This window comes from Carassius auratus, chromosome 46 (assembly GCF_003368295.1).
Source record: "Carassius auratus strain Wakin chromosome 46, ASM336829v1, whole genome shotgun sequence".
NCBI lineage: Eukaryota > Metazoa > Chordata > Actinopteri > Cypriniformes > Cyprinidae > Carassius > Carassius auratus.
The window spans coordinates 16,380,257-16,524,435 of NC_039288.1; the positions used below are offsets into that span (position 1 = coordinate 16,380,257).

A 144,179-nucleotide genomic window follows, 5' to 3' on the forward strand; every position below is an offset into this window, starting at 1 on the left:
AATCACAACAATGGTAACAATTAAATTTAATTTATTTTCATTAATTGTAACAATAGTATTTCACTTCACTTAGTTTTTTCAATGCAATCGGTTTGCATGCTTTTTTTAAGTAAGCCCAACTTATTAGATTTTACAGTGTACAAGTATGCATGGACTAGAGTAGTGTGGATTACTTGTGATGTTTTTATCAGAAGCTTGGACTCTCATTCTGACGGCAGCCATAGGTGAGCAAGTGATGTAATGTAAAATTTCTCCAAATTTGTTCCAATGAAGAAACAAACTCATTTACATCATGGACAGCCTGGGGGTGAGTACATTTTAAACAAATATACATTTTTTGGTGAACTATTCCTTTAAATGTTTAATTTAAAACATGAAACGTGCACAAAAGGTGTAGTAGAAAAAAAAAGTAATTTTACAAGGATAATCAAATTACTTATCTTGGCTTAAAAAAAAAAAAAAACTAAATTAAAGAAGTAACAATAATGAGTTAGTATGATTACTTCTACAGCACTGATTAATCTGACAACAATTACAATAATTGACAAACAACCAACAATTATATTTATTAACTAACATGAACAAAGAATAATAATTTTAATGCTGTAAAAAATTCATTTCAAATCATGAATAGCATATGCATGAAATATATCATGAATCAACATACATCAATGTGAAATTACACTTGACTCACATTAACTCAGAAGAACAGATTATTCTTACATTAATGCCATGAGGAAAAAATAATAATAAAATAAATAAATCAGCATACACGCTCCAAAATCTGTCTTTTGAACTGTGGAGAACAAAAGGAGGACAGTTTTCCAGTCCGGTGCAGATAAAGGCCAGGCTGAACAAAACCAGCCAGCATAAAACAAATATAACTGAATGACCAAGCGATCTGAATATTCTGCTGTGTCGCAACAGTGTGGAATCCAGTGATAATAAACGGAATATATGTGATAAACAAGCTAGCAGTAGTAATTCGAATGACGTAAAACGCTCTTGTTTTCATGTGGTTTTCCTCCTCTCTCTCTCTCCTTCTCTCTCCTGGTCCTGACTGTTTTAAAGCTCTGATAACTGCCACAAGACAAAACAACTGAATGGGGAAGTAGATAACAAACTGCAGTGAGAAGAACCATATATATATATAAAAGGTAAATGAGAGAAAACTGAACATGCAGAACAAACTATAGCCAAAAATATATATCCAGGCCAGAGTGCAGCAGATCACTCTGTATCTGAGAGGTTTGTACTTCAGAAAGGTTACAGGATGAACCACTGCCAGGTAACGCTCAACACACATCAGACACTGAAACAGAGGATGACCAGTGACAGTAAATCCAACCAAAAAATGTGTTATTGCAGCAAGACTTCGAAATGTAAACCACTTTAAGACTAGACTGAACAAAGCTTCCATAGAAAAAAAGATCCCACAAACTGACATATTGAGGTTGAAGAATTCTAAAGCAATTCCACTTCCTGTTCCTGTGACGATGAGCCAGATCACATAAGAGTGTGTAGGAAGACCACATAAGAAGTTGAAGGTCAACATCCAAATTTCCAATTTGTCTATTTGCCAAAACGATGATACTGTGAGGTTGGCAGTTAAATGAGGTTCAGTAACGTTCTTCATTAGTTCCATGTTTATCTTCTCCAAACAGAACCAGAAGAACAAAGGAAAATGTTGCAGTTTTGACCCGTGGAAAGAGAAATATCTAAGTGTTCAAAAGAAAATCAATAGAGGCAGATGATCTTGAAGACAAAATTATACAGTACATTAATACATCATTTAATTTTTTTCACAATACTCCAATTATATCCAGAAAATATGTACATTCTAGTTTTGTATATCATGATATATAACAATAGTAAGTAATGTTTTAACATTCAGAGATTAAGTTCATATTATTTTTCCAGACCTCAATACAGTTTAACTTAACACATGCACCTAGCATGTTCATAACTCTTACCATGTGAAATACATTACATAGCCAATGCATTACAATGATTTGTTATATGAGACAAAGCCAACGAAATAAAGTGAAAAGAGTTTGTCACCTGAAGATTGAATGTTCAGTCTTTCTGGTTTGACATAAAGCTCACTGCTTGTTATATATAGTCACTTCACAGCTGTCACAAGCCCACGTGTGAAATAATTTGCTTTGTATAACATGCAAATAATTAAGTGAAAATCAGGGGGTTAAAAAACAGACAGTCGTAAGTTAACATGAACAGTAAAACATTTTAACTAATTTTGGAAAACTGATTTGAATACAAATGAATCCATTTAACAACTGAAACACAACTTAAGTTGTAAACAGAACTATAAGTATATAAGATTAAGAACTGGTATAGGTCAAATATACTAAGACTATTCTTTCTATTTGTCAACATAAGTATACTTAAGTACTTAACTTGTTCCTGATTGCTTCAGAGCTCTGAGAAAAGCTAGTCAGCCAGTGACTGCTAGTCCTATTAAAACAATAAATAAATAAATAAATAATAATATTTTTTTGAGACTTGAACACCAGAAATACAGTATAAAGGTCAACCTCTCCATGCAGATACCAATCACATAAATAGACAGTTTCAGTTTGAAGAATACAGATGCAACTCCACTTTCTCTTTTTGTGACAATGAGCCATAAAATATAGGAATGTATTAGAAGACCAACCAGGAAACGTCTCAGGTTACGAATGTACTGTACATTCCAGAGGTCGCTATGGGGAACGCCTCATCATGACCCGTGTTTGAAGGATACACTGAAAAAACACCAAAAGTTATACCCACACCGCCATACTAGGGGACTGCAGGCCAGAATCATGGCGAGCAAAGGCCTAGGCTACATACCCAACTTACCTATTAAAGCTTCCTAAGCATTGCAGAGGTGCCGGACCACACAGGAGAGGCAAGCTCAAATTTACAAACCTCTGGCGAGGGGAGCAACACCTGAGGAGCATATACAAGAAGATTTCCGCAACTTCCACCTCCTCTTCCCACTCGATGCATCAGCAATAAGGGATATCCAAGTGACCAGGAAGCCCCTCATGGTGACCTGGAAAGACATCCATGAAATTCCTTGCAGTGCCATGCCGAGCCATATGATCAAGAAGGCTCCTGCAGAAACCTGTGATCTGGCCACCTGATACTGGAAACATGAAGCCGGAATCAGGGCTATCATACCGGCTGGACAATTACCGGCCGGACAATGAATGCCAATGAGTGTTTAGTAGACACTGTAATTGAGCACTGCATAGAAAACTAACAGAAGAAAATTAGTATACACATAACCACCATTTATTTGCTATATATATATATATATATATATATATATATATATATATATATATATATATATATATATATATATATATATATATATATAAGTATATTTACTTATACTCACCCACCCTAGTTACTGTGCTGGAGCCCTGCTCAAGGTGCGACTCCCTTCAGTCCGGACCATCAGTAAGGTGGTTAGTATGAACATAGAACCAACCAAAACATCATTGGTCGAGCATAGGAGACTGTTATGCAAGGAATTCCCACCTAATCTCGGTCACGTGGAGAGCTGGTGGTTACAGGGGAATTAAGAAAGATAAGGACAGGTGTAAAAGCCACCAAAGGGAACGAGTAGATACTTAAGCATTGCTCTGATTCGAACGATTACGCTGGCGCCTCATCTGGATCACATCCCTTAGGACTTGCCTACCTCCCCGTGATCCACTATTCCTCTTACCCCTACCCACAGGTCGGGGAGGACCACGAGGAGCGACACTAGCCTTCTGGGCCCATCTCTGATCCTCAGATCGAGACTGACCAGGACCCCTATGTTGTTTGAGCTCAGACCTAGACCTTCGTGGAATGAAGGATTTGAAGTCAGCTGCCTTCGCCTCCCTGAACTTCTCAACTACCGTCTCAATGGAGATACCGTAAAGTTCGGAAGGCAAAACCAAAGGCGGAAGCCCCTTTCTTTCTTCCCGATGCTTGCCAGGTTCACCCACAGATGTCTCTCCATTACCACTGTGGCTGCCATAGACCTTCCCATGGCGAAGCGCGGCCTGCTTGGTAGCACAGAGAGAGAGACCTGTGGTGTGGTGTGGCGCAGCTCAACTACCTGATCAGGAGAAAGGCCCTCACTTTTATCCAGGTCTTTTAGCAGATCAGCCTGATATCCTTGAAGCACCCCAATCAAGAATCATAAACCATCTCTAAACTCCTCAGCCAGATCCACCTGTGATACCCACAACCTCATTCTCCTCTGTGTCTCAGCAGTGGCGGGTCCTGAACCACGGGAAGCAGATGGCTGCCCCTCTTTCCTCGAAAAGAGAGCTAAACGAAAACGGAGCTGAATCATTGAAAAATGCTCACAATGCACGCAGATTGCCCCCTCAAGGACATCGCATGTGTGCTCTTTACCCAAACAAGCAAAGATTGTGTGTGTATCGGTGTCAAATAACGCAGACATGGATGCACTCACTGTCTAAACACTTTGCTAGTAGTCGCCATGAGAAAGATTGTTCTTGCACGTTCAGATGCACGCTTCAACCTGAACAATTAATGAAGGTGAAGAAGAGAATTAAGTGGTCAACCAGCACCTATTTATCCATAGTTGCACCGGTAGTGGCGTCAGGGGCTGTCGCCGGCCCATTTGTTGGTGTTTTTCAATGTATGCTTCAGACATGGGTCACAATGAGGTGTTCCCCATAGCGACCCCTAAAGGACACAGTTCGAAGTTCCCTTGAAAGGGAACTAAAACCGCATGCAAACATTTCCAGAATTTCCGTGAGCCCATGAGTAGATACTTAAGGTTTGGTGAAGTTCACTGTAGAGTTGTTCATTTCCTCCTTGTTTTCTCAAAATCTCACAAAATTTGTAATTAGTTGCAACAGTTATCTACTAGAAGACAGAAGAGTATTTGTTCTGAGCAAAAAGCAGAAACAAATTAACTTTTTTAAATGTAACTTTTTTTATTAGGCTTCTTTTTGCAGTTGCACATAGCTCGTATTTTAAATCCATATTATCAAATTTTTCCAGTATTAAATTACTTTCATATCTATGAGATGTTAATTGAAAATTATATATAAATTATATCACACATATATCAAAATCATAAATTCATAAATTCAGTTAAATACTTTTAACTTTTTTTTTTTTTTTTTGTAATTCCCAAAATAGCAACAAAATTATTTAATTAACTCACCATGTTACTGAATGGAAAACAAATCAATCAATAAGAACAAGTTAGTCACCTGAAGAGTGACCGGTCTCAGTCTTAGTCCCAGTGTGTGGGTGTAAATGATAGTCTGTGCTGTTTTTGTAGTCTCACTTTACAGCTGTCACAAGGATATGTGTGCACAGCTTCATATATAGCACGTCACATAATACAAAACATATGCAAACATATGAAGCATTCATGGAATTCAAAATGATTGATAGGTGTTTATTCAAATGGATTAAAACATTTGAGAAAGTGAGAAACTGTGTGCATTTGTTTCTTTGGACCAACTTTTCTACAGAAATATACTGTATAAAGGACATAACATTTAAAGACTTTCAGTTGTCTATAATTTCTATTGTCCGTGTTACCTCTAGAGTCTTACCTCTAGCGAACATAATAATATTAATAATAATAATTTATGTATTTTATTTAAAACAACCACATCTAATAAACACATAAGAAAAGGCTTAAAGGGGGGGTGAAATGCTATTTCATGCATACTGAGTTTTTTACACTGTTAAAGAGTTGGATTCCCATGCTAAACATGGACAAAATCGACAAAATCGAGTTTCAAAAATTAAGTTGTACGTTTGAAGGAGTATTTCTGTTCCAAAAATATTCCTTCCGGTTTGTCACAAGTTTCGGAAAGTTTTTTCTGAGTATGGCTCTGTGTGACGTTAGATGGAGCGGAATTTCCTTATATGGTCCTAGGGGCACTTCTGCCGGAAGAGTGCGCGCTCCCGTATAGCAGAGCACTGAGAGCACAACGATGTTGTCATCAAACTGTTGTCATCAAACTGCACTTTCCACATGTACAGCTTAAAAAAAAAAAAAAAGACAACAAAGTGTAACTTAATCATTTTCCAAAACCGCTAAGCAAATATATACAGTTTCAGTACATACCACATAGAGACGTTGTTGCTGATGCTGCTCTTGTTAAATTTCAGCCTCTGGATCTGATTCTGGATCATAAATATACGCTGAATCTGACTGTTAGCCGTGGTTTGTTTTGGTTGGTTTTGTCCTCATGATAATGTCACAGCTTCCAAACGCTCTCAACGCAAAAGCTTACTCGCGCTCGTGATTCTTTAGCTCCGCCCACACGTCACGCCTCCAGCCGGTCGTGTTTTTCCAGGAAAAATCAGTACAGACTATCTTTCTCTTATGAATATAATAAAACTAAAGACTTTTTGGAGTTATGAAGGATTCAGTACTACTTAATGTTTATCTTAAAACATACACAAACATAAAATGACTGTATGGACAAATGTTATTTTTAAGTGGTGGGGTCAGTGGACCCATCTAAATAAAAGTGAATAAAGGAGAGTTACACTAACATATTCAAGGATCATGAACTCAACAAAAAAAGGTTCAGTTCAGCTGGATAAATCAATAATAATATGTTCTACTGTTAATACAACTATAATCCAATCAGGACCACTTCCATCAAGTATATTTATACAGTTAGTGTTGGCGGTATGGTTATGTTCTGGGCAACACTCTGCACACTGAGCGGGGAGAGCAGCAAGAAAACAGAATAGAACCATTATATGCATACATAATTACAATTCACAGTAACATGAGTTGTAAACTAAATGTGATAGAGACTGCTTCCAATGAAGAGACTGTAAAGAAAGAACAAAGTTAGATCTGATTACAGGTTCAGTTGGTGGAGTTGGGGTTGGAGGACAAAGTTAATTGCAAGCAGCGATGCGATAGAAGAGATGATAAAGAATGGGAATTTAAATAGACCGCATGTGATAGGTGTCAAGACTGGATCAGGAACAGCTGTCTGTTGGGTGATGCAAGCGTGACTAACGTTGCCAGACTAAGTCTAAAAAATGTATTTAAAATTAGATTAGTTATTTGATTAGGTAATACATTTATTAGTATGTCTATTTAGGAAAAGAGGCAGGATAGATTTCCAGTCCTGGTGCAGATAAAAAAAAAAAAAAAAACAGGCTGAACAAAACCAAAATAAGATTCATAAGCTTTATTGGCAGGTATAGGAATTTATAGAAGCTTCCACTGCACAAATATTACAAGACACTGATAAAAAAAAAATACACAATATACAAATAGACAATAGATGGTGTTTGTTGTACAGGTATTTTATATAAAAATGCAAGGAAACGTGAATATCAAGTATGGTGTTTAAAACATATAGATGTACTGTATAAATAGCATTGTGAACATTAAACCAACCAGCATTAAATAAGCCAAACAAGTGAGAAAAAGTACATTACTATATTCAGTTGTGTTAGAACAGTAACAAATCCTAAGATTGCATTTGAACTGACAACTGATATCCTGTATAGTTCCACCAATTCAATGACGACTTCGAAACTTCCTAATTGTTTACAGTTTTGAGTACCATAAGCATCAGACATTCAGCCAAAGGCGTGGGTGTGATGTCTGAGGCTGAGACTAGGATCGAGTAGTGTTCATCCAGACCACAGTGCAGCAGATCACTCTGTGTCTGAGAGGTTTGTACTTCAGAAAGGTTACAGGATGAACCGCAAGGTATCGCTCAATGCACATCAGACACTAGTGATGCCTAGACCTTGTTGTGATGTTGTGAGATGAAAAAATACATCTATTTTTTTAGTTGCTGGATAAGTGTTTTTTCTACAATAAAAATGCATTATGTGTTTACTGACATTGACTTAGTTTTATGTTTTGTTTAGATATACACAACAACAGAAAAAGGACAGGATTGGGGCAAACACTTTTTCACACTTTTTCATATATATATATATATATATATATATATATATATATATATATATATATATATATATCATATATATTGGAGTCTGCTGCCTCCCCTCGATTATCATCATCACCCCGTCCCTTACATTACTTTGGAGAAAAGTGTCAAATTGATTGAGGAAAACTGTAAATGTAAAATAGCACTGCTGCTATATATAAGGTAAAATTATTTCACTTGTTAAGATGGAACAATTAAAAGTTTTATGGAGAGCAAAAACAGAAGAGTTTACCAGACCGGTGCAAATAAAGAATAGGCTGAACAAAACCAGCCAGCTCATAACAAATTAATCCAAAAGAAAAAAGTTCATTTATAAACTGTTGGGTGTGAATGACAGAGAATCCTAATATAGTAAGTGGAACATAAGTAAAAATCATGGTCACAGTAGTTATTAGAATGAGACAAAACGCTCTTCTCTTCATGTGGTTTTCCTCCTTTCTCTCTCTCCCTCTCTCTCCTGGTCCTGACTGCTTCAGAGCCCAGAGAACAGTTACAAGACAAATCAACTGGATGAAGAGCAAGAGTACAAACTGAATCGAGTAGAACCACAAAAATATTTGTAAGACAGTAAACATGCAACACAAGCAAGAGCCAAGAGTGATCATCCAGGCCACAGTGCAGCAGATCACTCTGTATCTGAGAGGTTTGTACTTCAGAAAGGTGACAGGATGAACCACTGCCAGGTAACGCTCAACACAGATCAGACACTGACACAAAGGACGACCAGCAATGCCTATTCCTAATAAAAACCATGTCAATGTTTTTAGTTGAGGAATCCATAAACAACTATCAACTATGCACACCAAACTATTCAGACAGTTACCCATCTCTGAAACAGAGAGATTGAGGCTGAAGAATCCTGATGCAACTCCACTTCTTGTTCCTGTGATGATGAGCCAGATCACATAAGCGTGTAGTGGGAAACCGAACAGTAAATTGATGCTGTAAATAAAAATGTCCAGTCTGTTCACAAACCGAAATGAATGAGTCATGGAGTTTGTAGATGCTTCAGATGAGAAGTTCACTATAGAGTTATTCATCTTCTCTGTGTTTGTCTTCTCAGTTAAAAAAAAAAAAAAAACTCAAGAAATATATGTAGAAAAGCAACTGTGATCAAGAGGATGAGAAGAGAACAGTGAATTAGAATGCATGAAAAATGTATCAGTTTTTTCAAACAGTCTGCAATTCCACACAATTCTATAAATTGGAACATTTCAATATTAAATATAAAGCATTTGCAAGTCATTATTATACAGGTAACTTTCATACATCACAGTGAGTCATTCTGTACTACAAAATACCCAAGCAACTGAATAACACAAGAAAAATGCGGTAACACTTTATTTTATGGAATCTCAACTAGTTGGTTATCAGCATTCATATTAGTAGATTATTAGTCATTCATTAGAACTAATTAAGCACAAATTAATGCCTTATCCTACATGACCTTATTCTACATTCCTAATCATACCCAATACCTAAATTTAACAACTACCTTCCTAACTATGAATAAGCAGCAAATTAGGAATTTATGAGTAGTTACTGTAATAGTGAACAAGTGTTTCCTATTCTAAAGTGTTACCAAAAATGCAAACCAATATTAAATGACATGAAAACACAAAATGATCCATGTAATTCAAAAAGTAGTGTTACTTACATAATACACAATTTTTTTGTATTTCCCTTTGTAATTGCTTGTACTTTCCTTTTTGTTTGTCACATATAACAAGTATATCTCAACAGTCACCTGAAGACTAAATGTCTGCAAATCTCTGCACTGTTTTTTACTTCAGAGCTGTCACCAGAATATGTGCATGAACCAGATATGTCTATATATATATATATGTCCATATATAAAAAAAAATTGAAGCAAATATGAACTTCACAATGATGGAAAGCCTTATCTTGACTTAACATTTATCACCAAGCAACATTTGAAGAACATTTATCAACTGAACATTAATTTCAATAACAAGGCTGATTTTTTGTTTTTGTTTACTTAACTTTAGTCTGACAAACATCAGTCTTCTTTATCAGTCAGTAATGCCAGTAAATAACCATTACATTTAACCAGAATCTGAATGTAGAATGAGACCGTTTAATATAAAGCAGTATGCTGAACACTTACAATGCTTTATTTACATTCATGCAGTAACAACAACATAATGTCAGATCATGCACTACAATACAACCAGGGAGCATTTAAAACATGGCTTGATTAGTACATCTCTTTAGAAAAGAAAACATATTTTTACTCTATAAATGTTATCATATTTCACATTGAATTAAGACTGAATTTGTTTACCAAGTAGTATGTGAATAACATTTATCAACTGTGTGTGTACATGTTGTTATTGTTATATAATTGTATTTTGATGGATTAAAAACTCAATTCAAATAGTCCAAAACAGTCAAAAATCTAAAACTGCTCTGTACAGGTGCAACACATTTAACAGCTGCAGTCTGACAGTAAGTAATTATGTGGTACTGCATGCTTTGTAGCTATGTACAACTTGTTTTGAATCTCTATCTTAGTCATTTAGTAAGTTTATATTAAGAATGATAGGGCTTTGGATATGGCTTTGGATGTGACTACATTACACCAGGCATTTTTGAGTTGGGCTGAATCCTCTTCACACAACAACCTACAATACTCTCTAACACTCAATGGCTGCTCTGTTAAGTCTTTGTTGGGTGTACTATTTGATAGCAGTCTTTCATTTAAGTTCACATCTCTAGCATTTGTAAAACCTCATTTTCCTTTTTAAAAATCTATCTTAAAATGCTCTCAAAGTTAATTCATACATTCATGACCTCAAGGCTTGATGACTGTAATGATTTACTGGATGGTTGTCAATATGCATGCATAATAAACCAACTCCAGCTGGTCATCGCGAACACAAAATTATTCTTTCAATTCAAATAAAGTCGTTTTGTGTCAGGATCCTGCCCTGACAGCCCTGTCCATCTTGTCTCTGTTCCATGTTTCTTTGTTTGTTTTTTGTCTAAGCACATGGTTCTGTCTTTGTTCGTGACTGCCACGTGCTCCCCTTGTCCCACCTCCTTGTTACCCCTGGTCACACCCCCTTGTTTAGCCCTTGTCTGCTTGATTGTTTTCACCTGATCCTCATGTGTACTGTCCTATATATTGGGGTTTCTTTCCTTGTGTCTCTGCTGGGTTTTTTTTTTTTTTTTGGTGTTTACTGGTTTCTTGGGCCAGAATTGATCCTGCTCAAGTTGTTTTTGATCTCTTGTCTAGTTAATCAATATCCTTGGTTATTTTTGGCTTTTAGTTCTATCTAGTTCTTGTTTTTTAATTGTGCACATCCTAATCTAGTTTTTGTTTTTATCTTTTGATTTAGGGTGTCATTTACTCAGTTTGAGAGTGCAGCTCCTTTTTGGATCTTGGCTTTTTGTTTTTAAACTGATTTATTTCTTTGGATAGTTTTGTTTATTTTGCCTTTAGTTTACTCTTTGTTTTCAATTGTTCTGTGTCATTTTGAGTCTAGTCTTGTTTTTGTGTATTGTCCGGTCTTGCCCCCACTCAGATTTCCTGGCCACTGAACCCCACTGCCTGGAAGCGGCTCACCTCTCTCTGATGTGTCAGGTCTCTGGTCTTGTGAGTCTCTACCTGGTGACTAGACTGGTGACATTTGAGTTTCGCTTGAAGCGACAGTTCCTGTGTCTACCTGGCCCTTCCTCTGGAGCTGCCTACTCAGTGCTTGGTCCCGTGGTCATCTTGGACCATCTCAGTGGCCATCCCTCCTGCCTGTATTGTCTGCCCTCCCCATCTGTTTGAACTTTCACTGCAAATTCTCCCAGCTGTTCCAGTCTACGTTTTGTTAATAAAATACCCTTGTCTGCATTTGGGTCCCATTTCTTGCAGATCCCTGACAGTTTTGACTTACATAGCCTGTGTTTGCATGGAAATACAGATGGCTTTCCCATTCTTACATTTTTCACAAATATTAATATCTATCACTACAACAATATTGTAGATCTCAGTAGTCACCTGTAGAGTGAATATTCACAAATCTCTGCACTGTGTTTTACTTGTCAGCTGTCACAATATATGCATGAATCAGATATGAAAATATTAATGTTACAATAGTTATTTATAAGTTAATCCAAATTTAAAAAATCTAGCCTTATGTGTCTGCAACTTAGTTCTAATTGAAAATTGCATGTTAAATGATACAACACTTAATTTACATTAATGCAAGCAAATGTCACTTTATGGGACCATTTGTAACCATCGAATGCGTTACTGTATATGGTACAGAAAGGTTTGTGGCTTCATTATTTCATGAATAATACCTATCACTAGTAAAGAGTACAAAATTGTGACTTTTTATATTTGATCTCTTATTGAAGACTTGAAAAAATAGCTTTGCTGACTTATCTTGATTTGACATTTATCACCAAGCAACATTTGAACATGATTTATCATCCGGACATTATTTTCAATAATAAGAATGGATTTTAAAAATATATATATAATCTTTGTTTGACAAGCTAAAAATATCAGTCTTATTAAACATTTATAACACTGGCTTATGCAGGTGCAACACATTCATAACCTCTGATGCAAATTTGTTAGAGTGTCAGGTCAACTTTAAGCTATATACAGTCTCTCGGTGTCCTTTCATTTTACCTTCAATGAAATAATATCTGTGGCAGTCCTCTAAATTAAAAAAGGCAATGCCCAGCAAATAATAACTTCATTTACCCAGAATAGAATTCATCTGAATGCAAAATAAGACAATCAAGGATTTTATTCATGAGCAAGTAAGTGAGGTGGAGGATCTCTCTAAATAAACAACAATAAATGACAGGTTAACATTCACATGTTTTTGGTGCAATATATGTGCATGGCTACAAATCACAGAAAACATCAGATACGCAAATATTTATTAAACTAAAAATTACTCTGAAAAAGACAGTCTTATCTAAATAGTTATATATAGAAAATGATTAGTTGAATGCTTAAAACACTTTATTTATATTCAAACAGTAAGTGAAAATTTTGACAATCATGTAATGATATAATCAGATAATGCTCTGAATACAATCACAGAAGACAATCAAGTGACTTTATCTAGTTAATAGTGTTTCTCTTTTTTGAAGAACACAAATGTTTGCTCTATAATCATGTTGTCAAATTTTGTTTTGTAATTAGACATTTAGGTTTATACTGACATTAAATTAAAATTCTTTACAAAGCAACATTTCAACATTTCAATTATCAAATGGCAATTAACTTAAATTTGACAAAAACAAGTATTGTAATATAATCTCTAAAAATATAGACAGTCATCTTGCAAAACCACCACCCGTTACTGTTGTTTCTCTCAATGACATATGCTCATGTTAACACATTTTGATGTCGTAGAATCAATTTTCCTGCCAAAGATGTTTAAAAAGGTTCAGTAACTGACATGGGAAAGACTAAATAATGTTTTATAGAGAGCAAAGACAGGAGAGCTTTCCAACATGCTTGGGGTAAAGAACAGGCTGAACAAAACCAGCCAGAGAGAGTTCCTTAATATAATGTTGGCTTACAGTACTTTGAAGAAAAGTGTCAAATTGACTGAGAAAAACTGTAAATGTAAAATAGCACTGCTGCTAAGGTAAAATTATTTAACTTGTTAAGAAACAATTAACTTGTTAAAGGAACAATTAAAAGTTTTATGGAGAGCAAAAACAGAAGAGTTTACCAGACCGGTGCAAATAAAGAATAGGCTGAACAAAACCAGCCAGCACATAACAAATAAATCCAAAAGAAAAAAGTTCCTTAATAAACTGTTGGGTGTGAATGACAGAGAATCCTGATATAGTAAATGGAACATAAGTAAAAATCATGGTCACAGTAGTTATTAGAATGAGACAAAATGCTCTTCTCTTCATGTGGTTTTCCTCCTTTCTCTCTCTCCCTCTCTCTCCTGGTCCTGACTGCTTCAGAGCCCAGAGAACAGTTACAAGACAAATCAACTGGATGAAGAGCAAGAGTACAAACTGAATCGAGTAGAACCACAAAAATATAATGGTTTGTAAGATTACAGTAAACATACAACACAAGCAAGAGCCAAGAGTGATCATCCAAGCCCCAGCAGAGCAGATGACTCTGTATCTGAGAGGTTTGTACTTCAGAAAGGTGACAGGATGAACCACTGCCAGGTAACGCTCAACACAGATCAGACACTGAAACAGAGGACGACCAGCAATGCCTAGACCTAATAAAAACCATGTCAATGTTTTGAGTTGAGGAATCCATAAACAACTATCAACTATGCACACCAAACTATTCAGACAGTTACCAATCTCTGAAACAGAGAGATTGAGGCTGAAGAATCCTGATGCAACTCCACTTGTTCCTGTGATGATGAGCCAGATCACATAAGCGTGTAGTGGGAAACCGAACAGTAAATTGATGCTGTACAGAAAAATGTCCAGTCTGTTCACTAACCAAAATGAATGAGTAATGGAGTTTGTAGATGCTTCAGATGAGAAGTTCACTATAGAGTTATTCATCTTCTCTGTGTTTGTCTTCTCAGTTTAAAAAAAAAACTCAAGAAATATATGTAGAAAAGCAACTGTGATCAAGAGGGTGAGAAGAGAACAGTGAATTAGAATGCATGAAAAAAGTATCAGTTTTTTCAAACAGTCTGCAATTCCACACAATTCTATAAATTGGAACATTACAATATTAAATATAAAGCATTTGCAAGTCATTATTATACAGGTAACTTTCATACATCACAGTGAGTCATTCTGTACTACAAAATACCCAAGCAACTGAATAACACGAGAAAAATGCGGTAACAGTTTATTTTATGGTATCTCAACTAGTTGGTTATCAGCATTCATATTAGTAGATTATTAGTCATTCATTAGAACTAATTAAGCACAAATTAATGCCTTATCCTACATGACCTTATTCTACATTCCTAATCATACCCAATACCTAAATTTAACAACTACCTTCCTAACTATGAATAAGCAGCAAATTAGGAATTTATGAGTAGTTACTGTAATAGTGAACAAGTGTTTCCTATTCTAAAGTGTTACCAAAAATGCAAACCAATATTAAATGACATGAAAACACAAAATGATCCATGTAATTCAAAAAGTAGTGTTACTTACATAGTACACAATTTTTTTGTATTTCCCTTTGTAATTGCTTGTACTTTCCTTTTTGTTTGTCACATATAACAAGTATATCTCAACAGTCACCTGAAGACTAAATGTCTGCAAATCTCTGCACTGTTTTTTACTTCAGAGCTGTCACCAGAATATGTGCATGAACCAGATATGAAAATATGTCCATATATAAAAAATGTTGAAGCAAATATGAACTTCACAATGATGGAAAGCCTTATCTTGACTTAACATTTATCACCAAGCAACATTTGAAGAACATTTATCAACTGAACATTCATTTCAATAACAAGGCTGACATTTTTATTTATTTAACTTTAGTCTGACAAACATCAGTCTTCTTTATCAGTCAGCAATGCCAGTAAATAACCATTACATTTAACCAGAATCTGAATGTAGAATTTTACAGTTTCATATAAAGCAGTATGTTGAACACTTATACAATGCTTTATTTACATTCATGCAGTAACAACAACATAATGTCAGATCATGCACTACAATACAATCAGGGAGCATTTAAAACATTGCTTGATTAGTACATCTCTTTAGAAAAGAATACATATTTTTACTCTATAAACGTTATCATATTTCACATTGAATTGAGACTGAATTTGTTTACCAAGAAGTATGTGAATAACATTTATCAACTGTGTGTGTACATGTTATTATTGTTATATAATTTTATTTTGATGGGTTAAAAAATCAATTTAAATAGTCCTAAACAGTCAAAAAATCGAAAAACTGCCCTGTACAGGTGCAACACATTTAACACCTGCAGTCTGACAGTAAGTAATTATGTGGTACTGCATGCTTTGTAGCTATGTACAACTTGTTTTGAATCTCTATCTTAGTCATTTAGTAAGTTTATATTAAGAATGATAGGGCTTTAGATATGGCTTTGGATGTGACTACCTTACACCAGGCATTTTTGAGTTGGGCTGAATCCTCTTCACACAACGGCCTACAATACTCTCTAACACTCAATGGCTGCTCTGTTAAGTCTTTGTTAGGTGTACTATTTGATAGCAGTTAAGTTCACATCTCTAGCATTTGTAAAAACGCATTTTCCTTTTTAAAAATATATTTTAATTAAAATATGCTCTCAAAGTTAATTCATACATTCATGACCTCAAGGTTTGATTACTGTAATGCTTTACTGGATGGTTGTCAATGTGCATGCTTAATAAACCAACTCCAGCTGGTCATCGCGAACACAAAATTATTATTTTAATTCAAATAATGTAGTTTTGACTTACAGTGGCTTTCAGTTTCTTACATTTTTCACACTAGCACTACAACAATGTTGTAGATCTCAACAGTCACCTGGAGAGTGAATATTCAAATACTCTCTGCACTGTGTTTTACTTGTCAGCTGTCACAATATATGTGCATGAATCAGATATGAAAATATTAGTTATGTTACAGTAGTTATTTATAAGTTAATCCAAACTTAAAAAATCTAGCTTTATGTGCCTGCAACTTAGTTCTAATTGAAAATTGCATGTTAAATGATACAACACTTCATTTACATTAATGCAAGCAAATGTCACTTTATGGGACCATTTGTAACCATCAAACAGGTTACTGTATATTGCATAAAAAAGTTTGTGGCTTCATTATTTCATGAATAATACCTATCACTAGTAAAGAGTACAAAATTATGAGTTTTTATATTTTAACTCTTATTGAAGACTTGAAAAAGGCTTTGCTGACTTATCTTGATTTGACATTGATCACCAAGCAACATTTGAACATGATTTATCATCTGGACATTCATTTCAATAATAAGGCTAGATTTTTTTAAATATAATCTTTGTTTGACAAGCAAAAAACATCACTCTTCTTAAACATTTATAACACTGACTTATGCAGGTGCAATGCATTTATAACCTCTGATGCAAATAGAGTGTCAGATCATCTGTGTCATTTCATTTTACCTTCAATGAAATAATATCCGTGGCAGTCCTCTAAATTAAAAAAGGCAATGTTGCAATGGTCCAGCAAATAACAACTTAATTTACCCAGAAGAGAATTCATCTAAATGCAAAAAGAGACAATCAAGGATCTTATTCACGAGTAAATAAGTGAGTTGGAGGATCTCTCCAAATAAACAACACTAAAAGACTGGTTAACATTCACATGTTTTCGCGCAATATACTGTATGTGCATGGCTACAAATCACAGAAAACATCAGCTATGCAAATATTTATTAAACTAAAAGTTACTTTGAAAAAGACAGTATTATCTAAATAGTTATATATAGAAAATGATACGTTGAATGCTTAAAACACTTGATTTACATTCAAACAGTAAGTGACAATTTTGACAATCATATAATGATATAATCAGATAATGCTCTGAATAAAATCACAGAAGACATCAAGTGACTTAACAGTTAATCTAGTTAATAGTATTTCTCTTTGTTGAAGAACACAAATGTTTGCTCTATAACCATGTTTTCATATTTTGTTTTGTAATTAGACATTTAGGTTTATACTGACATGAAATTAAAAAGCACTTTACAAAGCAACATTTCAATAACATTTATCAAATGACAATTAACAAAAATGTCAAATTTTCAAGTTTTTCAATTGATGTCGTAGAAGAAAAGCAAAAGTAATTTGAAAGCTTATCAATTTTCCTGCCAAAGATGTTTAAAAAGGTTCAGTAACTGAAATGGGAAATACTAATTAATGTTTTATAGAGAGCAAAGACAGGAGAGCTTTCCAACACGCTGCAGATAAAGAACAGGCTGAACAAAACTAGCCAGAGAAAAACAAATAAAACTAAAATAAAAAAGTTCCTTAATATAATGTTGGCTTACAATGACAACAAATGCTGAAATAGAAAATGGTGCATAAATAATTATCATGCTCGCAGTAGTTATCAGAATGAGATGAAAAGCTCTTCTCTTCATGTGGTTTTCCTCCCCTCTCTCTCTCCCTCTCTCTCCTGGTCCTGACTGCTTCAGAGCTCTGAGAACAGCCACAAGACAAAACAACTGGATGGAGAGGAACAGAAGGAATTGCAGTGAGAAGAACCACAGATATACAATGTAGTATGGGATTATAGTAAATATGCAACATGTGCAAGACACGAGAGTGATTATCCAAGCTGCGGTGCAGCAGATCACTCTGTATCTGAGAGGTTTGTACTTCAGAAAGGTTACAGGATGGACCACTGCCAGGTAACGCTCAACACACATCAGACACTGAAACAGAGGACGACCAGTGATGGCTAGTCCTACTAAAAACGAAGTTAATGTTTTGAGGTGTGAAAACCAAATGAAACTAGCAAGTATAGAGAGCAAGTAATTCACACAGTAAGAAATCTCACAAATAGCCAGATTGAGGTTGAAAAACTCTTGCGCAACTTTACTTCCCTTTCCTGTGATGATAAGCCTTAAAACATAGGAGTTTATAGGAAGACCAAACAGCAAAAAAATGCTATACAGAGGAATGTTCATTTTGTCCACTATCCAAAAGTAATCAGTCATGGAGTTTGTAGATGCTTCAGATGTGGAGAAGTTCACTGAGTTATTCATCTTCTTTGAGTTTATCTTCTGTGTTCAGAAATGACATACATTTATATAAGTAAACTTAAATACAGTGAAAATGTCATTCACATTGCATGAAACAAAGGTTCTCAAACCTTGTATAATTCAGCAATTGTAAACAACAGAAAGTTTTAATATTGAATACTAAAATTCACAGGTCATTATTATACGTCACTTTTACACATTAAAGTAAGTCATTCTGTACAGCACAATAGCTAAGCAACTTAATAACACAAGACAAATGCAATCCAATATTAATAGACTTCTGAAAGTCAACAACATATACAACAAGTAGATATCAACACTCGCCTGAATATGTGTATAAATCTGTGAGGTAGACAGTCACAGTCACAGTCACTATAATATATATGCATGAACCAGATATGAAAATATTATAAGCAAATATGAGTGTAGACCGGAAAACTAATGCTGTGCAAACAGATGTTCACTGTTTCCACTGGGCTGAGTTGTGGAGTATGTAAATGTTTCAGGTGAGGTGAAGTTCACCGTAGAGTTGTTCATTTTTCTAATTTTGTCTCCCCTGCTCAAAACCTAAGAAATATATAAATAAATATAACAGCTCGGAAGCAGTAAAGTTTTAAAACAGCCTTAAAAATAAATAAATAAATAAATAAATGTTATATATATACATATACATAATCCTACCAAATACCTAAATTTAACAACTACAATACTAACTATTAATAAGTAGCAAATTAGATGAGGGAAAAGTAGTTAATAGTGAACAAGTGTTCCCTTTCAGTCGGTTACGTTCAACGTTACGAATGGGGTATATAAGGAGCAACGCGAGCAATTCGCATTCAAGCTTTCGCTTCGGAGCCGAGCACATCGCTTGCTGCAATCACCGGAGTGTTTACAAGCAAGAGCTGGTGTTGGTGTGACGGTGCGATTCAGCGGTTCGTCTGGGTTTCCTGCGACAGCTCCCGCGTTCCCCTGAGCGCTTCAACACCTCTAAAAGAGACAATTTCTCTCACAAAAGAGATACGGGCCGATTTGCATCTTTTTAAAGATGTAATTTCTCCCGTGTGTTTTTGGGTGAGGTCGATATATATCGCTCCTCGTGACGGTCACGATCATTGCCAGTTTCCATGCAAAGACGGCTCAAGAACGCTTCGCCTTCTCATGCCCTCTTTGCCACTTGGGAGTCAGACGAGTGCCCGCACTCCGCCCCCGTTAAGGGACGCTATGCCTTCCATGCCAGGGCTGTCTGCTCCACCACGCAGCCCCACTGTGGGTACGCCTGTAGTCCCCTTGACCCCGCTGGTTTGGTTCCTGGGTGCCTGGCTAGAGCTCCCCAGGCCTTCCCGCTGGCTCATCCGGACGCTCAGGCTCGGCTACGCGATTCAGTTCGCCCGGCGTCCCCCCCCATGTTTCGGGGTGTCCACGCGACGATGGTGGGCAAAGATGCCCTTGTCATGCGCACGGAGGTCGCGACCCTGCTGGCAAAGTGCGCAATAGAGCCGGTCCCTCCAGCCGACATGAAGTCCGGCTTTTACAGCGCTTACTTCATAGTACCCAAGAAGACAGGTGGGTTACGGCCAATCCTGGACCTGTGTGCCTTGAACCGAGCTCAGACTCCCGTTCAAGATGCTAACGCCCATGCGCATTTTCGAATGCATTCATCCGATGGATTGGTTTGCAGCGATCTACCTGAAGGACGCGTACTTTCATGTCTCCATTCTTCCTCGACACAGACCGTTTCTTCGGTTTGCTTTCGAGGGGCAGGCATATCAGTACAAGGTTCTCCCATTTGGGTTGGCCCTGGCACACAGCTGGCTGCTGGGCCTGCGCAAGTATGCGTTTCCCCCAGTGAGCCTTCTTGCACAGACATTGCGCAAGATCAGGGAGGACGAGGAGCAGGTCCTCATGGTTGCGCCTTTTTGGCCCAGCCAGACCTGGTTCCCCGAACTTGTACTCCTCGCGACAGCCCCTCCCTGGCAAATTCCTCTGAGGAGGGACGTTCTTTCTCAGAGACGGGGCACCCTCTGGCACCCACGTCCCGATCTGTGGAACCTACATGTGTGGGTTCTGGACGGGTCACAGAAGGTTTAGGTACCTTGCCACAGGTGGTAGCTACCATCACTTCAGCTAGAGCCATGTCCACCAGACATGCCCATGCTTTGAAGTGGAACCTCTTCGTCACTTGGTGTTCTTCACGGCGTGAGGACCCCTGGAAATGCCCAATTGGGTCAGTGCTTTCCTTTCTTCAGGAGGGGTTGGAACGAAGGCTGTCTCCTTCCACCCTCAAGGTCTATGTGGCTGCCATTTCGGCTCACCATGACCCTGTTGAAGGTAAGTCTCTTGGAAGGCACGATCTGATCATCAGGTTCCTGAGAGGAGCAAGGAGGCTCAATCCGCCTCGCCCTCAGCAAGACCCCTCTTGGGACCTCGCAGTGGTTCTATCAGCACAGCAGAGAGCTCCCTTCGAAACCTTGCTCTCAGTAGAGCTAAAGTTTTTATATTTGAAAACTATGTGCGCTCCGCACCTACATGGACAGAACTCGGTGCCTTAGGACCTCAGACCAGCTCTTTGTCTGTTACAGAGGCCAGCAGAAGGGAAAGGCTGTCTCCAAGCAGAGGTTATCCCACTGGATAGTGGATGCTATAGTTCTGGCTTATCCGGCTTGAGACCTGCCATGCCCCCTAGGGGTGAGAGCTCACTCAACTAGGAGCGTAGCTTCCTCCTGGGCACTGGCGCATGGCGCCTCGCTAGCAGACATCTGTAGAGCTGCGGGCTGGGCGACACCTAACACATTCGCAAGATTTTATAATCTCCGTGTAGAGCCCGTGTCCTCCCGGGTACTCGCCCCTTCGGGCCAGTAAGGACCTGCTCGTTGTCAATCCGTTTGCTGCGCCATTCCACTCCGCGGACTGGATGCGTGCGCTATTCCCCTCAGGTGAGTTCCTCAGTTCCACTGTTGATGTCAAACACTTGGATACATGCCCCTTGGTCAGCCATGTGTGGGACTAGGTGCTTCCATGTGTCGTGGTTCCCCTTCTGGGTAATCCCAAGTGTGTATGTCCACAGTAAGTCTCTCCGCAGCATGTGTCTTTCCCTTGGCAAGCCCCTTGCCAGCTCTGTCGTTGAAACTTCCACCCTGCGGGCTGGGTACCTCAAAGTTCTTATGTATCACCACCTTGGTAGATACCTGCCTTCTGTAAGTCCTCCCACGGACAGCCAGCCTGCTAGCATATGTCCAGCTGGAATATGCTACCCAGTGTATTCTGTGCGAGTTATAGGCCCTCACTCGTGCTGGCTCCTGAAGGAGGGAACGGAGACGTTACGTCTCCTTGCCACATCGCTGTTCCGCTGAACGGCCGGGTCACTGGCTTGGCTCCTCAGCGAAGACTTGAATGCGAGTTGCTCGCATTGCTCCTTATATAACCGCTCTGCTGGGCAGAGCTCGCGATGCAAATTCCGCAGACCAAGGTACTTTGTGTACCATTGGCTCGTTTTGTACCACTCAAAGGTGATTGGGCTCTCGGGCGAGATCCCATTCGTAACGTCTCCATTCCCTCCTTCAGGGAACGAGGGTTACATACATAACCAAGACGTTCCCTATTCTAAAGTGTAACCAAATTGGAATACAGAAACTAAATTTGGAAATTTGGATGTTTTGTTAAATGCAGTAAAATCAATAACCTGTGATTATTTAATTAACTTTAACTTTTATTTAATTGACAGAAAGAAAAGGAAAAGATTTACAAAATTTTCACTGTAACTTAAATGTATTTTGTAAATATAAACAAATTCTGATTTTGATCGCTGTAACACACTCCAGAATGTTTGGAAAGAGGCAAAATAAAAGTTTTGCAAACTATATACATCTAGAATCCAAAAATAATAATATTCTGATACTCTATTAGTAAAAACAATGTAGTGTTTACTCATATAGCCTACGTTCATACAGAAAATATCAAGTCGTTTGTAACCTGAATACTAAGTCTCTCTGGATTTATATAAATCTCTGTGCTGTGTTTTGTTTGTGACTGAATTCACAGCTGTCACGTAAATATATGTGCATGACTTCATCTGATACACATCACATAAAACATCAGATATGCAAATATCTAATTATTAAATATTTAATTTGAAAAAACATCTGAATTGTTTATTCTGTTTAGAAGAACTTCCAACCAGGAACATTTTCCAACCCGGTTCAGATAAAGAACAGGCTGAACAAAACAACCCAGCACGTTACAAAAAAGGCCAAAAGAAAAAAGTTCCTGAATATAATGTTGTGTCAGAATAAAAGAGAATCCTGAGATAGTAAACGGAGCATAGATAATAATAATGCTCACAATAGTTATTGAAATAAGATGAAATGCTCTTCTCTTCATGTGGTTTTCCTCTTTTCTCTCTCTCCCTCTCTCTCCTGGTCCTGACTGCTTCAGAGCTCTGAGAACAGCCACAAGACAAAACAACTGGATGGAGAAGAAAAGTAGGAACTGCAGTAAGAATAACACTTCAGAAATATAATCTGAGACTTTGCACATGCAGTAGAAACAGGAGCCAAGAGTGATTATCCAGACCACAGTGCAGCAGATCACTCTTTTTCTTAGAGTTTTGAATTTCAGAAAGGTTACAGGATGAACCACTGCCAGGAAATACTCAACACAGATCAGACACTGAAACAGAGGACGACCAGTGATGACATGTCCTAACAAAAACTCTGATAATATTGTGAGGTATGAAAACCAAATAAATCTAATAAGTATACGAGACAAACTATTCAGACAGTTGACAATCTCACAAACAGAGAGATTGAGGAGGAAGAACTCTGATGCGACTCCACTTCCTGTTCCTGTGATGATGAGCCATACCATGTAGGAGTGTGTAGGAAGACCAACCAGGAAATTGATGCAGTGCATATAGATTTCCAGACTTTCACCCAGCCCGATGAACTGAGTTGTGGAGTTTGTAGATGATTCAGGCGAGGTGAAGTTCACTGAAGAATTGTTCATCTCCTCTGTTTTTGTCATCTCAGCTCAAAACCTCAAGAGATATTTAAATAAATATAGATGTTGTGATCAATAGAAAACAAGAAGAGAACATTCAGAGTATATTAAACAAAATAATTTGTTACTTTTCAAATGATGTGCAATTCTACAATAGTCCAATATTAAATATTTAACATTTACAGCCAAGTCATTTTAATGCAAGTCGCTTCACATCCAAATAACATCAAATAAATGCAATCCAATCAACTCATTCATTAAGTTCTATATCAGTCATGTTTTATTTAAAAATAGAACCATCACTTACATTCTCATAGACTTCTTCCTGTAAACACAACAAAAATATTGAATATTAGTAAGCTGATCACTTGAAGAGTGAATGCCCAGTTTCTTGGCTTATAAAATCTCAGTGCTGTGTTTTGTAGACTGAATTCACAGCTGCCATAAGAATATATGTGAATGTCTTTATCTGCTACACTATACATCACATAAAACATGCTCAATCTTATCTGCTCACAAACGTTATACAATACATAATATTCACAGCAAAATGGAATACAAATGAGTTGAAAACAAGGAGTTATTAGCATTTGTCACCTGAAGAGTGAATGCCCAGTCTCTGCGAATGTACTGTACATGCATTTCTGCGCTGTGTTTTGTAGACTGACTTTGAAGCTGTCATAAGAATATGTGGATGACTTCATATGCTACACGTTACATAAAACATTAGATATGCAAATATTTATGACATTATTTATATACACAGGATTTAAAAAAAATAATTTTCAGTTTGATTTTGAATCTGCAACCTGTTAACATTGTACAAACTGAAACTAATAACAATTATTATAATTCTTATTTTAAAAAATGGTTGGTTGGGAAAATAGTAATGAATGAATTTATGAATCAATCAATCACATTTCCGAAATGGGATAAAACCTCACCACAGTCCTGTTCATGTTTCAGAAAGTATTGAACTTTCTTTTAGTGCCACACAGACACCTCACACTAAAACATCTGCAACACGTGTAAGCAGCATGACCGTCATAAAATGTGAACTTATACAACACTTGATTTACAATAAAACTACAATTTCTTAGTCTCTTACATGATGAAAGGAGTAAAGACTAGAAAAAGTTTATTTAATTGTGTAATGAAGAAGCTCTGCTTTTCTTTAGAAGAATATAAAATTGTGTTAAAACAATGTACCTAAAGATGTATTTATAATTTCATCTGATTGCCTACGGTTAAATTTGATCTTGACAAACTTGCTCACCAAGCAATATTTAAATATTTATCAACTGACCCTTATTAAACTTTAATACGCTCAAAATAAATAAATAAATAAATAAACAGATATTGAGGACAAAGAACTCCAATGCAACTCTGAATTAATATCAAATATAGACATTTGATATTAAAGGGACAAGAGCAACTTGAAAAGGATGGACAGTCTTGAACAGTGGGACAGTCAATGATTTCACGTGCCAATTTTCCCAGTCTCTCTAAATGTATATATATTTCTGTGCTGTGTTTTTTATATTGACTTTTAAATTGTCATAAGAATATATGTGCATTACCTCAAATGCTTCACATAAAACATCAGACTTGCAAATATTTATGAAAATACGTTATCTGTATAAACAGGATTAAAAGACAAAGCATTCCCATTCATTGTGGAAACTGCAACCTGGTATCACTGGACAAACTAAATATTGACAACAAAATCAATGAAAACCGTTGATAAATATAATCTTAAAATGTAATCTAAAATCTTAAAATGGGTCCTATAATGCACCGATAACCAGTGAAGAGATGCTAGGACCGGGGAAATGATTTCCTTTCATTCAAGTTGATTGAAATTGAAAAAAAAATAAAAAAAATAAAACAAGATTTAGTAATTTAAGTTTTTATTTAATTTACATGTCTAATAACCATATCTGATAAACACACTCAAAACAAGTAGTGGTTGTGTAGCTTTAAACAAACAGTGAATGACAGAGAGACGCATTATGATCTGAACCACTTTACACTGTAAATACAACACAGAAGCCATGTGAAGCTTCATTAAATATATATTAACATGTTCGACTATCATTAACACTAACGCAATTAAATTTAATTAAAAAAGAGAGTTTTTCTCCTCTCTCTATCTCACTCTCTCTCCTGGTCCTGACTGCTTCAGAGCTCTGAGAACAGCCACAAGACAAAACAACTGGATGGAGAAGGAGAGGAGGAACTGCAGTGAGAAGCAGCATACATAAATATACAAGTTACATGAGACCATAGTAAACCAGCAGCACAAACAGGAGCCAAGAGTGAATATCCAGACCACAGTGCAGCAGATCACTCTGTATCTGAGAGGTTTGTACTTCAGAAAGGTGACAGGATGAACCACTGCCAGGTAACGCTCAACACACATCAGACACTGAAACAGAGGACGACCAGTGATGCCTAGTCCTAATAAAAAATATTTTAATGTTTTGAGACTTGAAAACCAGCGATCAAGTGCATGAAGAAAAATGTTTAGAGTATTGGCCAGCTCACAAACAGAGAGATTCAGGATGAAGAATTCTGATGCAACTCCACTTCCTGTTCCTGTGATGATGAGCCATATTACATTTTATGTTTATGTGGAACAATCAAATGTACAACTATAAGTTTGTTTTTGATAGTGGATCATTTTTAATAAACATGCAGACAGTCACACAAATACATTCGATCAGATATTTAATGATCAATTTGAAAAGGGAAGGTTTTCTTTTCCCATACGTGATGAAATTATGCTGTGATTAAATTTTAGTTCCAGTGAAATAATCTCCGGGCAAGCATCCAAATAAAAAAAATATATGTATTTTGATAAAGCAATTTACTGCTAAAATAAAAATACAAATAAATAAATCACTGTTATGGTTCCAAATAGTCTATGGGAGGATCACAACAGAAATATACGGCTGGTGGTGAATGAATGTACAACAGCAGAGAAAACCCCATCTCCAAACCCAGAAAGACTACAATAACCCAAACAATCATGATGAAATGCAATGTAGAATGTCTGTTGAGCGGCCATCAAAATAAAATATTAGTTATATTATGATATTAAGCAAACAGTCTAATTCTCAAATGACTGCTAGTTAACATGTAGTTACAAAGTTATTTATAGGTAGCTGAATGTCTAAAGTGGACTATCAAAATAAAGTGTTACCCAAAACCTTATGGCTCTGGACGTAACAACCACAAACAAATCAAATCTATGAGTAATAACCACATGTAATGAGCACATAGAATGGAGTTAAAGTGGCTGTAAGAAGACTATGACATGGTTTGGTAAGATCTAAAAACATCATGATTTATGGAAAATGAAGACAGGAGAGTTTTCCAGCCCGGTTCAGATAAAGAACAGGCTGAACGAAACCACCCAAAATAAAACAAAATAATCCAACGATAAAAAGTTCAGGAATATACATTTTACTTAGAATGAAAATCAATCCTGGAACAATAAATGGCACATAGAGAACAAACATGGTCACAGTAGTTATTAGAATGATATAAAATGCTCTTCTCTTCATGTGGTTTTCCTCCTCTCTCTCTCTCACTCTCTCTCCTGGTCCTGACTGCTTCAGAGCTCTGAGAACAGCCACAAGACAAAACAACTGGATGAAGAAGAAGATGAGGAACTGCATCGAGAAGAAATATGAAAAAAAATAAAACAAGTCTAAAGTAAACATGCAGAATAAACAGGATCCAAGAGTGATTATCCAGGCCACAGTGCAGCAGATCACTCTGTATCTGAGAGGTTTGTACTTCAGAAAGGTTACAGGATGAACAACTGCCAGGTAACGCTCAACACACATCAGACACTGAAACAGAGGACGACCAGTGATGCCTAGACCTAATAAACACTCAGTTATTGTCTTGAGAATTGTACAATAATCCATTAGAGAGAGCAAAGAATTAAGAGAGTTACCAATCTCACAAACAGAGAGATTGAGGATGAAGAATTCTGATGTAACTCCACTTCCTGTTCCTGTGACAATGAGCCATAAAACATAGGAGTTTGTAGGAAAACCAAACAGAAAATTTAAAGTGTCCAGAATCTTCATTAGCACAAAGTACCAAGCACAAGTTGTTGAGTTTGTAGATGCTCCAAATGTGGTGTAGTTCTCTGTAGAGTTATCCATCTCCTTTGCTGCACCTTCAGCGCAAAAGCTCACAGAAAATGTAAAACTTCTATAAAATAAAATGGACAGGATATGGTTGGAGATAAAAAAAAAAAAAAAAAATCATAATTTACTCATAATGTCAAGTATAAGTATAACTCATGGTATAAGTCATGGTTGTCATGTGACACAGCAGCTACGCACTGTATAACAGATTTACATGTTTTATTTATTTATTTTTCCTTTTTATTCTAAACAATTCCAAACATGCTTAATATATCAGGAACTATCTCTATTCTCAAATATGTGTAAGTAAGCGCGTTTTGCACCTTTATAGATTATTATCAATATATGGTGATGGGTAGTGTAATCTATTAACACATAAGAACCCGACTTTTTACTTAAGTGCCACATCATGCCATAAAATATTTTTAATACAACCGAATTTGCATTTAATGTAAATTTTAATAACAATATTTTAAGTTAGTTATTTTAACACTTTCATTTTATAGAAAGTAAAGAACTTTTACATTATCAAAGAACATTTTCATTCAGTCTAGCCAGAGTTCAGGCACTCTCAAAAACTCCCATTAAAATCACTGAAGCACTTTACATTATGAAACGAATATCTTACTTACATTCGTATACACATCTGCCCTGTTTTGTTGTTTCTGATGAGAGTATTCGCTAAATAATTCAGTCAGCGAGCAAGTGAACAAACATCTCGGTTACGTATGTAACCTTGGTTCCCTGAATAGGGAACGAGATGCTGCGGTGACGTCACCACGTATGGGAACACCTCTGGTGTGACGAATGTCTGAAGCCCTATACCATCCCGCCAATCCTATTGGCCAAATGGCGCATAGCACCACCCTGCGCATGCGCGCGCATGATATACCTGGGTGCAGCGCGCCATTTCGCTCAGATTTCATGACTGAAGATGAAGAGTTATCAAGGTACGGAACGGCCAGAACCGCAGCATCTCGTTCCCTATTCAGGGAACCAAGGTTACATACGTAACCGAGATGTTCCCTATCATAGGTCACTTCGATGCTGCGGTGACGTCACCACGTATGGGAACGATATACCAAAACGCCTGACGTACCTGATAACTGAGATCCGAGGAAGCAACTGCTCAAGCGGAGAGAACCCGGGAGCCAGGGGCCATCCTCACATCCAGACTGTAGGATTTGATAAAAGTGCTCGGTGAGGACCATCCTGCCGCAGCACAGATATCATCCATAGAAGAGCCACTGAGAAAAGCTTGAGAAGAAGCTACAGCTCGAGTGGAATGAGCCTTAACCCCTAAGGGTGAAGCGAGTCCGCGCGCCTCATAGGCCAAAGAAATCGCCTCCACCAGCCAATGGGACATGCGCTGTTTTGTAACTGCATGGCCCTTACTTTTATGTCCAAAGCAGACAAACAGCTGGTCAGAACCACGCCAAGGAGCTGTGCGATCCACATAAGTCTTTAAAGCTCTCACAGGGCAAAGACTTAGATCTCCTGACCCGGCCTCGGCAGGCGAAAAAGCTTCCAGAACCACCTGCTGAAAGCGAAAAGGGTTAGATGCGACCTTAGGAACATAGTTAGGCCTGGGCCGCAGCAGCACCTTCACAGAGCCTGGTGCAAATTCCATGCATGAGGGTGAAACAGAAAGAGCCTGTAAATCCCCAACTCTCTTGAGGGAGGATAAAGCCATGAGAAGAAGTGTTTTCAACGTCAGGATTTTATCCGATACGGTCTCCAAGGGCTCAAACGGATGCCCTGATAAACCTAACAACACAATGGATAAATCCCATGAAGGAACTCGCACAGGGCGGAAAGGCCTCAGCCGTCGCGCACCCTGTATGAAACGAGAAACTAATGGATGACGCCCCACAGAGGCACCGCCTATGCATTCGTGGTAAGCTGAAATGGCTGCCACGTAAACCTTTAAAGTGGCTGGTGTAACGCCATCCGAGAAACGCTCCTGGAGGAACTCCAGCACTGAAGCCACTGGGCAGTAAACTGGATCCACATTATGATTACCACACCAGGCTGTAAACAGTCTCCACTTGAAAGCATATAAGCGTCTCGTAGAAGCTGCTCTAGAACTCAATATAGTCTCAGTAGTTTCAGCAGAAAGACCGGGACATACTAACGCACTCCGCTCAGTGGCCACGCCCACAGTTTCCACAGATCTGGCCTCGGGTGCCAAATCAGCCCCTGTGCTTGTGATAATAAATCCTGTCTGATGGGAATCTCCCACGGAGAGCTCGCTAGCAGACTGATCAGATCCGCAAACCACGGCTGCGTGTGCCATCGCGGAGCCACCAGCAGCAGCTGTTCCACTCTGTCCCGGCGTAATCTGCATAATACCGCTGGGATCAAACGAATCGGAGGAAAAGCATACAGACTGGTCTTGGGCCAGCTGTGAGCTAACGCATCCACGCCCAGGGGCGATGGGGAGCGTAGGGAGAACCATAGCGGGCAATGCGTAGTCATGCTCGATGCGAATAAATCCACTTTCGCTTTGCCGAATATCCGCCATAAAAGATCCACCGTCTGGGGGTGTAATCGCCATTCTCCCTGTTCCAGAGCCTGTCTGGATAGCAGATCCGCTCCGAAATTCAATCGTCCGGGGACATGAATGGCCCGGATCGAGAGAAACTTGTCCCGAGACCACAGAAGAACACGCCTCGCCAGCCTGCACAGGGGGCGAGAGCGCAATCCTCCTTGATGGTTCAGATAAGACACAACCGCTGTGTTGTCTGATCTGAGTAGCACATGACGGCCGATCAGCAGATCCGAGAAATACTGGAGAGCCAGAAAAACTGCCAGTAATTCCAGTCTGTTTATATGCCAGCCGCGCTGAGCCGCTGTCCACACTCCGTGGGCTGGTCGCCCTCGACACACAGCTCCCCAACCAGTCAAAGACGCGTCCGTCGTGACAGTCTCTCGGAAAGCATAAATTCCCAATCGAACTCCTGACAGGAGAAATTCGGTTGACATCCAAATTTTCAGCGACATCACACACCGCCGTGTCACCGAAATCGTGCGATGCGGGAGACAACGGGGTGAAATATTCCGCCTTTTCGTCCACCACTGAAAAGGGCGCATTTGAAGCAATCCCAGACGAATCACGGGGGATGCTGCTGCCATTAGACCCAAGAGCCTGAGGCACAATCTCACCGTCACCGTGCGACCCGCTTTGAAGTGCCGCACGCATGACGCAATCGACTGAGCGCGCGGGAGAGAAAGCTTCGCTGTCATCGCGCGAGAGTCCAGATCTATTCCAAAAAAAGTTATCCGTTGAGAGGGAGTTAAAACACTCTTCTTGAAATTTGTTCGTAAGCCCAGGCTGTTTAAATGATTCAGCACAAGATCTCGGTGAGAGTGTGCTTGAGTCCGCGATTGCGCTAGCACCAGCCAATCGTCCAAATAGTTCAACACACGAACGCCCTGGAGCCGCAACGGGGCCAGAGCTGCGTCCATGCACTTTGAGAACGTACGGGGCGCTAAAGCCAAGCCAAAGGGAAGAACGCGGTACTGATACGCTTTGCCCTCTAAAGCGAATCTGAGGAACTTCCTGTGTCTCTTGACGATCTGAATATGGAAATACGCATCCTTCAGATCGATCGTAATAAACCAATCGCTTGGTCGGATCTGAGACAGAATATTTTTCACCGTCAACATCTTGAATTTGCTCGGTCTGAGTGCAAGATTCAGACGGCGTAAATCCAGAATGGGTCGTAACCCGCCGTCTTTTTTCGGTACCACGAAATAACGGCTGTAAAAACCTGTCTCCATCTGAGAGGGGTGTACTTCTTCTATAGCCCCTTTGCTCAGCAGAGCTGACATTTCTTGTCGCAGCACCGCCATTTCTGTAGACTTCACCGTAGTGGGAAGAATTCCGCGGAAAGGAGGCGGGCCTTTCCGAAACTGAATGGTGTATCCGTGACAAACCGTGCGTAACACCCATTGAGGAATGCCGGGCAAGCGTTCCCACGCGGCCCGAAACAATATTAACGGTTTCAAAGCTTCCGCTCCCAGCAACGCCGTCATACGCGTTAAAACGACCGGACACGAAAAACCCGTGGTGTTCGTGCACCGGGGAAGCGTATGCGCCGGAGTCGTTGCGTTCCATTGAGTATAATCCTGAAACGTGTCCACGGCAGGAATTAGGCCAACAGATGGAACATCGGGCTCTGCCGCTAGCGAAAAAGCGGCGGCTGTGTGAGCCGTCATAAACGGGCCGTTTGTGTAGGGTCCTTGAGTCGTACCTCGAACTCCGAAAGCAGGATTGCGCAGAGTGTCTGAGGGAGCGACTGTCATTACAGCTCGATCCAATGTTGCTCGAGGCGCTGTTAGCGGCGAGACAATCAATGTTTGAGCATGGGGACTGCAATGAGAGTGTGGGATGCGCGAAAGCGGTCCGACAGCGCTCTCTAGCGGAGGGCACAGTCCCTGGCAAGCAGCAAAAAGATCAGGAGCTGCTATTCGGCACCCGAGAACGAGAGGCTTTAGCCGTCGAGGTCAGGTTCAAACGCTTACGTTGACGCTGGTGCGCCGGAGGAAAAACCCTAGGGCCCCAGTCCTTACGAGGAGGCGCCATGGGTGTAGGTTCCTCTCGAGAGGCTGCTCGCTGGCGGTGAGAGGAGGTTGAGCGAGAACGCGCGGGCGCTTGCCGGCGTTCGACCTCCCTGGGTCTGCGGGGAATCAGCTGGCGGAAAGCGGCTGATTGCTGTTTCGCTGCCCTGAACTTCTCCACTACTGACGTGACAGCCTCACCGAACAATCCATCCCTGGAGACAGGGGCATCCATCAGGAAAGATTTATCCTTCTCCTTAATATCGGTGAGATTAAGCCAGAGGTGGCGCTCAACCGAAATCAAACCGGCCATAGTACGGCCCACTGCACGAGCGGTATGTTTGGTAGCGCGTAGCGCCAAATCCGTAGCTCTACGCAGTTCTTTAACTGCCTCCGGTGTGATGCCCTCACCTTCATCCAATTCCTTCAATAACTCCGCCTGGTAGGCCTGAAGGACCGCCATAGAGTGGAGCGACGCAGCCGCCTGACCAGCTGCCATGTAGGATTTACCCACCAAACTAGACGTGACTCGACACGCCTTCGAAGGAAGAAGGGGGCGAGACATCCAAGCCGCGGCCGAACTAGGCGCAAGGTGTTCGGCGAGAGTCTCTTCCACCGGGGGCATCATAGTATAGCCATGGTTCGCCATATCAGAAACGGTGGCGAAATCCGCGGCCGCGGCGTTAGTAATCCGCGCCGAAAATGGCTGTTTCCAGGACCTCGAAACCTCCTGGTGGAGGTCCGGGAAAAAAGGCAAAGGCCTCCGGGGCTGTGTAGGTGTCCGACTGGTTAAAAAACGGTCGTCCAGCTTGGAAGAAGGTTGGGCCTCGGCCTTGTCAACCTCCCAGTCTAGCCCCAATTTACCCACCGCACGAGAAACCACATCCAACAGCTCACTGTAGGAGGGGGAAACACGCCTCTCCTGTCCGCTAGGAGGAAGAGGGCTAGTGTCGGTCGCGAAGTCCTCAGACCCCGAGGCCGCGGTGGATAAAACATCGTCGTCATAGCGTCCACAACCGAAGGAGATGGCGGTGCATGCCTCCGGTGTGGGAAGTAAATCCTCATTAGAGAAGACGACGGGCTCAGTATAAGTTTTATTCTGCAGCAGGGTAGGGGAGAGCGAGCGATGTGGAGAATATTCCAGCGCTGCGCTGTCCACAAAATCCATGTCGCACGTGTCACCCCAGGCCCTCGCCTCGTGCGGTGCCTCGGCAGTCGCAGAGGTGACCTGACGGGGGTTAGACTCGAGGGCGACATTAGAGAAAACTTCCACCCTGGAGCGCAGTACTCTGAGCCGCAGGCCATCACAATGGGGACAGGAAGAAAGGCCGCTAAGCGCCGCCTGTGCGTGATGTAAACCAAGACATACTACGCACCTGTCATGAGTGTCCCCCGCCGTGATGTACCTGGTACATGGCTCCTTACATTTTCGAAAGCTCATCGCGTCCGCGAAGAGGAGTTAACACTGCTCGAAGAGATCGCTGGAGAACGCGAGACGATAGGGCACAGATGATTCGCTATTCCTGAAGGAATGAAATCTGAGCGAAATGGCGCGCTGCACCCAGGTATATCATGCGCGCGCATGCGCAGGGTGGTGCTATGCGCCATTTGGCCAATAGGATTGGCGGGATGGTATAGGGCTTCAGACATTCGTCACACCAGAGGTGTTCCCATACGTGGTGACGTCACCGCAGCATCGAAGTGACCTATGATAGGGAAACACAGTGTTTCAGTGATGACTCTTCTGCATGTCTCTGATTGGCCATTGCATTCATAAGCGCAACAGAATCGTTTCTGATTGGTTATCACGAAGCGTTGTACGAACGCGTCTGTCTCTGGCTCAGTGCCAGCCAGCGAACACAGATTAGAATTTAGCATCTGATGCTGTGCACTGAACGATCTAATAACACCGGTGTGATTGTATTGAATATATATATATATATATAAATTAATTGGCTTTTTTTTTTTTTTTTTTTTTTTTTCGTTTGGAAGCATCTAAAATCCACTTGGCTCAGAAATCTGAGGGGGAACGTGCCCCCTCACTTTGAATGGGCATGACGCCTCTGCTGGCAGGGCAAGCTGATGACGATGCTTATGATGAATGCAATATAAAATGTTCACTTTGATTCTCATTTATGACTTTCAAGCAGTATCAGACTTCACATATACAGATTGAGCTTTAATAATAATAATAATAATGATAATAATTCAGTGTGATTATATGAAATAATCAGGGGATACGTAAAATATTGAAATTGTTATATGACTAAAGTATAGTTTAATGCAAGAATTTCTACATTTAAGGTGACAATGTCATTTATGAAGAGTTTTATTAGATAAACAAATGACAGACTGGCAGCAACCACATCTAATAAACATATGGAATGCAGTTAATATGAATATGAGAAAGTCAAGTATTGAATTGTATAAGTAAGGGGGTGGATCACTCTGAATAATCAGAAAACTGAATGACAGAGAAACATTCTAACATGTTCTGGTATCATAAATGCTAATATACAGGAAACAATTTATTGTAAATGAAAAAAAAAACAAAATCACAAAATTAATGCTAAATACAAAACATGGTTTGGTTCTGGAAATGTAATAAAATAAACAATAAATAAATAAATAAATAAACAGATATTGAGGACAAAGAACTCTAATGCAACTCCGAATTAATATCAAATATAGACATTTGATATTAAAGGGACAAGAGCAACTTGAAAAGGATGGACAGTCTTGAACAGTGGGACAGTCAATGATTGTACGTGCCAATTTTCCCAGTCTCTCTGAATGTATAAATATTTCTGTGCTGTGTTTTTTATATTGACTTTTAAGCTGTCATAAGAATATATGTGCATTACCTCAAATGCTTCACATAAAACATCAGACTTGCAAATATTTATGAAAATACGTTATCTGTATAAACAGGATTAAAAGACAATTCATTCCCATTCATTGTGGAAACTGCAACCTGGTATCACTGGACAAACTAAATATTGACAACAAGATCAATGATAACCGTTCAAAACTATAATCTTAAAATGTAATCTAAAATCTTAAAATGGGTCCTATAATGCACCGATAACCAGTGAAGAGATGCTAGGACCGGGGAAATGATTTCCTTTCATTCAAGTTGATTGAAATTGAAAAAAATTAATAAAACAAGATTTAGTAATTTAAGATTTAATTTCATTCACATTTATAATAACCATATCTGATAAACACACTCAAAACAAATGTAATCTTTATGGAAATAAAAAAGAACAAACAAATGTACAGCTATTAGTCAGCTGTGTTGCTCTTAACAAACAGTGAATGACAGAGCGACGCATTATGATCTGAGCCACTTTACACTGTAAATACAGCACAGTAGCCACATGTGAAGCTTCATTAAATATATATTAACATGTTCGACTATCATTAACACTAACGCTAATTAAATTAAATTAATTAAAATTCAATAAAAAAAGAGAGTTTTCCAACCCGGTTCAGATAAAGTACAGGCTGAACAAAACCAGCCAGTACATAACAAAAAAAAGCAACAGAAAAAGCTTCCTGAAAATAACCTCGAGTCAGAATACAATGTAACCCTGAGACAATATACGGCACATATGTGATAAACATGCTCGCAGAAGTTATCAGAATCAGATAAAATGCTCTTCTCTTCATGTGGTTTTTCTCCTCTCTCTCTCTCGCTCTCTCTCCTGGTCCTGACTTCTTCAGAGCTCTGAGAACAGCCACAAGACAAAACAACTGGATGGAGAAGGAGAGGAGGAACTGCAGTGAGAAGCAGCATACATAAATATACAAGTTACATGAGACCATAGTAAACCAGCAGCACAAACAGGAGCCAAGAGTGAATATCCAGACCACAGTGCAGCAGATCACTCTGTATCTGAGAGGTTTGTACTTCAGAAAGGTGACAGGATGAACCACTGCCAGGTAACGCTCAACACACATCAGACACTGAAACAGAGGATGACCAGTGATGCCTAGTCCTAAGAAAAAATATTTTAATGCTTTGAGAATTGAAAACCAGCGATCAAGTACATGAAGAAAAATGTTTAGAGTATTGGCCAGCTCACAAACAGAGAGATTCAGGATGAAGAATTCTGATGCAACTCCACTTCCTGTTCCTGTGATGATGAGCCATGTCACATAGAAGTGTGTAGGAAAACCGAACAGGAAATTGAAGCTGTGCAGACAAAGATCCAAAATTTTTAGCAGCCCAATGTGTTGAGTTGTGGAGAATGTAGATGATTCCGGTATGAAGTTATCTGTACAGTTATTCATCTCGTTTCGTCTCTCGGCTCAAAATCTCTCAGGAAATGTAGGCTTTCTATCAAGAGAAAATAGTTTCCAATAAATGAACCTAAATTGCATGCACTTTCAAAGCTGCTATGAATGATTTTACACCATGATTTGTTTATCACCCAAAATTGGTGTTCCCAAGTTCGGACACAAAAGGTTTGTTATTGAAGGTTTTTTTTTTTTTCTTTCTTTTTTTTTTTTTTTTTTGGAAAATCATGCTATACTGTACAAAATATATTTATTTATTTATTTAAAAAATTTTAAACAATTTTTTAAGTCTCTGGGAATATGGAGTGCATAAATAACGTCACTTCACTTTTGAACCTTGTTTACCCCCATAAATGAGACGTTTTAGTACCTAAAATATACATATCAGTATATTTTGAAAGATTACCACCCCATTGGCAGCTTTTATATCTTCATGGTCTGCATATAAAATGCTGACATTTGCAAAGTATCTGATTTTAGAAAAAAAAAATCAAAGCTGCTGTCCCATTTCAACAGAACAGAATAGTTTTTCAAAACCAATTTTAGAATTGCTTATGGTGAACACAACATAAAATGCTCAACATGATACTCACCTCAAGCACAAACAGTAGAATAAGTTGCATAAGTTGCATAAGGTTAAATACAGTATAGTTTAGTAAACCGGTCAATCTCAGGAACAAATCCCAAATTTTTACTCTTATATATTCTTGTTTTATAATAATTCAGACTTTGTGAAAAGAAGTCAAAGATACAAGATTTAAAGATATTCTAAATGCATTCTATGATACACTTCAAAAGGTCCCAATTCTAGTATCCAATGTCTACATTGTTATTAATCTCATAATCTATTGAATTAGTGAATAAGTGGAATTAAATAACCTGAAGAGTGAATATCCAGTCGCTCTGAATGTGTAGAAACCTGTGCTGTGTTTTGTAGACTTCACAACTGTCACAAGTATATACTGTATGTGTATGACTTCATCTGCCTCAGAGCATAAATCATCATATATTCAAATATATTAATTAAACATAATGTTCAAAAAGACAGTCATATATCTTACTAAACATTTGAATGGAGTAATACTGACTCATTTGAATTTAAAGTTGTTAGCCAATGCACATGTCTACACAATATTTAACTGACTCACATAATCATTACCAAGGGCAGCAACAGTACATATTTGAAAAAGCAGGCCAGTGCTGAATTTTTTTTTTTTTTTTTTTTACTAAATAAAAAATGACTGACTTGCAGCAATCAGCAGACCGGCAGGAAACTAGATCCAAGTTTATGTGGAGCAATCAAATGTACAACTATAAGTTTGTTTTTGATAGTGGATCATTTTTAATAAACATGCAGACAGTCACACAAATACATTCGATCAGATATTTAATGATCGATTTGAAAAGGGAAGGTTTTCTTTTCCCATACATGATGAAATTATGCTGTGATTAAATTTTAGTTCCAAGGAAATAATCTCCGGGCAAGCATCAAAATAAAAAATAAAAAAAATGTATATTGATAAAGCAATTTACTGCTAAAATCTCCAAACCCAGAAAGACTACAATAACCCAAACAATCATGATAAAATGCAAACAAAAGTGAGACAAATACTACAACAACAAAAATTTGAATGTCTGTTGAGCGGCCATCAAAATAAAATATTAGTTATATTATGATATTAAGCAAACAGTCTAATTCTCAAATGACTGCTAGTTAACATGCAGTTACAAAGTTATTTATAGGTAGCTGAATGTCTAAAGTGGACTATCAAAATAAAGTGTTACCCAAAACCTTATGGCTCTGGACGTAACAACCACAAACAAATCAAATCTATGAGCAATAAGATAGAAGTCTATGATGTGGTTTGGTAAGATCTAAAAACAATCATGATTTATGGAAAATGAAGACAGGAGAGTTTTCCAGCCCGGTTCAGATAAAGAACAGGCTGAACGAAACCACCCAAAATAAAACAAAATAATCCAACAGTAAACAGTTCAGGAATATACATTTTGCTTAGAATGAGAATCAATCCTGAGACAATAAATGGCACATAGAGAACAAACATGTTCACAGTAGTTATCAGAATGATATAAAATGCTCTTCTCTTCATGTGGTTTTCCTCCTCTCTCTCTCTCCCTCTCTCTCCTGGTCCTGACTGCTTCAGAGCTCTGAGAACAGCCACACAGCAGAACAACTGGATAGAGAACAAGAGGAGAAACTGGAGAGAGAACAAATATGAATTAAAATAAAACAAGACTTCAGTGAACATGCTGAATAAACAGGAACCAAGAGTGATTATCCAGGCCACAGTGCAGCAGATCACTCTGTATCTGAGAGGTTTGTACTTCAGAAAGGTTACAGGATGAACCACTGCCAGGTAACGCTCAACACACATCAGACACTGAAACAGAGGACGACCAGTGATGGCGAGTCCTAATAAACAATCAGTTATTGTCTTGAGAACCGACCAATAATCCATTAGAGAGAGCAAAGAATTAAGAGAGTTACCAATCTCACAAACAGAGAGATTGAGGATGAAGAACTCTGATGTAACTCCACTTCCTGTTCCTGTGACAATGAGCCATAAAACATAGGAGTTTGTAGGAAAGCCAAACAGAACATATAAAATGTCCAGAATCTTCATTAGCACCGAGTAAAGAGTTGTGGAGTTTGTAGATGCTCCAAATGTGGTGTAGTTCACTGTAGAGTTATCCATTTCCTTATCTTATCTCCTTATTCCACAGCTCAAAAGCTCACAGTTAATGTAAAACTTCTATGAAATAAAATGGACAGGATCAGGTTGGAGATTCACAAAAAAAAGAAGAAAGAAAGAACATGAAAAAAAAATCATAATTTGTTCACTTCTTCATTCCAAAAATGTATTACTGACTTTTTTCTGTACAACTGTGATTTTACATATAATGAAATACAAACAAGTCATTGTTCAGACTCCAACATTCTTCTAAATGTCTAGAATATTGTGACAGAATTTTCATTTTGGTTAAAAAAATCCCTTTAAACATAATGATCATCTTTTCCCAAATAAGTTTTCAATATATAGAAACTGATCTAATTTAAGCAATTATTTGACAATATTAATGCTGGCAGGGCAAGCTGATGATGGTGATGCTTATGATGAATGCAATATAAAATTTTCACTTTGATCCCATTTATGACTCTCAAGCAGTATCAGACTTCACATACAGATTGAGTGATACAAAGACAAAGCAAGTAAACAAAAACAGTAAGATCTGAAGTAATAAATAAATAATACACTCTAGAGTACTTTACTTGTTAAGTATGCATTCATAAAAAAAATGTGTTACCTGAAGAGTGACTGTCCAGTCACTGTGCATGGTCCTGCAAATCTCTGTATTGTGGTTTGTATTCTGACTTCACTGCTGTCACAAGAACATTTGTTCATGATTTCACTTAATCTACACGTCAAATAAATCATAACATTATCAAATATCTAAAGTGAACAAAAACAATTTTGATAAATATTGAGTAAACACTGGAAACAAATGATTTTGGATTTGAAATGGTTAAGCAAGACATATTTTATACAATATTTGACTAACATGAGAAACACACAATTTGCTTTGTATTGTTAATACATCTGTAGTATGTACAAATGATATGAAACGTAATAATTTAAATTATCACCAGTGGTGAATTACTCAATTAACTAACATATACCCAGCCTTAAGCAATGAGTTAATGAGTCTCAAAAGAAAATGAGTCTCAAAAAAAAAAAAAAAAGTACGATAATAGCACCAAGTAAATAAATAGTGAAGAAAGATGAGGGGCAAAGGAATCTCAACTTTCTTTGAACATATTCATGAATCAAACTTTGCATGATAACCATTAAAAAACTCATTATATCACCCATCTCCGACTCTCAAGCGCATTGAAGTTGAATTAAGTGTAGTGCTGTTGTAATTTAGTAAAATGATCACATTATTTGTGTTTTTAATATTTTTAAATGAACAAACTAAAAACAACAATTATTTATCAACAAAGGTATGATTGAAAGGTAAATTAGAGTTAAATAGAGTTCAAATTTAAATTCTTACAAAATTGTATATGACTCTATTCATAATAATAATAAGATTATATAGTTATCTTATTTATATTGATTGTAAAAGTTTATCACCTGAAAATGTCCAGAATGTCCAGGCTGTGATGTGTATAAATGTGTGCTCTGTGTGTTTTCTAGACTGACTTCACAGGAAAAAAATATATCTGTGCATGATTTCTGCTACATATCATAGAAAGCACCAGATGTGTAGAAGCAAATAAAGCTCAGTTTATGAATCAAAACATTGACACGGGTGTAGATATAGACAATTATTAGTAGTAATAGTAGTATTTATTATTATTATTTACCTGAATGTAAATACAATGAATTTGTATTTTTAGTGTTAAAAGAAAAAGGCACTGAAACACTTCAAGTTTGATCTGTTAAAAAGGTGTAATTTATTAAGGATCTCTCAAAATACACAGTACTCAATGAAAACACTAACATGTTCTGGCACATTCCCATCCCATTAAACTAAAGTTATCAAACAGAACATTATTAAGCAGTCTGATTTAGTAAAATTGACAATTGCAGGTTTTATGGGGAACAGAGACATGAGGGTTTCCCAGCCCGGTGCAGATAAAGAACCGGCTGAACAAAACCACCCAAAATAAAACAAATAATACCAATAGACAAAGTTTCATCAAAACTGTGTGTCAGCATGTAAACGAATCCTGAAACAGTGAAGGGCATATATGTCATCATCATGTTTATGGTAGTTATTAAAATAAGATAAAATGCTTTTCTTTTTATGGGATTTTCCTCCTCTCTCTCTCTCCCTCTCTCTCCTGGTCCTGACTGCTTCAGAGCTCTGAGAACAGCCACAAGACAAAACAACTGAATGCAGAAGGGGAGAAGGAACTGAATAGAGTTTATGCATGCATAAATGTAGAAGTTAAGTAAGACTAAAGTAAATATGCTACACAAACAAGAGCAAAAACTAAATAACCAGACCACAGTGCAGCAGATCACTCTGTATCTGAGAGGTTTGTACTTCAGAAAGGTTACAGGATGAACCACTGCCAGGTAACGCTCAACACAGATCAGACACTGAAACAGAGGACGACCAGTGATGGCGAGTCCTACTAAAAAATATGTTAATAATGTGACACTTGAAAACCAAGAACTATTATCAAGCGCAGTGAACAAAGAGTTCAGACAGTTTCCAATCTCACAAACAGAGAGATTGAGGATGAAGAACTCTGATGCAACTCCACTTCCTGTTCCTGTGATGATGAGCCATATCACATAGGGGTGTGCAGGAAGGCCAAACAGAAAATTGATCCAGTGTACACTCAACTTTACACTGCTCAATATCCCAATGTATTGAGCTATGGAGTTTGTAGAAACAGCAGATGTGGTGAAGTTCCCTGTAGAGTTATTCATTGTCTCCTCATCTTTCTTCACTGCCCAGAAGATTTTTGCAATATTGTGATCACTAAATGGGGGTACATTTATTTAAAATGGGCCATTTGGTTATGGTGACCAGCTAAGGCACACACACACACACACACACACATTATATATATATATATATATATATATATATATATATATATATATATATAATTTCCTATAAAGCTGCACGATACATGCAGAGCATTTCACATCAGAACTTATACCAAACATGCAAGAAGCAATGTAATATAATTTAGATTTTTTTCACATTTATACAACACTTAATTTACACAAAAAAATAATTACTAGGTACTAGTTTTTAATTTACTGACTTAAACAACTACTAACACTCTTATGGGATATTATGCAAGAATTTAATTCAGGCAAGACTAAAAAGGTGATTAGATTGAACATACCCTACCTCTCTTTGGAAAAGTTAACAAATTATCTTCGATGACAATGCTGTCATATTTTATGTTGTTTTGTAATTATATATCATCTTATTTTAAGACATTATCACTGATAAGCATGTATTTTTAATCTTCAGTAAAACTACGATCTCACTACGCTTCACACTAGCATGCAAAATTTCAGTGGACACTGACTGTAATAGTGTAAAGGTGAAATTATTTGTGTTATAAAATGCAGCGGATTTTAAAAGCACTAAAATTCTATTTAGCTGCTCACACACTTTAAAGAATAGCAGATAATATTCATCCATTCAGCTATTTTCAAAACACTCCTGAATTATTTACAACATTTACATTCATATAGAAAATCGAATGAGAAGTCACCTGAAGAGTGAATATCCAGTCTCTTTGTATGTGCACAAATCTCTGTGCTGTTTTGTAGACTGACCTTACAGTCACAGGAATATATGTGTATGACTTCAAATGACGTCAGAACTTACACCAAATGCGCAAGAAGTAATATACAGTAATGTCATTTTGTAAAAATGACACCGCAGTCACATTTTTGAACACTTTATTTACATAAAAATACTTATACTAATTTTACCTAACTTTTAAGTTACCAACTTAAAAACTTACTAACCACCTTATGTGATATTGTGCAAGGATTAAATGCAGGCAAGACTTATAAAAAGGTGATTTGATTGAACAGACCCTCCCTGTCTTTGGAAAATAAAATAAATTATCCTCGATGACAATGTTGTTATGTTGTTTTCATCTGACAGCCAATGATTAACCTTATCTTGGGGTGACACTGAAATTGTTCAACAAAGCCACATTTATCAACTGACCATTAACTAATACTAACAAAATAATAATTATAATCATTATTTGACATGTAGCCTATAAACGTCGATCTTCTTTCAACAGCTTTCATAAATCTGAATCTGGCCTGCACAGGTGCAACACTTATCACCTGTTATGCAAATGTATTTATCATTTGTCAAATGAAAGACATAAACTTTTCAATATATGTGTGATGGGATTGCAGGTCAAATTAAATAATTTCTGTCAGATGATCCTCAATTTGGTAAGCACACACACACACACACACACACACACACACACACACACACACACACACACACACACACACACACATTTATATATATATATATATATATATATATATATATATATATATATATATATATATATATATAATCTTATTTAATAAACCCCACCAATACCAAAATACCCCACCAATAATTTTTATAGCTTCTTGAAATTGCCTTTTAAGGTATGAGCCAAAATGCTCTGTTTCTGTGTATGTCCCCTTTAAATGAAAATGAGCTGGTGGTGCCACTTCCCTTCCACTGTTGCCAATCTGTGGTATTCCTGCGGAATTCGGCTACTTTAACACTTTTGCCGAGGATTGCATTTCATGTCCACGGGAGGTTTTTTTGTGAAAATCTGGCAACCCTGCTCCCTTTTCAAAAGAGTGCAGAGCTTCAAGAACTCATGCTGACGGGCAAAACGGTGTTACGGTGATCATGTTACTGACCTCACACATTGCTTCCAAATGCAAATTTTAACTACCACATTCCTATTCACGGAAGAATATTGGTAGCACGTGAAGGCAGCATTAGTGAAAACAGGCATTCACAATTGTAACTTTAGCAACATTAGCCCTGCAGAGAGCCAGTAATCTCTTTTGGAAAACAAAATATGATGCGTGATGCTTACTTTGTCTCGAGTCTGGACATTTGCGCACAAAGCATTGGTATCGATCCTTCTTTCAGAAGCAATCTTTGCACTACTCCAGCACTGAATGGCCCTCGTTTGTGAGGCAATCGAGTCCAGTATTAAATGTTAGTACAAACTATAGGACTTTTCTGTTTTTTCCGGAACAGTTCCTTCAAAAATAAAAAAGTTAACCACCATGTCCTCAGTGGTCTATGGAGACTCCTATGTTTGTTGGTGCATCCCAACACATGACATTTTTAATGGCTCTTTGGTGCTGACATTTAACCTCCAGCAGCTACAGCAAGAGAACAGTAATGGCAGACTGCAGCTTCTCACTCAGGGCTGTGTATATGCTAATAGGGCAGAAAGCGTTACAAATGGCCGGAACTTTCATCAATTTTTCAAAACATTCAAATAAAAAAGCCTTTACATTCAGCATTCTTTTTCAGTAGATCAATCAATAATCAACTATTTTATTTTGGTCCTGACAAGACTTTTCAAAAATGTATAAATAAACAAAATTTCAGAAAAAGGTGTAAGCCGAAGCCTTGCTTATTATTCCATCCTTAACTGAGGAGCGAAACTTTTTACTAAGTTAGATAATACAAGATAAACAACGTTACATAAACATTTCCCAAAATGTACATACATAATTCAAAATATTCATATCAAAAATACAAATTCCAGCTATTACAAAATTCCAGTTATCAAAATGGAAAATAACAATGGGTGTCAATGAAGAAAATAAAACACACAAACAAAAGGAAACTATTTGCAACATATACATCTAATTAACACACATAATAGAGTTAATGTGTCTGTGAGAAAGTCTTTGAGGCAGTTTTTTTTATTTAAATCAACAGAAAACTGAATGAAAGCAGAAAATACAGTACAGGTTCTGGTGTCATAAACACAATTTAAATGAAAATGGAGGAAAAGAAAAGAAAATGTATTATTGTCCGATCTTTAAACAACTTCAGGGTCACACTTATTAAAACCATGTTTTTGGTGCTAAAAATATGAATACACATGGCCCTTAAAATTTTATTAAAAACAAAGACAGCAGAGTTTTCCAGCCCTTTTTAGATAAAGAACAGGCTAAACATAACCAGCCAAAATAAAACAATATAATCCAACAGTTATAATATCCTGAAAGTACCTTTGAGTCAGAATAAAAAACAATCCTGATATAATAAATGGCACATAAATGGCACCCATGTTCATAGTAGTTATTAGAATGAGGTGAAATGCTCTTCTCTTCATCTGGTTTTCCTCATTTCTCTCTCTCCCCCTTTCTCCTGGTCCTGACTGCTTCAGAGCTCTGAGAACAGCCACACAGCAGAACAACTGGATGAAGAAGAAGAGCAGGTACTGCATTGAGAAGAACCATGGATATATATTTGGAAACAAGTCTAATATAAAGATGAGGCACAGGCAGGACCCAAGAGTTATTATCCAGGTCACAGAGCAGCATATCACTCTGTATCTGAGAGGTTTGTATTTCAGAAAGGTAACAGGATGAACCACTGCCAGGTAACGCTCAACACAGATAAGACACTGAAACAGAGGACGACCAGTGATGCCTAGTCCTGTTAAAAAATGCATTAATGGCATGAGACTTGGATCCCAAACCCAACTGTAAAGTGTAGAGATCAAAGAGCTCAAACAGTTAACAATCTCACAAAAAGTGAGATTGAGGATGAAGAACTCTGATGCAACTCCACTTCCTGTTCCTGTGATGATTAGCCATAAAACATAGGAGTACAAAGGAAGACCAAACACAAGATTGAAAATGTCCAGAATGTTTAGTGGCCCGAGTAAAAATATTGTGGAGTTTGTAGATGCTTCAGATGTGGTGAAGTTCACTGTAGAGTCATCCATCTTCGTAACTGTCCCACAGTTCAAATGCTCACAGAACATGTATTATTTCTATGGGAAGAAAATGGACAAAATAAGGCTTCTGTTATGTAATCATTGTTTATACAATAATTTAAATGGATAGTTTATCCAAAAGTTTATCCAATCCTCTATCATTTACTCACCCTCATGTCAGTTTAAGTTCATACATGTTCATACATAAGTCAAACGGGTCAATGTAATATGGACCCCTATTATTCAAAATATCTTCATTTTGTGTTCCATAGAAGAAACATAATTATCATTACATCACTAAACTAAATCTATATAGCAACATATAGCATCTGCTTGATTGGACTGAGAGTGTAACAATGCTGACAGAACAATTCCTTTAACAGACTGTATTAAATAAGTACATGCCCTGACATGCCCTAATTGCTTCCTTCCTGACCTACTGTAGAATCACATTTACAATGTGGTTTCAGGATGATTGTCCTTCTTAACACAGACATAATAAAACTGAGAAAATATGTCTGCATTTAAAACATTCACAAAAAAAAAAAAAAAAAAAAATCTGCACAGAAATCATACACACCAATATTTGTGTGTAGTTTCAAAGCTATAGAAATATTCTACAGCTTGGTTTATTTACTTTATTTACTGACACAAGATGTCTGAGTGAACAAAGCCAAAACAAGTAAACAAAAAAAATAAGATCTGAAGTCACATTTTCAACACTTCCCAGTATACATAACCAGAACACTTGAAATTGAAATTCCATTATTAATAAGAAGGTAGTATTTATTTTTACAGTCTACAATCATGCAGAGTTTATAAGAGGAATGTGTCACCTGAAGAGTGAATGTCCAGTGTTTCTGTGTGTGATAAATCTCTGTGCTGTGTTAGGTAGACTGAATTTACAGCTGTCACAAGAACATGTGTGTGACTTCATGACTTCATCTACACATGACATAAAACATAACATATGCAAATATTTCAAGTAAACCAAAAATGGTTTATTTGCTCATTTTTGAGCAAAATTTGGAGCCTACTTGACATGGTTCAGGAAGGCACATTTTAGAAAACATTCAACTGTGTGCTGATTTTCATCCAGCTTTGTATTGTTACTTTGTTGGTTATATATGTAAATCACCAATGTGTATTTAACTGCACCCATATCTCCTTATTTATTTTTCAGCAAAAATTTTACTTTTAATGCATAGACAAGTTGTATTAAAAGCTCATCTTGACAATGGTAAATGGCAATTTAATTATCATGTATCATCACTTTTTTTATGAACCTCCTTCACCTCAATGATGTCATGAACTGAACAGAGACATGAAGGTTGAGGATCCAAATGCAGCATTTATTGAAGGGGTAATCCACAAATGTAGTCCATAAAACAGACAATGGTCACACAGTATTAGTGATGTTCGATTCTTCTTGAACGAACCGTTCTTTTGAGCCAGTTCTCAGGAAGTAAACGGTTGAGCCGGTGTCATGAGAAGTCAAGAAATTGGGTCCGCTTAGGACCCTGAGTGATCCCATTGGCTCAACTAACCTACAGTGGTTATTATTTTTAGCGCCTGATTACAATTTCTGCAAAATCATGCTTTGATTTATGTTGTTTTAACTTGTTTATAATTACCATTCATGTCTTTTAAATTACATGTTTCATACGCTAATATATAACCGAAACTATAGGTTGTGAAAAAAAAAAATATATGTATTTGCTTACTCACATACTATTCCTGATTACAGTAGCCTGCTAGGTTAGCTTATAAACAACTCATTTGTTACAACAAACACTTACAACAAGCTATCGTGATAACAACTTGATCAGGCATTTAAAACAGCTAACGCCTTGGTCCTAAGTGGACCCGATTTCAATAGGAGACTCGATTTCTCATGACACCTGTCTACATAAGCTAACTGAATCAAACTTTAGTTCCGGGTTGATGACACAGGACGCAGAGCCGAAGTAGCATGATCGACTTAAAAAGAACAGAATGAGCTGGTTTAACCAACTGTCGAAGTTTGCCATGGATTGCCAAGATTCTGATACTGACGTATAAGTTGCATGGCTTGTGTACCACTGAGGACTTGAATGATCCTGATACATAATGTTGCTTTATAACAAACAAAACATGGGCTACCCGAGATATGCCTATGAATCGATTTATTAAAAAGCGAACAGCATTAATGAGGCACAGGTGAAATCAATGAGTGCTGATGAGTCTGTGCAAAGGATTGTGGGGAATGAGTGGCAATGGTATGTGCTGGAGTGCCCTCTGGTGGAAAAGCAGGGTACTCATGCTGAAGATCATGACAGATGGTTAAGTATAAATAGAATTCAAGCCTAAAGGAAACATGCATCCTAAATTTGAGCCAAGAGTGATTATCCAGACCACAGTGCGGCATATCACTCTAAACCACTGCAAACACGTTCATAAATAAAATTAAAAATGCATAATTAATTCTAAAGTGAATGGTAACCCACTAGTGATTCAAGTATGGCCAAATTCCTTATTAGGAATTACTTATTATTTGGATCAGCATTCTAAAGTGAAAAACAAAATAACTCTCTAGTAATTACTGAAATCATTGTAAGCATTCATTTTTAAATTCATTTTGAAGAATTTGGTAGTACTTGAGTGACTAGTGGGTTACCATGGCCTTTCACTTAAGAATAATTAAGTTCCTTTACAAGGAATCTACAAGAAATGAAATCTACAAGGTTAAAAAATAAATGGTCATTTCCATCTGTAAAGCAGAAATTATTAGTGGAAAAGTGAATGTTTAGTCTTCCCAAACACTCTTTATTTTGAATCTGGCCAGCACAGGTGCCACTCATTCAACACATGATATGGAAATTTTATGGCCATTCATGTCAAAATGAAATAGAAAAATCCTCTACACATCTTTGTTATGATTGGATAGTATGCAAGGTGGAACTCTGCCATATCAATCATGAACAATCTGATAAGCACACTTCAAATAATATTTTTATTTTAAACTTAAAAATAAAAATGATGACAGGGAGCCACACTAACATGTCCGAGCCAAGCCTCAAGTAGTATAAATACCACAAAATTATATGATACATAGATGGCTTAAAATATTCACCCAGAAACAGTTGAAAGAAGCAATGAATTAAAAAAAAAAATCTGAAATCACAATTTCCAACCACTCAATCAACTGTTAAACACACTCAAAATAAACAGACCAAATCTGCGTAAAGACAACAATCAGAAATACAGCTGCATCTCTCCTCTTAACAGTAAATGACAAGAGTCCTAAAACCACAAAGGCACACAAAAGATATATCTGATATAGCATATACAGTATGCCAAAAAAACTGTCTAAGTTCATGGAGGTGTGTGATTTTATTTTGAGCTATATTACATAAAAACCATTACCATTCATATAACAATAGCAGGTCTTATAAGAGGCAAGAGAGTTTTCTAGCACGGTGCAGATAAAGAACAGGCTGAACAAAACCAGCCAGCACATAACAAAACAAACCAGGGACCCATTGTGCCTCAAAAACCTTTTCAGTGACAATGGTTAAAAACCCTGAAATACAGTATGGGGCATATGTGATGACCATTGTCACTGTTGTTATGAGAATGAGATTAAACGCTCTTCTCTTCATGTGGTTTTCCTCCTCTCTCTCTCTCCCTCTTTCTCCTGGTCCTGACTGCTTCAGAGCTCTGAGAACAGCTACAAGACAAAACAACTGGATAAGGAAGAAGAAAAGGAACTGAACTGACAAGAACCACATATGGACAATGTAGTGTTTGAGTATAGTAAACAGGCAGCAGAAACAGGAGCCAAGAATAACTATCCAGGCCACAGTGCAGCAGATCACTCTATATCTGAGAGGTTTGTACTTCAGAAAGGTTACAGGATGAACCACTGCCAGGTAACGCTCAACACACATCAGACACTGAAACAGAGGACGACCACTAACGATTAGTCCTATTAAAAATAGTTTAAAAGCCACTATACATGAAAACCATTGTGACAGTACAAAGGTCAAACAATTCACACAGAAACCAATCTCAGAAACAGAGAGATTGAGGATGAAGAACTCTGATGCAACTCCATTTCCTGCTCCGCTGATGATGAGCCATGCAACATAGCAGTGTGTAGGAAGACCAACCAGGAAACTAAAGCTGTTCATACAAATGTTCACAGTTTCCACAATCCCAATGGCCTTAGTTGTGGATGGTTCAGGTAAGGTGAAGTTCAATGTAGAGTTATTCATCTCCTCTGTGCTTGTCGTGTCAACAGCTCTCAAAACCTTCTCTAGCTGTGATCCATGGGAAATAAGAAGTGCACATGAGTCCGGTAATTCATCAATACCAAAATAAACAGTGCAAACCAATATTAAATTATAAAATAAAAAATATAGTTCAGTAAATTCAGTAATTCTTAAGGTAATTAATTTCTCTGGTTCTATTTTATTCCCAACGAACTGATATCTTCTCTCCAGTAAAAATAAAAAGAGCTTTCTATTTACTCAATGAACGTTTTCTAAAAACCAAATCAACACAGTAGCAACGTTTCTTCTTATGAATTGTAAAAACAAGACCTTGAACCAATAAGAGGAAGTTATCACCTGAGAAGTATACGTCCAGTCTCTGTCACACCAGTCACGGCTGTAACATGAATATCTGCAAGACTTTGTATGCTACACCTCACAAACAACACACGATATGCAAATAAAGTAAATAAATTTAAAGGTTGAAATATTTATGACTGACTTTGTTTGCATTATCCATTATATCTGCAGTGTAGACGACAAGGCTTATTTATGAAAAGGCAAAAATGGTATTATAACAACACATTAGCGTATGCAAGTTTTAAATATTCAATTAGAATTAAACATGAGAGTGGAATATTTAAAGAAAACAATTTTTTTGTGAAATTGGTGGGACTTTATCACTGTGTGTGTCTCAGCTCCATTATTCATAGCCAATGACCAGCGAGTCGGCCATTTCTAGGCCATTTCATTTCTAATCGCTCCACTGTACTAAATGTTTATTCTTATTATAGAGGACTAAACAAGAGATTGATGCTGTGCAGAGGTTTCCAGAATGTCCATTAGCCGAATGGACTGAATTGTGTAGTTTGTAGATGTTTCATGTAGAGTTATTTATCTCCCATGTGTCTTTTTAGTTCAGCAGCTCACAAACATAACATTTACACATCTCCTATTTAGAAACTACAGTAAAATGTGTCAATCAAAAACATATGCAAGGACGATGCAGAAACATGTAATCTAGTATGTATGCATACGCATATGAAAAATAATGAGATCATCAACAATAAACAGCATATAAAGGAAAACTGTGTGCGAAAAAGGACTGTGCAAGTTTTGGGGGCGTTGATTGAAGCGATCTGCTGCATCTTTGCTTTTATCATTCTACTGAATATGATCCACATGTATTTGATTAAAAACATGAATTTCTCTGCATTTTTCTCAAAATATAGTTTTTTTTTTTTGTATGTATAAAACTAACATTAAAGTGTTGATAGAAAAATAATGCTTTAGGCTAAAATAAAATAAAAAGTTGTTTAAAAGTAGGGTCTCTGCTCTTCATTTTGATGTATTACATGTTCAGACATTGATAAAACAATAAATTAGATTAGATTAGATTAGATTAGATTAGATTAGATTAGATTCAACTTTATTGTCACTGCACATTTAAGGTACAAGGCAACGAAATGCAGTTAGCATCTAACCAGAAGTGCAATAAGCAGTAAGTACAGAATATACAAGGTCTACAATATGTACAATAACTATACAGATAAGTATTATGGACATAATTTACATATTTTAAATACTATTAGCATGATATACAGATAGGTGTGTTATGAACATACTATAAAGGTGGATATTGTAAAGTGTATGTTGTCGTGGCAAAATTAAATCAACTCTCATCAGCATAAGAGACAGACTCATTCTCAGGTATAATTAAAAAGAAAGCTTTTATTCTTTGCAAAGAAGGTCAGACATTCATACAGCAACACTGAGTTCCTGCAGAGTGAAACCGACCCAGGAAGAGGGCAGTCCTCCACCTTATATACCTCTGCTGCTTCCAAGGTTATACAGACTGAACAGCTGTAACTGTCCACACATAACAAGGAACACTCTCTATGGGCGGTTTCTTACACATTTAGGACTCAGGTGACCCCCTCAGGTCATCCTCAGGCATTGTCCCCCCACTATATGGCCCAATGACCCCCTCAGGTCACACTCAGACATCTGTTTCACCTCCAGGTGTCATTCCCCTGAGCCCACAGTCATACACAAATGAATTTTATGTATGTACACTATAGGCAGAACTATGAACATATGAACATAATTACACTATTGCAATGGACAGTAAAGTGCATAGAAAAATAATCTCATTATTTTTCATATGCATATGCATAAATAATATTCTGGGGACCCTGACATTTTTGTAAAAATCATCAAAAATCTTGGAGGTGGGCTAGCAACAAACTAGCAGGAAAAACACTAGCTGGAAAATTGAGCTGATCTTAAAGATAAAAATTGATCAGCTGACCTTGACATAAAAACTGAGACTAAATTAATATGCAAAATTATTATACCAAGCATTTGAAAAATAAAAAAGAACAAAAACGATTCAATCATCTGTGTTATGACAGGATGTCAAGTTTAATACAACAATCTCGATACAAAAGCTTACACTAAGGAATGGTGACTAAAAGGTCATGGACAAAACTTTAAAATGGGTTTTTAAAATGGTTAACTGTCTTAAATAAGGTAAAGCTCAAGATATTTTCATTTTATTCTACAACATAAAAATACATCAAAAGGCAGTAGCTATCAAGTGGCTAATTGGGACTACAGAGGTCATCATGGACATTAAACTCATCTACTCACTACCTTTTACACACTCGAGGTGCATTCTAACTAACTTCTTTTTTTTTTTTTTTAATAAAGGTTGAATGAGTTGTTGACGTTGTGCAAAAATAATGTTGTTAATTTCTAATTTAAGGAGAAAGATTACCTTAATGAACAAAATGTGTAATCAATCAATGGAAAAATCTACTTAAAAGCTACAATTCATATTAGCCACATATGATAAACACACTCTTAACAAACTCGGCAACTATCTGCAATTGTGTGACTTTGGAGCTCCCTACAGTTAAGTGAGTGAAATTCACAGTTGTAATGGATAGTTGTACATGTGCATCTGTAACCAGAGTAGGTTAAGTAACTAAAATCTACTAATTTATCCACTACAAATTACTAATTACTGCTTTAAAATTGCAATTCGATTAAATTACTGTTACTGCATGTAAAATGTCATCAGATTACTGATTACTTTCAAGTTACTTTGAAAAAATATCAAACCTAAAAATACACCATAAAGTGAAACTCATACAGTAGCTCTTTCAGGAATTTAATAAAGACTGAAAATATTAAAGAAGTAATTTGACTTGAAGATTTAATCAATTTCTGAACTTAAGTTTAACATATATAACATCTATTAACTTCTTAATATTAACCTGCCTTACAATAAAAAACAGTATTTCTCATAAGATTAAAGAAGAGGATGTACAAAACCAGCCAAAATAAAACAAGTCAAACCAGTGAACCAAACTGATGGAGAACTGTCTGCTGTAAAAATGATAGAGAATCCTGTTACTAAAAAAAATATAGAATAATCATAGTCACAGTAGTTATTAGAAAAAGATAAAGTGCTTTTCTTTCTAGGGGATTTTCCTTGTGCATGAAGACCAAACAGGAATCTAGATTAATGATCCAGACAACAGTGCAGATGGCTCTATATCTGAGAGGTTTGCCCTTCAGAAAGGTTACAGGATGAACCACTGCCAGGTAATATTTCAATAGAGTTCAGCAGCTCAAAAACATAATAATGCAAACACAACCTAGGAAATCAAAATTGGAATGAACCAGGTATGATCTGAATGCAGACTGTAAATATTATAATAAAAATCCAGTCTGTAATTCAACAAATCTTCATATTTAAACCCAAATAATTAAATGATTGCAAAATAAGGTTCTGTATATTCAGTAGCATACACATGCAAACTATAATTTTCCATCGTATTTCAGGTGACAATACTGGAAGTTCTGCACTTCTAGCCACACACGTCTCAATATAATCATCACTACCACCTTCTGACACATCAGAGTGATTTAACATTGCAGTAAAAGCAACACTAAAGGCAAAAAAAAAAAAAAGTCTCATTCAATAAAAAAAAAAAATATTAATAAGTACAATTTAGTAAAATATCACAATGTTTTATGGGGAACAGAAGAAGGGAAGTTTTCCATTCCGGTGCAGATAAAGAACAGGTTGCACAAAACCAGCCAGTACATAACAAATCAAACTAGGAGCCCAAACTCCCTGAATATTTTGTTTTGTCAGATTGGTAAATATTGCTGAAATAATAATCGGCACATACAGCATAACCATGTTCACAGTAGTTATTAGAATGAGATTAAATGCTCTTCTCTTCATGTGGTTTTCCTGCGTTCTCTCTCTCCCTCTCTCTCCTGGTCCTGACTGCTTCAGAGCTCTGAGAACAGCCACAAGACAAAACAACTGGATGGGGAGAAAGAAAACAAACTGTAGCATGAAGAACCATGTATGTCCAGTAATGTTGAATGAAGATAAAATATATATGCTGCACAAACAAGAACCAAGAGTGATTGTCCAGACCACAATGGAGCAGATGACTCTATATCTGAGAGGTTTGTATTTCAGAAAGGTTACAGGATGAACCACTGCCAGGTAACGCTCAATACAGATCAGACACTGAAACAGAGGACGACCAGTGATGGAGAATCCTGTTAAAAACATTCGTAATATCAAGAAATGTGAAAACCAAACCGAAAGTACAAAGAAAAAGGTGTTCAGTGCGTTAGCAATCTCACAAACAGAGAGATTGAGCATGAAGAACTCTGATGCAATTCCACTTCCTGTTCCTGTGATGATGAGCCATATAATATAGGAGTGTGTAGGAAGACCAACCAGGAAACTGATGCTGTACATGCATATTTCCAGATGGTCCAGTGGCCCGATGGAATAAGTTGTGAAGTTTGTGGATGACTCACGTGTCGTAAATTTGAATGTGGAGTTGTTCATCTCTGGATGTGTCTTCTAAATTCAGCAGCTCATAAACTAATAATTAGCAAATTGTTATCTACAAAGAAGAGGTGATTAAAAATTAACCAAATCTGCTAGAAATGACAGGATATCCAGTTTATACAGTTCAGTCCATAATTCTTCAACATTCAGGTTAAATCTGAATGACCAGAGTAACAACCTATGACATACAAATATATGGGTCCATAAATTTAATTCAGACTGGATTTATTTAAACTGTTCTGTTCAATTAAACAGACGTTTTTAATTGTGTCATTTTAATCAGAAGCTAAATCATTAACTTCACCCCAAACCTTTAGGCATTATCAGATGAACACACCAGGTGAAAAAGAAAAACTCTAAAATGTATTAAAAATGCACTTGAAATTCTAATATTTGATTTATAGTACAATTGTATTCCTAACATGCATACTTGAAGGTAATAAATAACTATGCTTGTTTTAAGAAATATGCACACAATATAACACAATTATGCTTATTTTATTCTTACTTTAATATTTACTTTATTTGCATAAGAACTTAATAAAATGATACAGCTTTCAGTGGGTTTCAAGTATATGTATCTTATTTACAACCATATTTAGACCTACTGTGATATTTTTTTTTATATTTATGTAATGAATGAACTTCAGCCTACTTTTCAAAAGGAGATATCTTGAAAAACCTATTTTAACATTACAATATATTCTATAAATTATATTCATTCACTCATACATATATTATAGCTAGGTCTATAAGCTATGCATACCAACTTATATTATACCAATGTATTATAAATATAATTTTGTCGACTATTGTTTGGTATTACTTGTTTGTTTGTTTAAAGCTCGAGGATGAGGATGAGGATGTAGTCCAAGATTTGTAAGGAAAACTTAGTACAGTCATAGAAAATTATATTGCATATCTATGTAAATTATAATTAATATAATGTTAAAAAAACAACTGAATAATTATTTTTCCTTTCACAGACCCTGCGATGAAGAAATGTTCAAATACCATAGTGTCTGAATTCTAATTGTTTAGATGCAAGTCAAACTTTGGTTCAGCCATTTGCAACTTTACCTTGACTTTGAAAGAAATGTACTTTACTCACTTCTTTATCTTTGAGTGCAGAAATTGAATTGTGATTCACTTCTGTTTAGTGATGGAATACTCATAGTGTACTTTCCAGTAATATAACATAAATATTTTTCAAACTGAATGAATTAGCTGTATTTTAATTTATTATAATTATTGGTCAAGCATTTATAAATGTGTCTGTAACTTTTAAAGTGATTACGACAATATATGACTATACTGTTGTAATATGAAAGTTTTCCAGATTTGCAAGTGTGTACATGTGTCATTTTAATTGAATATATTATATACCACATTAGACAGATGAAAATAGCTTTATTACTAATAGTGTACAAGTAATGCATTTCTAATGAGCTGATATGCTACTGAAAATGTTCTTGAAAAATATTAAAATGAAACTTAAAATGTATTCAAACTGTTTTTCAAGAAATATAAAAGTGTATTTAAATATGATAAAGAAGTACAATTTATTTAATTAATTAAGTTAACTAAAAACATTAAAATGCACTGCATTTAAGCATATCTTAACATATCTTAACACGTATCATAAACAAATCATTATACTTAAATTTGCTCCAAAATAACACATTTATTATACACTTAGTATTGTATAATAAATATATAATAAGCTCATCGAAATTAGTACAATTTAAGTCTATCTACTTTTTTTACCCAGAAAGTAATGCTGTTGATTATTTATCAACTTCTATAAACAAGAAGAATTTAAAAAGGGGGTTTATTACCTGGAGAGTGATAGTCTGGACACTCTGGATGTGCTTAAATCTGTGTGCTGTTTTCTAGACTGAATTTGCGGCTAATGCATTAAAATTTGTGCATGACTTCATCTAATACACATCAAATAAAACATCTCATATGCAAATAGTTAAAGTATCATTTACACATTTATCAAGTGACCCTGAACTTCAAAACATTATTTTTCATATTATACAAAAGAATTGTCAGTGTTTAATCTGCCCAAACAATCTTTCTACATCAGGCACTCACTGGCCAGCACAGGTGCACTCACTGAGCACCTAATATGCCTGTTTTTAGATAATATTTAAAAATATATTTTTTTAAATAATGAGATGGAAAATGCTTGGTCATTAAGTGATTTATTGAAAAAAACAAACTAATAGCAAACATTCAAATTATTGTAGGACAGTGAAGGCTTTCATGAACTCATGCAGTCACTCTCTAAAATGAGTTGATTTATCATTAGCTTATAGATTATAGTTATCACAGTGTACAAGAAGTAAGGTACCAGTCTGATAAGTACTTCTGAGGACAAACTAATCCCTGGTTTTGAATATTATAATAACAGCAGTAGCAGGCTTCATAAGGAACAGAGACAGGAGAGTTTTCCAGTCCGGTTCAGATAAATAACAGTCAGCACAAAACCAGCCAGAATATAACAAATCACAGCAGGAAACCAAACATCCTGAATCATTACTTTTGTCACAATTGTATACAACGCTGTGAGAGCAAGTGGCACATATATGATAACTATGGTTGCAGTTGTTACTAGAATGAGATAAATCACTCTTCTTATCTTGTCATTTTCCACATTTATCTTCTCCACTGGGAATAAGTCATCAAATCTGGGAGTTATCACTGAGGTGTCATGTAAATAATTTTTCCATATGTTCATATGAATAACAATTGCCATCTGAATTGTGAGAGAAGTACTGAGTTGAATTGGTGATACATAAATGTGTGCTGTGACGACTGGGTGAAGGAGGAGCTCGAAACAAGTGCGAGTTTAACAATTTAATGAGAAAGGGACAAACAAACAAGAGTACAACAACAATGCTGGGAAGACGAAAATCCAAGATGGTGGGAAGACGGTGAGTAATCCAGATGATGATGGTGAGAAGGCGGTGAGTAATCCAGGTGATGATGGTGAGAAGGCAGCAGGAGAGGATGGCAGGAACTGTGGGGAATAGAGCCGAAGGTAAGTCTGATGCTGAGTGATAGTGCGGAGAGTGGATGAGGTTCCGGGGAAAGACACGGACATCCAACGCAAACGACACAGAAGCAAAAGACAGAGTACCGACATTAAACAACGTTCTCACAAACACAAGACGTGAGACAAGCCAATATATAGGGAGTGAGTAATGAGTGACAGCTGTTGCTGATGACAATTAACGGAGACGCCCACAAGCTAATCAGTGCAGACGCAAAACACACAGACTTCACCACAAAGTGCAAAACCCAGAGATCACAGTTTACCTACCGTGACATGTGCAACCAATGTTCTCATAGGCTTTTACAGAGAAATTAAGCCCTGTAATTCTAAAAATAACCAAAATGTTTGTATTATTATTATTATTGTGCTGTAAATGTTGTTTCATTCAATGACTTTTGTACAGATTGTTTGTGTAAGAACAAAATGCAATGCTGATTGAAAATAAACAGTTTACAGTTCCAATATTACAAAAATAATAAAGAATAATTATGACTTCTTTCCTTTTTTAAACAATTACAATTACAAACAAATCCAGTGAATTAAATGCATGTACAATACACAGGAAGATTTTGCAGCAAAAGGTAGGTGCATCATTAAACTGCTGTAGTTTGAACGTGCTCCCTTTAAACCAGACCCTAGGTCGCCTTGCAAGATATCTTCTCAGTGCATGTTTCTCAAAGTCTCCAGAAGTGTTTGCAATGTCTTCTTGCATTTGAAATACATAAGGAGTCTGGTTTTAATTTACACTGATGATTATGAAAAAATAAGTAAAAATATAAAAAATTAAAACAAAAATATTATTTTACCTGAAGTCTTTTATATTTAGACATTGAATCATGAACATCCACATTTTCATAAATTTCCTGGACAACTACTGTGATTGAGGGCGGATTAGAGTAGTAGATGTTTGAAGGACAGCCAATGACGTCCATAGGCTGGCATTATGCGAACAAACATAACAGGTAACTGGTAACATGAAGTGAGATTGGAGTTTCTAAGACTCTTTTCAGCACAGTTGTTTAGAATCAATTTTCTTACTTTTACGAGACAAAACTTATTTGTCATGCAATTTGATCTGTAATCTCCTCTCTCATGACCAAATAAGCAGTAGATAAACGAGGAGCAGAAAAAATTCAGTTTCTACATCTGTTATTTTTCTAGTTCCGAAACTGGACGGAGGTAACGCACATTCAAGATGATAACTGTGAAGCAGATCCTCGCACAGATTCAGCCTGATGATTACTTCTTGCAGTGGATCTGAAGGATTCGTACTTCCACATCCAGACAGCCCCACATCACAGGCGCTTCCTCAGGCGTTTTACATTTGAGGGTGTGGCGTACCAGTTCAAAGTGTTGCCGCTCAGGCTGGCTCTGGCCCCCCGCATATTTACAATGTGCATGACTATAGCACTCGCTCCCCTGAAGCTCAGTGGAATGTGCATACTGATCTCGACGACTGGTTCGTCATCGCATGGTCGAGAAGCGCTCTCTAAGAACACAAACACAGAACTCCTCACCCACCTGGCAGGATTGGGGCTGTCTGTGAACATTCAGAAGAGCACACTGCAGAGTTTCCTTCTGTTCGTGAAAGATCGAAAGATAACTCCATCCATATACCTCCATAACAGAAATGCTTATCCCAAAAACTATTTTTGTCCTTTTTCATCTTTCCCAAAATAACTTCATTCACATGCTAAATAACATTTTCGATCATAGTTTTAGATTTAAATGATCCCTGTTCAAACAGACAAATGGAGCTCAGTCTCAATAGCACTCTCAGAATTTTCTATGAACATTTTTTTTTATTATTGATGATAAAAGTTTTGTTTGTTACCTGAAGCGCGTATGTGGCATTGACAGTTCACAGTCGTCACAATGATAAATGAAGGCAGTGGTTCTCAAACCTCACCATGCATGAGAAACCCCAGCACTGCACATTTATGTATGTCTCCCTGTATCTGACAAACCCACTTCAGGTCTATCCATATATATAGGTCTGGGTAAACTTTTGACAGAATTGACAGAAGCTGAAAGCATTTATATTTGTTTGAGAAATTTGAAATTTGAACTGCAGTCATCTTTCTGAGCGACCATGATTGACCAATCAGAATAAAGTATTCCAGAGCACCACATAATAATGTTATATCTTATAGCCTACAGTAAATAGCAAATTCAGATTGATCGCCTGAGTATTATTTTTTGCAGACTGAACATCCAGTCTTTTACATATAAACTGGTCAGCTCAGGTGCATCTTATTTATCATGTGATATGCAGTATTTTAGACAGATAATTTAAAATAAAAAGAGGGAATGAAAAAGAGACAAATAAATATGAGGGAAAATATGAAAAGAGTGACAATGGGTCATTATTTAAGTGCTTTATTATTTTATCATAATAAACTTAATCTCTGTAAGTTTACATTGATGGTCTATGAGTATACTTTGAACACAAAACTAAAATTTGCAGATATGTAACATCAAGTCTTTGAAACAACTTAACAATAAAGACGGAAAGAGTGAACACCAAGCAAAAAGAAGTCAAATAAATGAATAAATAAATAAAATGACAAAATCCACTAATAAATATTATTTTAAAAGTAAACAGTTTTGCTCAGGCTGCTGGATGGCTCCATTTAAATTTTGTTAAAAGACTGGGAAAATTATGAAAACAACTTTTTTATTACTGATTTATGAGCTTGTATCAGTGTTGTGCAATGTGGTGATAACACTGGAAGTTCTGCACTTCTAACCTATAGCCACAGAAGTCTCAATATAATCATCAGTGCCACCTTCTGATACATCATCAGAGTGATTTTACATTGCAGCAAAAGCACCACAAAAGGTACTTAAAAAAGTCCCATCCAATAATAAAAGTTATTAAAAAGGAAAATGTAATAAAATATCATAAGGTTTTATAGGAAACAGAAGAAGGGAAGTTTTCCACTCCGGTGCAGATAAAGAATAGGTTGCACAAAACCAGCCATTACATAACAAAACAAACTAGGATCCCAAGCTCCCTGAATATTTACTTTTGTCAGATAGGTAAATATTGCTGAAATAAGAATCGGCACATACAGCATAACCATGTTCACAGTAGTTATTAGAATGAGATTAAATGCTCTTCTCTTCATGTGGTTTTCCTGCTTTCTCTCTCTCCCTCTCTCTCCTGGTCCTGACTGCTTCAGAGCTATGAGAACAGCCACAAGACAAAACAACTGGATGGAGAGATAGAAAACAAACTGCAGGATGGAGAACCATGCATATCCAGTATTGTTGAATGAAACTAAAACATATATGCTGCACAAACAAGAACCAAGAGTGATTGTCCAGACCACAATGGAGCAGATGACTCTATATCTGAGAGGTTTGTACTTCAGAAAGGTGACAGGATGAAGCACTGCAAGGTAACGCTCAACACACATCAGACACTGAAACAGAGGACGACCAGTGATGGAGAATCCTGCTAAAAACATTTGTAATATCAAGAAATGTGAAAACCAAATTGAAAGTACAAAGAAAAAGGTGTTCAGTGCATTAGCAATCTCACAAACAGAGAGACTGAGCATGAAGAACTCTGATGCAATTCCACTTCCTGTTCCTGTGATGATGAGCCATATAATATAGGAGTGTGTAGGAAGACCAACCAGGAAACTGATGCTGTACATGCATATTTCCAGATGATTCAGTGGCCCGATGGAATAAGTTGTGAAGTTTGTGGATGACTCACGTGTCGTAAATTTGAATGTGGAGTTGTTCATCTCTTGATCTTTCTTCTCAGCAGCTCATAAACTAATAATTTTCTACTGTTATCTACAAGAAAAGAGGTGTTTAAAAATTAACCAGATATGCTAAAACGACAGAATATCCAGTTTGTTCAGTACATAATTCTTCAACATTCAAGTTAAATATGAATGACCAGAGCAAAAACCTTTGACATAAAAATATATGGGTCCATAAATTTAATTCAGACTGGATTTATTTAAACTGTTCTGTTCAATTAAACAGAAGTCAGTGTCATTTTAATCAGAAGCTAAATTGTTAACTTCATCCCAAATCAGACATTATCAGATGAACACACGTGGGGTCCCATTTATAAAACTTTCTGTAGATTTCATTCTAAAAGTGTACGTATTCACAAATGCTATACAAAAGTTTATAGATTTATAAAACCATGTGTACTCCAGAACCTGAACAACAATCTCTTTATAAATCTGAGTCAGGGGACGAAATCACCATATATGGACTTTACAGTGCCTACGTAGTTATACTATGCAAACCCTATCTGCATATTATTTCCATGCAAATTCCCATCCACGTGACACTAGATTTAATGCCTTTAAAGGTATTCGGTTGTTAAGTGATGATGTAAAAAGCGCTGTTTCTGGGTCCAAGCCTCAACTCGCTTCACTTGAGAATATGACCTCAGCAGCCGTTTATGAGCACTGTTTATTCATATTAATCATTTAAACTAAACGCATTCAAACTTATGGTGTACACCACAGTCTCCGTGCTCACAGAGTCCCAAGCATTTAATTTTTTTATATTTATATTTTCATTTTCTGCCTATCTGGGACTTCGGTATGGAGCTAAAGGGTTAAGATTATAACTTTTTTGCTAGTATTATATCACATTGTGAGTTTATATTAGCACCTTTTGTTTTTTTCGTGGTAACCGATAGAGCGTTTGGACACGGAAGCAATGCTACGTTACGTCAGACTTAATAAGACATCAAGGAAATATGAGATAGGAGATAGGCACTATAAATGTTGTGGAGATGCCTTCAAACATTATCAACACATCCGTGCAGCTGTGTTTGTACAGTAAGATCTCTGGACCTATTTGAACCAGACGATATAGATCATTCCACCGAATTTCCGCCACAATATCGACGTACACATCATTGATCATTGTTCTCACAAAAGTCATTTCTCAAAACACGAGATTTGTTGAGATTAGTTTGAAGATGAAGTATTGTGCACCTAAAGAACTCCTCGCTGTCATTTAAACAGCATCTAGCTCATTGATCAATTTTTTACATCTGCATAATGACTTTATCTAATTTCAGTGATTATCTCCATTAAAGAGAGTGGAATATTTAATGTAAATGTGTATATCGAAATGAAAACAGATTTTAAAATCGTAAATAAATACCTATTCTAGGCTTTTAAAGGGGTCATTTGATTCTTTTTTTTTAATCATTATTTTGTGTTTTTGGTGTAACAGAATATGTTGACATGCTTTAATGTTCAAAAAACATTATTTTTCAAATTATGACCCATTTAAGCCTATTTTTCACAAGATATGTTGATTTTTTTTTTTTTACATTTCAATATATTCTATAAAGTATGTTCATTCACTCATACATAAATACATTATGGCTAGGTCTAACTATGCTTACATCATATCATATTCTTATATTGTACCAAGTTAATGTCGACTATTGTTTGGAATTACTTGTTTGTTTGTTTGAAGCTTGATGAGGATGTAGTCCAAGATTTGTAAGGAAAACTTAGAACAGTCAAAGAAAATTTATTTCACATCTATCCAAATTAAAATGAATATAATATTCAAAAACACCAAACACTGAATAATTATTTTTCCTTTCACAGACCCTGTGATGAAGAAATGGTCAAATACCATAGTGTCTGAATTCTAAAAGTTTAGATGCAAGTCAAACTTTGGTTCAGCCATTTGCAACTTTATCTTGACTTTGTAAGAAATGCACTTTACTCACTTCTGTGCTTTATTGTTTTTTAAGTAACTTCTTTATATTTGAGTGCAGAAATTGAATTGTGATTAATTTCTATTCAATGATGCAATATTCATAATGTACTTTCCAGTAATATAACAGAAATATTCTTCAAAAACTAATAGTGTACAAGTAATGCATTTCTAATGAGCTGTTATGCTACTGAAAATGTTCTTGAAGAATATTAAAATGACACTTTAAATATATTCAGTCAATATAACAGTTCCCTTTCAGTCGGTCAATCTCGACGCCATGTCGGTGACCGACGAATATGGGATAACGCTTCGATAGACCAATCTACTTTGAGTGTAAACAAAACGAGCCAATGCACATTGGCATGCAATGATTGCATCCAGCTGCCGCTGATAACAGCGTGAGTATAAGAAGGCAGCAGGTGCAATGCATACCAGCTTTTCGCTTCGGAGCAAAGCGTTAGTATCGCTCTGCTCAACTGTGTCTGCTGTGAACTACGAGTTCAGCACGCTCTCAGAAGCTTCGTGTGTTGGCGAGACGGCGCTTCAGTGGTGGTCGTTCCTGTGTCGAGTGGATTGCACACTTCACGCTGCACTACCCCTGTCGTGTTGCAAGCGGCCAATTCCCCTGTGTGCCTCAGCACTAAAATAGCATTTCCCAAAGAGCAAATTTCTCTAAAAGAGCTTCACAGGTGCGTCTTTGTAAAGACGATGTATCATCCTTATAAGGATGTCGTTTCACTCATGCATTTCTGGGTGCGGCCGTTACCTGGTAACAGGTGATGGTCACGATCGCTGCCTCATGTGTCTGGGCGAGCACGTGTCTGGCTTTTGTGGATGAGTCATGTTTTCACCGCGGGAATATGACCATCTCAGAGCTGCGAACCAGGCTGAAGGTAGCGGAGTCCAATTGCCGCTGCCACGATCTGGGGCTTGTTCTGGCGGCCAACAGACGAGAACCAATTCCAGCAGTAGCGCGGGTGGTTTGAGGGTCACAGTGGTGGCAAACCCCACAGGGAACCAACCCTCTGGGGACCACCACTCCTCTTGCACCTCCAATCCAGTGGAGCAACCCACGGAACACGCTGGGCCCTCTTCAAGGAGCGTACCAGCAGTATCCAGTGGGACTCCCCCCAACTGGATGTCGATCTCAGCATCGGAGGGAGAGCTGTCGGATGACGATTCGGCTGCGCTGCCACCCTCTGGGATGGTGACAAAGCCTGAGTCGGATCCGGAAGTGGCAGCTATGCTTTCCTGGGCCACCGAGAAGATAGGGCTCGAGTGGGATCCCGCACCACATCCCAAACCCTTGCGGTTGGATGATTTGTTTCTTGGGGTGGTGCGCACTGGTTCTCAGTGCCCCACCCCAGTGCCTTTCTTTCCGGAAGTTGTACGGTAAGTTGTAGCTTGCTGTCTCACTCCACCCTCAAAGTCCAGGTTGCTGCTATTGCTGCGTTCCATGACCCCATGAATGGGAAGTCTTTGGGTAAGCATGACCTCATTGTCAGGTTCCTTAGAGGGGGCCAGGAGGTTAAATCCTTCCCGGCCCCCCTGTATACCCTCTTGGGACCTGTCTCTTGTGCTTAAATCACTACAGCAGGGTCCATTCGAGTCTTTGCATTCAGTTGAGCTAAAGTTTCTTTCATTGAAAACTCTGCTCCTGCTTGCACTGGCCTCCATCAAGAGGGTAGGGGACCTGCATGCATTTTCGGTCGACGATTCGTGCCTAGAGTTTGGGCCGACTGACTCCCAGGTAATCCTGAGGCCCCAGTCTGGCTACATGCCCAAGGTTCCCACTACACCCTTCGTGTAGAGCTGGTGTCCTCCTGTCTTCTCACCTCAAACGGGTAGTGGCACTGAGAGGCCCCGGTTAGTGTCAGCTTGCTAAAACTGCTCCAGAGTGTCCGTACTGTAGACCCTTTTGAGATCCTCCATCACCCTAAGCAGCTGGACGCGGCGGAACATCCGGCGCCAGGCCTTCATGATGTATCCGTGATAACTATGGAAGGGTGGGTTCCATATTGAGACCTAAGCGGTACTCGTATGTGTATAGTCCACAGTATAGCCTTAGAGCCCGTGTTTCCCCGGCAGATTTCCGCCTTCCCAAGAGGGTTTTTAATTACCACAAATTTCTTTGTATATTCTTAAATGGATGCTATATGTGTATTTGCCTCCGAGAACTGACAACGGTGAGTGGAGCTACTTGTTCTGAGCCCTGGCCTACACCTAATAGGGGCGCAGGCAGCTCGCACAGGGCACTGGAAGGGGCAGCACCCATGACGCTTTGATAGGGATCCCATATTCGTCGGTCAGCGACGTGGCGTCAAGAGTGATCGACTGAAAGGTAATGTCTCGGTTACGTATGGTAACCCTCGTTCCCTGAAGGGCAGAACGGAGACGCCACATCCCGTCGCCATGGTTGCTGTACCGCTGCTGAGCTGCAGCTCAGTCCCCGGCTCGACTCCTCAGAGAAAAACTGGTATGCATTGGACCTGCTGCCTTCTTATACTCACGCAGTGATCAGCGGCAGCTGGATGCAATAATTGCATGCCAATGTGCATTGGCTCGTTTAGTTTACACTCGAAGTAGATTGGTCTATCGAAGCGATATCCCATATTCATCAGCCACCGGCGTGGCGTTTCCGTTCCCTCCTTCTCCTCCTACCATACGTAACCGAGACGTTTTTCAAGAAGTATAATTTAATTTAATGTATTAGTAATAATAACAATTTAGTATAAAAGTGTATTCAAATATGTTAAAGAAGTACAATTTAATTACACTAAAGTTTCTTGAGGTTAACTAAATATATTAAAATGCACTGCATTTAAGCATATCTTGACATATCTTTACACATATCACAAACAAATCATTATACTTAAATTTGCTCCAAAATAACTAATCCATTATGCACTTAGTATTGTATAATAAAAATATAATAAGCGCATTGATATTAGTTTAATTTAAGTCTATTTATTTTTTACCTGGAAAAGTAACGCTGTTGGTTATTAATAAGTGTATAAACAAAAAGAATAAAACAAAAAAAAGGGGGTTATTACCTGGAGAGTGAACGTCCGGACTCTCTGGATGTGTTTAAATCTGTGGGCTGTTTTATAGATTGACTTTGCAGCTGTCACATTAAATTTTGTGCATGACTTCATCTAATACAAATCACACAAAACATTTGATATGCAAAGAGAAAAAGTATCATTTACAAATTTATCAAGTGACACTGAACGTCAAAACAATATTTTTCATAGAATACAAAATAAAATTGTCAGTGTTTAATCTGCCTAAACAATCTTTCTACATCAGGCACTCACTGGCCAGCACAGGTGCACTCACTGAGCACCTAATATGCCCTTTTTTTAAATAATATTTAAAAATAATGAGATTAGTCATTAAGTGATTTATTGAAAAAACAAATAGCAAACATTCAAATAATTGTAGGACATTGAAGGCTTTCATGAACTCATGCTGTCACTCTTTAAAATTAGTTCAAATATCATTAGCTTCATGCTACATTCAGAAGAGCACACTGCAGAGTTTCCTTCTGTTTGTGAAAGATCATCATGTTCTCATCAGAACGGACAACACGGCGGCGGTGGTGTACATCAATCGCCAGGGAGGTTTGTGTTCACAATCAATGAACAGTGCGTGTATGCAGTTTGGACTGGACGATTTTATGGTCAGACTTTTACCCAAACGCAGCTACTCACCTAAAGTGCTCTCAACACCATTCAGAGCTCAGGTAGTTATAATTCAAGCATTTTTCCTCAATGAGGACAGTTATTCAGTGTCTCAGAAGTGCGCTTTGTGCCCCGTGCGTGCCCTGTGTGCTTATGTGAACAGAACTAGCCAGTTTCGAACTTAAGAGCAGCCTTTCGTCTGCTACGTGGGTGCCAAGAAGGGCAGCGCGATATCAAAGCAGAGACTATCACACTGCATAGTGGAGGCTGTGTGACTGACTAATGCTTCCCTGAGAACTGCTTGCACAATGGGGGTGCACGCCCACTCCACAAGGAGTTTGGCGTCTTCATGGGTTCAAGTTTCAAGATTCTATAACTTTGACATTCCCTCGTTCGCATCACATGTGCTGTCAGTGCAGGAGGAGGGAGTTTGAGCAGTCATTGGACTAGGCTATGGGAACGACCCGGCTGGCGCGTGCCCAGCCATGGATTCGACCAGGTCCTATAGGCAGCGTGAGTTATTTTAGTAATAGCTGCAGTTGATGTATTCATTAGCTATCCAATGCGGCCCCCTTTTTGTGCCCGCATTATAAGCCGGCAGTGTATTCTCAAGCACCAATGTACTGTATTGCTGCATTTTCCCCATATCACACCGGTTCAGATTTGCTTAACTGGGTGCGCAGGGTTACGATGGTTTTGGAGCCGATTTGGCTCGGTGCCAAGAGGTGTTTCAACCAGGTCAGGTACCCAACCTAGAGCTGGCACGCTGTAAGAATCAGTGCTTGTGCTCTACTGGGGCTCGATGCGAGGGTTTTATTGTTCCCCATACCTAATGTCAAGAGACCGACTCAATAAGGGAACATCTCCGGTTTCTCACGTAACCTTGGTTCCCTGAGAGGGAACGAGACATTATGTAACCTGCCGTGTGGAAAGCCTTCCAGCCTAATCGATCTTGTTCATTCAAAGATTCTGAGGTTTTGCCATTTTCTATTTGCAAGCAAAAGAGTTATTAAAATCAAGCTTCATAATTTCAAGGAAAATGAATAACCAGAGACGTTTTGTATTTGTTAACACTAGGGTAGGTTTAGGACTGAGTTTGGTGTAGGCCAAGGCATATTTCTTACACGATAGAGCATTTAACTTTTTCATATATTTGAACTCTGAATCGCCACAAGACATACCTGATGCAACGTAATAAAAACACAACAATACGTATTATATAGGATGGCAAAGTCTAATATAATGTATCTTAAATTGTGAGTATAGTTGTATCTGATCAAATGTGCGTTATTATTCTTTAGCTTGGGTTAAAATAATTAATTTTACTTTGTTGGAACAGCAGCTATGCTAATGATGTCTCTATTTGTTTCTATGTTTTGCACTAGGTAACTAAGATTTACACAAGCTCCAGTCTGGATCCAGAACACCTGAGAAGAGATGATGCTGACCCTCAGAGGACCCCAGAGGATGCTTACCCTGAATCAACAACAGAACTGACAAATATTGCTACAAGTGTGACTGAATCATATATTAATTATTAATAATATTAATAATGTTCATCATCTGGCTGACTACGACTTGTATAAATATTTCTACAAATCCTGTCATACGTGCACAAACTGACAGTCACCACTTATGAGCTATTACTAAATATTGTAGAAACATAATTTTCTGTAAAGTTGCTTTGTAACGATTTGTATTGTAAAAAGCGCTATACAAATAAACTTGAATTGAATTGAATATAAATGTTATAAAAACGTTCCAGGGTTCATGCATTTAAGTGTTTGTACTATGCACATACAGTATAATGTTGCACTTTGCTCAATATTTTCTCATTTTTACCATAATAACTCTTAAGGTTAATGAATATGTATTTTCAAAATACTAATAGCAGAATAACTCCATCCATATACTTCCATAACAGAAATGCTTATCCCAAAAACTATTTTTGCCCTTTTTCATCTTTCCCAAAATAACTTCATTCACATGCAAATATAAAATTTTCGATTATAGTTTTAGATTTCAATGATCCCTGTTCAATCAGACAAAAGAAGCTCAGTCTCAATAGCACTCTCAGAATTTTCTATGGACATTTTTGCTTATTATTGATGATAAAAACAAGTTTTGTTTGTTACCTGAAGCGCGTATGTCGCATTCACAGTTCACAGTCGTCACAATGATAAATGAAGGCAGTGGTTCTCAAACCTCACCATGAATGAGAAACCCCCAGCACGGCACATTTATGTATGTCTCCCTGTATCTGACAAACCCACTTCAGATCTATCCATATATATAGGTCTGAGTAAACCTTTCACAGAATTTACAGAATCTGAAAGCATGTGATTTCAATTTGTTTAAGAAATTTGAAATTTGAACTGCAATCATCTTTGTGAGTGACCATGATTGACCAATCAGAATAAAGTATTACAGAGCACTACATAATAATGTTATATCTTATAGCCTACAGTAAATAGCTAATTCAGATTGATCGCCTGAGTATTATTTTTTGCAGACTGAACAGCCAGTCTTTTACATATAAACTGGTCAGATCAGGTGCATCTTATTTATCATGTGATATGCAGTATTTTAGACAGATAATTTAAAATAAAAAGAGGGAATGAAAAAGAGACAGAAATAAATATGAGGGAAAATATGAAAAGAGTGACAATGGGTCATAATTTAAGTGTTTTATTATTTTATCATAATAAACTTAATCTCTGTAATTTTACATTGATTGTATATAAGTATACTTTGAACACAAAACTCTAAATTTGCAGATATGTAACATCAAGTCTTTGAAACACAACTTAAAGACCGAAAGAGTGAACACCAAGCAAAAAGAAGTCAAATAAATGAATAAATAAATAAAATGACAAAATCCACTTATATTATTTTAAAAGTAAAACAATGTGTAGTTAATTGTAGTTATTTTTTGGAGAAACAGGGCAAGAGAGTTTTCCAGTGCCAGGAAACCACTGCTACTGTCAGTTTTGCTCAGGCTGCTGGATAGCTCCATTTTAATTTTGTTAAAAGCCTGGGAAAATTATGAAAACAACTTTTTTATTATTGATTTATAAGCTTGTATCAGTGTTGTGCAATGTGGTGATAACACTGGACATTTGCACTTCTAACCTACAGCCACACAAATCTCAATATAATCATCAGTGCCAGATTCTGATACATCATCAGAGTGATTTTGCATTGCAGAAAAAGCAACAGAAAAGGTACTTAAAAAAGTCCCATCCAATAAAAAAATGTATTAAAAAGGAAAATATAATAAAATATCAAGTTTTTATAGTGAACAAAGGAAGGGAAGTTTTCCACTCCGGTACAGATAAAGAATAGGTTGCACAAAACCAGCCAGTACATAACAAATCAAATCCCAAGCTCCCCGAATATTTACTTTTGTCAGATTGGCAAATAATGCTGAAACAAGAATCGGCACATACAGCATAACCATGTTCACAGTAGTTATTAGAATGAGATTAAATGCTCTTCTCTTCATGTGGTTTTCCTGCTTTCTCTCTCTCCCTCTCTCTCCTGGTCCTGACCGCTTCAGAGCTATGAGAACAGCCACAAGACAAAACAACTGGATGGGGAGAAAGAAAACAAACTGTAGCATGAAGAACCATGCATATCCAGTACTGTTTAATAAAACTAAGATATATATGCAGCACAAACAAGAACCAAGAGTGAGTGTCCAGACCACAATGGAGATGATGACTCTATATCTGAGAGGTTTGAATTTCAGAAAGGTGACAGGATGAACCACTGCCAGGTAACGCTCAACACAGATCACACTCTGAAACAGAGGACGACCAGTGATGGAGAATCCTGCTAAAAACATTCGTAATATCAAGAAATTTGAAAACCAAATTGAAAGTACGAAGAAAAAGCAGTTCAGAGCATTAGCAATCTCACAAACAGAGAGATTGAGCATGAAGAACTCTGATGCAATTCTACTTCCTGTTCCTGTGATGATGAGCCATATAATATAGGAGTGTGTAGGAAGACCAACCAGGAAACTGATGCTGTACATACATATTTCCAGATGGTCCAGTGGCCCGATGGAATAAGTTGTGAAGTTTGTGGATGACTCACGTGTCGTAAATTTGAATGTGGAGTTGTTCATCTCTTGATCTTTCTTCTCAGCAGCTCATAAACTAATAATTTTCTACTGTTATCTACAAGAAAAGAGGTGTTTAAAAATTAACCAGATATGCTAAAACGACAGAATATCCAGTTTGTTCAGTACATAATTCTTCAACATTCAAGTTAAATATGAATGACCAGAGCAAAAACCTTTGACATAAAAATATATGGGTCCATAAATTTAATTCAGACTGGATTTATTTAAACTGTTCTGTTCAATTAAACAGAAGTCAGTGTCATTTTAATCAGAAGCTAAATTGTTAACTTCATCCCAAATCAGACATTATCAGATGAACACACGTGGGGTCCCATTTATAAAACTTTCTGTAGATTTCATTCTAAAAGTGTACGTATTCACAAATGCTATACAAAAGTTTATAGATTTATAAAACCATGTGTACTCCAGAACCTGAACAACAATCTCTTTATAAATCTGAGTCAGGGGACGAAATCACCATATATGGACTTTACAGTGCCTACGTAGTTATACTATGCAAACCCTATCTGCATATTATTTCCATGCAAATTCCCATCCACGTGACACTAGATTTAATGCCGTTAAAGGTATTTGGTTGTTAAGTGTTGATGTAAAAAGCGCTGTTTCTGGGTCCAAGCCTCAACTTGCTTCACTTGATTATATGACCTCAGCAGCCGTTTATGAGCACTGTTTATTCATATTCATAAACTAAACGCTTTCAAACATAGTCCCAAGCACAAATTATTTGTATATTTATTTTTTTATATTTATATTTTCATTGTCTGCCTATCTGGGACCTCGGTATGGAGTTAAAGGGTTAAGATTATAACTTTTTTGCTAGTATTATATCACATTGTGAGTTTATATTAGCACCTTTTGTTTTTCTTGTGGTAACTGATAGAGCGTTTGGACACGGAAGCGATGCTACGTGACGTCAGACTTCATCTCGGTTACGTATGTAACCACGGTTCCCTGAATAGGGAACAAGATGCTGCGGTGACGTCACCGGTGTGACGAATGTCTGAAGCCCTATACCACCCTGCCAATCCTATTGGCCAAATAGCGCTTGGCATCGCCCTCGCATGCGTACGCATCGTATACCTGGGTGGCGTGCGCTATTTCGCTTAGATTTCATGAACTGAAGAAATGCTATCAAGGTACGGAACGGCCGGGACCGCAGTATCTCGTTCCCTATTCAGGGAACCGTGGTTACATACGTAACCGAGATGTTCCCTTTCATAGGTCACTTCGATGCTGCGCTGACGTCACCGGCTATGGGAACAATATACCATCACGCCTGACGTACCTGATAGTTGGAATCCAAGGAAAGCATCTGCTCAAGCGGACAGAACCCGGGAGCCAGGAGCCATCCTCACATCCAGACTGTAAAACTTGACAAAAGTGCTCGTGAGTAACATCCTGCCACAGCACAGACATCATATAGAAGAACCACTGAGAAAGCTTGTGATGAAGCCACTGCTCTCATGGAATAAGCTCTAATTCCTAAGTGCGAAGCAAGTCGCCATGCCTCATAGGCTAAAGATATAGTCTCTATCAGCCAATGTGACATGCGCTGCTTTGTGACAGCATGGCCTCTATTTTGTGTCTTAACAGGCAAATCTGGTTGGACTCATGCCATGGAGCTGTTCGATCAACATAAGTCTTCAGCGCTCTGACAGGGGAAAGACTCAGAACTCCTGACCCCACCTCTGCAGGGGGTAAGCCTCCAAGACCACTTGTTGAAAGTGAAATGGTTCGAAGCAACCTAGGGACATAATTAGGCCACGGTCGCAGCAATGCTTCCACAGAGCCTGGTGCAAAATGAATGCACGAGGGCGAAACGAAAAAAGCATGTAAATCCCCAACTCTCTTGAGGGAGGATAAAGCCACAAGAAGAACTGTCTTTAAGTCAAGATTTTATCCGGTATAGTTTCAAAGGGCTAACGGATGCCCTGATAAACCTTGCAACACAATGGATAAATCCCATGAAGGAACTCGCACAGGGTGGAAAGGCCTCAGCCGTCGCGCACCTTGTATAAAACGAGAGACCAGCGGATGACGGCCCACTGAAGCACCATCTCTCTCTCTCTCTCTCTCTCTCTCTCTCTCTATATATATATACAGTATATATATATATATATATATATATATATATATATATATATATATATATAGATAGATAGATAGGAGGTTAGCTGAAATGGCTGCCACGTAAACTTTCAGAGTGGCTGGCGTTACTCCATAGAAAAACGGTCTTGAAGGAACTCCAGTACTGAAGCCACTGGGCAGTAAACCGGATCCAATTACGAATTCCACACCAGGTCGTAAACAGTTTCCATTTGAAAGCATATAAGCGTCTCGTAGAAGCTGCCCTAGAATTCATATAGTCTCGGTGGTTTCAACAGAAAGACCGGGACATATTAACTCACTCCGCTCAGAGGCCACGCCCACAGCTTCCATAGAGCTGGCCTTGCTGCCAAATCATTCCCTGTGCTCGCAATAGTAAGTCCTGTCTGAGGGGAATCTCCATGGAGAGCCCGCTAACAGACTGACCAGGTCCACAAACCACGGCTGTGTGGGCCAATTGTGAGCTAACGCATCCAAGCCCAGGGGCGATGTAGGGCATAAGGACAATCACAGCGGGCAATGCGTAGTCATGCTCGACGCGAATGAGTCCACTCTTGCTTCTCCAAATATTTGCCATAAAAGGCTCACCGTTTGGGGGTGCAACCTCCATTCCCCCTTTTTCATTATTTTTTTTTTTTGCTCCATAGTCTGTTTGGATAGCAAATCCACTCCGAAGTTCAAACGTCCGGGGACATGAACCGCTCGGATCGACAGAAATCTGTTCTGAGACCAAAGACTAATATTTCTTGCCAGCCTGCACAAGGGGTGAGAGCGTAATCCTCCTTGATAATACAGATACGACACAACCACTATGTTGTCTGATCTGAGTAGTACATGACGGCCGATCAGCAGATTCGAGAAATACTAGAGAGCTAGAAAAACCACCAGTAATTCCAACCTGTTTATATGCCAACTGCGTTGTGTCGCTGTCCATACTCCGTGAGCTGAGCGCCCTTGACAAACAGCTCCCCAACCGGTCAAAGACGTGTCCGTCGTGACAGTCTCTCGGGAAGCACAAATCCCCAGCCAAACTCCAGCTAGAAGGAATTTGGTTGACATCCATTGTTTTATTGACATAACACACCTCCATGTCACCGAAATCGTCCGATGCGGAAGACAACGGGGTGAAATTTTCTGGCTTGTCGTCCACCACTGAAAGGGTGCATATGAAGTTAGCCCAGATGGATTACAGGGGATGCCGCTGCCATTAGACCTAAAAGTCTGAGGCACAAACTCACCGTCACTGTGCGACCAACTTAGAAGTGACGTACGCATGACGCGAGAGACTGAGCACGCGAGAGAGATAGTCTTGCTGTCATCGCACGAGAGTCAAGTTTATTCCAGAAGGTTATCCGCTGAGAGGGAATTAAAACTCTCTTAGAAATTTGTGCATGAGCCCAGGCTGTTTAGATGATTCAGCACAAGATGCCGATGGGAGTGTGTTTGAGTCTGCGATTGTGCTTAACACCAGCCAATCTTCCAGGCAATTCAATACATGAACGCCCTGGAGCCGCAACAGGGCCAGAGTTGCGTCCATGCGTTTCGAAAATACAGATGAGCCAAGGCTAAGTCGAAAGAAGAACTGAATGGTGTGTCCGTGACGAATTGTGCGTAACACCCATAGTGAAAATGCCGGGCAAGCGCTACCTTGCGGCCCATAGAACGTAGTGGTTTCCAAGCCTCCACCTGCAGCGTTCCCACACGCATTAACATCCAAGCACGGAAAGCTCACATCGTCCGTAAGCAAGGAAAGTGCATGTGTAAAAGTCACTACGTTTCGTTATGTCTAATCCTGAAGCGTATCCGCTGCAGAATTAAATCCAACAAAATGAACATCGGGCCATGCCTCTAGTGTGATAACAGCAGCTGTGTGAGCCGTCATAACAGGCTGTCTTAGTCAGCCTCTTGTGCCGTCCCTCAACTCTGAAGGCTGTATTGTGCAGAGTGTCTGAGGGGGCGCTCAAGTGATAGCTCGATCCAATAATTCTGCGAGGCAGTAAGTGTTAGAGCGTGGAGACTGTAGTGAGAGGGCTGGATGTGCATTAGTGGTCCAACAGCGCTCTCTAATGGAGGCACAGTCCCTGGAAAACAGGAAGGAAGTGTATGCGTCAAAGTCGCTGCGTTTCGTTGTATATAATCCTGAAGCGTATCCACGGCAGGATTTAATCCAACAAGATAAACATCGGGCCATGCCGCTAGCAAGAACGCAGCAACTGTGAGCTGTTCATAAACTGGTCATCTTTGTCAGACTCTTGTGACGTCAAGTGATAGATCAATCCAATGATGCTCAAGGTGCCTTTGCTGTGAGACAAACATGTATAACAGCAGTCCGCCATGTCAGCAATGGAGGGACCTGTCTCTAGTGCTTAAATCACTACAGCATGGCCCATTCGAGCCTTTGCATTCAGTTGAGCTAAAGTTTCTTTCATTGAAAACTCTGCTCCTGCTTGCACTGGCCTCCATCAAGAGGGTAGGGGACCTGCATGCATTTTCGGTTGACGATTTGTGCCTAGAGTTTGGGCTGACTCCCAGGTAATCCTGAGGCCCTGGCCTGGCTACATGCCCAAGGTTCCCACTACACCCTTCAAAGACCAAGTGGTGAACCTGCAAGCACTGCCCCTGGAGGAGGCGAACCAAGCCCTGGCTTTGCTTTGTCCCGTCCGAGCATTAGGATGCTACGTAGACCAGACACAAAGCTTCTCAGGACCTCAGACCAGCTCTTTGTCTGTTATGGAGGCCGGCACAAGGGGAGTGCCGTCTCTAAGCAGAGGATGGCCCACTGGATTGTGGATGCCATAACCCTGGCTTATCAGGCTCAGGATGTTCCCTGCCCATTCAGGTTGCAAACTCACTCAACTAGAAGTGTTGCATCCTCCTGGGTGCTGCGTCATGGCACCTCACTGACAGAAATTTGTAGAGCTGCGGGCTGGGCAACCCCTAACACGTTCGCTAGGTTTTATAGCCTTCGTGTAGAGCCAGTATCCCCCTGTCTTCTCACCTCAAATGGGTAGTGGCACTGAGAGGCCCCGGTTAGTATCGGCTTGCTTAATCTGCTCCAGAGTGTCCGTACTGTAGACCCTTTTGAGATACTCCATCACCCTCAGCAGTTGGACACTGCGGAACATCCGGCGCCAGGCCTACGTGATGTATCTGTGAGAACCATGGAAGGGTGGGTTCCATATTGAGACCTAAGCGGTACTCGTATGTGTACAGTCCACAGTATAGTCTTAGAGCCCGTGTTTCCCCGGCAGACTTCCGCCTTCCCAAGAGGGATTTTAATTACCTCAAATTTCTCTGTATACTCCTAAATGGATGCTATATATGTATTTGCCTCCAAGAACTCCTTCGGGAAGGATGGAGCGTTCGCAGCGTCCTGGTTCCAAACGAACCGGGTACGTTTTCCCAGTGTTATCCAATCTTACCCAGTGAGGTAGTGCTTTGACAATGGTGAGTGGAGCTACTTGTTCTGAGCCCCGCCCTACACCTAATAGGGGCGCAGGCAGCTCGCACAGGGCACTGGAAGGGGCAGCACCCATGGCGCTTTGATAGGGATCCCATATTCGTCGGTCAGCGACGTGGCGTCGAGAGTGACCAACTAAAAGGTAATGTCTCGGTTACGTATGGTAACCCTCGTTCCCTGAAGGAGGGAACGGAGATGCCACGTCCCATCGCCATGGTTGCTGTACCACCGCTGAGCTGCGGCTCGGTCCCCGGCTCAGCTTCTCAGCGAAAAACTGGTATGCATTGCACCTGCTGCCTTCTTATACTCACGCAGTGATCAGCGGTAGCTGGATGCAATAATTGCATGCCAATCTGCATTGGCTCGTTTAGTTAACACTCTTAGTAGATTGGTGTATCGAAGCGATATCCCATATTCGTTGGTCACCGGCGTGGCGTTTCCGTTCCCTTCTTCTCCTCCTACTATACGTAACCGAGACGTTTTTCAAGGAGTATAATTTAATTTAATTTATTATTAATAATAACAATTTAGTATAAAAGTGTATTCAAATATGTTAAAGAAGTACAATTTAATTACACTAAAGTATCTTGAGGTTAACTAAATATATTAAAATGCACTGCATTTAAGCATATCTTGACATATCTTTACACATATCATAAACAAATCATTATACTTAAATTTGCTCCAAAATAACAAATTTATTATGCACTTAGTATTGTATAATAAAAATATAATAAGCGCATTGATATTAGTTTAATTTAAGTCTATTTATTTTTTTACCTGGAAAAGTAACACTGTTGGTTATTAATACGTGTATAAACAAAAAGAATAAAACAAAAAAAGGGGTTTATTACCTGGAGAGTGAACGTCCGGACTCTCTGGGTGTGTTTAAATCTGTGTGCTGTTTTGTAGACTGACTTTGCAGCTGTCGCATTAAATCTTGTGCATGTGTCATCTAATACAAATCACACAAAACATCTGATATGCAAAGAGCAAAAGTATCATTTACACATTTATCAAGTGACCCTGAATGTCAAAACAATATTTTTCATATAATACAAAATAAAATTGTCAGTGTTTAATCTGCCCAAACAATCTTTCTACATCAGGCACTCACTGGCCAGCACAGGTGCACTCACTGAGCACCTAATATGCCTGTTTTTAGATAATATTTAAAAATAATGAGATGGAAAATGAGACTTAGTCATTAAGTGATTTATTGAAAAAACAAATTGCAAACATTAAAAGTATTATAGGACAGTGAAGGCTTTCATGAACTCATGCTGTCACTCTCTAAAATTAGTTCATATATCATTAGCTTCATGCTAGACATTTTATAGTTATCACAGAGTACAAGAAGTAAGGTACCAGTCTGATAAGTACTTCTGAGGACAAACTAATCCCTGGTTTTGAATATTATAATAACAGCAGTAGCAGGCTTCATAAGGAACAGAGACAGGAGAGTTTTCCAGTCCGGTTCAGATAAATAACACTCTGCACAAAACCAGCCAGAATATAACAAATTACAGCAGGAAACCAAACATCCTGAATCATTACTTTTGTCACAATTGTATACAACGCTGTGAGAGCAAGTGGCACATATATGATAACTATGGTTGCAGTTGTTACTAGAATGAGATAAATCACTCTTCTTATCTTGTCGTTTTCCTCGTTTCTTATTCTCCCTCTCTCTCCTGGTCCTGACTGCTTCAGAGCTCTGAGAATAGCCACAAGACAAAACAACTGGATGGAGAGGAAGATGAGGAACTGTAGAAAAATGAACCACATAAATACAATGTAGTGTGAGGCTACAGTCAACATGCAGCACACACAGGATCCAAGAATAAGTATCCAAGCCAAAGTGCAGCCGATTACTCTATATCTGAGAGGTTTGTACTTCAGAAAGATTACAGGATGAACCACTGCTAGGTAACGCTCAACACAGATCAGACACTGAAACAGAGGACGACCAGTGATAATTAGTCCTACTAAAAATGTATTTAATATTATGATGCCTGAAAACCAAAATGACAGTAGAGAGATCACAGAATTCAGGCAGATACCGATTTCAGAAAAAGAGAGATTGAGGATAACAAACTCAAATGCAACTCCATTTCCTGTTCCTGTGATGATGAGCCATATAACATAGGAGTGTGTAGGAAGACCAAACAGGAAATTGATGCAGTGCATACACATGTTCAAAATATAGAGCAGCTCGTAGGAATTTGTTGTGGAGTTTGTAGATTCAACCGGTGTGGTGAAGTTCACTGTACAGTTATTCATCTCTTCTGTGTCCATCTTCTCCACGACATGCAGCACAATGTAATTTAGAACTCTTAACTATGGAAACAGAAACATGTTAATTTTCAACAAATTAAGTATTAAGTTCTAATTCTAAAGCTGCTTCATGAAGCTTTTAAAGCATTTTTTTTTCGTTTGGTTAGAACCAATCGCATAGCTGTCAACCCTCCCGTTTTTTCCGGGTTTCTCACCTATTTTAGCTCTTTTCCCGCTGTCTTCCCGTTTTAGTATTTTCCCGTAAAATATCCCGTATTTTTACACTCTGTGTTAACTCAGAACACGCAACTATCTGTGTCTGTGAATTGGCTTGCACTTGGGTTGCTAGACCTCCAGTAAAGCAGGTGGCAGTATACAGTAGCTTAGCCTACCATCGAAGAAGAAGACAGTTGCAGCGGCGCCTGCGGGTGGGAGGGAGAGGGAAAAAGTAGCGGGAAGTTAACTTCGAGAGTACGCCGGATGCCAAAATCAACGAATTAATCACCAACCAAAACCGAGGACATTATGCCGATATTTGAGTAAATGGGAGTCCACCTTCCACTACCTGACAAGCACTCATGTAGGTCCAAATTATGCCTACTGCAAAATTTATCTTTGTCTGGAAAAACAACGTTTCACAGCACAAAATTATTATTAATATTAAATTATTATTAAAATGACCTTGTTCATAAATAAATCACTTTTAACATATCAATTGGTCTGTCATTCTTTAATATATATTGTGTAGTTATAAACCCTTTAGACTGTTAATGATAAGTGCTTTTTTTTAGTTTGTGGTTAAGAATCGCGTAAAAAAAAATCCCTTATTTTGGGGATGGATTCCGGGTAATCTCCCTTATTTTCAATGTTCAATGTTGACAGCTATGCAATCGTTCGTAATGTATCAAACATGATTGTGATTTCAGAAAGTGCTACCTGGTCTCATGACAAAAACGTAGGACATTTTTTTCTCAAAATGTGTAATTCATACCAATAAGTACATATGACTGCAGTTCCAAAAGAAATCAACACTAGAGGCGTAAAACTCTTAAACACAAATTTACAGTTTCGATTAATAAAAGCGTAATATTCACACCATTACTTGAAGGATATTATGTTATGACTTCAAAACAATTTTAATATGCTGGGAGAGTTGAACACTGATGTTTTTGAATGTTAGCATCACACATATCCAGCTTCATATCTATGGGTTTTCATGGACGGTAGGTTTGTTTGGTAGCTCGCTAAGAATGGGGATGTACTTAAACGTTGAGGAGCTCTGGTTTGAATCCTGTGTAAATATGGTTTGACAAAACAGTTCAAATCTGCATAAAAGAAGTTAAAATGGCAAGGTTGCATCCAAAAATGTGTTTTTAGATCAGTATTACATTTGTTAACACTAGGGTATGTTTAGGGTTGAGTTTGGTGTAGGCCAAGGAATATTTCTTTCACATAAGAGCATTAACTTTTTGAAACAGTCCCCAAATATTTGAATTCTGAACCTCTTTTTACCATAATAACTCTTAAGGTTAATGAATCTGAATTACAAAATACTGATAGCATAATAACTCCATACATATACCTCCATAACAGAAAAGCTTATCCCAAAACAACTTTCGTCCTTTTTCATCTATCTTAAAATAACTTCATTCACATGCAAAATAACATTTTCGATCGTAGTTTTAGATTTAAATGATCCCTGTTCAATCAGACAAAAAGAGCTCAGTCTCAATAGCACTCTCAGAATTTTCTATGGACATTTTTGCTTATTATTGATGATAAAAACAAGTTTTGTTTGTTACCTGAAGCGCGAATGTGGCATTCACAGTTCACAGTCGTCACAATGATAAATGAAGGCAGTGGTTCTCAAACCTCACCATGCATGAGAAACCCCCAGCACGGCACATTTATGTATGTCTCCCTGTATCTGACAAACCCACTTCAGATCTATCCATATATATAGGTCTGAGTAAACCTTTCACAGAATTTACAGAATCTCAAAGCATGTGATTTATATTTGTTTGAGAAATGTGAAATTTGAACTGCAATCATCTTTGTGAGCGACCATGATTGACCAATCAGAATAAAGTATTCCAGAGCACCACATAATAATGTTATATCATGTTGCATATATAGCCTACAGTAAATAGGGAATTCAGATTGATCACCTGAGTATTATTTTTGCAGACTGAACATTCAATCTTTGTACAAATAAACTGGCCAGCACAGGTGCATTTTATTTATCATGTGATATGCAACATTTTAGACAGATAATTAAAAAAAAAAACAAGAGGGAATGAAAATGAGAGAAAAAAATATGAGGGAAAATATGAAAAGAGTGACAACGGGTCATTATTTAAGTGTTTTATTGGATAAATAAACTGCTGTTGGATTAACAATTATAATAAACTTAATCTCTGTAAGTTTACATTGATTGTCTATGAGTATAATTTGAACACAAAACTCTAAATTTGCAGATATGTAACATCAAGTATTTGAAACACAACTTCACAATAAAGACCGAAAGAGTGAACACCAAGCAAAAAGAAGAAAATAAATGAATAAATAAATACAATAAAACGACCAAATCCACTAATAAATATTATTTAAAAAGTAAAACATTGTGTAGTTAATTGCAGATAATCTTTGTCCGTTTATGGAGAAACGGGGCAAGAGAGTTTTCCAGCCCGGCGCAGAAAAAGAACAGGCTGAACAAAACTAGCCAGTGCATAACAAACCAAACCAGGGGCCCAGTATGATACATGATAGTGCTGTTTCAAAATTATAAATACTCCTGAGATAATAATCGGCACATAAGTTATAACCATGTTTACAGTAGTTATTAAAATGAGCTGAAATGCTCTTCTCTTCATGTGGTTTTTCTCCTCTCTCTCTCTCACTCTCTCTCCTGGTCCTGACTGCTTCAGAGCTCTGAGAACAGCCACAAGACAAAACAACTGGATGGAGAGGATGAAAATGAACTGTGATAAGAAGAACCATGTATGTGCATTAATATTAGATGACATTAATGTGAACATGCAGACCAAACAGGAGACAAAAATAATTATCCAGGCCGCGGTGCTGCAGATGACTCTGTATCTGAGAGGTTTGTACTTCAGAAAGGTTACAGGATGAACCACTGCCAGGTAACACTCAACACAGATCAGACACTGAAACAGAGGACGACTAGTGATGATAAAACCTTGGAAAAGCAGTGCTAATGGTTCAAGAAACAAAATCCAGTTTACCAGGATAAAAAACAAACAGTCTAGACAGGCACCGATCTCACAAACAGAAAGATTGAAGTTGAAGAACTCGGATGCAACTCCACCCGTTCCTTTGACGATGAGCCATATGATATAGTAGTGTGTGGGAAGACCAAACAAGACTTTGATGCTGAACACACACATTTCTAGATTTCCAAGAATGTAAGGAGTTGTGGTGTTGGTGGAAGCTCCTGGTGTGGTAGTGTTCATTTCCTCCTCGTCTGTTTGAGCACAGTAGCTCACAATAAATGAATCAATAATATCGCTGTAGGAATAGAGAATTGTAAAGATTTGGAATTATTCAGACTTTCCAGTCCACCCTAAGAATTCTACAGAATTATCGATTCAAATATAAGTAATCAGATCAAATCAATATTGGGCTACTTAATGCAGGTCGATTTCATACTGATCATTTGATATTCTGCAGTAAGCCTACATTATACCCTAATGGTGTCGAGTAAATTGTTAATTCACAGATGACAACAAATCATCTCTGGTTTCCTTAAGTGTTTTATTTAACATGCCCATGAGCCCTTTAATATAAATCATGACTGCAACACTATTGTCAAGCATTGTTTAGCAGGAATAGAGGACTTTATTACCTGAAAAGAGAATATCCAGTCTTTAGGGATGTATAAAACTCAGTGCTGTGGTTTGTAGACTGACTTCACAGCTGTCACAAGATGTCTTTATCTGCTATGTTACGTAAAACACCAGATATGCAAATATTAAAATGGTAGAAAAAAAGTTTTCGAAAACCTAATATACAAAGTCTTATCTGACACTTTTATTTTCTTATCTTCTGTGTGAATAAGTGGATTAACTTTTTTTTTTGTAACTGAACTTGTACTAAAGCAATAGCTCTCACAATTGTGATGTTGTTCCGAATAAATATAACTTGGATGTTTAGAAAGAATGAGAGAGAAACTGATGCTGATGAAGTGATTTATTGGATAAGCAAACAAATAACAACCATTTATAATAACTATACCACATAAACACACTCAGAATAAAATTGCATGTGAAAGATTTCAACATGCACATATGCATTAGTTGTCCTTCACCACCTATCTGATAAATATTACACACAAAACTGTCAATAGTTGCCCAAAATCACCAGCTCAAATCGTATAGTTTGGCTGCTATTCATCTTTTAGAAGAGTGCACTTTTTTTTACTAGTCCTCCGATAAATAAAATTTTGTTTAAAAGGTTCAAAGTTTATAAAATCAGCATGTAAGCAATATAGATGTAAGAGGCAATTCAGAAAGAAAGAAAATATAAACAATTTTCCCATTCATTAATCAAATGCATCAAAAAGTAAAACTAGAGATCCTCAAAAGGTTTTATTGAGTACAGAGGCGAGAGAGTTTTCCAGCCCGGTGCAGATAAAGAACAGGCTGAACAAAACCAGCTAGTATAAAACAAATCATTGAAGGAATCCAAACTATCAAATTAAGCTGGTCTAACACAATGGTAAAGATTCCAGTGACAGTGGTTGGCACATACGTGATAGTCATGGTCACAGTAGTTATTAAGATGAGATAAAATGCTCTTGTCTTCATGTGGTTTTTCTCCTCTCTCTCTCTCCCTCTCTCTCCTGGTCCTGACTGCTTCAGAGCTCTGAGAACAGCCACAAGACAAAACAACTGGATGGGGAGATAGAGTAGAAACTGCACTGAGTAGAAGCACGCATGCATAGCAACGGTAGAAAAAAAGAACATGATAAGGCAGAACAAACAGGATCCAAGAGTGATTATCCAGGCTGCGATACAGCAGATCACTCTGTATCTGAGAGGTTTGTACTTCAGAAAGGTGACAGGATGAACCACTGCCAGGTAACGCTCAATACAGATCAGACTCTGAAACAGAGGACGACCAGTGATGGTGAGTCCTTGTAAAAACATTGCTAATGGAAAGAGACTTGAAATATAGCTTGCCAATATAAAGATCAAGAAATCCAAAGAGATGCAAATCTCACATAAAGAGTTATTAAAGTTGAGATACTCTGATGCAATTCCACCTGTCCCTTTGACAATAAGCCATATAATATAGGAGTGTGTAGGAAGACCAAACAAGACATTGATGCTGAACAAAGGAATTCGAGCACTGTCCAGTGGCGAGGTGGAAGGAGATGTGGTGTTGGTGGAAGCTCCTGGTGTGGTGGAGTTCATTTCCTCCTCGCTTGTCTGAGCTAAGAAGCTCACAAAACATAAATAATATTGCTAATGGATGAAAGAATTATACATTCACCAGGTTATTCAGACTGCAATTCAACATAAATGAGATCAAAAAGTAGACTGAATATGCAACATTATTTTCGCAGCATTTATTTTTAGTGGAACAAAATAATGTTTAGCCTACCTTGTCAACATGAAACCAAGATGAGATTTAATATTTACTGAGGCTTACGTAAAATCGTTATTCGCTCGGCTGATCTCTTAGATCACAATTTGTTATCTGAATGACTTGACCGGGGCCTCTGATTACAAAACGCTCTTCCAAACTAGAAGTAAAATGCAGCTTACCCTTGTGGAGTACAAAGCTATCTGTCTGAATCCAGATGACGTTTGCACTTCTGATGCGTACTGTTATGGCAGACACCAGCTGTGTTCAACATTTGCTTAACAAACATAGCTAATCTTTGCATTATGTTTAGAGTTGTTTATAGGCTGTTCCTGGACAACATTCATAAAGGAAAAAAGAAAATATAAATATATTGATGCAAGTCATGTCCCATTTTGATCTTTAATGATCTTAAATGTCAGTTTGTTTTATACTAATACATATTCATAATTCATGCCGCATAATGCATATTAATCCCATAATTCACAAAAAAGCATCTTGAGCTGCATATTGAGTGTTGTTGTTTTGTTTTTGCTTTTTTTGGGGGGGGGGGGTTGTAAATCAAAGCTAATGGATTTTTAATTGTTAGAGCGAAAACGTAAGTGAAGTTTTACAGTAAATAATAATATTCATTATTTTTACGGTTCATCCAACATGACAACAATATAAAAGAAGGAAGAGTTTATCACCTGAGGAGTGAATGTTCAGGCTCTCTGGATATATATACATTTTGTGAACTGACATTACACTGTCACCAGAACAGCTTATATGTTGCATGACTTCATCTGCTTGGAGAGAAATCTTGGATGTTTTGATAAAAAAAAATGTTTTGAAAAATTGTGCCTAAAATTTAAGTTACATGTATCGTTTACTAAAATCTCATTATTTACTAAATTGTTGTATAAAAGCAATTGCACTTTCAACTCATTGCAGACAAAAGACAACAGCAGTTTGATATTATATGATAAATAATGGAATAATAAATATCCACTTTTATAAAACAATCTTTAATGTCTGAAAGTACAGGCTTCTATTACAATCAGTCATTGAACACCTGTAATGCAAATTTATTAGACCAAAATGACACTAGATAATTAATGGAATTATTTATTGTATAAACAAACAAACTAATATCAACCACAAGAAGTCAAAAGTAGATGCACAGGTTTTGATTTATCAGCCAGAAAACAATCTAATGTTAAAAAATGCACCATGTTAATAACGCAATGGCTTTTGAGGAAGTACTATCGTGGCTTTATTTGCATGTTAGTGACATTAACTCTTTTTTTCTAGGTTTTATGGAGGAAAAACAAGTAGGAAAATGTTCTACTCTGGTGCAGATAAAGAACAGGCTGAACAAAACCAGCCAATACATGACAAATCAAACCAGGGAACCAAAATGCTGAAATATGTTATTTTCTCCAAACTGTAAATATTCCTGAGATTGTAATTGGCACATGCACAATTATCATGTTCACGGTGGTTACAAGAATGATGTGAAATGTCTTCTCTTCCATGTGGTTTTCCTCAACTCAACACAGATCAGACACTGAAACAGAGGACGACTTGTGATGGAGATTCCTAGTAGGAACTGTGACAGTTTACTGAGAAATAAAAGCCAATTTGACATTATAAAGAGCAAACTATCCAGACAGTTATCAATCTCAGAGAGACTGAGGATGCAGAACTCTGATGCATGCCATATGCAAAACAAGACATACTGCTGTTTGTCTGATATAGCTTAATTAGTTTTAATCTGTAATAAAAACAATAAAAAATACAAACAAATACATTTATTTTAGAATTTTTTAAGACCAAGCATTTAGAAAGAAAGAGAGAGACAATGACACCCGGTCACTGTTGAAGAGGTTTACTGAAAAAACAAACTAACTAACAGCTAGCTAACTAATAGGATTTCTTGGTTCATGACAGGAGATCTTTCAGATACAAAGCTGTCCCATGACTTTAGAATATCGCAATAGTAGGTGTTATGAGCAACAGAGACAGGAGAGTTTTCCAGCGCGGTGCAGATAAAGAACCGGCTGAACAAAACCACCCAGCACATAAAAAAGCAAAGCACCAAACCAATCTCTGTGGATATATTGCTGTATTAGAATGGTATTAAGTGAGGTGATGGTATACGGGACGTATATGATAGCTACATTCACTGTAGATATAAGAATGATATTAAACGCTCTTCTCTTCATGTGGTTTTTCTCCTCTCTCTCTCTCCCTTTCTCTCCTGGTCCTAGCTTCTTCAGAGCTCTGAGAACAGTTAAAAGGAAAAACAATTGGATGCACAGAAAGAGAAGGAACTGCATTGTGAAGAACCAGCAATATGCCTCCAAATGGAGAGGGTATAAAATAAACCTACAAAACAAACATGGTCCAAGAACTATGATCCATGCCGCGGTGCAGCAGATCACTCTGTATCTGAGAGGTTTGTACTTCAGAAAGGTTACAGGATGAACCACTGCCAGGTAACGCTCAACACACATCAGACTCTGAAACAGAGGACGACCAGTGATGGCGAGTCCTTGTAAAAACACGACTAATGTCGTAAGACATGAAAACTCATTTGACAGCATATGTAACAACGAATTCAAAGAGTTTCCAATCTCACAAACAGAGAGATTGAGGACGAAGAACTCTGATGCAACTCCACTTCCTGTTACGATGAGCCAGATCACATAGGAGTGTGTAAGAAGACCAAACAGGAAATTAAAGGTGGAGATGCACATTTCCAGATAGACTATTAGCTCAATGGAAGGAGTTGTGGAGTTAGCGTATGAGTCAGGTGTGGATGAGTTCATTTCGCCTCGCTTGCCCGGGCCACAAACGCTCGCAAAATACAGGAACTGTGACCTGTAGGAATAGAGGGAATTTAGCTTTCAAAGTAAATTATTGATTCTTTTTAATCACCCATACAGTTTCTACATTCTTCAACAAGTTCAGTTGCTGCCTAAATTTTTTTAAGTATGAGCAAATTGGCTGTTCAAGTGATAAATTATATTAAACTGGCTTGAGAAATCAAGTTGAATCCCATGTGAAAAAGTGAAGTTGAAATTTAATTTATTTGATGAGTTAAAGTAATGTAACAACATATGTTGCCATGACATTAAATTAAATTATATGCATTTAGCAGATGCTACTTACAGTGCATTCAATTTTTACCTATCGTGTGTTCCAGGGGAATCAAACCCACAACCTTGCACTAGATAGCACAATGCTCTACCAATTGAGCTACAGGAACACAACATATTGCTAATATCATTTTATATGTGCCTTTAACCCTTTAATATGAATAATAACCGCACTGTGACATACCATTCAGCATAAAAAAAGAAGAAAATCAATGCAATTTGAAAGAGAGGTTCGTCACCTGAAGTGTGAATGTCCAGTTGCTCTGGATAAATCTGTGCTGTTTTGCAGACTGACTTCACAGCTGCCACAAGAAAGTATTATGACTTCTGCATGCAATGGAGCACACATGCAAATATTCATTGAAAAATAGAGATTCAAAAAGACAGTCTGTGGAATTGTTTTTATAATTGATAACTCATGAAGTACAATGATTTCAGCTTGTGGGATACAATGATTTTTTAAGGACTAATGGAAAAATATGTTGTAGGACACTGTTCTGTATAAATATAAATCTTTATTGATTTGTGTTGTAATGTATCTCTAACATTTTCAGCCAATGTATGGCCTTAATGTATAGGCCTGCCTTTTTCATAACTGGGTCACCATATTTGAAAAAAAAAAAAAAAAAATCACATCAAAAAGTTCACATCAAGTAGTGTGCATGCGTGGAACATCATGCTATTATTAGAGATTATGTTGTGTTTTTGTTTTTCAGACTGACTTCACAGCTGTCATTAGGATATATTTGCAAGACTCCATGTCACATAACTCAACTGAGATGCAAATATTTCTTATGATTTACAGATAGCTGTCTGAGTAAACATTTGAAACATTTGCATGGAAAATTTTCTATTTGCATGGAAAAAACATCATGTTAATTATAATTGGTAGAAATATATTTTGAATAAATAAGATATGTATATTGCATGTAAAATGTACATGTAAAACATATGGTCTCAATTATTCAATAAATATTGACTTGAAATATAAATAAAAGCTCCATTTAGAGATTCATCTTGAGTGTTTTGATGCAGGCAAACAGGTTCAAGAAATACATTTTTTATTTTAATTATTATAAAAATGTAAATAAATATACTGTGGTTGATCAAATCAAATGTATGCTGATGTGAAAGAAAACTTGAATTAAAAAAATGGAACCTTTTGACACTGTTAGAGATAAATGATAAATGCTTTTATTTTGAAGCGAATCGTTGACAATACATAAACTAAAATGCTGTGTGGCAGATTTTTCTCATTTCAGGGAAGTTTTTATAGACACAAATACAACATCTTCAGAATATTTACACTATTGTTGCATGGAGGAAAAGGTATGTCTGATCTTAATGAGACCATATGAGTAAAACCATCAAGCACAAAAGAACCATAAAACAGCAAAAATGTAGATGGTAACATGCTGACAAAACTTAAATGTTTTAAAGTACTGAGAAGCGTTATGTAGGTTTGAAGAAAGGCAGTTTCCCGACTCGCCAGAGATAAAGAAGAGCAGGTACAAAGCCCCCCAGCACAAAACAATACATGCTAACCAAGCTCACTTCTTCAACCTGTTTTTGTAACAGGATATTGAGGAATCTTGAGATAATAAAAGGAACAACTATGAGTAGCATAGTCACAGTCAATATTGCAATGATTTTAATTGCTCTTCTCTTAACTGGATTTTCCTCCTCTCTCTCTCTCGCTCTCTCTCCTGGTCCTGACTGCTTCAGAGCTCTGAGAACAGCCACAAGACAAAACAACTGGATGGAGAGGAAGAGGATGAACTGCAGAAATGAAACCCAAATATAATATGTTGGTAATGTTAAATGAAACAGCCAAATAACGCAGGATCCAAGACCGATTAACCAGACCACAGTGCAGCAGATGACTCTGTATCTGAGAGGTTTGTACTTCAGAAAGGTTACAGGATGAACCACTGCCAGGTAACACTCAACACACATCACACACTGAAACAGAGGACGGGTGGTGATGATTTTACCTGTTAAAAACCTCAGTACAAGCAAGAGCACTGATTCTTGCTGACTTTGATGAAATGAATATATCAAATAAAGCAAAGTATAGACTAAAAGAATGATCTCACAAACAGAGAGATTGAGGATGAAGAACTCTGATGCTATTCCATTTCCTGTTTCTGTAAGGATGAGCCCGATCACATAGAGGTGAATTAGAAAACCAGACAGAAGACTGAAGCTCAACACACAACTATTAATAGAATAAAATAGCATTTGTGCGCTGTCAGATGCTGTGAGGTTTGTTGACGGGAACACCGCACATGTGGGATCCTCAGAAGAGCAGTCCATGGCTGTACTTGTCCCTAAATAGAGTCTTTCAATTAGTATCGGTCTAGAAATGTTCTTTAGTATTCATGTTTGTATATTACACACGCACACATAAAGAAAGAGTGTGGTCTCTCTCTTTCTGTATGGAATGTTCAATACCAAAGTTATGCCAACAGGCCTATAAACAATAATCTGATATGACATATCATTTATTACTCATAGCTTGTAAAAAAATAACATCACCTACTAGCTGAAGAAAAATGTATAACATATATATTTTTTTACATTTTAAGATTTGTATTACATTTTAAGATCCAAAACAACTTTATTATAATGGGAGTTTGTTACCTAGACAAGTCCAGCCGTCCTTCAGGAAATCAAGTTATTGCTGAATGTAACTTGGACCGTTTTGAAAATGTTACTGAGAAAACATAAACTGGTAGGCTAAGTATTCATGTGGGAAGCTGAGTATTGTGGATTACTAGCTCTGTTGTACACAGAAATCCATTCTCATCTCATGTATATACTCGATATATTGTCATTCAGCCCTCGCATGCAAATGCAAACTAGACTAAAAAGTCAGGTGATTTTTTTTTCTGTTCCTCAAAATATGGAATCTCTAGCTTTGTGAAAGCAAATTTCCCTCCTTTCTCTCTCCCTCTCTCTCCTGGTCCTGACTGCTTCAGAGCTCTGAGAACAGCCACAAGACAAAACAACTGGATGGAGAAGGAGAGAAGGAACTGCAGAAATGAAATACATAAGTGTCACATAACATGACAGCGTAGAGCACACATGATCCAAGACCCATTATCCAGGACACAGCAGAGCAGATCGCTCTGTATCTGAGAGGTTTGAACTTCACAAAGATTACAGGATGAACCACTGCCAGGTAACGAAGAACGATGCAACGCTACTTCCTGTTCCTGTGACGATGAGCCATATGACATAGCAGTGTGTAAGAAGACCAAAGAGAAAACTGAAGCTCAACAAAGAAACCTTGAGAATGGTCACTGGTGAGTTTTCATATGCATAAATACAATGAACAAATAAAAGAATTATTAAGTAAATCATGAAAAGTACAAGTTCTGGCAAAGTACAATTTAACAAGATTAAAACTTTAAAAAAGCCAATTGCTTTCAGTACACACTAGTATTTCCTAAGCTCATTCTGATCTCTACTGATCACAAGTCAAGGCTGAGATTTGTTGTGGTTATTTTTACTAGAAAATAATTACATTTAAGAAGCTTCAGCTCCAACAAAGGAAGGGCAGTTTTCCAACCCGGAAGAGATACACAACAGGCTGGACAAATCCAGGCAGAATGAAACATACAAGGCTGAAGGATACAAATATTGAAACCACTGGTGGTAAAAGAAAATATAAAAATCCCCCAATAACCACAGGCGCATACATGGTGACCAAGGTCACAGTAGTTATTAGGAGGAGGTAAAACGCTCTTCTCTTCATCTGGTTTTCCTCCTTTCTCTCTTTCCCTCTCTCTCCAGGTCTAGGTTTCTTCAGAGCCCAGAGAACAGACAAACAGCAGAAGAGGTTTATGAAAAGGAAGAGTAAAAACTGTAGCAGAAGTGTGCACATATAAACATCAACATGATTGAGTACAGTAAAAATACAAAACAGGCAGGAGCTGAGTGTTGTAAACCACACAGCTGCAGAACAGAATAACTTATATCTTGGACGTTTGAGCTTCAGAAAGGTTAAAGGATGAACCACAGCCAGGTAACGCTCAACGCTGATCAGACTCTGAAACAGAGGACGGCCAGTGATGTAAAACTCTACTGTAAATGCCATAATCGGATAGACCTCTGGGAATCTTTGCGACAATAACAAGATAAAAAAATTCAGACAAATAATCATCTCGCAAACAGAAAGGTTCAAGTTTAGGAACTCCGATTCAATTGCTCTCCCTGACACAATCAGCCACAGGACGTAGATGTGTATTGGTGGCCCAAACAAGACATTGAAAAAAAAAACACAAGTTCTTAAAATGTCCTCTTGTAAACTGTCAAGTGATGTGATGTTGAGATGTGGATTCAGATTAGGGATGGAGGAGTTCTCAAATCCAGCCATCTTCTCAATGCATCTCTATTCACGTTCAAAGAAAAACAGAAACTACATTAACTAAGAAAACAATATCACAATCAGCCAATAGCCACTTATGATGATTGGAAATGCATGCTTCTCTACCTACAAGTTTAGTTCCAAACTCCCCAAACACATGGGGCAGATTATCAAACAATAATGTAGTTCCTTGCAAAACCCAATTTTATAACCCAGAAATGCCACAATTTATTTAACCAATACATTCCGAGATTTCCACATAGCCTGGGTCAAATAGTAGCCAGCAACCCATTAATGTCTTAATCACTGTTCATTAGATTAGATTATAATGTGAAATAATAAACATAAGCAAGAACAGATTATTACAGCATTTATCTTCACCTGTAAAGCAAATTTCCAGACTATCCAGATGAAAGCAAATCTCTGCCGAAGTGTTGTAGACGCACTACACAGCTGTCACTAATGATATATGTGTGTGTGTTTGGCATGACACTAGACAATAGAGATGCAAATAGAAGGGATCATGTAGCACAGCTGGAAATATGTGGGAGGACGTTTATTCCTCTCAAATATTGGTTAGATAATTTGGTTAGAATTTATTTTTGACATTTTTATCATATACAGTGGTTCCAAACTATCTGGACACATAAAACATTATTGTATTAGATGACAAAATATGAAACCAAATGCTGTAGAAGTATTGTTTCATTGTTAGTTCATGCTTCAGTTATATTATTACAGTTTTTTTCAATCGCTAACAAGCGCTTAACCATACTTCAGATACTTTTTCTAAACTCTTAACACAGACTCACACCTACAAAACACAATTGGCCAAATTGATAATTTTCTTCTCAAAAACACATTTTGTTAAATATATACTAAATCTTCATTTCAAAATAGAACACATCTTTATCTGCACACACCAACTTTACCAAAACACTGGAAATCTGACTCAAAATTAAATTATTCTGTCAAAGAATAACACTTGTTTTCACTTCAAAAGGTACATGCAGTCAATCAAAGTACACCAGGTTTCAAAATACTGTCTATTGTTGACATTACAAAAACTGCATAGACTTTTATGTTTCAGTTTTACAGGTATTTGCATGCAAAACATGCAATTCACTGTTTTACACTTAATTTCTTGGTTTGGAACTGTATGTCCAAATGTACAGTAATGTTCACATTCAAAAGCATTCCAGTAAAAAGCTATTTTTCCCTTTACTGTTTACTGCAGGAGGCAGTACAGTAGAAACACGGTATGATAGAACAGAACAGGCTCGACAGTATTGCTTACAGTGAACAAAATATCAATGAAACACATAAGAGCATTCTGAACATAAAACAACAACAGCAAAAAGCCCAGATAAAGGGGGGGGGGGGGGGGGGGGTTAAAATAAAAACAATCTCTCACTGCTCCTGCTCCTCTCACTGCTCCTGCTCCCCCTCACTGCATCTCTCACTGCTCCTGCTCCTCTCACTGCTCCTGCTCCTCTCACCGCTCCTCTCACTGCTCCTGCTCCTCTCACTGCTCCTGCTCCTCTCACCGCTCCTCTCACTGCTCCTGCTCCTCTCACCGCTCCTCTCACTGCTCCTCTCACTGCTCCTGCTCCTCTCACCGCTCCTCTCACTGCTCCTGCTCCTCTCAGCGCTCCTCTCACTGCTCCTGCTCCTCTCACCGCTCCTCTCACTTCTCCTGCTCCTCTCACCGCTCCTCTCACTGCTCCTGCTCCTCTCACTGCTCCTGCTCTTCTCACTGCATCTCTCACTGATCCTGCTCCTCTCACTGCTCCTGCTCCTCTCACTGCTCCTGCTCCTCTCACCGCTCCTCTCACTGCTCCTGCTCCTCTCACCGCTCCTCTCACTGCTCCTGCTCCTCTCACCGCTCCTCTCACTGCTCCTCTCACTGCTCCTGCTCCTCTCACTGCTCCTCTCACTGCTCCTGCTCCTCTCACTGCTCCTCTCACTGCTCCTGCTCCTCTCACTGCTCCTCTCACCGCTCCTCTCACTGCTCCTGCTCCTCTCACCGCTCCTCTCACTGCTCCTGCTCCTCTCACCGCTCCTCTCACTGCTCCTGCTCCTCTCACCGCTCCTCTCACTGCTCCTGCTCCCCCTCACTGCATCTCTCACTGCTCCTGCTCTTCTCACTGCATCTCTCACTGCTCCTGCTCCTCTCACTGCTCCTGCTCCTCTCACCGCTCCTCTCACTGCTCCTGCTCCTCTCACTGCTCCTGCTCCTCTCACTGCTCCTGCTCCTCTCACCGCTCCTCTCACTGCTCCTGCTCCTCTCACCGCTCCTCTCACTGCTCCTGCTCCTCTCACTGCTCCTGCTCCTCTCACTGCTCCTCTCACTGCTCCTGCTCCTCTCACTGCTCCTCTCACTGCTCCTCTCACTGCTCCTGCTCCTCTCACTGCTCCTCTCACTGCTCCTGCTCCTCTCACTGCTCCTGCTCTTCTCACTGCATCTCTCACTGATCCTGCTCCTCTCACTGCTCCTGCTCCTCTCACTGCTCCTGCTCCTCTCACTGCTCCTGCTCCTCTCACCGCTCCTCTCACTGCTCCTGCTCCTCTCACTGCTCCTGCTCCTCTCACCGCTCCTCTCACTGCTCCTGCTCCTCTCACTGCTCCTCTCACTGCTCCTGCTCCTCTCACTGCTCCTGCTCCTCTCACTGCTCCTGCTCTTCTCACTGCATCTCTCACTGATCCTGCTCCTCTCACTTCTCCTCTCACTGCTCCTGCTCCTCTCAGTTCTCCTGCTCCTCTCACTGCATCTATCACTGATCCTGCTCCTCTCACTTCTCCTCTCACTGCTCCTGCTCCTCTCAGTTCTCCTGCTCCTCTCACTGCATCTATCACTGCTCCTGCCACTGCATCTCTCACTGCTCCTGCTCCTCTCACTGCTCCTGCTCTTCTCCCTGGGCCCCTTGCTCTTACTCTTCCTCGTCCATACATTACAGTGTTTCTCTTTTTCTGTTTCTGTTTCCAAAAACATCACTCTTCAAAGTCCTCCTTTTATTGTATAAGTTTATTGTCTAAAAAATAAGCCCTGCCATTGAGTCTAAGCCAGATTGGAATCAGCTGTGGTTGGCCCAATTTACACAACATAAATCAGCTAAGATATATTGTTTTTGAACTGATATAATTGCAGAAGCATAGGTTTTTATACTCTATCTAAGGTTTGGAACATTGTTTTTGCTATTGTGGGATGTTGTGTGTTAACATTTGTAAATACTACAAAAACGATCCATAATTTTGTTGGGAGGTATAGCTTGTCTGTTCAGAATATGTAAGCATTGTGGAAATGTGTTCAATGACTCCATATTGTGTGAAAACGACATGAAATGTGTGAATGGTATGGCCACAATAGATAGATTCTGTGCTAATTGTGTTTAGAGTTTTGAAAAAGTGACAACTGCTTGGACAAATGCTTGTTAGCGACTGAAAAAAACTGTAAGACTGCAGTTTGTCCAATGGACTATTTGAAGCTTGAATACAAAAAAAATATGCAACAGCGTTTCGAATGTTTAATTGGTTTATTAAACATGAAAATCAACACATCCGGGATGTCTGAATATTGTCTTCCTGTACACAGAACGGTCCGCACAGATCAAATCAGCTCCAGTCCGTCACAGGACAGAATTACTTGTGTTTTCTCTTCTTCAAGAGTGCATCTCTTAACGCGATCTGAGAGGAAAACGAGAGAGGGGAATTCACTATTAATAAGAAATACTGCAGATACCCAAATACAACACACAAACTGAGGTTTCATGGTAAACTGCACAGATTAATTCCGTCTAAAGGTCATCCAGATGTGAAAGCAGCAGCAGGGCTCACCTGTTTATCTCTGAAGGAGCGTTTGCCTTTGGTCCTCACATCCTGACTGTGTCTCATCATGATGAAGTTCTTTTTTCGTTTCTTCTCTTTGTTACTGGTGCTGGCGAACGGGTTTAGCTTACTCCTCTTTTTAACAAACTCTTTCCTATCTGTCCGCCCAGCCTGAGAACGAAAAATGTCAAATATAGAAATTGTAAACAGTTTAACTTTTAATCTTGTTTTTCATTCATATGAGTAGTTAAAAAAAATAATATGCGTTTTCTTCTTTCAACATGCATACATAGGCTATATATATGTATGTGTGTGACTCTGGACCACAAAACCAATCTTAAGTCGCTGGGGTATATTTTTAGCAATAGCCAAAAAAAATATTGTATGGGTCAAAATTATCGATTTTTCTTTAATGCCAAAAAATCATTAGGATATTAAGTAAAGATCATGTTCCATTTGGACAACTTTAAAGGCAGTTTTTAGATTTTTTTTGCACCCTCTGATTGCAGATTTTCAAATAGTTGTTTCTTGGCCGAATAATGTCCGATCCTAATTAACCATGCTTTTTTTTTCTAAAAGTTTGTGGTCAGTAAGATTTTTTTATTTTTATGTTTTTGAAAGAGACTTTTGAATTACTTGAGCTAAGAATACAGTAAAAACACTAACAGTAACGTTGTGAAATTACAAATTAGTTTTTTTTTTTTTTACAAATTATTTAACTTTTTATATTTTCTACTTGAATATGATATTCTATTGCTATGATTCCTATGATAGCAAATCAGAATGTTTTAGCATCTTTTCTCCAGTCTTCAGTGCCATATGATCCTTTAGAAATTTTTCTAATATTTGCTGAAACATTCTTTACAGTTTTGATGCTCAAAAGTAAAAAAAAAAAAATTTGGTTTGTAACAGAAATCTTTGTAACATTATAAAAGGTATTAACTGTCACTCTTTACTGAAAATAAAATAAAATACTGACCCTCAAACTTTAGCAAGCACGCACACAAATATCTCAGAATTTCAGGTAAAAAAAAAAAAAGGAATAAGTAATTTTCATTTATCATTTCCAGACTCACCATGGCTGTTGCCAGCCGTGTTTCTTTGTCAGATTTGGGTTTCTTGTGAAGACGCTCAATGTCTCTTAGACTAAGCAACTCGCCCCTGAAGAAAAAACATTCTATCACTGTTCAATTCATTTTATTATTCTCATATTTTTACAAATTCCTGACAGAACGTTTCTAAAATCCTTTCAGTAAGGAAACCTCGACACATCCTACCTCTCCCCCTCTTCGTCACTTTCCACGTTCTTCCTCTTCTGTCCCTTTCCGGGGGCAGAGCTGACCTCTTTGGCCATCTGAGCGATGCGGATCTTCTTGAAGTCGTCCTGCGTGAGGAGTCGACTGGTGCTGACTGCCGCAGCTTTAGCTTTGCGCTCGTCCTCTGGAATATTCTGTAATTTCTCAGCCTTACATTCAAAAACACAAAGTGGGTTCATCTGCACCGTTTTCCACCATTACAATCAAATCAAGTGTTTAAGTCAAAGATCCTCACCACTTCTGTTTGATCTTCATCAGAGGAGTGATGGACGTTCACCCACTCGCCATCATCATCATCCTCACTCATGCTAGCGCTCTCCCAGCCTTCTATTAGAAAGAGATGGTCAGAGATTTCAATGTGTCTTAAAATCACATTATACTCTTTGCAATAATAAGCTAATGTTAATACAGCTTTTCACACACCTTCATCATCTTCTTCATCTACGTTTTCCTTTACTTCTAGCACCTCAGCTCCAGGGATGTAGTCTTTGGCCTCCAGTTCTCCGTAGTTCTGGATTTTGGCCTCCTTGGAGGATTCTGTGGGCTTCCCCTGATAACAAAATAAAAGTGAATATCTGAATGTACTCAACCGTACAAAAGACTGGGGTCTGCAAAGTTTAATGACAAAATGTTTTTATTCTCGTCAAGGCTGCATTTATTTATTACCTGCAATACTGCAATATTGTGAAATATTATTACAATTTAAAATAAATGTTTTCTATGTTAATACATTTTCAAATGTAATTTATTCCTGTGAAGCAAAGCTGAATTTTCAGCATCATTACTCCAGTCTCCAGTGTCACATGATCCTTCAGAAATCATTTTAATATGTTGATCTACCGCTCAAGAAACATTTCTTATTATCTATGTTGAAAGCAGCAGTCCCGCTTAATATTTTAGTGAAACCTGATATATTTTTATGCCATTTATTCAAGACATGTATATTTCTATAATGTAATGTTTTAGGCTTCTCACCCGGTCTCTTCTGTGTAGCATGTGTGGATTGAGATCTCTGAACAGCTGGATAAGACCTCTGGCAGACATCACAACATCTGGAAGATAAAGACAGACAATATTCAAAGCAAACTCTATGCTTATATCATAATTTTATACTAAATAGCTGCATGTAATGAACAGACGATGATCAATAATGATAACAAACGGCATACTTTTATCTTTGTGAGATTTGTACTGCGCCAGATCTTGAAGCAGATCTTCTGACATCGAGAGAGGACAGCGGGCAACCAATTCTTTTATGGCGTTGATTCTGTGAGATGAGGATGAACAAGAGAGAGCTATCATGAGAGGAGCAAATTACAGTATTTTGCATTATGTAATTTCCCGTTTCTTTGTATTTGAGTCGGATTTCCACTGCGCCTACCCAACTGTCATGGCCTCTCCTGAATTTCTGTCCGTTACAAAGTTATTGGCGATGGTCTTGATGACGGGCTCAATGATCTGTAGACGGAACAGGGATTTATTTATTACTTAAACTTAACTTGCAATTATTCAAATGTTTGGGTCAGTAAGATTTTTCTTAAATGTTATTACAACATAAAGTAACTTTTCTATTTGAATAGATTTTAAAATTTAATTTTATTTACATTTAAAATGTAATTATATCTACGAGTCACATGATCCTTCACAAATCATTCTAATATACTGATTTGCTGCTCAAGAAACATTTCTTATTATTATCAGTGTTGATTTATCACTTTTGATCAATTGCATGAATCTTTGCAGAATAAAAGCATTATTTATTATGATTGTTTTTTTTTCAAAAAACGTATAAATTATTATAAAGTCATCATGATCAGTTCTTACCTCTGGAGGGACCAGCTGATGCGACGCCTGGGCGGCACACAACAGAATTTTGGTGACCTCTGAAAGAAAATGAATGAATGAACAAAGAGATCATAAACAGCCTCTAAAGATATGGATGAATATTACATAAGAGACATTCAAAAAAACATTACGACTCGGGTAAGTGTTTCATGAAGATCCGAGTGTTTACCTCTCTGATGGGGCTGAAGGAAGCGCTGGACAAATGGATAGAAATTAAAGAGGAAAAGCTGTAAAACAGAAGAAAAAAACAGGTTAAAGTAACTAATGGGAAAAGATTAAATTCTAAAATGCACAAGAATAATTAAATTGACTTATTAATGACCTCATGAATTCCCACAAGTCTAGAGATGAGCTCCATCATCATGATCTTCACTTCAAAACGCTCGTTTGAACTCTCCAGCTGCTTCAGGAGCTTCTCTGCAAAATCTGAACCACACAGATATTCGTTTCTAATCTAGGTGCTTTCATAGAAAGTGCTTCACAGTGACAGTTTATGGATCAACCCTTGTGTGGCTGAACCTGCAAGCTTTCAGTTACCAGATATTTCACCTCTTCATTGCATCATCATCATTCCACGTTTTTGTGCTCTCTCTCTCTCGGTGTGAAAGGGTGCCCTTACCTTGAGGGTCGTGAATCAAGTGGATGGCGGAGAAATTAAAAACCTCCACTTTTTTCTTCTTTTTATGTTTCTGAGAAAAGAAAATGAAATTTAGCAGTGAAATTAACAAGGAATATTATGATGAATTTAAACTTTTATTACGTTAAAGAGAATGTGACCATGGACCTCAAAACCAGTCATAAGATTCGAATTTTCAAAATTGCAATTTACACATCTCATATAAAAGATGAATACATAATCTTTCCATTGATGTATGGTTTATTAGGAACTGACAATATTTGGCCGAGCTCCAACTATTTGAAAATCTAGAATCTGAGGGTGCAAAAAAATCTAAATACTGAGGGAAAAGGCCTTAAAGTTGTCCAAATGAAGTTCTTAGCAATGCATATTACTAATAAAACATTATGTTTTAATTTATTTACAGTAGAAAAATGTACAAAATATATTCATGAAACATTATCTTTACTTTTTGGCATAAAAAAAAGCAATAATTCTGACCCATACAGTGCATTTTTGGCTGTTGCTACAAATACACCCCAGGGTCACACAAAGTCTATTCTCAGCCTCAGACGTCACACCCACGGACCGTATGCTAAACGTCTGATGCATATTGGACACAAAAGTGGAAACACTTCAGGAGTGTCTAAGTCGTCATCGGATTGGTTGAATTCTACAGGATTTCCGCGAGACATCCGTGTCGCGTTTTTTAACGTTCCTCCTGGAAACAAAGATACCGTGACACCAAACCCCCTCACGAAAGAAGAAAGCCGCCGTGTTTACAACTGTGACGACGAATGCTTATCAGGATCAACTAAACGCTGGATTTTCAAAAGTATGTGAAATATTTAAAGTTTGCGGCATAGAATCTTTAAAATATGTCCGGGAGTTTTACACACTGGTCTGTTATTGTGGTGACATTTCGTCGCCACATGACGATAAACGAAACAAACTGTGATTGGTTGTTTGACACGTCAGTCAAACGGCCTCATGGGCGGGCCTTGGCCAATGAAAGCCACCATGAATTCCAGAACCAGTCCCTGGCTACATATATAGTCTAACTGAAATAAAATAAAATCATCTTGATGGAATAAAATAACTAAAACTAAAGCTGAAATAAAAACAAATATATGAAAATATCAAAACACAACAGATTAAAATGAAAATATTGAAATAAAAACTAAAATAGCATCTAAAATGACTCGGAAACGAACAAACAAAACATTGATTAGCTGATTATGAAACACCAGATTTAACCTTGAGGACTTTCATGGCTTTCTCCAGTTTCTTCTTGTTTTTGGACGTTTTTTTTCCGGTTGAATATCGGACCATTAGATCTCTGGTTGTTGGCCCTTCGTCCTGCAGAGGAAAAACATATCACTTTGAATGATTTTTAAAAATAATAATAATATTTAAAGTAGACTACAATTCACAAGTTTGGGGTTAGTAAGATATTACAATGTTTTTGAAAGAAGTCTCTTATGAACATCAAGGCTAAAAGCAACAATACTGTAAAATATTATAATGTTAAAAAAAATTATCTATTTGGATACATTTTAAAATATAATTTCTTTCTGTGATGTGAAGCTGAATTTTCAGCACCATTCCTCCAGTCTTCAGTGTCACATGATCCTTCAGAAATCATTCTAATATACTGATTTGCTCAAGAAACATCTCTTATTATCAAAACACTCGTGCTGCTTAATACTGCGGAAAACCACGATACATAAAAGATTATCTGATGAACAGAAAGTTCAAAAGAACAGTTTTTATTTGAAATAGAAATATTGTGTAAGATTATAAATGTCTTTACTGTTACTTCTGATCATATAATGCATCCTTGCTGAATAAGTACCTCAGATTCTGAATCACTGTCTCTTTTTTCATCTTCATCTTTTCCCAGGAAGAACTTCAATCCAGCGACAAGGATCTGAGAGGAGATGAGATTTATTAACAAATTTATAATATAGTGTATGATAAATAAATAACTTGTCCTTAACTAATATTTCAATGCTGGAGATTCATATAAAGCCAAAAAACTGAACCTTTGTGACTTTGGAGAAACAAGCCGTGGTGATGACGTTTACGGTTTTGGTGTCATTCCTGGTAGGTTGAGTGAGAACAGAAAACAGAGTGAGTGCGGATCACACCTAATGGCATCATTTTATGCTACAAAGACACATCTGTTCAAGGACTCACCAGATGTTTCTTTTGTAAAGCTCAACCATTACATCTAGAGAGATCTTGGCAGCAGTGGGGTTTGAATCCCTCAGCATGGTGTACATGAAGTTCTGCAAGGTCTGAGCCCCAAAGGAAATACAAGAGCAGTGAGTCTTTATGTCAGTAAACAATTAATAAAGGGTAAATTATGAAATGCTACAGTCCTTCAATTATGTGACTTGAATGAAAAAATGAATAGTATGTCCAAGTGACTCACCGTGTTCATTTTGTTGTTCTTGTGCTTGGCATTGATATTTTTAATATCAGTCACAATATGGGTATATAAAGTCTGAGGAGACAGAGGACAATTTTTTTAGCAGTAAGCTTCGCAATAATTGAAATTCATAATTTGAAAACAGAATTGCAACTTTAATAACAGACCTTGCGCAAAAGTTTGTCATGACAGCGCAGCAGCTCAAAGAACAGTCCCAGAAGACTGGTGGGACTGATCAGATCTTTGTTCCTCAAGAGGATGAGAGCTTTACAAAACGTCTGAAAGAAGAAAACAGATCTTTAAACATAAAGAACATTGTCTTCCCTGAAAGACAGAGTATCTTGGAGTTTATACCTAGTAAACTCTAAACACTAACTGAACTGAATGTCATTAAAGATTTAAAAAAAAATGATGTTATTCACACCATCCTGAGATCTGGCTCCAGCACCGTATGATGGTTTAAGAGCAGATCAGTCAGCTGCTGTGGGAAATCGGACAGCTCCTCTAAGTAACAGTGTCCAACCTGACGACAAAATCACAGGCAGTCAATAACACAACAACAGTCGAAACACACTGAAATACAAGACCATGGAAACACCTCCATACCTGAGCCAGGAACATGACCAGCTCTGCCAGGTCTTTGTTGGATTTGTCAGGCTGATGTTTAAAGATCTCCACATTTGACTGATAGTGACGATACTGTTGCAAAAACTGGAATAACATAAAATTAAGATCATTTAGATTATATGGACCAAAGGTTAAGATCTTTATTCTGTAGAATTAACAAGTAGCTAGTAGGAAATCAATCGCTGATTAAATTAACTGCAGAACCCATCGGTGTTTATTATCTATAATAACAGAATACTTACTTGATGGTGGCACTATTTGAGTAACGTTAGTATAGTGAATAAACACTAGCGAAATTAAAAAGGATGCGACACTATTACTTACTGGAAAAAAAAGACTTCTAGTAACGTTAGGGTAAGTTTAATCAATATGTAATATCACGAAATTATTTAGTTAACTAGCGACGAGGCTAGTTAGTTGACAAATCTATAGTTTATTTACCTCCTCTGTGTAGGACTTCGGATCCCTCTTGATCAAATTTTGCAACTGTGGAAGGTTCGTCGGTAACTTGTTATTGTGACGACCCGACATTTTTTTTTTCTTCTAAATCTAGGCGTCAAATATAAACGTTTATTTGATTATCCGAGCAACAGCGTGGCTCATGAGGAGGTCGCCATGCTGCCTTCAAAATACGGAAAGACTGAAAGGACATTCCGGTTTTCAGACGCGTCACTTCTGGTATTTCGTCAAGCTTCGAATACGTTGTGAATCATTTGTTTCGAATCAGTATAACGTTATTTACAGGTGCTGCGTCCCTGTAAGCATTCAAACCTTTCTAAATAGTTTTCTTAATTAGAATTAGTATGTTCCACGCAGGCGTCCTCAGCGTGTGGTATTTAAAGCGCTTCGAAACAGTGAATCATATGGTGAATCGTTTGATTCAAATATTCGACATGGTTCGTTTCGTTCATTTAAATCAGAGGTTTTCAGCGGCCCCCACTGGACATCAGAGGTACTGCAGGAGACCCAATTTTTTTTTTTCATCGGTTTAAATATTTTTTTGTTACACTACGTATATTAGTCTAACTGAAAAAAAAACAACCTTTTATATTGTTTTGCTGCTGGTTGGTTGAGTTGCGAGTTTCTGCAGCGTCCGATTTTAAAAAGTAGTATTTTATATTTCTGATGAAAACATCGACTCCCGAGTCATTTTATAGTCTAATATGTAAAATAATATATATATATATATATATATATATATATATATATATATATATATATATATATATATATATATATATAAAGGGAGCACTGATAAATATGAACTTAATAGGCAATTTTTATATCAAACCAAGTAAAACCTGGTTGCATCCAAATAACATGAAAGACACATAATTTGAATAAATAATAAATAACTTGCACATCATTCATCACAGTTGCAGAAATGGCAAAAATACAATGATTAGAGAAAACCATTAAAGGCATGATATTCTTTTATTTACAAATTGCAAATTGTCCAGTATGTAACAGCTTTAAAACATATCAACAGATTTCATAAGATAAATATCACACTAAATATAACACTTTAAATTTCTTCCATCACCACTGGACACTCAGTGATTTCTAAAAGATTTACAAAGCAAATACTGTCTGTATTCTGTCAAGGCAATATTTCCACCATCATTTTGTTTAAAATACACAAGAATCATTTTGTACCACAAAAAAAAAATATATGAATTAATTTCTTTTTTTATTTGATCAAAAATCTTTAAGGAATCTATAAAAACAGTTTTTACCAAAAAAAAAAAAAGGGATAAATTATAAAAGAAGTAGCAGCCAACGGTCAAGAATGTAAGCGATAAGAATACACAAAATTCTGCAAGATTTGTACACGTCACTGACGTTCAAAAACATAATAAGACACATTTGTTCTGACGAGGTCAAAGCCCCTGATAGGAAAACATTGTGATGATATTTTCAGCTGATCTCTCGAGCCTATCAGAAGAGCAGAAAGGCACTGAGGTCCTCGCTTTATCCGGAGAGTTTCTCTTCGGCCTGCAGACATCTGAGCACATACAAGATGACCTGGTAGCAGAAAATATATTGTTCCTGGAGAGAAAAAAAAGGAAATGTTACTCACAAAAAAGCAGCAAAAATAACCTTCATTTAAATGCATCATCATAAAGCGGTTACCTCTGTTTGCACCATGCCCTGCCTCTGGAGTCTCATGGTACGGACCACATCTGATACGTCAAACTAATGAGAGGAAATGTGTGATTATTACATATAACCTCAATCATCACAAGTAGTTCCTGTTGCTCAGTGGTAGAGCATTGTGTTAGCAGCACAAAAACTCATGGGTTCATTTCCCAGGGAACACAAATATTGAAATAAAAAAGATGTATAGCCTGAATGCATTGTAAGTCGCTTCGGATAAAAGCGTCTGCTAAATGCATTAATGTAATTTAATGTAAACATGTATGTTAGATAATTTTGTTATCATTATATTATACTGCTTAAAGGTGCTTTCAGCATTTCCATCCATTTTATTAACTTTTGCCATTTATTTAGTTATTCTAAAGTGTTGCCATAAACAGATACCAATATTTTTTTTACCACTTACATCTACATCTTTACTGATGAGGCCAAGAACCACGTCTATGCAGATGAGCGTTCCTGATCGGCCAATCCCTGCACTGCAGTGGGTGATGATGGGCCCTGATTGGTGGACGTGTCTCATGTAGGAAATGAATGTCAGGAGCTGTTCCGGTTGAGTCGGTGTTCCATGGTCAGGCCAGCCTGTGTAGTTCAGATGAGTGACTCTCTGGATCTCATTAGTCTGCAAGAGAAAAATACACATGCAGATTTTTGATTTATAGAGATATGAGATATGTGTTTATTTGGCTTAGTGGCAGAGCATTGTGTTAGCAGCGCAAAAGGTTGTGGGTTCAATCCCCAGGGTACGCACATACTGATAAAAACTGAATGCACTGTAAGTCGCGTTTGGATAAAAGCGTCTGCTAAATGCATAATTGTAAAATATGATTATATAACTGCCTCTCACCTGGATGTCTTTGACTTCTATGAGGCGGATGACGAAGTTGTCCAGGTGCTGATCTTTAACCAGTGTGATCTGCAGCCGGTCGCTCACCATCTCGGGCGAGCGAGGCGTGTCGGGCCAGTACCTCTGACATTTCACCTTCCCCCCCTCCACTTCCTGTGTCATCATGGCGATCACGTTGGACTTCTGCTCCCAAACCATTTGCCAGAAGTCTCCCAGCGTGGTGGGCAGCGGCCCCTGGCATGCAATGTACAGGAAGTTCTCGTCTTTCACCGGCATCTTGATGAAGTTGGCATTGATGTAGCCGCCATCCTTCCCCAGCATGACCCTGGTTGTGTCGACTGAATCAAGAAGAAGAGAGATTCAATAGTCAATAGCACTTTATATAATACTGATTGTGTCAAAGCAGCTTCACAGAGATAAACAGGGAAATAGTGGAAATCAATTTTGGAAATTGTGGAAATTAACATACAAAAGGTCAGAGAAACACGCATTGTTTATACATCAGTGTTCTTCCTAACTCACATGGAATGATGTTCTTGTATCGGTTTTTCTTCTTGTTCTCTTTGGTCTGACCAATCAGACATTCATCCAAGGGGCGCAAATTCTGAAGGTTCTTTAAAAGAAAACACATATTTACCAATTAAAATGCGGAGTTTGTATCCATATTAGCATTAAAAGCTACATTCATGCCAAATTAATACTGGCATTCAAAATGTTGGGATCAGCAATATTGTTTAAGGTCTTTTATGCTCATCGAGGCTGCATTTATTTGATCAAAAATACGGTAAAAACATTGTGAAATATTGTAATCTTTTAAAATAACAATATACCATTTTAAGATTTATTAAAAATGTAATTTATTCCTGTGATACAAAGGTGAATTTTCAGCATCATTACTCCAGTCTTCAGTGTCACATGATCCTTCAGAAATCATTCTTGTTATTTCTTATTATCATCAATGCTGCCTGATAATTTTATGGAAATGCTTTTTTTTTTCTCCAGAATTCTTTGATGAATAGAAAGTTCAAAAGAACAGTGTTTGAAATAGACATTTTTGAAACATTATAAATGTCTTTATTGTCACTTCTGATCAATATAATGCATCTTTTCGAAAGAAATGTATTCATTTCTTTCAAAGAAATAAAAATAAAACGTGGTGTTAAACTTCTGCACATAAATATTTTCAAATATGCATGAAATAATTTAAGGCCAGTTTATATTTCTTGTAAGTGAATGAAATGTTCTAATATAAAAAATACAGACGTTCTCTACTTGTATAGTACAATGAAATATTTTCTGTACCTCAAACTCTTGCAGAGGAACTTTCTGTTCCAGCAGGCCTCTCATCATGCGGACTATAGTGTTGAGATTAGTGGATGTATAATGACCGTCAGGAACCACTTTCACCAGAGGAAGAGACGTCAACTCTTCCTCAGTGACAACTGGTCCATCTGAGAAAGAGAGAGTGAAAATAACAAGTGTAATACTTGCAATGAGACGACCCGGTTCAATGAATAAATCTGAGCTGAAGCTGACTGACCTTCAGTAAATTTAGAGTCGATGTTCTCCATCGGCAGCTCATCACTTCCCCATGTGATCTCATCCTCATCCAGCTGACCCGACGATGACTGCAGGGCACTAAGAAGAGAACGAGATTTGATCAGAACAAACCTGTTAGATGAAACCCTGCTTGAGGACATATCTGTCAGGGTCAGCCGTTCTTCTAAATCAAACCGTACACCATGAACTAATAAAACAACATGCAAGCGTAACTATAACAGCAGACATTCATACTGAGTTACAGTGAACTTTTGAACAGTAGTGTACTGTACATCCAAACAATATTTAATCTACTCTATACTGTATAAAGTGCTACAATACAGTAAGTACTGTATAAACTACAAAAAGCCTGAATTCAGTCATGTTTACAGAATAGAAAGTGTTTCAGAAAATCATGTTGATTAATAATAAAATGCACTGAATTTTACTACACAAACACACATGCTGCTGATGTAAAAGAACTCAAAGAGTAAGATGAAGGTAGAATTCTTTTTCTCACCTGATGTTGAGTGGGTCATCAACATTTTCTTCCTGCCACTCAGCCTTCCGAGACGCCTGAAGACAGAAAAACATAGCATGTAATTCAGATAAACAGATGCATTGTTTTAAGTCAATAATATCACTTTAAAGTGATTCACCAAATGATTCACTGTTTCCAAGTCCATTGTTATCAGACTGGGTCTTATGAACGCAGTTTGACTGCTGTAAAACTGCAGATATTCAAAGTTTAATTACAGATGGCTGTACCTCTGGGGAGTCTTCCGGCAGAGACGAGCCATCACAGTCTGTGTCCTCTGATAGGTCACCACTTCCTTCTGTTCCCTTCCCTTTCTCTACAGAGCCCGTGTCATAGTCTAGAACACACACACACACACACACAATGGTGATCAAGTACATACCCCACTCTCACATCTGTAGGTGACATTCAGATGACCCATCTGCCAGAATGATGTGAACTAAAAACACCATATATCATGGCCAAAAATATCAGCACCCTTAGTAAATATGATCAAAGGCGGCTGTGAAAATGTATATGCATTGTTAATCCTTTTGATCTTTTATTTAAAAAATTCACAAAAATGTACTATCCATTGGATAATAAGAATGTATAATGGGAGGGAAGTATCATAATGAAATAAATGTTTTTCTCTAATACACATTGGCCACAATTAATGGCACCCTTTTTTTCAATACTCTTTGAAGCCTCCATTTGCCAGTTTAACAGGTCTAAATTCTCTCCTATAATGCCTGATGAGGTTAGAGAACACCTGACAAGAGATCAGTGACCATTCCTTCATCCAGAATCACTCCAGACCCTTCAGATTCCCAGCTTCTCCTCTTCAGTTCACCACACTCATTTTCTGTAGGGTTCAGGTCAGAGGACTGGAATTTCTCTAGCAGAAGCTTGGTTTTGAGCTCAGTGACCCATTTCGGTGTTGTTTTTGAGGTTTGTGTTTGGATTATTGTACGGTTGGAAGATCCAAACATGGCCCATTATAAGATTTCTAACAGAGTCAGTCACTTACTGATATTTTTATCTGTTGGTATTTAATAGAATCCATGATGCCATGTAGATGTCCAGGACCTCCAGCAGAAATATAGGCCCACAATATCAAAAATACAGCAGTATATTTCATTGTACACATGTGGTACTTTTTATCTCTGTGTTCACCTGTTCACCTGTGTTTGCTGTTAAAAAGCTCATTCTTTAGTTTCATCTCACCATAGAAGCCAGTCCCATTTCTTGAATCTTTCTTGAAACCCTCCCAAACAACATGTGGTGATGTAGGTGCTGTTGGAATTTTTTTTTTTAAAGGTTTTCTGAACCAGAAACTAAACTATTTTCTGCAGTTCTCCAGCTGTGATCCTTGGAGAGTCTTTAGCCACTCAAACTCTCCTTCTCACCATGCATTACGACAATATAGACACACGTCCTCTTCCAGGCAGATTCGTAACATTTTACGTTGATTGGAAATTCTTATGTATTGCCCTGATGGTGGAAATGGGAATTTCCACTGCTCTAGCTCTTTTCTTAAAGCCACTTCACCAATTTGTGAAGCTCAATTATCTTTTGCTGCACATCAGAAATATATTCTTTGGTTTTTCTGATTGTGATGGATGATTAAGGGCATTTGGGCTTTGTTTTCCCTCCTCGTTATATTCCTGTGAAACAGGTAGCCATGGCTGGATAATTTCATGTTTATAATCACGTTGAAGTGGTCAAAATTGTGAATATGAATGGGAATATACTTCAGAGATATTTTACTCACAAGAATTTCAAGGGGTGCCAATAATTGTGTCCAACGAGTATTTGAGAAAAACCTTTATTTCATAATGATATTCCCCCCATTTTAAATTCTTAATATCCAATGAAAGGATACATTTTGGTAAATTTTTTAAATAAAAGATCAAAAGGATTAACAATGCAGATGAATTTTCACAGCCTTCTTTTATATTTTTGAATTTTCACAGCCTTCATATTTACCAAGGGTGTCGATATTTTTGGCCATGATTGTATGCATGTATGTATATAAACCTTTTCATGAAATAACTTGACCTTTGCTTGAAATAAAATAAAAATCAAGTGAAATCGCTATAATGTGCTTGATAAACGAATCCTTAAAATATTTAATTAACGTAATGAAAATATAGAAATATTTCAAAACTAATGAAAAGTAAAACAAAATTTCTAAAACAAATTACTTATATTCAAATATAAACATATAATTTAATATTTAATTTTATTGCTTTGATGGTATGTTAATATATTTAAAAATGTATTATATTAAAAAGTAAAGCATCATTAAATATTATAATTAAATGTTATAATGAAATGATTAATGTTTAATAAAACTGAACTAAACTAATTAAACATTTGAATAAAATCTATAGTAGGAACTCAATGCTACTAAAATCAGCTGGTCACGTGATCTTTACTGTACCTATAGGAGGGAGGGGAGGTGGGTTGTTGGTCTTGCTTTGCTCTGATGGCGTCTGGATTTTTGTCTTCACACCGCTGTCCTCACTCACATCTGAAACAGATTTTTGCAAGACTAAATTATTGCTCTTTTTTTTATGCAATAAAAATACAAAAGTAAACATATTTAAATAAATTAAAGAAAGAACCCTAAATAATTTTTCTTAAATATTATTTTAAAGATGCATATATTTAGTAAATATATGCACACATGACATATGCATCTAAAATATAGATATTTATTTTCTTAAAACATTTGTATTTTATATTACAAATTTATTATTTTTATATTTGAGATTGACTTGTAGGCTGTACCGTTGTTGCCATTTACACCGTTGGATTTAAGAGGCAGAAAGCCCAGGTACGTGTTGGGCATTTGTTCAAGTGGACGGGAGACGGTGAGGTGCACCAAGCCTTTAGCTTTACGGATGGTGGTGACGGCTTCAGAGTGAGACACGCCGATCATCAGATCCTCATTGACCTGTACATAAACGCAACCACTGAATTAGCTTTCAGAGCTTGTGTACAATGTACTGCATTTTTCCAAAAGAAACGCTGGTTACGGACCTTCAGTAAACGATCGCCAACTTGCAATGTGCCCGCAGTGTCTGCAGTGCCTCCCGGTGTGATGGACTTCACAAAAATACCCCTCTCTCCACCAATCACAGAAAAGCCCAGGCCCCCTGCTGGCGGCTTCTCCAACTGCAGCTTCACAATCTGCTCCTGTAAACACATTAGACCAGAAAAGGGTTAAATAAAGAATTCAGAAAGAATGAGATAAGAAAGGGAGATAAGTTGACAATGAAATCACATTAACAATTCCCATGAATTCAAAGACGAGAGAAGCCTTGATTGTTTGCCGCTCGCTGTGGCGTTTCCTAAGAATCGCCTCGAATTCCTCTCACCAGTTCCTCTAGTAGCTCACAGACCGCAGAAATCTGAGCTGTCCGTGTGAGCTGCCTCAGTTTAAATTTCAGGCCGATTGTGTCCCGTCTCACAAGCCACAAAATAACAGCACCCAAACTATAAAATCAAGCCTGAGAAGTTTCTGTTTCTGAAGTCGGTCTATATAGTGAGAAAACATTCAGCCAGAGCAGAATCGATCAATATTAGCTAATAGTTTACCAGAAGTTCTACAGATCCTCACCTCAGCGGGACAGATACCGGATAGGGCCTCGAATTCACTACCATCGTTGCTATGGAGATAACCTATGATACAAAGAGAGAAATGAGGCCACTGTGTAAATTACTCCGATTACAAGCAGAAGAGTAACAGCACTACGAACTCAAGCATCAGAATTGAACCAAATCACAAGAAAAGTAAAGCTATAAGCCAGATATAAACTGGATAATGTGTTAAAATGGTTTTACCGTAGTTAAAAGGTGATGTTAGCTTAAAGTCTTATGAGAGACAAACGTTTTAGAATATAATAGAACTAGGTTAGCATTTCCTGGAGGTTTATAGTTTTAGGTTTTTGCTTTCTGCTTGTTTCTGTGTAAATGACCAATGAGAATTCAGTATACAGATTTTAATATATGCAAGAAAGAAGAAACACTGGAATTGTAGCATGCAAATATGATGATGACATCTTCACTGGTGGTTACATTACACCAGCATTACATCAGTTTAAGTCAATGGGTGCTTTACAAACATTTAGAATTTATTTTGAATTTAAAGAAATTAATACTTTTATTTAGCAAGGATGCATTGATTTTATTAAATGAGACGGTACAGACATTTATAATGTTTCTGTTAAATACATACTAAACTTTCTACTAAAAAAATAAAATAAAAATCACAGTTTTCAACACTGATAACAATAAAAATGTTTTTCTAAAGAACTGCTCAAACCAGCATGTGTCTGAAGATAGGATCATGTGAAAATGATGTGATGCTGAGGATTGGATAAATGGAGCAAATCCAGTTTTGCATGACAATAATTAATTACATGTTAAAATATATTCAAATAGAAGACAGTTTGACAATATGACTTGTTTTACTGTATTTTAATCAAATAAATGCAACCTTGGTGAGCATAAAGATAAACAAAAAAAAGTCATACCGACCCCAAACTATAGGACATTGATTCAATTCTGACAAAAGTGTGCAGTTACTGCTAGTTTAATTCCGTTACACTTACCGTTCATGCTCTGCGAGACTTTAGGACTGATGTTATTGTTTAGTAATGAAATCTGCTCCTCACCCGGAAAAACAGGCTTCCCATCCCTGCAGAAATATAGGTCGATAGCGGCATCCGTTCAGAAGTATTACACATTTCACACAACAACTGACAACAAAGGTCCATCGAAAGTATCTTACCAACACCTGAAAGTAATATGGATGAACTTGGAGGTGTTTCGGTGAACATGCAGCGAGTCACATGACGCGAGCGACTCACCTGGTGGCTTTGAGACTGAGATTCCTCAGTGACAGCTGCAGGAGTCTGCGGCTCTCGCTCAAGGTCAGATCCTGCGTCGGAGCGCCGTTGATGTAATGTATGATATCCAAGTGCCTCAAACTGCCTTCCTCAGAGGCCACGGATCCTGGGATGATGTCCTTTATGTACAGCACGCCCAACCCACTGTCACTTCCTCCATCGAGAACAAGCCCTGCAAGAGACGCCCAGAAAACAAACACTTAACACCATCTTCTTTTTCTTCTTTCTTTTGCTTTTTTGTGAGCAAGCTGAAACGTGACACTCTTATCTGGCTTGTTGTCTATCCCCGTGAGCTCATTTTTCCAGAGAAACGCAGGTGGGCTTTGTTTATTCTGATGGATATCTGTGTTTTTGTGTGACCCTGTAAAGCCCCGTTGACCTCTTGTGGTCAAATAATACTAACGTGCCTCACAAATTGGTCGAATGCAGCAAAATACACTTAGTCAGCAGCATTCTGGTTATTTCTGAGAACACCGAAGGCACTGAGTGGTAAAGAGGATCGGATTTCATATACGTTGATGTTTCCATTACCTAAGGACTCGTCGTGACACTGAAATATGATGTCGGGGAGGAGGTGGGCCTCTGTTGGGGGTTTGGGAGGTTCAAGGATGCGGCCGACCACGAGGTCCACGACTTTGGGGGCTGCACGCACCAGGTTGACCACCTCGGTGTGATTCATGCCGGACACATCTGTGTTACTGACCTATTAACAGAGGAAGAAGAATGAAGATGCATTATAATTTGTAAAATAAAAACTTTAAAACCAGCTTTTAGTCTGTGTGTAGACAGTGTGCTGATAAAAGCCTATGAAATTAACCCTTTAGCAGACATACCAACCAGAAAATGGACTAAAAGTAAAAGACTCTTGTTTCCAGGGGAGTTTGGAAATGTTCGTCCAATATAATACTCTAAAATCAGAAGGTATGCTACCTGCCAGGGTTATTATAGTTAACTAAAACTAAAAACATTTAAAAGGCGTTTTTCTTCTTTGAAATGTAATAAACATGAACTGAAATAAAATATTATAAAAAATTAATTTAAAGAAATGTATGTTCAAAATATTTTATTTTTATAAACATTTTTTTCTTTTTTCATTTAGTTAAATTTGAAGAAAAAAAGACTTAAAATTAAAATGTGTGTGTATATATATATATATATATATATATATATATATACACACACATTTTAATTTTAAGTCTTTTTTTCTTCAAATTAACTACTAAGTTAATTTCATATATACTATATATATATATATATATATATATATATATATATATATATATATATATATATATATATATATATATATATATATATATATATAGTATATATATATATAGAGAGAGAGAGAGAGAGAGAAAACAATTATATATTAAATACAAATACAAATATTAAATACAAATACAAGCATTAAATACAAAAGATTTCTCAAATAAAAGTTCCCTAAAAATAAATTACTTTCAGTTGTAATAATATTTCACAATGTTACTGTTTTTTCAGTATTTCTGATCAAATAAATGCAGGGATTTCCTTCTTGGCGACGCTGTACCATTATCATGCGATCCCCTGGACGCAGTCGGCCGTCTCCTTTAGCAGGGTCCTGGATAATGTCATGAATGTAGCAATTGTTGTCGTTCCCTTTAGTAAGGGTGAAACCTAGACTTCCTTTATCAGACTTCACCAGAGAAACCTTCAGCTCCACCTCCTGTAATGACAAACAGTCCTGTCTTTATCACAACACAGAAGTCACACTTTGGATCTATAACACATGCAGGATATTCCACCAGGAATTCTCTAAAGAAGATCATTTGGATTAAATCGGTCGAGCGTGTGTCATGCTAACGGTCACTCACAGGAATGAACTCGTCCTCCTGCTCCTGGCCATGATCTGGCAAACAGAGGTTATCCAGGTTTGGCAGTGGTGGAGGAAGAGGGTCTGGACTGGGGCTCAGGATCCCAATCTGAGACAGGGCTGGAGAAGATGACACACGAACTGCAGAACTGTCCAAATCACTGGATGAAGATGATGAAAGAAGGATACAGAGAGGACATGGAACATAATTAATAAACCTGCATTCTGCGACATTTATGGAAAAAAAGGTGAGGTGAACCATCTAAAAGAGGGAATAAATTGATTTATTATATTACATTACATAAACATTACATTACATATATATATATATATATATATATATATATATATATATATATATATATATATATATATATATATATATTAGGGCCGGGACTCAATTAAAAAAATTAATCTAATTAATTAGAGGCTTTGTAATTAATTAATCGAAATTAATCGCATTTTAATCTCATATAAATATTTGACCTGAGAACAGTGAGAAGTAATTTTTTTTCACATGGATTTATAGTATACCACTGAATAATGACTGAATACATAAGCTTAAGCAACAAAATATTGTTTATTTTTGTTCAACCAAGTCTAGCAGACCAGTGCAATTTTTGCCATGAAGTGTAGCAATAGCATATTTAGAAACAATTTAGAAATAGTACATTTCAGAAATTCAGGAAGCTTATAGGTGCTGGAACCTTCTGTAAAGTGTTTTTTGTTTTTAAGTAAAACACAATACTGTCAATTACATTCAGAACATTGGAAACACTGACTATTAGAAAACATCTCTCTGTTGCTTCAGAGGCCATAACATACTAAGTCCAACTCTCAATAACCTTGGCCAAAACAATAAAGAGTTCAACATAAACTGCCAGTTGCACCAACAAAATAATACATAGTTCAACATAAAGTGTAAAAGAATTTTTTTTTCTGTAATTAATTAATCTTAGTTAACGCGTTAATTTTTGTGTAATTAATTAATCTCAATTAACGCGTTAAAGTCCCGGCCCTAATATATATATATATATATATATATATATATATATATATATATATACACACACACCGTATTTTTCGGACTACAAGTCGCACTTTTTTCATAGTTTGGCTGGTCCTGCAACTTATAGTCAGGTGCGACTTCTTTATCAAAATAAATTTGACATGAACCAAGAGAAAATATTGCCGTCTACAGCCGCGAGAGGGCGCTCTATGTCTTCAGTGTAGACTACAGGAGAACTGAGCAGCACTGAAGACATAGAGCGCCCTCTCATGGCTGTAGACAGTAATGTTTTCTCTTGGTTCTAAATAAATGCGACTTATAGTCCAGTGCGACTCATATATGTTTTATATATGTTTATGACGTATTTTTGGACTGATGCGACTTATAGTCCGAAAAATACGGTGTGTATATTCGACATTGAAATCAAGCAAAATAAATCTTAAAGGAAACTGGGCAAACTTGCATTTGTTTACATACTAATAGATACTAAAACACACTGACTGTTCCTGTTATTTTATTATTTTCACTTCTGCTCATAAGATTGTCAGAGCAAACTTCGGTCACAAGAAGCCACGTCGATCTCTATATACAGACCTCTATCACACTGGATGCATCAGTGCAAACAAGTGTTTCACCGCTGCTGAGTCACATGACACTCCCACAGGAGAGAATTAGCTCTGTCACACCTCAACTCCTGGGCCCAATTATATTAAACAGCCAAGTTTGCTTATGCAAGAACAGCGTTTACTTCTAAAAGACTTGTTTAGACTGACAAAGCCAAGTTATTAGAAGCTCTTACATGCAAGCACATATATTAACGATAAAAACATTTGTCCTTATGCTTTAAGAATATATTTCTGACCTTCTGCTGTCATCCGGTCTAGACATGGACTGTCTGGGTGAGTAATAAGCTGATCGTACGGTGTCGTCCGTATTGGCCTCGTCTGAGAGTCTTCCCATGGGAGTCTGGTAGACACTCCGGTCCCAGGCTTGACTGGCCTGCTCCAGGTTGGTGGGGCTGAAGGCCTCCTCTAGCTCTTCGTTGTCTGTGCTGTCGCTGTAACTGTCCCTGCGACTGGGCGACTTCAGCATCAGCTTCTCCAGAGCCTCCTCCACAGCACCCACCCCTCGAGGGTGCTCCGTCTGAGGCGGGGAGCTCATCTTGGCATCAGGCTGGGGCTTGGGACAGGGTTTTTTCCGTGGGGAGGGTACGGGAGTCTGGGGAGGGTCAATGTTAGATTTTATTTTAAAGATGTACAATATCCCAAAACAGGTAGGCTGTTAATGTAAAAAATTGAGGTGGATCACTGGAGAGTTACTGAGATAGCAAAAGCAAAAAAGAAAAAATAAATATGTTTAATAAAATTTTAAAAATAATTGAACACTAAAATAAACACTAAACCCATGACCCTAAATATTAATTAATACTCAAATAGTCAAAATAATCACAAAATAAATCTTTAAACTCTGTACAACTCAAGATAAAAAAACAATAATATCCTCAATGAAATATAATACTCACTTAATAAAATAATAAAAATAATAAAAAGTAAATAATAATAAAATAATAATAATTAATAAAGCACCTAACTTAATAATAATAAATACAATTAAAGTCTCAAAATAAATAAGAATCAAAATAACCCTAAATACAAAAAAGTCAATAAATAAATAATCATTCTAATAAAAAAAAAAACACAAATTATATTTTTACATATAATTACATACAAATGCTTAAAATAAATAAAAACAATATACTCAAAAAATAAAATACTTGAGAGATATATATATATATATATATTTTAATCTATAACATTTCATAAAATGAAAAGTAGTACTTAAAATAAAACAAAACACTAATTAAAAAAAATAGAAAAATTTAAAATTAAAAACAATATAAAATAACACCAAAAAAATAAATCTGTCTTTTGTGGCGACACTACCTTTATCATGGGATATGTGTAGCTGTAATTCGAATAGTCTTTTCCTGATATTCTTGCGTGAAAACCAAGCAATATATTCATTTAGATAAAGAAACATGATGCATGCATGTGAAATATGATGAGGGAAATAAAAACTAAAAGTCTTACTTTAATGGCAGGGTCCATATCAGGCAAGACCCCTGGTGCAGGTCTACACAAGTGAAGGGTCACCTTCTGTCCTGTGCCCCTCAGAGCAGAGATCACCTCCTGACAAACACCACAGAAGAAAAGACACGCTTTAATAACACTATTCTGTGTTTGGATTTTTACTATTTTTTTGTAAACACTACTTAAATCCTCACAGACTGAAGTAAAGGGTTAACGCACATGTTGTGACAGTCCTTTGAGTGACGTCTGATTGACACGCACAATGACGTCCCCCACTTCGATGCAGCCACTTTCAGCTGCTGGCTGCCCTGGAAACAGTTTCTTGACCCGGACCATGCTGGAGCCCACAGGCTCTCCGGGAACGTTCTCCTCCCGGCTGAAACTAAAGCCCAGACCGGACGTGTTCTTCAGCAAACCCACATCAAAAGTGTTGTCTGGAGGGGGTAAACGAGAAAGAGGACACTTTACTCTTCAAAGTTCAAAAACCAGCTCACATGTTTAACCACTGGCATATTTTAATATGTTCGTCAACAAGTGTGTTGATTCCAGCTCATACCTGGTGTAATGAAGTTGTATTCTGCTTTCTTTGGTGGTGGTGGTGGTGGTGGTGGTGCTTCCTCCACAGCTGGGTTCTGAGGTTCAGAAGCACCTTGCCGAGTCAGAGGGGCTTGAATGCTGTCTTTCAGGGGCTGACCTTTCTCCATCAACAGATGCACCACCTAGACAGTGGGAATTTATTAAGAACAAAATACACTGTGGACTTTCAGACAATCGCAGTCCTCTAGGGGGCGCAATGCAGCATCAGACCCAGAGTTCTCACCTGGCCAGTATCTCTCAACATCTCTACTGCCTGCTTGTGAGACGCTCCTTCAAGACTCTTCCCGTTCACCGCCACCACACGATCACCTGGACAACACAAAATCAACACAGGCTCACGTAATTCTCATTTTGTAATTGGGAATGTGATTAAAAAAAATAATAAGAAGAAAAATATTATGTTAATATTTCATTTATATAGCTCAATTGGTAGAGTATTGCGTTATCAAGCGCAATGTTGGGGGTTCGACTCCCCGGGAACACATGATAAGTAAAAATTTATAGCCTGAATGCACTGTAAGTCGCTTTGGATAAAAGTATCTGCTATATGTATATTACATAAACTATATTACATAATCCTGTGAGTTCTGCTTCCAGTAGGTAGGGTTGTGGGAAGTAAATGTTGCATTAATATTATTATTTTTTTTTTTAAATAAATTATCTAACATTATACTATTGTATATTGATGATGTCTTTGTAATATTTGCATAATGAATTTTGAATTGCCTTTTTTTCTTTAATATGTTTGCATACTGAATTTTCATTGGCTTTTTATAATGAAAGCAAGAACATTAATCTTTTATTATTTTTATTTATTTTGTTTTATTTGCATCATGGCATTATTTCTAAAGTTAAAAATGTAAAATATCTGGATACAATGCTTTTTATTTATGTATGATTTTTTTTTTATAAAATCTATATAATTGTATACAAGTACTACAATGACATATACTTAAATGTGTTTAAATGATTAATTTTACCTTTCTTTATCCTCCCATCCAGCTCTGCTGCTCCTTTAGGAATCACACCTTTGACATATATCCCTCCATGCCTCAGTGCAGTGTTTGATCCACCCTGAGACAGACAAACAGGTTACTATACCCATATAGAAAAGCATCATGGGAAAGAATGCCTATGATCTGTGTTTTGGATCTATGGATGTATTAAGAAATCAACTGGACATGCTCATTTTATATTTTGTAGATTGTGGGTAAAGCATTTTCAAATGATGATGATTAATCCAATTAATAAAATCGAAAGCAAACCACTTGATTTCTTGAGCTGATGATTAATGCAATTTTATTGCAGTATTCAGATATTCCAAAAAAAGAAAAAAAAAGAAAGAAACCATAAAGTCACAAGGTCTACATAACACCACATGCTTTTGAATCTCAAAAAAGATCACTGTGAAATCAAACCACAGACAAGCAAATGCAAATCCATGCAGGCATTAGTGCTTCTGTTATGAACACAATAAAACTGTAAATGTGGGCATGTTGACTTGGCCGCACGTGTTTCAGCACTTTGCTGTACCTACAGTGTTTCAGCTTTACCGTTAGTGAAGGAGCCAATTCAAATGCCTGTAAAAATCTGCATGCAAAGAGCCAAATCTACTTTCCCAAAGTTGAAGTCAAGTGAGGAGATTCAGAAAGGAGCGAGGGCTAAGGGTACAAAAACAACCACACACACACACGCACACAAAAAGTAAGTCAAAGGGAATCAAAGGAGGAAAAAAAAGAGAGAGCGGAAACCTTTCTGAACAGTACCGTGACACTAATGCCCAGACTGCTGTCTATTTTGGACAGCTCAACGTCAAATAGATCTCCAGGCTGGAGGCTATTGACTTCTGGGCTACTAGCACTTAAAGTCTCCGTGAGGATGTTGGGAGAAACCCCCTGTAAATAGAGAAGAGCTGGGTAAATAAAAGGCCGTGCACAGCCATACACATGCAAGGGTCAAGGGGTCAGAGGTTATGGCGTTGACATACAAAACTGCATTGCATTTACATTCAGAAATGCAATTGGTCAGAAAGGGAGCGAGGGGCGGTTTGCAAGCAGTTAGAATGTTTTCAGTAATATTTGACATTTGTGTGAATCTGAAGTGTATGTATTGAACCTAAATAGTGATTTTAGCTTTTAAAGGGAAAAATAAGAAATCTAAGAAATGTGGAACTGATAAATATGAAATTCAGTATGTGATGTACTAACCCAAACTTGGCTTAAGTACCTCATTCAATGCAAGTCTATGGGATGCTGGAATTGCTTAGAAAGGCAATAAAACACAAGGTATCATCCATGTCTGTAACCCAAATGGGACAGGAATTTGACATTCCTAATCCTAGAACAACTAATAGTTTTAAGGACGTTTTTCCCTGGCAAATGCCACTAAAAATATTGAATTCATTGTTAAAAATCTGTCTGATCGCTAGGAAAGAGTGTAAATGTGAAACAGGCTAGAAAATAATGAATTATGTTCTACATCTGATCAAATGTAGGGAACTCCAAGGAGGGATGCAATGAGCAAGGGAGAACTTTGTTCCCTCCAAAAAAGCTATTTAATATTTTATGTGAAGATTAAGCATCTTAAAAAGCACACATCTCAAAGTTCATATCAAACAGATGCTGACTAGAAACTCAAAACGCTGAGATGAGAGTCAAAGTTCACTTAAATCACTACAGAGACTGGTTCTACCTTCTTAGTCTTATGTTTCTCTTGGCTAATTGAGTATGTATCTCCATCCATGTCCGAATCCCCTCTGTCTGAGTATTCCTGCTCTTTAGGAACGTTCGCCACTTTGAAGCTTCTGGTTTTAGGAGGTAAAGCTGGTGGTGTAGCTTCAACAGAGGGTTTACTGTCAGCGGCGAGCGACTGTGCGGGTGAGGGAGCCTCAGTGGGAATGTTGCGATGGAATCCATTGACATTTGTTTGCAGGAGGCTGGCACTCTCGGTCCTGGAGTCCTGCGAACTGATGCTCCCCTGTCGAACGGACTGAGGCGGAGATGCTTTGCTGGAGACAGGAGGAGGACTTGGGGAGCGTGTATGATCTTCAGAGGAAGAGTCCACATCTACTTCCTGATTTTGTGTGGCTGATTTAAAGTGATGGATTCCTGAAGGAGAGTCTAAGAGAGGCAAAAAGAGGCTCATTTATTGTATTGTCATCTAAATAATACAGATTCTCAAGAAAGACCTATTCTCAGCAATATTCTGGTGGAATCTTACTGCATTGTGCATATAGCTGCAAAAGTACTATTTCCATTACCTGGAAAAAGTCTCTCTTTAGGTTGAGAGACCACCAGTGTGACATCATCAGGGGCGTCCTGCAGAATCTCCACCACAGTGTCATGTGACAGGCTCTCCAAACTGACATCATTCACACTCAACAACCGGTCGCCTTCAGGAAATGCATGAATGTGGCGTTAACAACCTTACCCTGAACCATACAAATTCTTTCAATAATTCTGGAATTTAGTTATTATAGTCAACTAAAACAAAACCACATAATATACATTTTTGCTATAAATATTAATAAAAAATAATAATAATTCTGTGAAATATACATTAATAAAGGCTATTTTGACAAGAAAAAAAGTTAAAAGTAAAAAAAAAAAACAGAAAATATCAAAATAAAATGCATTCACAATATGAATTAAAAATATAACACTATCTCAGTGTACTAAAATGGAAGTGCTCAAAGTGTTCTGGAATTGTTTAGATAACTTCAAAGGATTTCAGAATGCTTTGAACAAATCTAAAGTCAGGATTCTAGAATCATTTACAGAGGGTTGTTCAAAGAGTTCTAGGTTCCGTTCAAGTCATTCTGAAAATATTTAAAGCATTAAGAATCATTTAAAATATACAAGAATGATTTAAAGCACTGTAAAATCAGTTAAAGTATACTAAATTGAGAGTTTAAAATTGTTCACAGTGGTATGTAACCATTCAAAGATTTCTGGAACTGTTTACGGGAATAAAACAATTCCAGAATTATGGGATTATGGGAAAGCAATCCTTCCATTTTCTAAAAGTATTCTAAAATCATTCGTAAATTATTGCACAGTAATTTAAAGTATTACCATCAATAGTTTGTGATAATAGTTCTGTGAACTTCTCCACTAAAACGGATGATGCTTCTAACCATGAGATTCAAAGAATGACATCTAAAGAAAGAATCAAGGGTGAAAGCAGCAGTCTCCATCTCTCCAGTGTCATACCTGGTTTCAGAGAGCCGTTGATATCTGCTGGTCCACCCGGTGTGATGGAGCTGATGATGGTGCCCAGGTCCTGACGGCCAGAACTCTCTCCGCCTACGACCTGAAAGCCTGAGCGCAACACAAACCACACACTTCATTCTACTGTGTGTCACTACAAAAATACACATTTCCAAAGAGTCAAAGATGTCTTACTGTGACTGTCATTTGTGCATATACTAAATGTAGTTGTACCACCTTTTATTCAGGCTGAATCCCGATAAGATATTTCAGTCACCTTCTGAGGTGGATGTAAAACAGCACATTCTGCCAGAGCTCTGCACTCTATAACACTATGCTTTATTCCTGTCACAGTCATGTGTGTGTGTGTGTGTGTGTGTGTGTGTGTGTGTGTTAGAGAGAGAGAGTTGTTCTGATAATCCAGATGTTTAACAGCATTTCTCTCTCAGTTGAGTTCCATTCTATCTTGTTACTCACCCAGCCCATACTTGACGTCTTTCTTCAGATTTACGGTCTGTATCTCTCTCTCTGGGGAGGGTAAGGCATGTACTTTCTTCTTCAGGGAGTCTGTGGGTGGAAAATAGCAGAGGGGAAGAGATCTGGGTTTTAAAACAGAGCGAGTTCATTCATACATAAACACTTTGTTTTAATTAATAACAGCCAGTGTTATTAAGGTTAATCCAAAGAACACAATTAAAACATTTAAGTCCTGTTGACAGATTTATACTTTCAAAATGAAAAAAAAACAATGATTTTTATTTCATTTTAAAGGGGCCATATAGTATGTTTGTACACAGTGTACACTTTGTACACACACACACACACACACACACCTATCATTTTAGATTACACTTAATATTTCCATAATGCAGCATTACTCAACAATTTTTCTTGTCTTCACTTACTAAAAAATAAAAAAATAAAATAAATCAATTAAAACTAAATGCTATTAGTACTATTTTAACTACTATTAAATAAACCGGATTAATAAAAATTTATTTATATTACTTTTACATTTTATGTTTTCATTTTAGATAGTTTTAGTAATTGTGTTTTTAGTAGTTTTTGCTATATATGTCCATGTAGTTTTTATTCATTTGTATTTCAGTTTTTAATTTGAGTTATTTTAGTGCATTGATTTAAATTAAAATGAGATGCTGTAAAAACCTTAAAAAAATATACAAGTGTATTTTTTAATTAACGTTTTTTTTTTTACATTTGTGTGAGATTTTAGATTTTAAGTAATCTAAATTTTGAATAATGCTTTTCATTTTAGTTTCAGTGTACTATAATTTCAGTTGACTAGCTTTTTATATTTTACAATTGTAAATATACTGTGATATGATGCTTTATATACATTTGGTAAAACAGTACATTTATGAATCTCATATTTAAAAATAAGTAACTATACAATGTACAAAACTAATTTCTATGTGTGAAACATTTAGCTTTTGTTACTGTTCAAATACAGAATAGGAAATATTATATACACATCTGTGCTGTAACCACTTGAAGACCTGCTCTTTTAGGGGGAAGAGCTAGCACAGGCAGACTATCACTTGCTCTGTGTGTTTGTATTGGTATCAAACATATCAAACACATGCGCAGCTCTCCATAAGTTGGACCAATCTTTCATAACTAGTGGCTTGGTGCTAAGGGACGCCATTATGTTTGGCCCAGCTCTGATGTGCTGTACTAACAGCCATGACCAGCAGCTCATTCTCGAGGATGAGTGAGATTAACCCACAACACAGCCATTTTTCAGAGCTATTTAAAACCGTACAGCTTAGCAAGACAGAACATGTCTGAGTCAGAGACAGACACCAATGAAACTTGAGCTGAATGTGCATGCATTGAAAAGACGTTCTCCATGCCATGTAAAACACCAGAGAGGACATGGCAATCCAGGGCATGTTGGATTTGGCAAGTTCTCGTCAGACTTTGGGTTCCTGAGCTCTGATTAAGTAGAGGTCTGTGTCACTGCGAGGTAAACTACCATTACTGACATTAAAAACAGGCCTGTTTTGCTTCACTAAAAATTTTAGCAGTTGTTTGTGCTTTAGAGCCATACCAGGACATGACATTTCCTACCTACCTACTTTCAGGTCTTACTAAATTTGATTTCTGAAAAAAAAACGAAGACAAGGAGCTAAATGATTATATAGCATACCAATGAGTTCTATTGAGGAGGCAGGGGTAGAGGGCACTCCAGAGCTGTGCATGCTCACACCTGGAGATCAGAAAAATTAATAAAGTCACTAGACAGACACAACTACATCAGAAGTTTAATATCTGTATACAGGGGAAATTAATATATCCTGAGATCCTGACAATTCCTTCCCTGTGTCATTTTCAAAATCAGTCATTAATGTTAATGCATTATGCACATTTTCTTGCACATATTTTTATTTTTACTATATCAATGCATTGTAAATCTTAGACTTGCTTTTATATATTTTAATAAAATGTATAATTTGATTCTGTATGGGTAAGTTAAATATTATTTGTTCATATTATTAGTAAATATTATTCAACAATTACAAAAAAGTTCAGGTCAGTATAATATATATATATATATATTTTTTTTTAAGTCATTCATATTGTTACAAAAGATTTCCATATAAAATAAATATTGTTCTTTTGAACTTTATATTCATCAAAAGATACATGCTGCTGAAAATTCATCTCTGATTCCCAGGAATAAATGATATTTTAAAATATATGAAAATAGAAAACAGTTATTTTAAATTGAAATAATATTTCACAATATTAATGTTTTCACTGTATTTTTGTTCAAACAAATACAGCCTCAGTGAGCACAAGAGATTTATTTAAAAAACATTTTAACCCCATTTTTTCTAATTTTTCAAGACACCTTCACAGTTATACCAAGTATTGAAGTCTGATGTCTTATATTGCCATTTTAAATCAATAATTATTTCATTATGGTTAAAGATAACACAAAACAATTTTCATTTTACATAATGTATTTTCAAATAAATTTCCACTAGGAATTGACTGAATCATGGTGTTACATTCCAAAATGAAGAGATTGAAAAGTAAAAGAGTTTTGCATGTCACTGGAAAATGAAAAAAATATATATCTGAAAAAATATTTGAGTTATAGTATGTGCACCAAAAAAAACAAGGAACGTGCATGAAGAAAATATACAGAAAATCTATTTCACCTAAAAACAATTCTTTAGCGTGCTAAAAATCACTTGTAACATACCAGTTTGTATAATATCAACCAGCACCAGCCAAACACTCCCAGTCGGTTTTAAAATCTATAAACGCTTGTATTATTCTCTGACATATAGAAATGCAATGATGCATGTACAGGACTGTAAATTCAGACTGTAATCTCTTTATGGCATCTCTCTACATGCGGAGGAAGATGTTGAGAGGATTTGGGCTGCTGCTCTCTCTGATCTGACAGCGGCTGATGGGATGAAATGGAGGGGGAAAATGAAAAGATCAGTGAGGGAACAGAGGGAGAGAGCTGTTAGAAAGATAAAACGAAAGAGGCAGACAGCGGCTGACTCTAGAGAGAGGCACAGACAGATTCTGCCCACTACCCTGACAGACTATCAAAAGAGAGAGACTACAAAGCAAGGAAGTTAGAGACGGCAAAAGAACATTCAAAAGCAGAAAGACATGTTCCTTGAGGAAGAGGAGCCATTTTCCAGACAGGTTTGAGTAGAGATAAGAAAGAACCAGCCGGTTGTGTCTCGTTGTCCTCACCTATGGCATACGCCTGGCCCGTGTCCTCACAGGAGGAAGAGTCGGACTCTTTCTTCAAGCTTTTGGGGCTCCAGCAGGGACTATCATTGACCGTGGCACTGAACACACTGATGATGCAGGGAAGAAAGAAAATGATCATGAAAACCAGTGCAGTGCGGAGCAGAATAAATGCCAAATGCCGAGTGTAAAAACAGTGTAAAGCAAATACAATAACTCTGAAACTTTAAAAGTACTATAGAAATTTCTAAGAGTTTTAACTTGCATCTTTAATGCATGTGCCTTAGTCAGAGTTGGAATTAAAAGCGAACATTTTATGTTTAATTTAGGTAAAAAAAAATGTTTGGTTGTGTAAATGTAATTTATTCTGAAGCAATATTTTCAATATTTGCCTTTTAAATTGATTTCCAAGGCATTATTTTTTTTTATTAAAGGGCATTTTATTTAATGACTTTTAATGCTATTTAAGGATCATTTACCGTATTTTTCGGACTATAAGTCGCACCTTAGTATAAGTCGCATCAGTCCAAAAATACGTCATGATGAGGAAAAAACATAAGTCGCACTGGACTATAAGTCGCATTTATTTAGAACCAAGAGAAAACATTACCGTCTACAGCCGCGAGAGGGCGCTCTATGATTTCAGTGTAGACTACAGGAGCACAGAGTAGCACAGAGCGCCCTTGTGGCTATAGACAGTAATGTTTTCTCTTGGTTCATGTCTCTTAGTTCATTTCTCTTGGTTCATGTCAAATTAATTTTGATAAATAAGTCGCACCTGACTTTAAGTCGCAGGACCAGCCAAACTAAGAAAAAAGTGCGACCTATAGTCCGGAAAATACGGTAATTCATTTTAATGCTTTCTGATGCACTGCGGAAACCCTACATACAAGACAAACTCCAGGTGAGAGATGAGATGAGAATGTAAATATTACAAGACTACTGGTGAATATGACAAGAATGCAACAATTAAATATATGATTGCATGCATCTCTCACCCTTCCTGCTGTCTGGCGACGGCGATGGAGTCTGTGTCGGAGCTTGCACGTTGGTGTGTTGATGCAAGCACTTGCGATCGTGCCATGCCGCTCTGTGATTGGCTACTGAAAGGCACCATCCTGTGCTCTGGTGACTCAGGCAGCTGACCCAGGTTATGATGCGAACGACTCATCATCCTGGGGTTGGAGCTGCTGCTGAACCCCGGATAGGGCGGCTCGGGTGGAACAGAGATCCGACTCGAACTCTTGATGAGGGACATCTCAGAGTAGGACATCCTCTTGTAGAGTTCGGGGTCTGTGCTGGGGGACAGACTAACTGCGCCCATCCCGTCAGAGTACTGCAGACTGCTCAGAGGAGAGTTCTCTGCAGGGAAAAAAAGTAAAAAATGTACCAGAATGCATGTTTCTGAATAAAATTATTAATAAGATAAACTTGTCATGGCACATAAAAATAAAGAAATCAAGCATCTTCGATTTCTTGCCTTTCTTGCCAGCAAATATACAATTTGAATCTATATTCACAATATTTATGGTGTTTTCTTGTTATTTTTTCCTTCAAAAACATAAAAAAAAGAACTAGTGTTTGATTTCTTCATCACCATTTTGCTTGCTCAGTTTTGTTTTCTTCTCACCCAGCTCTTGCAGTTCTTGGTTGTTCTGTCTGGCTTTCATGTGCAGGTGGAATTTGTACTGGGCCGAGCACAGGTTCATCAGATACTGGCAGGTCTTCTGACTGTCTGTCTGAAACAGATGTTTGATCCCATCTGATGTGTTCTGCAAGCAGATCTTCTTTTTCTACCATACAGAAACACAAAGCCATAAGGGGTGTTACTGACTTCTTTGGCTTTTCTCTGGGGAACTCCAGCCCAGCCGTGTGATTTCCACTAAATGTAAACATGCATGTTTAAACATTTTACCGTGAAAGAGATCTTCTTGGTATCCCGCCAGGGAAACCTTAGCACAGGGGTTCGATTTCCATTCAAGACCTCGAAGATGAGGACACCCTTCGAGTAAAGGCCCAGCATGATGCCGGTCAGGGATCTCTTCTCTGGAAGCACACGATGGAAGTGAACTCCATATTCCGGCAGTCTCTGGCACACCTTTACATAACAGAGAAATGACGAGACAGATCTAAATCACATGCAGACTACAACAACCGCTATTAGGAAAGGAAACTGAATCAAAATATTTAAGGTCTGTTGATTCACAATTATTGACTGCACTTATCTCGTCAAAAAAATGTATGTGTGAATGCCAACAACAGTGTTCCAAATATAACTTTTGGTCTTGCGACTGCTCAAATTCAAAAAGCTGTAGTCAAGAGTATCTGAGAGAAAACAGATAGCAGCTATGCCATGTTTTTTCAAGACGATTACGGAAGTTTGTTCAGTCGGGAAGCTCTGCCTAGAATCACACTGCAGAACTGATTCGTTTCGTTTAGTTCCTGACCTTGAGGAACTCAAGCTCGGCCTCCTGCTCCGAAGCGTTGTAGTACGAGCTGTGGAGTTTGGGTAGCTCTTCTTTAATGGTGGTCTGATCGATCTTATCCAGAACCGAAGCAGGGAGATAGTGTTCCGTCCGGAAATATGTCTTTCCATGGAGCTGATGGAACACAGAAAAAATTATGGTCATGATTTATATCTATCTATCTATCTATCTATCTATCTATCTATCTATCTATCTATCTATCTATCTATCTATCTATCTATCTATCTACATAGATAGATAATATTTTTTTTATTATTGTACAAAAATCTTAATTTGTATTTTAGATGCAATGCATTTTCAGTGATTAAAATAAAATAAAATATGAATCTATTTTTCCGATTGTGGTTTGTACCTCATTCTGATAGTCCCCAAACTCCGCCTGTAGTGCCAGAGATGCCAAGATCATGGCATTTTCCAGGTCACAGCGTACCCGCTCCTCTAGTATATCCTTCCGCAGCTGCAAGTAGTACTGGTGTTTGGTCATCGTGTGTCTATATAAAACAATGTTAATTAATTAATTTGGTTTAACTGAATAATACATAGATATAAATATACACACGCATATATGAATTACTGTTCAAATGTATGGAGTCCGAAAGATTTAAGTTCTTTTATTTTTAGGAATATAACACTTTTATTCAGCAAGGACACATTAAATTTATCAAATTTGACGGTAACATTTTTTTAATTGTTACATTGTTAAAAATAAACATTTTAACTTTCTATTAATCAAAGAATGCTGGAAAAATGTACAGTATCCACAACAATATTAAGTAGCATATAAGAAAAGTAGCAAACTCTTTTTAACATTGATAATAATAACTGTTTCTTAAGAATGGCTGATAATTCAGCTTTGCCTTCAAAAGAATAGATTACATTTTAAAATATATTAAAATAGTAAATGGTTTTAATTCACTGAATGGTTTTGTAATAATATTTCATTATATTACCGTTTTACTAGACATACTTTTTTCACACTTGAATACAAAACCGTAATCCAAACCTAACACTGAACTCCAGCACATGTTTGGGCATGTATGATCGAACACTGCAAAGGTGAGAAAATGTACCGAACACTTGAACCATTTCAAACTATTGCCTTAAAAACCTATTTGTGTCAGAAACTATATTTTTGGACTCTGATTATGTTGTCAGGTGCAACCTAAGCTCTTACTGTATCAGATTGATATCATCCTGAAAGAACTTGATACGCAGAAACAGATTAAAATTGACATCCATCTTCTTTTTCCTCGGGTCATCCTTCCAACCGTCAGGTGCCACCTTTGAAAGTTTGGCATCAGGTTCAACGAAGTAGAACTCGTCATCTAAATATAAAAAAAAAGGAAACCGAAAGAAAGATGAACAAACAGATTATGCTAAAAGAGTTCAATGCAGCATAACAAGTAAAGCAGCCTTTGGGTTGGGAGGCATAAGTCAGTAGACTTAATGAATCATCTGTAGACACAAACCAGCCATATCTATTACAGCCGTAACTAAAGAAATGACACACAGAGGCATCGTGTCAGGAAGTGAACAACAGAGATATTTATTCTGTCATATTTACACACTTCATAATCAAATAACTCTCGTTTACCTGAACAGGTACCCATAACATAAGCTGCAATAAAACACACTTTTGACATTTAAAATAAATTCTTCCTAAATACAATTCAAAAGAGTAAATTAAAACCAAAGAGCAATGAGATGTAATAAATTCAGTGTGGTGCTTTCATTGTGAGAGAAAGGTATACAAAATACTAATCAAGCAGAAAGGCAGGGAACGGATTTTAACATGGTTCCAATGTGCATTTAATCAGTTTAAAAGGAGATGTTCATGCACCTTTAAGGTAGGCGAGACTGAACAGATGGTGTTCCACCAGTCCAATGTGAGCTACGACCATGTCCAAAACGTCCTTACAGACCGCCTTCACATCACAACACAGCTCCAACTTCTGCCCATTCAGTAAGACAAACCCCACCTTCCTCTGACTCTCCTCCACCTTCCCACGCTTGTTCTGTCGAAACACATGCAAAAACGATTAACACACACATATGCACAAAAACATTGCAGTATGAAGCAAAGCAGATTAGCTGTCTTACCATTATGGATGAAGGAACGGTTAAAACCACAGTTGGCTCGCTGCTCATCCTCACAAACTCGGGGCCAAACAAACTCTACAACAAAAACAAATACACTTTTAAAACGTAACAATTCAAAGTGATTCTGATTTCTCATCCAGAAATGCTATAAATCATTTACAATTTACCATCTTAATTCAAACTGAATTATTTTGTGTGTGCATCATTTACACTATAACTTGCATAAACTGAATTCAATATGAATTATGTTGTCTCTTTATTTATTCAGCTTTGCATCATTCACTCTTAAACGTGCTAAAAGTAAATATGAATTCAACTGAGCATGGATTACTTAATGCCAGTTGTAATGTAAAAAGTGCAAAGCTAAAGTGAAATCAATGTGAATTCAGAAGAACAGGATTGTTATTTTACTCACAATGTAAGATGCATTAAGTGAAATAAATCAGAATGCATTTTTAGCACATTCAATCTGAATTAAGTTCTGGACTACGTTATCCTTTGTCTTTAACAGTAACTTGCATAAACTGAATTCAATGTGAATTCAGTTGACCTTGATTTATTTTTCTTTACATCAAGCATGCTAAAATCTACATAAATAAGCATAAGTTACAGTGTGAATAACAAATCTGAAGTGAATCCATCTGAATCTAGATGATCTGGATTACATATTATATTTGGATTATTCATAATATAATATGCATAAAGTGAATTCAATCTGAATTCAGTTAAATCGGATTACTTTATTTTTTGCTATTACAACTGTAACTTGTGTAATGTGAATTTAATCTGAATCCAGCTGCACTGTATTACTTTCGATTTGCGTGGATGGAGCCCTGCTTCCAAAGGACTGCTGTGAAGGGGCTCCGCCAGGTCCAGTGTAGAGGCACGGGGGTCTTCGCCAGGATAGATGGAGGCTCTAGACAGCCGGGCCTGGAGCCTGTGTAACTCTTCCTGACGCTGGATCAGAAGTTCGGTGCCCAACAGCTCATCCTGACACGCCTCAAAAAGTCTGCACACAAGGCAAAACCAGGATGGTGTTTATAAATTAGTAATTCAGTGCATTTTCACTGCTTACCATCACCTTTGATTTCAGCTTAGAAATCAATTTTTTTTTTAAAAACATTTTCACATTTCAAAATTCAGATCATATGTTGGAAAGGTGAAAATGAATCTTTTAACAGCCCTTCTCTTTGGGCATCCTCATGGAATCAATTACTGAACTCTGGCCCAAAACCTGCTCTACACCACAGTAGCACCTGGAAACCATCGTCATGAACGCATCACTGCCAACATCTACTGCAGGGTAGAGCAGGGGAAGTTGTGGCTTAGTGGTTAGAGAGTTTGACTCCTAACCCCAAGGTTCGAGTCTCGGGCCGGCAATACCACTGACTGAGGTGCCCTTGAGCAAGGCATCGAACCCCCAACTGCTCCCTGGGCACCGCAGCATAAATGGCTACCCACTGCTCCTGGTGTGTGTTCACGGTGCTGTGTGTGTGAACTTTAAATGGATTAATAGCAGAGCACAAATTCTGAGTATGGGTCACTATACTTGGCTGTATGTCATATCACTTTCACAATTTTTCAATGTTGGCTAGTTCACCTGGTTTACCAGCAGGGGGAGGAGTAGAATCACTGACTCAATGACAAATATATTAGATGGGAGTATTTACAGTATTTACACTGAATTTTGAGAGTTTGTCAGGGAAAATAAGATTGAAATGCAACAAAAGCTGCTGGGAGATCACTAGAAAAACTGTTAATTAGGCAGAGAACAAGGGAAAACAGTGGGATATCAAAGTGCAAAGTATCTTACATAAACTGGCCTTATGATAACGACAATAATGATGACAATTTAAATGCTCATTTTTACATTTATAAGCAGCACTCTTTTTCTGTAATCTGAATAACACACAGACAGACCTTAAAATTAATTTTAGCTAGGACAGCCTGTAAGCACAATGATTTTCTTATTAAGATGCTAATATTTATTTCATACTTCCTTTAACTCCAACAGAAACCTGTTGACATTTAACGGACATGTGAAGCATTATTTGGCTTATTGAATACCCTTAAAATGTGTTCAGAATGATGACATTTCTAACAATATTTGTGAATAATTTTTGGCTTGAATATATATTATGACATATCACTGTCATCTACGGCTGTTATATAAAGCTAATTATAAATCTTACACACTAACCCAAACCTTACTTCTAAAAGCAGGAAATAAAATATTTACATCACTTTTATCTTTGAGGATGTCCCCATAGGTTTTGTCCTGTACATATCATTTCTGGGGACAATTTTGTCCCTAAAGTATAAGGAATGGCACACACACACACACTTACACAGAGAAACAGAGACAGAGAGAGCTGTAGTTCTTGTAACCAGGACTGAACTCAGCGGGGGCACTGTCTTCATTAGGGCGACATATCATGCATCCATGAAAGGGAGGGATTTTCTCTGATAGCTTTTTGCATAAGCACATTTCAGGTCGTATCTCTGGCAAGAGTTTTATAATGGACACTCACCGAAGAAGCGTGTTTTTATAGGAGTTTGCATTGGTCAGGGGTATTTCTATACACATGGGCATGAACACTCACTCTGACAGACGAACTGTTCACTGGTGATGTCAAGCAGCTTTCAGATATTCACCATATTCAACAAATTCAGAATTTTTTAGCTTGTGTTTTGCTCCGTTTAACTGAACAACACAAAATTAGGAAACACTGAGGAAGAGAGAATACCTGTGTCTCTGTGCACTGTTGAGTGAAACGGCATCAGGCTCTACCAGGCCGACCTGAGAGCTGTAGTGCCTCAAATCTTCTGGCTTCTTAGCTGTTTGAGTACAGAAGTAAGTTGTGAATTGAAGGTGCGTACAATACAGTTATATGCAATTCAAAACATTGTTTAGGTCCCCTACATGAACCGGATGGTCATCAATGAGTGAATTTAAATGTGTGTTGAAATGGGCATGGCATTATGAGAGGCGATGATGACTCACACTGCATTCATAAGTGCTGTTACAGTTTTATGTCTCAGATTAACTTCATATATATATATTTTTTTTTATTATTATTATTAACAAGTAACAAGTTGAAATCGTATAAAAGGGCAATTCAAAAACCTATTTAAAATTTACTTTAGACAAAAACTCTGACAATGTTTAGATTGGTTTTAGACTACTTTTGACCTTACTTGTAAGAAAATATGGTTTGTGAGATGATAAAACCTAATAATTACATAAATCATAAAATGTGAAATTAAACTAATTGTGTGGCCTTTCTATTTCCTGTGTAATTATAGTCAGTGCAGTGCAGTGCAGTGCAGTTCTACAAAACTGGAAAACTTTCCAAATGTGTATGAGCGGTAGGATTATTATTATTATTATTATTATTATTAGTTAGAAAGTATGTATTCACTGGACCTAGAAATACGTTATGCACCTGTTGTGTTAAAAAAAAAATCTAAACCTAGAGACTGATGAGGTCATTAGTACAACCTTGTCTGTAGTCGGGGTCTGATGATGTCACTGAGGGGCTTTCGCTGGAGGAGCTGTAGTCGCTGTGGTATCTTCTGTGAGTATGCGGTGGATCTGAAAATGAAGATTTAAAGAACACCAAAACATTCATAAGATTCTAATTCTTTTAAATTGCACTTTGTAAGAATTCAGCGTAACACATTCAAATACTTGAGTACATGTCCATCGAACAAAGTCTATGTCCCCAAGACCCAATAAATAAGAAAACTGATCCTCATAATCTCAGACATGGTCTGTTATTATCATAGTGAACATGAACACGATCTTGAAATGAAGGGATGTGCACAGCAATGACGTCAAAGGTCTTCGGGACAAATAAATATCATCAGCAAATCACATCTGAGTTTACCAAATTAACCTGGATGGCTATTTTGGTTTAAAAGTGAGATTGTCCAACTGAGAGGCAAACACTGAAAGCTTTACAGTAAAGTACAGTCAGACTACAGTGGTACTATTAATACTTCACTTTAGATCCCTAAAAAACACTGAAGAATTACATTTCATCTGTCGGAGTGCTCAGTTTTCAAACAGGAAACTTCACAATTGAAGACCCAAGACCTCAAACCTGATAAATAAATGTTAACGAAGCTGTGGTTTAACAAGTAAAACAACTGAGGAACCTGTTTAAAACTGTTACAAATAAGATCATCAACATAAGGTTAATATTGTTCAATAATTTTCATATAACTAAATTATATACTTTTGGTCTAAAGCTGAATTTTTATTTGAATTAAAGTGTGTGTGTGTGTTTGTGATACCAATATTAATGCAAATATTAAATTACCAAATTATATACACACATATACTTGCATATGAACATATTATTAGAAAGTGCATATTTTACACAATTCATTTTAATTAAAAATTAAAATAAAATAAAATTAAGCTGCAGTTATAAAAAAAAATAAAAAATATTTTAAATTATTATATTATATAAAATATTAAATTAGGTGTGTGTATATATACAACTAAAAAGTGTGGGTGTGTTTATGTGTTTGTGTGTGTGTGTGTTTATATTTAGTATAGTAATATATAATAAAATATATATTTGACTTTTCATTTCTGAAATTAATAGTTTTTATTGATATTACTTTTAAATCGTTTCTTAAATAAGTTTTTTTGACCAAGATCAGGTAGGAAAATCTGAATCACTGACTCAGCCTTACTTAGTGATGTAATGCATCATGCATGTACACACATACACACACACACTATCTAACCTACAGCTGAAGCTTGGCAGCATCCCCCGTGTGTGATGCGTTACCTCTATGCACTATTTGAGTCTGTCAGAACCAGAAAATCAAGTCCATGCACTTAAAATGACTCAATGCTACATATTTAGCATTGACAGAATTCCTGAAAGATTTCTCAAGCCAGGAGTTTCGGAAAGTCAGAAAGTCAAGATACACAAGAACAATGAAGCTTTCGTCTCATGCTCCACTGACTGCTCTCCTCAGTAAACAATTAGTTCAACCTCGAGTGAAACTTCTAAACAATGACAATTATGTAAAGCAATGCAACCACTCGTCTTTCTTTGAAACTGTCATGAAATGTTGAAAGATGCATAAACAGTTAAATAAATGAAACCACATGATCATGGAGGAAATATAGACAAATAAACAGCATTCTTAACCTGGATCATCACTGTTTGCTTGTGAGGCCTAAAGTGCATTGTTTTAAGAGGTAAGGATTCGCGAAATATTTTGAATATAAATGTGTCAGTCATTTTTGTATAGTAATTTTTTTTTTTTTTTGAGACCTGAAGTGCATGATTTTGTCTTTGCAAGAGGTAACAATCCAACAAATAAAATAAAAAAAAAGAAATAAAGAAATCAAGTCACAATGTCCAGATTTGCCATTCATTTTAAAAATAACTAAAATAAAAAATGAATGATATATATATATATATATTAGTAGAAATAACAAAATAAATACATGTATTTTTTTTATATTATTATATTATGCATACTTATAATTAATGAATCATATTGCAAAAATAAAAAAAAACTGCTATGAAATGCTGAAATTAATTTACTGAAATGATAATTACGTCCTTTTTTGATATAATAAAACTTGGCCATGTTCTTTTGACAGATTAACTCTGCAATGCTGGTGTACAAAAACCCAGAGAGGAGGACCTGGCAGCCCTTGGAAGGGATGTTAAAAACCACTGTACTAACACAAACCAAGACATACACTAAACAAAACCCAAAAACAGACACGCATACACATTCTACTTTGACTACAATGGAAAACGCTGCCCACACAGTGCAGTTATCAGAGGTTGGTGGGTTGTGAAGTGAGTCACTGACACACAAACACCCAGCGTATCATCAGAGCGGCCCATGACAACATCCACGGCACTGGAGGTATGACAGCACGTCTGCTAAAAGCCCCTGAAATCCCTCGAGTGTGCGCTTCTCTCAGCTCATCATTTATTTTGTAATTCTTTTTGTAGAGTGAAAATCTGTGAAATGGACAGAAAAAAGGAGGAGTGCATTAGGGAGCAGGACAGCGGGTTCTGCCACAGGCTGCTCGCATCACGTCATGTCATACAAATCAATTTTCTGCCGTATTTCATACCACTTTGCAGATGTGAGTCATCATTCTAGACAAAATACCTCAACCACAAGCTGAACAATAGAAATGAACGAGATCTGCCAAATCAATGTCATCATTTTTCTGATGCCTCGACACAAAGCTCCATGCAGTTGTACATGCTCCTGTCTCATTAATGGACCATATTTATGGGTCATTTTTAACTTGAATGACTCATTTATGAAAAATTCTGCGTAAATTGTTAGTAAAATGAGTCATTCAAAGTGACAACATCTGTAAATGAAGGGCAGATCAGATGGTCTCCCAGTGGATGCTGGATCTCAACTGTTGGGTCAGTGATGACCTCAGATCTTGTAAGTCAGCCACCAGATGCTCAGAGGATCACTACGTACAGGTAGACAGGTCACAGACATCAACGCCACCGCAGCATCTTCTGCCAAATCGCTTTTCAGGCAGGAATAAACACCCACATTTAGGCTTATTCCGTTGTTTTCTCTTTTCCCTACACCCCTTTTCCCAATCCTGCATGCTCTTCATCAACATTTTCCAGTATTATTTTCCTCAACAGTCTCCTCTGATCTTGATGTTCTAGAGAACCAGTGCAGTTTGGACTCTTACATCACTGAAAGCCATACATGCATGGATTTCATTTTTTTTTCATACTATAGAAGTCAATGGCTACCACACTCAAACAGAAGAAACCAACTCATAAAAAGATAGCTAACACAACAGAAGACATTTTGAAGAATGTTGGTAACCAGACAGTTGATGGACCCAATTGACTTCCACAGTGTGTGTGTGTGTGTGCGTGTGTGTGTGTATGTATCAGTACACTATGAAAGTCAATGGCTACCAGCAGTCTTCAAAATGTCTTATTTTGTGTTCAACAGAAGAAAGGTGAATGATGACAACATTTTTTGGTAAACTGACACTTTAATTTTGAATATCCATATCTATATCTCTATTATTTGAATGAATAGATTATTTATAGAATGTTCAAATTGAAAGACTGCGTCATCTTACATAAACTCTACAGTTTAAAGTTTAAGCCATATTAAGTGTGTCTTATCTCACATTAACTGTGTCTTATGACTCTTGATGAACAATTAAAAGAGTCTCTCTCAACAGATATGTCCAAAATGACACACACACACACACACACACACACAGGTAAACTGTAGGCAAGTAGAACTCTAAATCTGATCTCAGGAGAAAGTTCAACTCCCCAGAGAGCTTTAGATATGCATGGTGTTGGATAGATAAGATCTGATCAGATCCTCTCTGTGAAACGACAAGTAGATAAGATCATGACAGGTCACAAAGCAGATGTCTTAACACAGAAGAAACGCTCAATACCAGGAAGAACGGTGGAATGAAGAAGTGCTGGAGTTTCACATGTGATCTGGGAAGTGTCTCCACATCTCAAGAGTTTCCTGAAGCTCTAGTTGAGCGTGGGAGAAGTCTTTGAAATGCTTTTAAATCCAAATGACCTTCGACCTGCAGGGTGAGAGATCTCCCATAAAGTGTAATCCACACAGATGGAACATGAAATAATCTCTTTCCTCTCTCTTTTTATCAGGATATGCAGTGACAATTGCACCCTGCTTGAGAATCCTGATCAAAAGATCCCGAGTAGTACTGCTCACAAATGTCCCCTATAAAACACAACAGAGCAGACCAAACACACGAGACCTGACCGCAAGTAATGGACGGCTCCTCAAGTGAAAGGCACATGGGTCTTCAATCACTGTCTGTAGGGTCAGCAATCTCCAAAACGGTTTACGCACCTTGCCTTTTAAATATATGTGTGTTTAGAGCAGAGCTCCCTGAATGAGATCACAAACAGCAGCGAAGTCGATATAGAAGTGCACACCTGAATCAAATAAAATCACAAAAGAATAGATTATGTGAAATGTATTATTCATGAAACGTATTGTTCTATAGATGAGTGAATCTAATTAAAACATGTCCGGGCAAACTACAAATAAAATAAAACCAGAATCAGATGATGTGTGAAATGTGAATGACGAACTTATTTGAATTCATATTTGAGAGAAACAAAAACTAACAAAAGCTAATATCTAGATGATCAACAATTCAATGTGAAACTTGTTCAAATTCACAAGGCATGGGTTCCAAAGTAAAAAATATTAGAGTTAAATTAAAACTGGTGCAAACTACAGAAATGAGGAATACCATGTACAGAACAGTCTCCATAAAGCACATTTCCTGTGCCTCAACAAATGATCTGTGCTCCATTACATTCATTCAGCAAACGAAGGCACTAAAACAATCAGAATATGTGCTCTTTGCCATCAAGCTTTGTGGACACTGCTCTAATGAAGCTGGACATTCCTCATCTTCAGGATTGTGGGTAATGTGGCCCATTATTGTCAGGAAAAGGAGCCTGGCTCATGTTAACAGAAGCGGACAGACAGACGGCTCGATACACACAATCTTGTTTTCCCTCACAAGAGCAATTTGATTGGACAGATTCATCTTACACTTCACTTTAGAGAACATATAATTGAAAACAGTATTTTTCCTGCTTTTCAAAAGAGTTTGGTATAATTGAATCTAAGCTGCAAAAACCTTAAAATGTCACTGTTATTACATCATAACCATGACTACACCTTCACATACTGTACAGTATGATTGCGTAATTAATAAGCATAACACTGAAGTTAGCCAACTAGGTCATTTACATAAGTCTTAAAGGTACAGTACCAAAAAGGTCATTTAATTCTGAGTTTTACAACAGATGGAAAGCATTTGTAAAAACCTAAATTGATTTTCTGGTTTTAAAAAAATCCTTGGCTATCATTTCAAGTGGAAAGATGTTACAAAAAGAAGTGTAGAATATTGTCGCTTTAAGAAGACGGCAGCCTCAGACAGAAAAGCTTAATGGACCCATGAGCCAGAGTAAAGCCGCATCGAATGTCTTTGGTTCTGAGCTCGACCGTTGTAAAAATAGCAGCCAAACAGCTTGCGGGCTCAGTTCAGGGCCAGGTCGAATAGAAAAGCCTGAGGTTTTATAATATTATGAAGCAAAGCTTCACTCCGTCTAGAAAATGTCCAGATGGAGGCCAGGCGAAGGATGTGAACATGAATGTGGCACGTATGAAGAATTCAACAACTCTTATGGCGACTGTAAGGCGGCAATAAGACAAGGAAGAGAGACAATATATGGGAGCATAAATTAAAAAATGTTTGTCACATTATATTGAACACAGATTTACATTCAAGCAAATTATGAGATAAAAAAAAAAATCCAGATCTAATGGTCCTCAGTTAAGCAACGGAAAGTTCAATTTATTTTAGTGGACAGTTTATTTAAATGCAAATTCAATTCACTCTGTACGTGTATGTGTGTGTGTGTGTGTGTGTGTAATTAGTATTAGAATACTTCTACTACTAAATTACCAATTTTTCTAAATACAATATTCCATTTAATAAATTAAATATTTTGAAAAATGATATATGAATTTTTATTAAAATAAACTAAAGCATTAGCAAAAAAAATAAAAAAAAGCAATAAATAGTCTTCTGATGTTTTTTTTTTTTTGATGATTCTTGAATAAGCTCTTAAAATATAAAAATCTAACTTTTTTATTTTAAACAGAGTACTGTAATTACTAAAATAAAAATTATTTTGATAAATTAATCTTAAATAATGACCTCAAAAAAAAGTAAAAGAAAAACACATTTAAGTCATCCCCAAAGTTGCCCAGTCAGCTACTTTTTATTAGTAGCTTGCAATTACCTTTTTCAAAAGGGTAGCTTGCTTGACTGATGTAACTACTTTAAGTGAGCTTCCCCAACACTGGGGATCAGTGGAAAGATTTGAATGAAAAGCTAGCGGAAAATGGTGAGAGAGAGACCCTGAGAAAAGGAACGACTGAAAGAGAGAGAGTAATAAGCGTGCATAAGTATTTGAGCTTTGAAGGCCAAGAATTATACATCTCTCTAATTATTTCCAGGAATCTGGAGCCCTCAGCCAGTCTGAGTCATAAAGAACCTGGCAACACACTGCACGTGCAAAAGCCATGCACAACCCCTTCATAACCCTGCGTTCACTCCCACCACACACAGACACCTCAGCTCTGCATCACTTTTAATTTACTACATCTACATCTACGGAGATATCGTTGACTTGATTGCAAATAAATGCACACACACTATTTAAACTGAACAGAGATGACATCACTGAATTCAATGATGAACTGCCTTTAGCTATCATTTTGCATTATTGACACACTGTTTTCCTAATGAATGTTGTTGAGTTGCTTTGACGCAATGTTTTTTGTTTAAAGCGCTATATAAATAAAGGCGACTTGACTTTGACCACTACATAGGAACTCAAAGCATAAGAAGAGCCAGAACTTCATTGGAAACACACAAACACACAATATTTGTGTTTCCTGCTGTATCTTCTGATGGCAAACTGATGAGTTACAATCAGTAGCATTTATAAATATACAATGGTTTTATCCAATGTTAACCAGCCTGGTTAAATCTGTCACATCGACTTCGATTTAGCTTTTGGCTTGAAGCTTGTAGAACTAAACACTAACTGTCATGACTGAAACTGGTACACTTAGTAACTTCTCGTGATGTCACCACTATGCCATGTTAAGTTTCATTGAGCAACACAGGGTTCAATGTTTCTCTTCAACCTTTTGATGCCATCAATTCAATATCGTCAGAGCTAGCTTCCGTCAGACAGTCAATTCACTGATCTGACTCATGCTGCACAAAAATGACTGAAATCACCAGTTCCATTCTGACAACTAGCGCTGCACGACTCACAACAAACAAAGTCTTGTTGATAGAATGAGGAACAACTAATCCTGGACGTTTCTGCTAATTTACAGAACCACAGCCATTATTTGTATTTTCCACAACGCGTTTTCATTTTTCTACATAATGGAGTGATTCTCACAAAGCCTGACAAGAAATGATTAAGTCATATTTGACCTGAAGATCATAAGAAAAATATATAGAAATATATGAATATTTTTCATTTAGAAAATGTGGCATACTTGTCTAAGTTTTTTAATACTTTTGTAAAAAGGCTCTGAAAGCCTGCCTTTATTTGACCAAAAACACAGTAATAGTGTGAAATATTGCAACAATTTAATATTAAAACATACAATCTTTCAGAAATCATTCTGATATATTTATTTATATGCTATGCTGTTATCTGCTGTGTTGTTTAATATTTTTGTGGAAACAGTAATTATATATATATATATATATATATATATATATATATATATATATATATATGTGTGTGTGTGTGTGTGTGTGTGTGTGTGTGTGTGTGTGTGTGTGTGTGTGTGTGTGTGTGTGTAATGTGTATTTATTTATTTATTTATTATTTCAAAGATTAATCTTTTTAACATTATAAATATCTTAACTGTCACTTTTGATCAATTTAATGCATTCTTCCAGAATAAAGGTGTTATTTCTATTTTTTACTTTATATAAATTTTAATAATAAATAAAGGGAAGGAAAAAAAAACTATATATATTTTTTTGTATATATCTTCAGACAAATTTTATGCCCTAATTATTTTTATCATTATGTGTCTAAAAATTTTACTTTTATTATTCCATTATTTTCAATTCAAAATTCTCTTTATGTAAAATTTTTTTTTTATTCAATACAAAAGTCAAAAGTTACATAATACAAAAATAATACCATGCTGTAAAAAAAAAAAAAAAAAAAAATATGTGCTGCATTAACGTGATACTCTTATCGGGCAATAAAAAAAATATCGCCGTTAATCTATTCTCAAAGTTGGGTTGGGAGCTGGGTCTATACAACCTTGATGATTTAGCGCGGATGTATACCTAGCCGAATCTGTAGGGGGCGAGAACGAGTCTTTAAACCTGTGTGTATGCCTATTGTGAAATAACCACATCAAACGTGACATGCTAACATGGATGCAGCTAAAATGCCGCCGGGTTTGCTTTAGGGACATTTGTTTTTTTTAAAGAAGCTTCCCAATGGAAACCTCAACAAGACACACGCATGTTTCACACATACTCCGTCTGCAGTGTGTATGCGGTCCGTGTGCGTTTCGTATGTGGTGCTGAAGCAGCACGGACTCATACACATTGTGCTTTCACACAGGACGCTTTTTGCAGTTCGCTACTCGGTACATGTACGTGTACGTGGTGTCTAATGCACCACCTGTCTTGAGAAACCCATTCTAAAAGACTAAACGTTACTTTTAGTCATTATTTTATTTGGGTAGCACACATATTCTGAATGCCTTTCAGAATTCAAATGAGCCGTTTTAATCTAGATTAATCTAGATTAATAACAAGATCACAGTGTGGTTAATCTAGATTAAAAAAGGGTAATGTAAGGCTATGTAATACAACA

General features: G+C 37.4%; 15 protein-coding genes across 19 annotated transcripts in view; all 15 read right to left on the reverse strand.

The window, feature by feature from the left end:
* Window positions 1-8,197: 8,197 nt before the first annotated feature.
* Window positions 8,198-9,034, reverse strand: LOC113063684 (hydroxycarboxylic acid receptor 2-like). Its single transcript, XM_026234015.1, has one exon. The coding sequence runs from the start codon at window positions 9,032-9,034 to the stop codon at window positions 8,198-8,200; it is 837 nt and encodes a 278-aa protein (XP_026089800.1).
* A 4,648-nt stretch (window positions 9,035-13,682) lies between these two features.
* Window positions 13,683-14,525, reverse strand: LOC113063686 (somatostatin receptor type 2-like). The gene has a single exon (XM_026234016.1). The coding sequence runs from the start codon at window positions 14,523-14,525 to the stop codon at window positions 13,683-13,685; it is 843 nt and encodes a 280-aa protein (XP_026089801.1).
* Window positions 14,526-17,850: 3,325 nt separating this feature from the next.
* Window positions 17,851-19,230, reverse strand: LOC113063687 (C-C chemokine receptor type 8-like). Its single transcript, XM_026234017.1, has 2 exons — window positions 19,158-19,230; window positions 17,851-18,626 (listed from the first exon to the last, which is right to left on the reverse strand). Exons 1-2 carry the CDS (start codon window positions 19,228-19,230, stop codon window positions 17,851-17,853), a joined length of 849 nt encoding a protein of 282 aa, XP_026089802.1.
* A 3,659-nt stretch (window positions 19,231-22,889) lies between these two features.
* LOC113063688 (C-C chemokine receptor type 8-like) lies at window positions 22,890-23,694 on the reverse strand. The gene is made up of 2 exons (XM_026234018.1): window positions 23,006-23,694; window positions 22,890-22,905 (listed from the first exon to the last, which is right to left on the reverse strand). The coding sequence occupies exons 1-2, from the start codon at window positions 23,692-23,694 to the stop codon at window positions 22,890-22,892; spliced, it is 705 nt and encodes a 234-aa protein (XP_026089803.1).
* A 12,214-nt stretch (window positions 23,695-35,908) lies between these two features.
* Window positions 35,909-36,717, reverse strand: LOC113063689 (uracil nucleotide/cysteinyl leukotriene receptor-like). The gene is made up of 2 exons (XM_026234020.1): window positions 36,010-36,717; window positions 35,909-35,924 (listed from the first exon to the last, which is right to left on the reverse strand). The coding sequence occupies exons 1-2, from the start codon at window positions 36,711-36,713 to the stop codon at window positions 35,909-35,911; spliced, it is 720 nt and encodes a 239-aa protein (XP_026089805.1). The 5' UTR covers window positions 36,714-36,717.
* A 4,621-nt stretch (window positions 36,718-41,338) lies between these two features.
* Window positions 41,339-42,187, reverse strand: LOC113063690 (uracil nucleotide/cysteinyl leukotriene receptor-like). Its single transcript, XM_026234021.1, has one exon. It carries the CDS (start codon window positions 42,185-42,187, stop codon window positions 41,339-41,341), a length of 849 nt encoding a protein of 282 aa, XP_026089806.1.
* A 7,468-nt stretch (window positions 42,188-49,655) lies between these two features.
* Window positions 49,656-50,483, reverse strand: LOC113063691 (G-protein coupled receptor 4-like). Its single transcript, XM_026234022.1, has one exon. It carries the CDS (start codon window positions 50,481-50,483, stop codon window positions 49,656-49,658), a length of 828 nt encoding a protein of 275 aa, XP_026089807.1.
* Window positions 50,484-54,522: 4,039 nt separating this feature from the next.
* On the reverse strand, window positions 54,523-55,368 carry LOC113063692 (hydroxycarboxylic acid receptor 2-like). The gene has a single exon (XM_026234023.1). The coding sequence runs from the start codon at window positions 55,366-55,368 to the stop codon at window positions 54,523-54,525; it is 846 nt and encodes a 281-aa protein (XP_026089808.1).
* Window positions 55,369-61,347: 5,979 nt separating this feature from the next.
* Window positions 61,348-62,193, reverse strand: LOC113063693 (hydroxycarboxylic acid receptor 2-like). Its single transcript, XM_026234024.1, has one exon. The coding sequence runs from the start codon at window positions 62,191-62,193 to the stop codon at window positions 61,348-61,350; it is 846 nt and encodes a 281-aa protein (XP_026089809.1).
* A 6,609-nt stretch (window positions 62,194-68,802) lies between these two features.
* On the reverse strand, window positions 68,803-72,035 carry LOC113063694 (chemokine XC receptor 1-like). The gene is made up of 2 exons (XM_026234025.1): window positions 71,246-72,035; window positions 68,803-68,829 (listed from the first exon to the last, which is right to left on the reverse strand). Exons 1-2 carry the CDS (start codon window positions 71,972-71,974, stop codon window positions 68,803-68,805), a joined length of 756 nt encoding a protein of 251 aa, XP_026089810.1. The 5' UTR covers window positions 71,975-72,035.
* Window positions 72,036-78,828: 6,793 nt separating this feature from the next.
* Window positions 78,829-80,666, reverse strand: LOC113063760 (uracil nucleotide/cysteinyl leukotriene receptor-like). The gene is made up of 2 exons (XM_026234083.1): window positions 80,051-80,666; window positions 78,829-79,898 (listed from the first exon to the last, which is right to left on the reverse strand). The coding sequence occupies exon 2, from the start codon at window positions 79,854-79,856 to the stop codon at window positions 78,999-79,001; it is 858 nt and encodes a 285-aa protein (XP_026089868.1). The 5' UTR covers window positions 79,857-79,898; window positions 80,051-80,666; the 3' UTR covers window positions 78,829-78,998.
* Window positions 80,667-82,489: 1,823 nt separating this feature from the next.
* LOC113063695 (uncharacterized) lies at window positions 82,490-83,311 on the reverse strand. The gene has a single exon (XM_026234026.1). It carries the CDS (start codon window positions 83,309-83,311, stop codon window positions 82,490-82,492), a length of 822 nt encoding a protein of 273 aa, XP_026089811.1.
* Window positions 83,312-84,445: 1,134 nt separating this feature from the next.
* LOC113063696 (G-protein coupled receptor 35-like) lies at window positions 84,446-85,273 on the reverse strand. Its single transcript, XM_026234028.1, has one exon. The coding sequence runs from the start codon at window positions 85,271-85,273 to the stop codon at window positions 84,446-84,448; it is 828 nt and encodes a 275-aa protein (XP_026089813.1).
* An 11,198-nt stretch (window positions 85,274-96,471) lies between these two features.
* On the reverse strand, window positions 96,472-104,274 carry sdad1 (SDA1 domain containing 1). 2 transcript variants are annotated; one of them, XM_026235160.1, is made up of 22 exons: window positions 104,065-104,274; window positions 103,603-103,707; window positions 103,421-103,519; window positions 103,164-103,274; window positions 103,000-103,071; window positions 102,762-102,862; window positions 102,608-102,665; window positions 102,418-102,492; window positions 101,820-101,921; window positions 100,566-100,635; window positions 100,269-100,372; window positions 100,116-100,173; window positions 99,926-99,984; window positions 99,483-99,559; window positions 99,271-99,368; window positions 99,077-99,153; window positions 98,525-98,651; window positions 98,337-98,425; window positions 98,063-98,250; window positions 97,862-97,946; window positions 96,795-96,956; window positions 96,472-96,644 (listed from the first exon to the last, which is right to left on the reverse strand). In XM_026235160.1, exons 1-22 carry the CDS (start codon window positions 104,152-104,154, stop codon window positions 96,600-96,602), a joined length of 2,052 nt encoding a protein of 683 aa, XP_026090945.1. In that variant the 5' UTR covers window positions 104,155-104,274; the 3' UTR covers window positions 96,472-96,599. The 2 variants fall into 2 exon arrangements, with proteins under 2 accessions (XP_026090945.1, XP_026090944.1); XM_026235159.1 differs by having other exon boundaries at window positions 98,337-98,428.
* Window positions 104,275-105,038: 764 nt separating this feature from the next.
* LOC113064387 (tyrosine-protein phosphatase non-receptor type 13-like) overlaps window positions 105,039-144,179 on the reverse strand; it is a 65,649-nt gene continuing 26,508 nt past the window's right edge. For 2 of the 4 annotated variants that reach the window (XM_026235161.1, XM_026235164.1), the window contains 42 exons: window positions 135,188-135,280; window positions 134,433-134,523; window positions 132,496-132,694; window positions 131,686-131,760; window positions 131,426-131,600; window positions 130,760-130,910; window positions 129,938-130,076; window positions 129,547-129,699; window positions 129,015-129,197; window positions 128,730-128,892; window positions 128,098-128,461; window positions 127,103-127,209; window positions 125,529-125,588; window positions 123,836-123,925; window positions 123,362-123,469; window positions 122,410-122,541; window positions 121,842-122,269; window positions 120,902-121,045; window positions 120,131-120,224; window positions 119,374-119,459; window positions 119,110-119,272; window positions 118,773-118,987; window positions 118,554-118,652; window positions 117,326-117,681; window positions 115,456-115,615; window positions 115,152-115,307; window positions 114,134-114,305; window positions 113,564-113,774; window positions 113,306-113,391; window positions 112,312-112,373; window positions 111,732-111,887; window positions 111,480-111,645; window positions 111,130-111,219; window positions 108,935-109,041; window positions 108,687-108,742; window positions 108,168-108,265; window positions 107,930-108,078; window positions 107,150-107,240; window positions 106,628-106,965; window positions 106,187-106,402; window positions 105,757-105,819; window positions 105,039-105,672 (listed from right to left, as the gene is read on the reverse strand). In XM_026235161.1, coding sequence (XP_026090946.1) covers window positions 105,595-105,672; window positions 105,757-105,819; window positions 106,187-106,402; window positions 106,628-106,965; window positions 107,150-107,240; window positions 107,930-108,078; window positions 108,168-108,265; window positions 108,687-108,742; window positions 108,935-109,041; window positions 111,130-111,219; window positions 111,480-111,645; window positions 111,732-111,887; window positions 112,312-112,373; window positions 113,306-113,391; window positions 113,564-113,774; window positions 114,134-114,305; window positions 115,152-115,307; window positions 115,456-115,615; window positions 117,326-117,681; window positions 118,554-118,652; window positions 118,773-118,987; window positions 119,110-119,272; window positions 119,374-119,459; window positions 120,131-120,224; window positions 120,902-121,045; window positions 121,842-122,269; window positions 122,410-122,541; window positions 123,362-123,469; window positions 123,836-123,925; window positions 125,529-125,588; window positions 127,103-127,209; window positions 128,098-128,461; window positions 128,730-128,892; window positions 129,015-129,197; window positions 129,547-129,699; window positions 129,938-130,076; window positions 130,760-130,910; window positions 131,426-131,600; window positions 131,686-131,760; window positions 132,496-132,694; window positions 134,433-134,523; window positions 135,188-135,280 — 6,323 coding nt within the window. In that variant the 3' untranslated portion in view covers window positions 105,039-105,594. The remainder of the gene's footprint in view (window positions 105,673-105,756; window positions 105,820-106,186; window positions 106,403-106,627; window positions 106,966-107,149; window positions 107,241-107,929; window positions 108,079-108,167; window positions 108,266-108,686; window positions 108,743-108,934; window positions 109,042-111,129; window positions 111,220-111,479; window positions 111,646-111,731; window positions 111,888-112,311; window positions 112,374-113,305; window positions 113,392-113,563; window positions 113,775-114,133; window positions 114,306-115,151; window positions 115,308-115,455; window positions 115,616-117,325; window positions 117,682-118,553; window positions 118,653-118,772; window positions 118,988-119,109; window positions 119,273-119,373; window positions 119,460-120,130; window positions 120,225-120,901; window positions 121,046-121,841; window positions 122,270-122,409; window positions 122,542-123,361; window positions 123,470-123,835; window positions 123,926-125,528; window positions 125,589-127,102; window positions 127,210-128,097; window positions 128,462-128,729; window positions 128,893-129,014; window positions 129,198-129,546; window positions 129,700-129,937; window positions 130,077-130,759; window positions 130,911-131,425; window positions 131,601-131,685; window positions 131,761-132,495; window positions 132,695-134,432; window positions 134,524-135,187; window positions 135,281-144,179) is intronic. The other 2 variants (XM_026235162.1, XM_026235163.1) reach the window with 2 other exon arrangements.

Bases quoted from the DNA above. Each gene is read 5' to 3' on its own strand.
- LOC113063687 (XM_026234017.1), bottom strand. From the start codon at position 19,230: ATGAACAACTCTACGGTGAACTTCACCTCACCTGAAACATTTACATAC. The intron at 18,627-19,157 runs GTGAACATCTGT...ACTTTTGGATAG, and splicing joins AACTCAGCCCAGTGGAAACA to TGGACAAAATGAACATTCCT.
- LOC113063692 (XM_026234023.1), bottom strand. From the start codon at position 55,368: ATGAACAACTCCACATTCAAATTTACGACACGTGAGTCATCCACAAAC.
- LOC113063696 (XM_026234028.1), bottom strand. From the start codon at position 85,273: ATGAACTCCACCACACCAGGAGCTTCCACCAACACCACATCTCCTTCC.
- LOC113063688 (XM_026234018.1), bottom strand. From the start codon at position 23,694: ATGAACAATTCTTCAGTGAACTTCACCTCGCCTGAATCATCTACAAAC.
- LOC113063695 (XM_026234026.1), bottom strand. From the start codon at position 83,311: ATGAACACTACCACACCAGGAGCTTCCACCAACACCACAACTCCTTAC.
- LOC113063684 (XM_026234015.1), bottom strand. From the start codon at position 9,034: ATGAATAACTCTATAGTGAACTTCTCATCTGAAGCATCTACAAACTCC.
- LOC113063686 (XM_026234016.1), bottom strand. From the start codon at position 14,525: ATGAATAACTCTATAGTGAACTTCTCATCTGAAGCATCTACAAACTCC.
- sdad1 (XM_026235159.1), bottom strand. From the start codon at position 104,154: ATGTCGGGTCGTCACAATAACAAGTTACCGACGAACCTTCCACAGTTG. The intron at 102,493-102,607 runs GTTCAGTTTTTT...ATCTCCTCTCAG, and splicing joins GTTTCTCCAAAGTCACAAAG to ATCCTTGTCGCTGGATTGAA. The intron at 99,369-99,482 runs GTAGGCGCAGTG...CTCATCTCACAG, and splicing joins GGAGAGGCCATGACAGTTGG to AATCAACGCCATAAAAGAAT.
- LOC113063691 (XM_026234022.1), bottom strand. From the start codon at position 50,483: ATGAATAACTCTACATTGAACTTCACCTTACCTGAACCATCCACAACT.
- LOC113063690 (XM_026234021.1), bottom strand. From the start codon at position 42,187: ATGAATAACTCTACAGGGAACTTCACCACATCTGCTGTTTCTACAAAC.
- LOC113063760 (XM_026234083.1), bottom strand. From the start codon at position 79,856: ATGGACACAGAAGAGATGAATAACTGTACAGTGAACTTCACCACACCG.
- LOC113063693 (XM_026234024.1), bottom strand. From the start codon at position 62,193: ATGAACAACTCCACATTCAAATTTACGACACGTGAGTCATCCACAAAC.
- LOC113063689 (XM_026234020.1), bottom strand. From the start codon at position 36,713: ATGAATAACTGTACAGATAACTTCATACCGGAATCATCTACATTCTCC.
- LOC113063694 (XM_026234025.1), bottom strand. From the start codon at position 71,974: ATGAACAACTCCACATTCAAATTTACGACACGTGAGTCATCCACAAAC. The intron at 68,830-71,245 runs GTAAATATTCGG...GCTTGCAAATAG, and splicing joins TATTTGCCAATCTGACAAAA to AAAATGGCAAAACCTCAGAA.